General features: G+C 43.6%; 1 protein-coding gene across 3 annotated transcripts; it reads right to left on the bottom strand.

The window, feature by feature from the left end:
- Positions 1-41021: 41021 nt before the first annotated feature.
- On the bottom strand, positions 41022-140140 carry NIN (ninein). Of its 3 annotated transcripts, XM_066608033.1 has the most exons (30): positions 140014-140140; positions 117323-117516; positions 111438-111519; positions 101501-101670; positions 90976-91015; positions 87712-87902; positions 84681-84827; positions 82598-82765; positions 82009-82145; positions 79101-79241; positions 78278-78452; positions 78076-78186; positions 77495-77584; positions 77265-77403; positions 75870-75991; positions 74932-75449; positions 71112-74006; positions 69870-69995; positions 68338-68407; positions 68019-68213; positions 67146-67244; positions 65793-65915; positions 64362-64475; positions 63994-64140; positions 62376-62555; positions 60783-60932; positions 60244-60345; positions 57103-57237; positions 49979-50092; positions 41022-42482 (listed from the first exon to the last, which is right to left on the bottom strand). In XM_066608033.1, the coding sequence occupies exons 2-30, from the start codon at positions 117494-117496 to the stop codon at positions 42267-42269; spliced, it is 7071 nt and encodes a 2356-aa protein (XP_066464130.1). In that variant the 5' UTR covers positions 117497-117516; positions 140014-140140; the 3' UTR covers positions 41022-42266. The 3 variants fall into 3 exon arrangements, with proteins under 3 accessions (XP_066464130.1, XP_066464132.1, XP_066464133.1); XM_066608035.1 differs by lacking the exons at positions 41022-42482; positions 49979-50092 and adding an exon at positions 53532-54464; XM_066608036.1 differs by lacking the exons at positions 41022-42482; positions 49979-50092; positions 57103-57237 and adding an exon at positions 57258-58563.
- Positions 140141-144179: the final 4039 nt, after the last annotated feature.

Genomic DNA, 144179 nt, shown 5'->3' with positions numbered 1-144179 from the left:
AAGGAATATTCTCAGAAGGAGACATTTAAGCAACTAAAGGTATCGAGTAATGCTTCTTTGTGTAGCCAGGGTGATAAAGAGGGGATTGATCTCAGGGATCCTCCTGTGAAGTCCAGAACATTGTCTGGTACAGCATTAAAATCACCACAAATAATAAGGTTGGCCACCTCGCGACTCCTGGTCTTTTTGACAGTTTTATTTAAAAAACTTATTTGAGCTTTGTTTGGGACTAGAGATGAGCGAGCACCAAAATGCTTGGGTGCTCGTTACTCGGAACGAAATTCCCGCGATGCTCGAGGGTTCGTTTCGAGTAACGAACCCCATTGAAGTCAATGGGCGACCGGAGCATTTTTGTATTTCGCCGATGCTCGCTAAGGTTTTCATGTGTGAAAATCTGGGCAATTCTACAAAGTGATGGGAACGACACAGTGACGGATAGGGCAGGCGAGGGGCTACATGGTGGACTGCATCTCAAGTTCCCAGGTCCTACTATTAAGCCACAATAGCGGCAAGAGTGGGCCCCCCCCCCGCACTGTCAGCGTAAAGATCGTTCTCCTCTGCCATAGCTGTAACAGCTGTAGCAGAGAAGAACGATGTTTGCCCATTGAATTCAATGGAACAGCAATACAGCCGCTCCATTGAAAGCAATGGGCTGCCGGCGTGCGCGGGGTGAATTGTCGGGAAGGGGTTAAATATATAACCCCTTCCCTGCAATTCATCCAAAAAAGTGTAAAAATAAAAATATATACCGGCGTATAAGGTGACGGGGCGTATAAGACGACCCCCCAACTGTCACCTTATACGCCGGTAATACAGTGGAGCAAAGAATAAAAAGCATTACTCACTTCTTCAGACGATCTGCGGCGCTCCTGCAGGCTGTCACTCCCTCCTGGTGTTTGCAGGCTCTTGCTCCCTCCTGGTTCCCGGCAGACTATTGCTTTCTCTTTTTTTTTTTTATTGGTTTGAAATCCCCGCCTCCAGAACCACAGCCAATCACAGCCATTCAATGACATCATTGTCATTGGCTGTGATTGGCTGAAGGCACATGTGTTTCTGGAGGCAGGGATTTAAAGCCTTTCGTAGAGAAAGCAATAGTCTGCCGGGAACCAGGAGGGAGCAAGAGCCTGCAAACACCAGGAGGGAGTGACAGCCTGCAGGAGCGGCGCAGATCGTCTGAAGAAGTGAGTAATGCTTTTTATTCTTTGCTCCACTGTATTACCGGCGTATAAGGTGACAGTTGGGGGGTCGTCTTATACGCCCCGTCGCCTTATACGCCGGTATATATTTTTATTTTTACACATTTCTGGATGAATTGCAGGGAAGGGGTTATATATTTAACCCCTTCCCGACAATTCACCCCGCGCACGCCGGCAGCCCATTGCTTTCAATGGAGCGGCTGTATTGCCGCTCCATTGAATTCAATGGGCAAACATCGTTCTTCTCTGTCACAGCTGTTACAGCTGTGGCAGAAAAGAAGGATTTGTCTTCTATATGTTCTCAATGGGGTCGGCGCTGCTGCCGCCGGCCCCATTGAGCGCATATAGAGAAGATTTATGGCCTTTAGAAGGACCGTTGGGGTTCTTGAAGCCTATAATAACTCCTAACACTCTCCCTATAGCAGCTCCAACACGATAGCACTTTCCCTGAACTAATGTCAGAATGCATCCGTAGCGAGCCGCGGGAGGGGCAGATTTCAATACTCGGGTGACACCTAATATCGCCAGCCACTCACTGCAGGGGGGTGGTATAGGGCTTGAACGTTGCAGGGGGAAGTTGTAATGCCTTCCCTGTCTTTCTATTGGCCAGAAAAGCGTGCTAACGTCTCAGAGATGAAAGTGAAAGTAACCCGAACACCGCGTGGTACTCATTAAGAGTAACGAGCATCCCGAACACCCTAATATTCGCCCGAGCATCAAGCTCGGACGAGTACGTTCGCTCATCTCTATTTGGGACATAAAGATTGACCAGTGTAAAAGCCTTTTGATTTAAAGAGCCAGATAGGATTAAGTATCTGCCTCTTGGGTCTAGTTCTTGATGTGTGATGTCAACTTGTAATGAATCTCTAAACGCTATTATTACCCCAGACTGTTTCTTAGGGTAAGAGGCTAGGAAGATTTTTGGAAATTGTGGGAAAATTTTGGAGTGGCGGAGGCTGCGAAGTGGGTTTCCTGTACACATATAATATCAGCATTTGTATTTAGGAGCTTGGATGTTTAAAGGTAAAAATTCTTCTGCTTTTATTCAATCTGTGCTCATAATAACAAAGATACTATATACGCCCGAAGGATTAAGACCTGGGAGGAGATCGAAACGCGTCCAATGGGCGTATATAGTATCTTTGCTATTATGAGCACAGATTGAATAAAAGGAGAAGAATTTTTGCCTTTAATATCCAAGCTCCTGCCATTCATTTTTGTCTACAATGAAAAAAACGCTGGAATCGAGCGGTGTAGGATGAAAGGTTATTCCAGAGAATATCGTAACCGACATTGTTGAATCTCAGTATGAATATTGAAGCATGTGAAAGTTTTCTGGAAAGACCTGGAAGAACAACATTAAACAGTATACCAAGACAAATACCGGCACAAAGACTGTCGTGGATGGTAGTTTGCGTCTAAATTAGACTATATCTTAGTATAGAGCAAACTTCACAGAAGAACGAAGAGTGAAAAAGAAATTCTGCAAATGAGTGTAGCAGTAATAAGGGAGTATATTCACTTATCGGATCAACAGGACAGCAGTCCTGATCCGTATGGGGGGGACGGAAAAGTTCGCCTGGGAGGGAGCATCCGGGCGCACCTACAGTAGGTGATAACGGGATCCAATTTTGTGAGACCAAGTTCACTTCTGAAACCAGTCATGAGGTTGCTTCCTCATGACTGGTCGGGTGTGTACGTTGTGGAGTGGACAAATTTTAAGCAATTGGACAGCATCTTCCGGTTTCAGTATAACATGGGTTGTATCTTCTTTATGAATCAAGATTTTAATAGCAAATCCCCATCTATAGGGAATGTTAGGTTGGCGTAAAGCTGAGGTGATTTCGGAGAATTTTTTTCTTTCCATCATAGTAGCTTGGGATAGATCTGCATAAAGCCATTTGTCAGAATAGGGAGATGGTAGATGGTTTAACTTACGGGCCACCAACATGAGCGCATCTTTAATGTGGTAAAAGTGAATTCTGGCTATTATGTCTCTTGGAGTAGAGTCGGCAAAAAATTTAGGTCTTGGGAGCCTGTGGGCTCTGTCAATTATTAGATCTTGTGGAGAAGCTTCCGGAAGAAGTACAGACATAGGCCTCAGTCACACGGACGCATCGGCGCCGATGCGCCCGTGTGACTGACACCAGCAGACGGCCGTACCTGAAGACGGCCGTCTCTCTGCAGCGCCGGAGGAAAGAACATGTGACCGGCTTCATTGCCGGTCATGTGTTCTTTCCTCCGGCGCTGCAGAGAGACGGCCGTCTTTTGGTACGGCCGTTTGCTTCCTGCAGTCACAGGGGCGCATCGGCACCGGTGTACGGATGCCGATGTGCCCGTGTGACTGAGGCCTCAAGTTGACTTAAATATTTCAGGATCTCAGATGTTGTGATGGACTCCGAAACACCTCGAAATTTAATGTTGTTACGTCTATTTCTGTCCTCCAGATCAGTAAGTTTTGATTTAATTTGATTTACGTCATCTGCCAGGTCGTAATGAGCATCTATTAGAGAGTTGTGAGATTGGGTGATTTCACCCATCTTATTTTCCGTATGAGCTACACGCTCACCTATAGCATCTATTGTAGCTGTTAAAGATGCATTGAGAGATACAAAACTTGTGTGGAAAGAGTCACTTAAAGCCACCATCATGTCTTTAATAAACGCTTAAGAAGCTGGCTGAGCAGAGGATGGCAGGGATTTAATGTAATCTCTCACTTCTGGGTCTTTGTTTGAGTGGGCTAGCCGACGGGGAGATGTTTTTCCTTCCATGAGTACCTGCCTTCTCACCCGCAAAGATTCGGGTGCCGGCGGGGGTGAGCGCTGTGTTGCTCCCCGCCCCCACCGACACCCGTATCTTTGTGGGCAAGCAGGCAGGTACTGAGTAAGGACGATACTTGCTCGAGTATCTGTCCTTACAGAGTACGCTCGCTCATTTCTATACAGGAAATCTGTAATTGCCGGTATAATTACAAATTCATTTCCTCACTTGATGGCAGTAATAATTATAATAATAATAATCTTAATTTATATAACACCAAACATATTCCACAGCGCTTAAAAAAACAAGGGGATACAGAAAGACAAAAGTACAGAAATACAAAAACCACAGTAACATATAGTAATCAGTTGATGGAGACAGTAGGGGTGAGGGCTTTGCTCCAACAAGCTTACATACTACAAGTAATGGGGTGATACAGAAGGTAAAGGGGCTGGAGATGTGCACGGTATGGAGAGGTAAAGAGTGAGGGATGCTATACACAGACAATGGTCAGACTAAGCCGTGTGCTGGCTGAAACGTTATGACTGCAGGTGCCGGCTGAATACAGCTACCAGGTACTGCAGTCAGTAGGTCAGGGAGCATGTTATCAGGCAGAGTATAGAGGGATTTGGTTTAGGGGATATGGTATGACTCCATGCAGAGGTGTGTTTTCATAGCACGCCTGAAGTTGTGTGTGTCGGGGATTGCCCGGATAGTTTTGAGTAGTGCGTTCCAGAGGACTAGTGCTGCTTTGGAGAAGTCTTGGAGATGAGGGAGGCAATGTAGGGCGGCACGGTGCTGTGGAAGGGCTTTATGGATGAAGGTAGTGAGTTTAAATTGAATTCTGTAATTTACGGGCAGCCAGATACATAAAGCACATGTAATAGAAGTGTCGTAGACCGCAAGAGACTTAATGTAGAAGAAAATCCTGGCAGCATGTAGAGGTGCTATATAAAATATACTCTTTATTCTCCCATCACACAGAACCTCAAGAGACTAACCTGGTTACAAGACTACCCACATTTCAATCCCCATTTGGCGGGCATATTTAACCCTTACAATGCATGCACTTTTGGGCTTATTTGTATAAGTCACACTCAGTTTGAGGTCAGATTTGGAAGACAATCCTACAAACAGTTGCGGTGCATACAACACTAAAAGAATAAATGGGAGCAATAGATAAAAACTCATGAAGAGACAACTACACAGGCCAGAGAAGATATGGTGGAGATTTGTGAAGGTTCCCAGCCGTCCATAGAGGTGTGTGTACAGCAATCTGCAGGACAGTCTCAAACCAGCACAGGTGTGTCTGCAGATCAATCGGGAGTCAGTAAGCCTGCTGATGAGGAAAGGTCAAGTACTGATCCTCCTGCTGACTGGCCACAATTCAGCAGACTGTTCTCCAATGTCACAAAACCAGCTAACCCTCCACCACAGAGGAGGAACGCTGTCAGGATTAAGTATACAGAGCCAGAGGAGAACATTCCCTCCAGATTGTATATTGGGAGGAGTCTCCTACCGTAAAAGACTTTAGTCAAGTGTTCATTATGTGGACAGTTCGGACATTCAAAAGGCGATTGCAGAGAACCTGTCATCTGTAACCTATGTTTAGGAGCAGGTCATACATTCCGGGAGTGTCCACATGCAGAACATAATAAAAGCAGTAATAATAGTGGCATAGAGCAAAGTTAAAGAGATTGAATCAGCAGCACGAATATTTTTCCTATCAAAAGGTCAGACCTGTATGCAATCGCCAGTCAAAAGCTTCAAACTAATGCTTTCAAAAAACACAGTCCAAATATATAGGTAGAAACTGACAGCACTTCAGGATGCAGTGGAACCAATGGTTTTTATTTACCCATCACCGATGACAGCGACGTTTCGGCTATAGAAGCCTTCCTCATGCTCATAAAACATAATACATACCAGGTAATATATAGCCTGTGCATCATTAACATCAGCCAATCACAATAATAGCGTCCCAGACATACACCTGTAGGTTACCTTACATTTTGATGGTAATCCGCACGTCCTCCATGCACTACACAGCCATATGTCAGTGGTGTCTCAATAGAGCTACCGCGCATGCGCAAAATTGTATCAACTGCGCATGCATCCGAAAATCCTCACAGCGCACACACGGTGCCATTTTCTTGTAGACCAAGGACGGCCATATCAATTAGAGGAAACCATTATGTATATGGTGACCCAATAGATGTACTGCGTTTGCGCAGAGACCTAATATCATTCTGCTGCAAGTACATATATGTGAGAATTGATAATCAGAAACCAAAGGATCACAGTAATACAAGCGTGTTATAGATGTAGTCATTGTCTATTGTATGTGCATAAATCTTCATTCTATAAGTCCATATATAATAACGCAGTAATATATATATATATATATATATATACATATATAGAAGGATGCATATATGAGAAGATGGATATGATACATCATAGTGTAGTAGATATATATATATATATAGATATATATAGATATATAAAATTAAACCCATGTTATATATCAATTATAATAATCCGGGTTAATTAAGATGGTATCTTAAAGCAAAAGTACATCGTAATGGGGTATATATGTAATTAGACCCATGATATATACCAAGTATATTGATCCAAGTTAATTGGATCATAAGTTCAACTCTAATGAAATAATGTTACATCACTGTATATATTGTATACCCATAGATGTATAGAATGCAATCGTCTCTATATACGAAACCAAACACAGAGTCTCTAATGTATACGACACCAGATTATTGTATTTTTAAATGCACATGTTTTTATTAGTCATATAAATTCATTTCAATCAAATTGAGACAATCACTATTGTTGTGAAATTTCATGGACATTGGCAAAAGTGCAGGTAGGTTACGGAGCCATCAGATGTAAGTTCCTGTTAATAAAAGAAAAAATATATAAAAATATAATCACATATATACATAAAGAAACAAAGACAATTACATATAAGACTAAAAATTACCTAACAAACTTCAGAAATTGACGGTCATAGGTCTCAAATATGTGGCTGGTAAGCATATTCCATATTTAATCCCTTAGGTGCCATAGTATCCAGGTCGTAGATCCATTTTAATTCGCGCTTTTTCAATAGGAGACAGCGGTCACCGCCTCTTGGTAATGCCGGGACATGATCTATTACTCTGTATCGAAATTGGCTAATTGTGTGTCCCCGTTCGACAAAATGTCATGAGACTGGTGACTCTTTATTTTTTGTCCTGATGGTGCTTTACCATTCGTGATCTAACCTCAAGGGCGGTTTCACCAACATATCCCAAGCCACATGGGCAGGTGATGAGGTAGACCACGAATGATGAAGTACATGTATATCTCTCCCTTATTATTTATTTGTTACCTCTCAGTGGGTGGAAAAAGTGGTCTCCTTTGACAAGGTTCCCACAGCAGGAACAATTCAGGCACGGGCAGTTGCCTTTCTTCGGTGGTTTGAATGTTAGTTGTTTCCCGATCCTAACATCGGCGAAATGTGAATGTACTACTCTATCGCCAACGTTTGATCCTCTCTTAAAGGTCATTAATGGAGTGTTAGCGAACTCTGGAACTTCCGGACACCCTAATTTTAACAATGACCAATGCTTCTTAATAATGCCCGAAATTGCACAGCTAGCTGCATTATATATGGAAACAAAAGGCAATCTCGCACAGCTTTCTTTTCTAATCTTGGGGGTCAGAAGGTCGCTCTGTTTCAAGGCTCTAGCTTTGTCACAAGCTGTTTGAACCATATCACTAGGATATCCTCTGTGTCGAAACTTGTCACACACATCTCTCAACCTCCAATCTATTGTATCATCATGTGTTATACGCCTTACCCGCAATAGCTGACTCCACGGCAGGGATCTTTTCATTGCCAATGGATGATTACTGTCATATAATAGTAAGCTATTGCGGTCTGTGTCCTTGATGTATAAATCTGTCTGTAGCGTCACGTCTTTTTTCTTTACCAATACATCTAAAAATTGCATCTCCGTCATTGAGTATGATAAAGTAAATTTCAGCTCTGGGTATATGGAGTTGAGGAACCCATGGAATTCCATGAGTTCTGGCAATGTCCCGTCCCAGAGGACAAAAATGTCATCAATGTATCTACCCCAATACCTCAAATGAGGTTTAAAGGGGGATACATAAATGTATCTTTCTTCAAAATCTCTGACAAAGATGTTTGCATATGTTGGTGCCATGTTAGACCCCATAGCAGTGCCCTGTCGCTGCCGGTAGTACACACCCCCCCTACCCCCTACACACAAAAAAATAATACCTCATTTGAGGATGGAAGGATCTGTTCAAAATTATTCTGCAAGCCAACCGCAACAAATAATCTTTTGATGTGGGACAGCTACCACCCTTACGCCTTCGCAAAGGCATACCAAAGGGCCAATTCCTAAGGACAAGAAGAAATTGCTCCAAAGACACATGCTTTTGTAAAGAAGGACAGAAGGTGCGAAAGAGATTTATGGATAGAAAATATCCAGCGGATATTGTAGATCAAGCCTTAAACCATGCTAGCGAACAAAACCGAGCAGATCTACTAATCCCAAAAGAGAAAAGTGACAATAATGAGTTAGGGATCATAGGCACTTTTGACACCAGCCACTCTGAGATTAGAAGTATTCTAACTAAATATTGGGATATTCTAACAAATGACAAAGATCTCGCACCAGTTGTTTCAGAATCCCCAAGTATTATATACAGAAGAGGACGCAACATCCGTGACCACCTGGTGAAAAGCCACTATAAACCAGAGTAAACATCCAAAAACTGGCTTGAGACTGCCAAACCAAATGGCACATTTCCTTGTGCAAATTGCGCCGCGTGCTGCTATATTCGCAAAAGGTGACACGTTTACTTCAGCAACCAATAATAAACAATATCATTTGAGGGACTTCATAAATTGTTCAACCAAAAATGTTGTTTATTTAATAACTGGCCCATGCCCATTTCAGTACGTGGGCAAAACGTAACAGCAATTAAGGAGACGACTACTAGCCCATATAGGGAACATTCAACGAAAAGAAAAAATGACTGGTGAATCATATGCTGGAGAAACATGGTAACTCCGATTGCCTGAAAGCCCAAGGTATCGAACTACTCGAAATAAATAGGAGGAAAGGAAATATTGATCCACTGCTGCTTCAAAAAGAAGCAGCTTTGATCTTTAAGCTGGACACAGTGCATCCAAAGGGAATTAATGAAAACTTACAGTTTAACTGTTTTCTTTAAACATAACTGATACAAGAACCCTGCTCACAAAACCATAAAGAATTAATTTCCCCCAATATACATGGACCACCCATTCAGGATAATGTATATCAATTTGGCATCTGAAATTAGGGAAGAAAAATGAAATTATTGAATTGTTTAATTGTTGATCTAAAATCAAGGTAATAATTATACAAGGCTACAATGAGCAATTCAATACAATCTATCACCACATCTATATGCTAATTCATTAACAAAAATTTCTGGTCATATGTGCTCAATTGTTAAAATTATCAAAATCTATCATGTATATTTAGCATTAGCACTTTGAGTCACAATATAAACTTCTTGTTTGCTATTGAATGAAGCACTTTGTCTCCCTACATCTCCTTTGTCCTCTTGCCAGCTTCCAAAATGCCGCTATAACACGAAATGTGGGTCATGTGACCATTAGTCATGACCACATCCTGATTGTGCTCACGTGACCACGCCTGTTGAGTGCGTCATGACATCACGTCGTGACACGCAGCGGCACCGGAAATACCTATTGGGGACTACGTCTCCATGTATGAAGTTGCGGGGCTGTGACGCTGTACACTGGGGACACGCACAGCAGGGCGCGATGCTATGAGGCACCCCAGGGGCGATATTGCGCCGCCTGGGTTCATAATATACGTCGGCTCCGCCCACCTTAAGGAATTACTATGGGGCGTAAACCCCGCCCTTTAGGTATATCAAACTGAGAGGCAATAAATGACGATCAACCATCGAAGGTTGCTCTGTAAGTTTCATTACTCACACATGCAGAAATGAGCCATCATATGGAAGCTATCTTAACCCCTTAGTGACGCACCCATTGCCTATTTACGTCCTGGCCTGCTGGGCTTAATTCCTAGAGGACGTAAAAACATGCCTCCTCTGGGAATGAAAGCCCTGCAGGCTCAGGACGTGATAGCTCCAAGCTGCCTTTTACCGGAGGTAGCCAACAGCATGGAGCTGTCATCCAGGGCCGCGGGACCCCACCACCGGTCACGCAATCACCGGTATCCACCGGATACCTGCGATCGTGTTAAAGTTCACAAGAAGCTGTAAAAGGTTACGTTTTCAGCTCCCCTTACGGATCGGATGCATAAGGTGAGCTGAGAGTACTCACCCCCTGTCCTCTGCGCCGTCCGGCATCTCCCCAGCCCTGCCGCCGGCATCTGCACATGCGCACCAGATGCATTACGTCACGTGCATGCGCAGAGAGGCAGGAGGCCCGGGAAATTTAAAAACTCCCTGCTCCAGGTTAGGATGAGTAGCCGAGAGCAGGGAGCTGTCACCGGGAGCCGCTGTATGCAGTTCCCAGTCACATGATCGCTACTATCCAATGGATAGCAGCGATCATGTAAAAGTTTAAAAAAAAAGTTTAAAAAGTGTAAAAGAAAAAAAGAAACAAAAAGTTTGTTTCATCTCCCCTCATGGATCATATCCATGAGAGGAGATGAAATTAGGTACCTTAAGCCCCCAGATTTTTTCAGACGTTGCCCAGCTTCTGTGCACGCGTCCGTCGCCAAAATGGCGGACGAAGGCGCAAAAGCCGCAAATTGGCGGAGTAATTTAAAATCTTCCTACACCTGTCTACTAAATGTAGCCAAGAGCCTGGAGATTTCATGGGGTGCCATGGTATGCGTTTCCCAGTCACGTGATCGCCGTTATCCAATGGATAATGGCGATCACGTAAAAAGTTAAAAGACAGTTAAAGATTGACGCTCCGTTCAGTTTGGACCCCGTTGTGCATCCAGACAGAAGATTAGGGCCACAATGGATATGTTTCTGAACACGGAACAAATGGGGGTATACATTTTGGGGTGAAAGTCTTTATTCCTATGTATACTGTGCAAAAAAAACCTATTTTTAAAATGACATAATTGCCAAAAAAACAAAAATCGGAATTTTTTTTCTTCTGCTTTGCTTCGATTTATTTTAAAACGGTGGAGTCAAAATACGCAGTACGCCCCTAGATGAATGCGTTAAGGGGTGTAGTTTTTATTATGGTGTCATTTGTGGGAATTCTCTATCGTTTTGAATCTCTACGGATTACTGGGTTACTGGGTGTACACACTGCTCGACCCACGCTATAAGGAGAACCTTCCCAGTCTCATTCCCGAAGAGGAAAGGGGTTCGAGAGTGTTGCTATACCACAGGACCCTGGCGGACAAGCTGATGGTAAAATTCCCATCCGACAGCGGTAGTGGCAGAAGGCGCAGTTCCGAGGGCCAGGTAGCAGGGGAGGTGCGGAGATCGAGCAGCATGTACAGCACAGACAGTGCAACAGTCTTTAAGGGCCTGGCCAGCTTTATGGCTCCCCAGCAAGACTGTGTCACCGCTCCCCAGTCAAGGCTGAGTCGGCGGGAGCACTGTAAAAGGATGGTGAGGGAGTACGTAGCCGATCGCACGACCATCCTCGGTGACGCCTCTGCCCCCTACAACTACTGGGTGTCGAAGCTGGACACGTGGCCTGAACTAGCGCTGTATGCCCTGGAGGTGCTTGCTTGTCCTGCGGCTAGCGTCTTGTCGGAGAGGGTGTTTAGTGCGGCTGGGGGAATCATCACAGATAAGCGTACCCGCCTGTCAACCGACAGTGCCGACAGGCTAACACTCATCAAGATGAACAAAGCCTGGATTTCCCCAGACTTCTCTTCTCCACCAGCGGACAGCAGCGATACGTAAGCAATACGTATTATGCACCCGCGGATGGAAGCTACGTTCTCTCTCACCATCCAAAACGGGGACATTTCTGCTTCATCAATCTGTGTCTAATATTCCTCCTCCTGCTCCTCCTCCTGAAACCTCAGGTAATCACGCTGAACGGGCAATTTTTCTTAGGGCCACAAGGCTCACTCATCTAATTTTTCGAAACAATTTTTATATGTTTCAATGCTCTTAAAAGCGTTGAAACTTTAACTTGAACCAATTTTTCGTTAAACTGGGCTGCCTCCAGGCCTAGTTACCACTTAAGCCACATTAACCAAAGCGATTAATGGGTTTCACCTGCCATCTTGGTTGGGCATGGCCAATTTTTACTGAGGTACATTAGTACTGTTGGTACACCAATTTTTTGGGGCCATCACCTACAGTGTAATCATAGCAATTTGTATGTTCTTCACCTGCACTCATGGTACAGAAAGGTGTGTGGGGTTGGCCTACACTTTAGCTACATAAATGTAACTTGGGCCTTGGCTATACTGCAGCTACTGAAATGGAACGAAGACTGCGCTCCCACTATACTGCTGCTTCGGAATTGTTACTGGGGCCTGTCTTGAGTGCTACTATTGCTGACATGGAACGAAGACTGCGCTCCCGCTATAATGCTGCTAGTGATATGTTAGTGGGGCCTGTCTTGAGTGCTACTATTGCTGACATGGAACGAAGACTGCGCTCCCGCTATAATGCTGCTAGTGATATGTTAGTGGGGCCTGTCTTGAGTGCTACTATTGCTGACATGGAACGAAGACTGCGCTCCCGCTATAATGCTGCTAGTGATATGTTAGTGGGGCCTGTCCTAATGCTACGGCTGAAATGTTACGAATTCTGGGCTCTGCCTATACCGCTGCTAATGGTATGTCTCTGGGGTGTGGAAACAGAGGCTTCCCAAAGACATGATGGCGGCGAGGCCATTTCCCACCAACGCGGTTACTGTAAAGGTGCATATAACCACGGACACGTGTAGAGGACACGTAGTGCCTCAAAAACATCCCCCTCCTCCCCCAACAGGGAAAACAAACATTCTTGGCAAATGCCTTTGCATTGGTTCGTCTGGTGGCAGACCAAGAATTTCACCTTTACCGACACTACAAGAGAGACCCCCCACCATCCCCCCGCCACGGCCCACTTAATCCTGGCCACATTCCGAAAACCAACAAAATAAAACCGCGCTACTAGGTCCGCAGTCACCACCACATTACCACCAACGCGGTTACTGTAAAGGTGCATAAAACCACGGACACGTGTAGAGGACACGTAGTGCCTCAAAAACATCCCCCTCCTCCTCCAACAGGGAAAACAAACATTCTTGGCAAATGCCTTTGCATTGGTTCGTCTGGTGGCAGTCCAAGAATTTCACCTTTACTGACACTACAAGGGAGACCCCCCACCATCCCCCCGCCACGGCCCACTTAATCCTGGCCACATTCCGAAAACCAACAAAATAAAACCGCGCTACTAGGTCCGCAGTCACCACCACATTACCACCAACGCGGTTACTGTAAAGGTGCATATAACCACGGACACGTGTAGAGGACACGTAGTACCTCAAAAACATCCCCCTCCTCCTCCAACAGGGAAAACAAACATTCTTGGCAAATGCCTTTGCATTGGTTCGTCTGGTGGCAGTCCAAGAATTTCACCTTTACCGACACTACAAGAGAGACCCCCCACCATCCCCCCGCCACGGCCCACTTAATCCTGGCCACATTCCGAAAACCAACAAAATAAAACCGCGCTACTAGGTCCGCAGTCACCACCACATTACCACCAACGCGGTTACTGTAAAGGTGCATATAACCACGGACACGTGTAGAGGACACGTAGTGCCTCAAAAACATCCCCCTCCTCCTCCAACAGGGAAAACAAACATTCTTGGCAAATGCCTTTGCATTGGTTCGTCTGGTGGCAGTCCAAGAATTTCACCTTTACCGACACTACAAGAGAGACCCCCCACCATCCCCCCGCCACGGCCCACTTAATCCTGGCCGCATTCCGAAAACCAACAAAATAAAACCGCGCTACTAGGTCCGCAGTCACCACCACATTACCACCAACGCAGTTACTGTAAAGGTGCATATAACCACGGACACGTGTAGAGGACACGTAGTGCCTCAAAAACATCCCCCTCCTCCAACAGGGAAAACAAAAATTCTTGGCAAATGCCTTTGCATTGGTTCGTCTGGTGGCAGTCCAAGAATTTCACCTTTACCGACACTACAAGAGAGACCCCCCACCATCCCCCCGCCACGGCCCACTTAATCCTGGCCACATTCCGAAAACCAACAAAATAAAACCGCGCTACTAGGTCCGCAGTCACCACCACATTACCACCAACGCGGTTACTGTAAAGGTGCATATAACCACGGACACGTGTAGAGGACACGTAGTGCCTCAAAAACATCCCCCTCCTCCTCCAACAGGGAAAACAAACATTCTTGGCAAATGCCTTTGCATTGGTTCGTCTGGTGGCAGTCCAAGAATTTCACCTTTACCAACACTACAAGAGAGACCCCCCACCATCCCCCCGCCACGGCCCACTTAATCCTGGCCACATTCCGAAAACCAACAAAATAAAATCGCGCTACTAGGTCCGCAGTCACCACCACATTACCACCAACGCGGTTACTGTAAAGGTACATATTACCAGTCTGACTGGGGCATGCAGAGACACCTTGACAGAATGAATAGTGTGTGACACATAGGTTCCCCATTGCTATGCCCACGTGTGCAGCTCCTGATGGCGGTGGCACAGGATTCTATTTCTCATTGCTTCTGTACAGCATTGTGGGCTATCGCCCCGCCACTTTTAAAGAGGGTCGCTGCCTAGCCGTGCCAACCTCTGCAGTGTGTGCCTGCGGTTCCTCCTCATGGCAGACGCACTTCTAAATAGACATGAGGGTGGTGAGGCATTAGGGCAGCTGAAGGCTGCGCAGGGACAATTTGGTGTGCGCTGTGGGGGGGAGGGGGGGCGGTTGGGCAGCATGTAACCCAGGAGAAGTGGCAGTGGAGTGTCATGCAGGCAGTGATTGTGCTTTGTTGGAGGTAGTGTGGTGCTTAGCTAAGGTATGCCATGCTAATGAGGGCTTTTCAGAAGTAAAAGTTTTTGGGAGGGGGGGGGGCCCACTCTTGCCGGTATTGTGGCTTAATAGTGGGACCTGTGAACTTGAGATGCAGCCCAACATGTAGCCCCTCGCCTGCCCTATCCGTTGCTGTGTCGTTCCCATCACTTTCTTGAATTGCCCAGATTTTCACACAAGGAAACCTTAGCGAGCATCGGCGAAATACAAAAATGCTCGGGTCGCCCATTGACTTCAATGGCGTTCGTTACTCGAAACGAACCCTCGAGCATCGCGAAAAGTTCGTCCCGAATAACGAGCACCCGAGCATTTTGGTGCTCGCTCATCTCTAATAAATACATGTGGGGACAACACATGGATCTCTCCCGCGATCTGTTTACACCCAGGACCACGAAGGTAACAAGAGGACATCCGCTACGATTAGAGGAAAGTAGGTTTCATCACCAACACAGAAAGGGGTTCTTTACTGTAAGAGCAGTTAGACTGTGGAACTCTCTACCGGAGAAAGTGGTGATGGCAAAATCCATAGAGGAGTTTAAAAGGGGACTTGATGTCTTTCTGGAGAAGGATATTACAGGATATAAATATTAGGTTAAGTGTCAATCCTGGTATAAAGGCAGGTAGGAACTATTAGGGGTTGATCCAGGGAACAGTCTGATTGCCATTAGGGAGTCGGGAAGGAATTTTTCCCCCAAAAGGGCTAATTGGCTTCTGGCCTTGGGGTTTTTTTTGCCTTCCTCTGGATCAACACAGTAGGATAGACAGGCTGGACTAGATGGACAATGTCTTCATTCGGCCTTACATACTATGTTACTATGTTACTATGTTACAGTGGCCCCAGTAGTAATAGCAACCCCCACAGTAATATATACCCCCTCACTAGTAATAACCCCTCAGCAACATCATCCCCAGCAGTAGTATTAAACCCCCCCCCCCAGAAGCAGTAATATTACCCCCCCCAGCAGCACCAATATTAACCCCCTCCAGCACCAATATTAACACCCTCCAGCACCAATAATTACCTCCTCCAACACCAATAATAACCCCCTCCAGCAGCACCAATATTAACCCCCTCCAGCAGCACCAATATTAACCCTCTCCAGCACCAATATTAATCCCCTCCAGCAGCAATAACACCCCCCCCCCCGCAGCAGTAATATTACCCCCCCCCAGCAGAAATATTAACCCCCTCCAGCATCAATACTAACCCCCTCCAGCAGCAATAAACCCTTCCAACACCAATAATACCCCCCCCCCCAGCAGCACCAATATTAACCCCCTCCAGCAGCACCAATATTAATCCCCTCCAGCAGCACTAATAACCCCCCGGCCCGCAGTAGTATTAAACCCCCCCCCCCTAACCTTTATACTTACCTCCTCCTTGCAGTCAGCGCCGCTCCCCCTCTGCTCACGATGATCCCGGTGCACACTCTGACGTCAGTGTGTGCACTGGGCACGCTTCCTCCCTGAGTCCTCTCCTGCGGAACTGAAGAACAGGGGACTCAGAGGAAGAGGATCCCGGCTGCACACTGACGTCAGAGTGTGCGTTGGGAACAGCGGTAATAGCGCGATTACCAGCGGGGAGCTGCGGCACCCTAGCTGGTAATCACTTCAGTGGTGAGCGGTGTTGGCATGCCGCGGGCCACATAACATGAGGCAGCGGGCCGGATTCGGCCTGCGGGCCTTGTGATTGACACGTGCACTAAGGGGTGTAGTTTTTAAAATGGGGCCATTTGTGGGGGTATCTTTAATTCTGACACCTATGAGCCTTTGGAATCTTGGCTTGGAGTAGGAAAATAAAGTGTTCCTCAAAATGTTGATAACTAATGTTAACTTTGTACGTCTCATAAATGGTTAAAAAAAAAAAAAAAACTGAAAGTTTTTCAAACGTGCATTCAGAATAACGTGAACAGATGGAAATATATATATATATCTTAGCAAAAATGTGTACAGTATGTTTGCACATATTTGAGATATTACAGTTGAAAATGTGAAAAAATTATAACTTTTTCAAAATTTTCCCAATATTGGCGCTTTTAATAAATATACACAAATTCTATGGGTCTATTTTTAGCACCTAAATGAAGTACAATATGTGACGAAAAAACAATGTCAGAATCACTTGGATATGCAAAGCCTTTACGGAGTTATATGTTAAGTGACATGTCAGATTTCCAAAATTTGGCTCCGTCACTAAGGGGTTAATTATAATCTAGGACAAAAGTTGCAGAGATGATGTGAATGACTAAACAGTGTATGAATGCATACAATAGGTGGTGATAGAGAATTGGACAACAGGCAGTAAGCCCACCCCTTGGGCGGTCCGGAGGTGACTATATAAGCCCTGAAGCAACTGGGAGCTTCATACACTCTGGCCTACCACTGAGACCATGAGTCCTTATCTCTCTATCTGATTTTCACTACACTATCTGGGGGGAAACTTTGCTTGATTGCTTGAGATAGGGTACGTTCCCATAATAACTGATTGACTTGTGTTTACTAGATCAATGTGAACTACTTGGTGCAGGAGTCCTGGTCTAAGACTACCAGACAACAGGAACTGCCTCTACTTTTACTTTGCTCCTCAAAATAGCAGGCTGACAACCTGGCCATACGGCTCTTAATGCACCAAGACCTTCTAACATATACTAATCTATTGAGCTGTTAAGCATATCCTGAAACCAGAGTTAGTTTACCCTAGGATCGTAAACAGTTTAAAGCCAAGAACCTGAGGGCTTTTAGTACCAGGCTACTAAAAAAACCCTGGTAGCTAAACCTGGTAATAGCTCAAGTACAATCAACCTGGGGATTGATTGACCAAATAGGCAATCAACCCTTTGTTTGAACAACACAAACTCCACTTTGGAAGTGGCATTTTAGCATTAACTTCAAGCACTTCAAGCACAATTAACATTGAGATTGATTAGCCAAACAATCTCCAATTGTGGCCCCCCTTGACTATGGAGATACTAAGATACTGAGTGAACTGAGAGATATGATCTATGCGCATACAGAGTTTATAGAGTTGATTGAGTGAAATGATCCAAATATACTGGAGACAAATTTAAATCCAGATTTCATATTTTGTACTCATTTTCTAATCCCAACATAAGGGTATAAATCTTACTTCCTGATGATCCACCTGATTGGCGGGGAAACGCGTCGAAGTCCTACAAAATCGAATATGATATACAGATATTATTCATGAGAGAAGAGGTCATGTATTTCATCACGGAAAATTAGTCCTGAATGTACTTACCTTTTAAATCTAAAAAGTTGAACATGAATTACAGATTATACCCCTCACAAGACATATGCATGAACACACCTATCTGAGGCATTCATTCTTAATGAGATTAGCATCATCAAGGTTTCATAAAGAAATAGTAAAAGAGTGTCATTCTATAATTTGTGGAGCCGCGCTATTCATTATATTTGGTTCATAGTGCATAAACAAAAGGCCCACTGAAGAGGTTCCCCCACTGATCCTTTTTGTAAAGGGGAAACCTTGTTATCACGTAGTCCCAAAAGGGCTTCAATTACATGTTATTTGTTTTTGTTGGTGTGCCCCAACATGGTTGAATTTTAATAGTTGAAATAAAATTTAGTTTTAATAAAAGAAATAGTCTATACTGTGAAAGGGAGTCTATATTAAGAAAGTCATGAAGTGCTCCAAGTATAGGATCAGCCCAATAGAGTTCTCTGATCATTGTATAGTGAGTGTCATGCTGGGTCAGGCTGGGACCGGGGTCTGTGGTCGGGGATACTGGAAGATGAACAGTTCGCTGCTGCAGGATCCACAGTTTATTGAGACCTTCACTAACTTCTATAATTTACAGAGGTTGAGGTGTCATCTTCATGGGAAAGTGGAAGTTATGTACATAAGTTTTGTACTTATGCGGATGATGTGACACATACCAGGAGAAGGTTTGCCTTATGAGAAGATTCTTGCTTCCACTCTTTCTGTACATCTCGATGGTGTTTCCAGTGCCAGATAGTCTGCACCCCAGACTAACCAAGGTCTTCTTCCTCGTCTTGTATGGTAGTAGGGTGTGCATAGTCAAGAGGAACATTGCCTATCTCCCCCCTAGGGAGGGGGGACTCTCCATGCCTTGTGCAGAATTATTCTTTAATTTGATGTTTTTGATGAGAAATTTCTCATTCTGTAAAAATGATTCGGTGTGGAAACTATGGTGCCGCCTGTTCAAGAGGCAGATCCATCAATTTGTGTCTGTATGGTCAGTAGGTGACACTATTAAGAGGATCTCAGGACGTATTAAGAACATGTTTTGGTATGGAGTACATATTATAAGTAAGATCATTAGGTGGAGGACTTCGTATGATGAGGTCAGATCGTCCAGTAGGAAGGAGGTATATGACAAATTGTTGAAATCTCAGTTCAGTGTTCAGATTCAGTTGAGGGGTACAACAAATCTAGATGTGAAACAGACTGCCAAAATCTTACAGGATTCTAGAGTGCCTACACACTTGAGGGATGTGGCATGGCTGGCATTTCATGGGAAGATGTATGTCTGAGACAATTTGAAGTGCAGTAATACATCAAGCAGATCTTGTCCTAGAGAAGAGTGTAGTCAGTGTATAGAGACAATGGAACAACAATTTTTAGACTGTCCATTTAGTATACAGGTATGGGAGGCTGTGTCTCTGGCCCTGCAGTTACCCTATCTGAGAGGGCAGCCATAGTGTCAATTAGTGTATGGAGACTTCCTGCCTCATCTTAGTGAATATAACAGAAGTACTCTATATGTGATCAATGTGGTGACTGTGTACCATCTGTGGTGTGCAAGATGCTGCCGGGTCATGAATAAGGCCTAGAAAATAATGTACATAGTATAAACTGGAGGAGGATCTGTGCACCACCTTGTGTGACTGTTCTGATGTTTATTTTGCTTTATTTTTGTGTTTTGTTTTCGTTAATGATTCTTATGTCTCCCTCTTAGGCCTCATGTCAACGGGCAAAAGAAGAATTAAAATCCGCAGCGGATTTTAATTCTTCTCCCGCACGCGGATCCGCGCCCCATAGGGATGCATTGACCACCCGCGGGTAGATAAATACCCGCGGATGGTCAATAAAAGGGATTTAAAAAAAAATGGAGGATGAAAAAATCCGGACATGCTCCATTTTCATGCGGGTCTCCCGCGGGGATGGCTCCCGCGGGCTTCTATTGAAGCCCATGGAAGCCATCCGGATCCGCGGGAGACAAAAATCAGATTTTACTCACCCGCTCCGGTTCTTCTCTTCGCCGCGGCGCCATCTTCTCTCAGTTTCGGCCGGATCATTTTGCTTCAGGCCGGCGCATGCGCGGGGCACGTCGCCGACGTCATCCTGCGCATCCGCCGGGCCGAAGAAAGAAGATCCGGCCGTGACGCAGAGAAGATGACATGGCAGCGAAGGAAGGATCCGGAGCGTGCGGGAGGTAAGTTTATTCTGATTTATTCTTATTTTCAGCGCTCATGTCCGCGGGGCAGAAGGGATTCTCCATGGAGAATCCGTAGCGGGCCTGATTTTCCCCATGGACATGAGGCCTTATGATTTTATTGAAAACATATTGTAATAATTTTGTTGCAAGTTTTAAATAAAAAGATTATATTAGTTATATTCTTGTACACGGGGGGGGGGGGGCAGTATTATAGTAGTCATATTCTTGTACATAGGGTGTAGTAGACATAATAATTAATTATTATGAAATGTCTATCGATTTATATAAACCAAATGTATTTTGCTGTTGCAATGACTCTAAGCTCTGTGGAGTTTAAAGGACACACACAATCTAATCATGGTATTTGCTAGACAATGGATGAATGATCTAATGTTAGCTAAATACATAGGAAGTACATAGGAGTTGCACAACCAGCTTCTAAGAGTTAAAGGGCTATAGTGTTATGTGTATATCCTGTGTTCAATACTGAGTGTTTACCTAGGCCCCCTTCCACTCCCATCCTGAAGCTAGGTAAACAATGATTCATCACTACACGGAGCTGACTTCAGCTAGGACAAAAGTCCATACTACCTCAGCACATGGAAGGGGGTGGGCAGAGAGGTGGGGGATTCTATATGATCCGACAAATGAGAATCTTATATGTTACTGATGTAATCTGTTGCACGCCCATTGAAGGGCGGTTGTCATGTGTTATAATAAAAGGCTTGAGCCTCTACACATTGTAGAGACTCTCCCAGTTTTAGACCAGCACTTGTGTCTGATCTGGTTCGATGATGTGTGCACACGATATAATTCGGAAGCGACAAAATACCCCAAAGCCTGCTGGAGAAAATCATATTCCAGATCAGTGGAGTCCCTGGGTGAGCGAGTGGATCTGTGAGGTCACAGCCTGGAACGTACAGAGATCGGCAGATGGCACGCAGAACTCAGGGGCCCGAAAATCTACAGAACACGGTAAGATTGCTTTATGTAAATCTACCGATGTGAGCTGGGTTCTGACTGCTTTTCTGCCTGTTCCTGATCCAGACTGGACCTTCACTGAAAGACAGGTAATAACTCTAGTTCTGTCCACTCGGAAAAATCACCATGTTACCTGTCTAGGGGTATTTTGTACGCTGTGTCTGCTATGTCTGAGACGGTTAAAAATTGTTTATGCAAGACCAAGAGATAAATTCTGTGAGGGTTAATGTGTCGGGAGGGCGGACTCGGCTGTTTAAGTCTGAGGGAACACGCCAGTGACACGTGCTCCTAGGTAAACTAGTGTGAGGTTAGGAAGATTTATGATACGTATACTTACCTTTATGATTGAGCGTGTTATGTTCTCATATGTGGAAAGGTATAGCCGTGCTTTGTGACGGTTGATTTCTCCAGAATATTGTTGAGGTTTTGGTCATTGAAAATAATCGTCAGTCTCTGTGTATAGCTAAATGTCCTGTCTAGATCGTGTACAAGGAGTGCTCTTGGGGATTACTAGTATACGGTGGGCTGTTATAAAGGTAGATGAGATATATACCTTGAGCCGTTGTGGCCATTCTCCAGTAATCCCGTCTGTTTGGTACTATAGAAAGAATGTGCAGTGTTTATTATTGGGGGGAGGGCTGCTGATAAGAGTGAACTGAAAGCTTTTTCCAATTAACCCTTTCTGTTTACTTTGTCGTTCCCTGTGTCTTGTAGAATTAATGTGCATTGTAATCTGAGTGGGAAAGAGAGGTTATATAGGAAGGATTTGAAGAAAGCAGATTTTACAAGAGAAACACTACCGTGTCTTCGAATAGAATGAATAGAAACTTCGAATAGAATAGAGTTGAGCAAAGTGAGCAAGGACAAAGGTCATAGAGCTTGTGATTTGGTTGCTGATGGGAAAGGATCAGGAAAAGTTGCAGAAAGAAATGTTAGGTCATGGACAGGTAAGATAGGTTGTAGAAAGTTTTCAGAAGATGAGCAGGAAGCCTAGCAGGAAAAAAAGGTGTTTTTAGATTGCTAGGAGGAGGTATAACGTGGTTAAGAGATTGAAGAGGGGAAAGCATGTAGGGGGGGTATGTGTATTGCTAATGAACAATGTAATGTCTTTGTGTTGACTACAGCCCCTCCCTGTAATGGCGGCCGTGCTTGCAATGTTTACAATCCAACATAGTGTGACTCTGCAGTAAATGTAGTGAGGCCTGCCCCCACCCTGAAGTTACTTCCCCCCATGTGCTCACTTTCAGGGTGTGTGATGTTACTTCCGGTCCCTCCCCATCCGGGACAGGACCTGGCCCCGCCCCTTCCTCCTCCAGCGGCCATTTTGCCTCACCTGGGAGATCTGTAGCCCCGCCCCCTTCTGCCTCTGGCGGCCATTTTGCTGCATTTGGGAGGCCTATATTCCCCAATGCCACTGTATCCAGTGCTAACATCATGATTGTCTGAAGTAAGGTTTTGTTTGACCAGACTTTGTTACGCTCCAAGATGTGGCCACTTTGGATGTGTGATAAGTTCAGGGAAACAAACCTTTGTGAAGATGCAGCTTGGGACATAGTAGATGACTAAGCTGGTTTATAGTGCATGGAAGATTGGAGTTGATGCATGGGGGGGCAGAGACCGGGAATACATGACAGGGGACGCTCTCTCATGTTCCCAGGGGCTCTGTTTTCCACTGCCCGCTTCTCCAATGGATATTCAGACCGATGATGTTATGGAAGGCTCCTACAGATGGAATAATTTCCCTATAGTCACCCAGCAAACTTTTTCATGCAATTTGGTGAAGTAATTTTACTTTTTATGTGAAGAAAGAGGGATTGAATTGCCCAGAGTAGGATGTTAAGTCATCCGTATTCTTTAGTTTTTCTTTAAGTCTTTTGTATATTCTAGTGTCAGTCTACACTGAAGCTATAATTATATTCCGACAGGAGAGTAAAAGCTAAACGCTGGCCATACCCTGAAATACTATTACACTGGGTGACGTAAAATTTGAATCGTGTGCCGCCCCCTTGTGTTAAAAAATGCTAACTGCAACCTGAAAAAAAAAATTTTTTTGTAAGGAGATTTTCGCCCAGACTTCGCTGTATACAATGTCACCTTGACCTACAAAGTGCTTGTTTTTGTGCCTCTTGGTTTACTAGTTTGAACGCAATGACTCTTTTTCCATTGAGTATTCCGGTTCAAAAGGGGGGAGGCATAGGTGATCTGGGCCATAGATGATCTAGGTGTTGTAGATCAGCGATTGGGTTTGAAAAAAAAAAAAATAAATGGAATAAGATAACAAGATTCTGAGCCATGTGAAATAAAACATCAGCACGATTATTTAGTACTAATACAGTAAGAAACTGCAGATATGCAAACAGTTATCAGAACCTCTGTTGATAATGCATATGTTGAGCTTTTTGCAGATGGTATCAGGGTGAGGATTGATGACTCCACATCGGATATGCAGTGGTCACACAACAAGCTGTCCTAGAAGCAGAAGCTCTGCCTCCGCATGTCAGTACAAGAAGCGGAATTGAAGGCCCTCACTGAGGCGAGTAGAGTGGTGAGAGGTAAGACGGCAACCCTTTACACTGACTCCTGGTATGTATTTGGCATAGCTCATGATTACGGCCCAATATGGAAGGCCAGACAGTTTTTTACCTTAGCAGGACAACCAATTGAGAATGGTGCAGCGGTACAGAGTCGCATGGAGGCCCTACTTCTACCTGACAAAGTTGAGAGTTTGCACTGATTCCTACACTGGAGAGGCGAGAGACGACACCCTCGCTGACAGCATAGCAAAGGCAGCGGCCCTCAAGCCGTGGAAGAAAGAAGAAAGATACTGACAGCATGAGTCAGTGGTAAAAAACTTTGGACATTGACAAAAATTTGGACTTTGATATGCTAAAAGACTTTTACAGTTACAAGCCAGCAAGGAAGAAAAGAATAAATGGACTAATATGGGAGCAGCAGAAACAGGACAGCGTGTGGTGAACGGTCAACAGCACTTGCCCACCACAGTTCCTGTATCCCATGATGGCCCAGCTGATGGACGGAAAGACCCACCTAGTAAACCAGCAATAACGACGACGCTTGAAAGACGATGGGCGACTTCTGGGCTCTCTGTAGCTGCTGCATCATTTGTCCGGTTTAGCATGATCTATGCCATAGGTAAGACAGGGCAGAAGTAAATTTGCCACATCACACTTGCCTGGACCACTCTACCCATTTCAGGGATTGCAAATTGACTACGTTCAGCTCCCACTTGTTGGGAAGTATGAATACGTGCTTGTTGTTGTTGATGTCTTTGCAGGTTGGAGGCTGACCCTGTTACCAAGGCAAACAAGTAGGTAACCGCAAAGAAGCTCATGAATGAGGTAAACTGTGAATATGGGGTACCAGAAGTGATTCAGAGTCAGACAGAGGTATAAACTTCGCAGGTGAACGTAACATGTCATGTCTGCTCTGGGTGTATCCCAGGCCTTTTACATACTGTACCACCTTTCGTGTAGTGGAAAGGTGGAGAGACGTAGTGGCACGCTAAAAGTAAGATACTTAAAAATGACGCCACTTTGGAAAGACTGTCATCCAATAGCCTTATACAGTGTTAGATATGAACCCAGGGGGGATTATACATTATCTCCCTATGAGATTGTTTGGGCTAGCCCCAAGGCTAGGTCGTTACTATCCTCAGTAGTTACAATTACAATCTGATGTGTTGACTGAGTATGTGATTTCCGTTGTTAAAGAACTAACCAAAGCCTATGCACAGGTGTTCTCTTCCAGACTCAGAGGCAGACACTGGGACACATATCTTGCAGCCTGGGGATTGGGTGTGCGTCAAGAAGTTCCCCAGGAAGCACCCTCCTGAGCCCCGATTTGATGGCCCCTACCAGGTGCTTCTGACTGCTGCCACAGCTGTGAAACTAGCCGAAAGACTTACATGGATCCATGCTTCATACTGTAAGAAAGCTTCAGATCCGGGAGACCAGTCTTAGTTGTGCCAAAGACGTTACTCTGGTTAAGGCTAGTGAGAGAGGAGGGTGGCAACTGGAATCCTTAGTCGGAAGAATATGGGGGTATGGTTACCTTCTAGTATAACTCGTCCAATGCTCAAGTAGCCGCATATTCCTTCGACTATTGTACTGTGGTCCCGTGTCTAGGCGCAAGATCCCACCGCAGGCCAGATTTAGCTCAGTCCAGCTGGTTATATGACTTATATACCCGGAGAAGACAATATGTTTGCGCCACTGATAACGTCTGGGGAGAAGACTGCCGTTATTGGGGATTAGTGGGATGTAACACAGGAATAGACTGGTCCTATAAACCGCGAAGTGCCTTAAATAAGAAAGATAAGAGCGGGAAATCCCTAATTAGTCGTATAACCCTCCTTGAGAGTAATAAGGACAGCAGGTATTGGAAGGCTGAACTTAGTATGCTGCTTGGTTTTAATGCGGTTGTTACACTAACCATGGGAGATCCAAGCCCGGGGGACGGGGAGACTTATAGTCTGGGGACATACCGGTACGGGAGGACAGATCCCTTAGGGAAGTTTAAAATAGGGGGTATGGTAGATGCAGCCGAATGGAAGCCTTCACTTAGTCCCGTGCCCATAATTAACCCCCTCCGCCGTAAGATAAAGACCTTGACGAACATGATGATCATAGCCGACCCTACCTTTTGAGGACACCTTGACAGTAGCGACTGGCTACTCTGACCAGAATCTCTGGTTGGAGTTGATGAGGTACAAGGCTAACAGGAGCAACAAGTCTAACTGTTGCGTGTGCGGTAGTGCCCGACTACACTCGGGGATGGTCCCCCTAAATCTCCCTGTAGATGCTTAGTCTCTTCACGAACATTTCCGCTAATTACACTGTCCGTGAGAAATGGAAGAAGGAATACTCTATAACTACTTAAGTGTTTTGCACCGGAGAGAGTATTACTGACTACCCTGGAAACTACACCTGCCAGGCAATTAGGCAGGGTGGAGGGAGATTTTTGGGGAACTCACCAATATTTCCCTTGTTTAAAAAAGATGAAGAGCCAGTTCCGATAATGCCAACCACATACGCTACCAAAGAAAAGGAGAAATGTACTAGTACTGTGCCTGCCCCGATCTCCTAAGATGGATTGTCAGTGGAATTCCCATTTGCCAAGGGATAGTGCAGAAGACCTTAGGTTCCGGCGAGGGCACACCCTGTGGGGTGTTAACTTGTACAGATAGAGGGTATGGATGCCCGGAAATGAGCCCAGGGAATCCATGGCCTCCCTCTGAGGTGAGGTAGGGATCCCCCCCTCCTAGGAGTAGGGACTTACGGGCAGTGGGAAAACCCTGACGCAAGGGTGAGGCGACCTGGACGTGTTCACCATTAGGACTATCTCCAGGAGGGACATTGGTGTGGGTGAAGATTAGGGAGTCCCACGCCGTGCGTACCTGTGTACGCTACTAGTATTGTAACATTATGCTAGAGCGAGAAGAGAGACCCCTGGTGGTAGTTTTGATCTACACGTGTACATTGACGTCATAGGATAGCCAAGGGGGGTACCTGACAAGTTTTAAAAATTAGAGACCAAGTTAAAACTAGAATCGAGTCCATTTTCCTGGTCATTATGGTAAAATAAACGTTGACTGGATTAATTATGTTTATTATAGTTAGCAGTGGTTTATAAATTATACTAGAGACGCCTTATAGGGACTAGTCGACCAATAGGACCTACCTCGACTATGACTTTTTCAAAATAGAATGGCCTTAGATATGACTTTAGCTAAAAAGGGGAGTGTCTGTAAGATGATAGGGGAGACTTGTTGTACCTACATCCTAGACGACACGTGACCCGCGGGTAAAAACGCAGTTGCCATTAAGAAGCTGACCGCACTGACTAAAAAGAGCTAACTTTTGGGACCAGCACTCGCCATGGATGAGCGGGTGGTAAAGGATCCTGGCACAGACGGGCGTCGCTGTTGTATGTGAACTGATGGTTACCTTTTCTGTTCTAGTCTGCTGTGTTATCCCCTGTGTCAGAGAGACCTGTGAAACTGATGCTGGAAAAGCCGCCCCCACCATGAGTTTGCTGAATGCATCCCCAGAAGGAGTGGACAAGTCCTACACCCCCTTGAAGACTCTAAAACGAACCTTCAACGCGCTCCAGTTATAGGCTCATGCGCAGAGAACTGTGAAAATTAGAGGATAGACATTTCAAGGGGGGATTGTAGTAGACATAATAATTAATTATTATGAAATGTCTATCGATTTATATAAACCAAATGTATTTTGCTGTTGCAATGACTCTAAGCTCTGTGGAGTTTAAAGGACACACACAATCTAATCATGGTATTTGCTAGACAATGGATGAATGATCTAATGTTAGCTAAATACATAGGAAGTACATAGGAGTTGCACAACCAGCTTCTAAGAGTTAAAGGGCTATAGTGTTATGTGTATATCCTGTGTTCAATACTGAGTGTTTACCTAGGCCCCCTTCCACTCCCATCCTGAAGCTAGGTAAACAATGATTCATCACTACACGGAGCTGACTTCAGCTAGGACAAAAGTCCATACTACCTCAGCACATGGAAGGGGGTGGGCAGAGAGGTGGGGGATTCTATATGATCCGACAAATGAGAATCTTATATGTTACTGATGTAATCTGTTGCACGCCCATTGAAGGGCGGTTGTCATGTGTTATAATAAAAGGCTTGAGCCTCTACACATTGTAGAGACTCTCCCAGTTTTAGACCAGCACTTGTGTCTGATCTGGTTCGATGATGTGTGCACACGATATAATTCGGAAGCGACAAAATACCCCAAAGCCTGCTGGAGAAAATCATATTCCAGATCAGTGGAGTCCCTGGGTGAGCGAGTGGATCTGTGAGGTCACAGCCTGGAACGTACAGAGATCGGCAGATGGCACGCAGAACTCAGGGGCCCGAAAATCTACAGAACACGGTAAGATTGCTTTATGTAAATCTACCGATGTGAGCTGGGTTCTGACTGCTTTTCTGCCTGTTCCTGATCCAGACTGGACCTTCACTGAAAGACAGGTAATAACTCTAGTTCTGTCCACTCGGAAAAATCACCATGTTACCTGTCTAGGGGTATTTTGTACGCTGTGTCTGCTATGTCTGAGACGGTTAAAAATTGTTTATGCAAGACCAAGAGATAAATTCTGTGAGGGTTAATGTGTCGGGAGGGCGGACTCGGCTGTTTAAGTCTGAGGGAACACGCCAGTGACACGTGCTCCTAGGTAAACTAGTGTGAGGTTAGGAAGATTTATGATACGTATACTTACCTTTATGATTGAGCGTGTTATGTTCTCATATGTGGAAAGGTATAGCCGTGCTTTGTGACGGTTGATTTCTCCAGAATATTGTTGAGGTTTTGGTCATTGAAAATAATCGTCAGTCTCTGTGTATAGCTAAATGTCCTGTCTAGATCGTGTACAAGGAGTGCTCTTGGGGATTACTAGTATACGGTGGGCTGTTATAAAGGTAGATGAGATATATACCTTGAGCCGTTGTGGCCATTCTCCAGTAATCCCGTCTGTTTGGTACTATAGAAAGAATGTGCAGTGTTTATTATTGGGGGGAGGGCTGCTGATAAGAGTGAACTGAAAGCTTTTTCCAATTAACCCTTTCTGTTTACTTTGTCGTTCCCTGTGTCTTGTAGAATTAATGTGCATTGTAATCTGAGTGGGAAAGAGAGGTTATATAGGAAGGATTTGAAGAAAGCAGATTTTACAAGAGAAACACTACCGTGTCTTCGAATAGAATGAATAGAAACTTCGAATAGAATAGAGTTGAGCAAAGTGAGCAAGGACAAAGGTCATAGAGCTTGTGATTTGGTTGCTGATGGGAAAGGATCAGGAAAAGTTGCAGAAAGAAATGTTAGGTCATGGACAGGTAAGATAGGTTGTAGAAAGTTTTCAGAAGATGAGCAGGAAGCCTAGCAGGAAAAAAAGGTGTTTTTAGATTGCTAGGAGGAGGTATAACGTGGTTAAGAGATTGAAGAGGGGAAAGCATGTAGGGGGGGTATGTGTATTGCTAATGAACAATGTAATGTCTTTGTGTTGACTACAGCCCCTCCCTGTAATGGCGGCCGTGCTTGCAATGTTTACAATCCAACATAGTGTGACTCTGCAGTAAATGTAGTGAGGCCTGCCCCCACCCTGAAGTTACTTCCCCCCATGTGCTCACTTTCAGGGTGTGTGATGTTACTTCCGGTCCCTCCCCATCCGGGACAGGACCTGGCCCCGCCCCTTCCTCCTCCAGCGGCCATTTTGCCTCACCTGGGAGATCTGTAGCCCCGCCCCCTTCTGCCTCTGGCGGCCATTTTGCTGCATTTGGGAGGCCTATATTCCCCAATGCCACTGTATCCAGTGCTAACATCATGATTGTCTGAAGTAAGGTTTTGTTTGACCAGACTTTGTTACGCTCCAAGATGTGGCCACTTTGGATGTGTGATAAGTTCAGGGAAACAAACCTTTGTGAAGATGCAGCTTGGGACATAGTAGATGACTAAGCTGGTTTATAGTGCATGGAAGATTGGAGTTGATGCATGGGGGGGCAGAGACCGGGAATACATGACAGGGGACGCTCTCTCATGTTCCCAGGGGCTCTGTTTTCCACTGCCCGCTTCTCCAATGGATATTCAGACCGATGATGTTATGGAAGGCTCCTACAGATGGAATAATTTCCCTATAGTCACCCAGCAAACTTTTTCATGCAATTTGGTGAAGTAATTTTACTTTTTATGTGAAGAAAGAGGGATTGAATTGCCCAGAGTAGGATGTTAAGTCATCCGTATTCTTTAGTTTTTCTTTAAGTCTTTTGTATATTCTAGTGTCAGTCTACACTGAAGCTATAATTATATTCCGACAGGAGAGTAAAAGCTAAACGCTGGCCATACCCTGAAATACTATTACACTGGGTGACGTAAAATTTGAATCGTGTGCCGCCCCCTTGTGTTAAAAAATGCTAACTGCAACCTGAAAAAAAAAATTTTTTTGTAAGGAGATTTTCGCCCAGACTTCGCTGTATACAATGTCACCTTGACCTACAAAGTGCTTGTTTTTGTGCCTCTTGGTTTACTAGTTTGAACGCAATGACTCTTTTTCCATTGAGTATTCCGGTTCAAAAGGGGGGAGGCATAGGTGATCTGGGCCATAGATGATCTAGGTGTTGTAGATCAGCGATTGGGTTTGAAAAAAAAAAAAATAAATGGAATAAGATAACAAGATTCTGAGCCATGTGAAATAAAACATCAGCACGATTATTTAGTACTAATACAGTAAGAAACTGCAGATATGCAAACAGTTATCAGAACCTCTGTTGATAATGCATATGTTGAGCTTTTTGCAGATGGTATCAGGGTGAGGATTGATGACTCCACATCGGATATGCAGTGGTCACACAACAAGCTGTCCTAGAAGCAGAAGCTCTGCCTCCGCATGTCAGTACAAGAAGCGGAATTGAAGGCCCTCACTGAGGCGAGTAGAGTGGTGAGAGGTAAGACGGCAACCCTTTACACTGACTCCTGGTATGTATTTGGCATAGCTCATGATTACGGCCCAATATGGAAGGCCAGACAGTTTTTTACCTTAGCAGGACAACCAATTGAGAATGGTGCAGCGGTACAGAGTCGCATGGAGGCCCTACTTCTACCTGACAAAGTTGAGAGTTTGCACTGATTCCTACACTGGAGAGGCGAGAGACGACACCCTCGCTGACAGCATAGCAAAGGCAGCGGCCCTCAAGCCGTGGAAGAAAGAAGAAAGATACTGACAGCATGAGTCAGTGGTAAAAAACTTTGGACATTGACAAAAATTTGGACTTTGATATGCTAAAAGACTTTTACAGTTACAAGCCAGCAAGGAAGAAAAGAATAAATGGACTAATATGGGAGCAGCAGAAACAGGACAGCGTGTGGTGAACGGTCAACAGCACTTGCCCACCACAGTTCCTGTATCCCATGATGGCCCAGCTGATGGACGGAAAGACCCACCTAGTAAACCAGCAATAACGACGACGCTTGAAAGACGATGGGCGACTTCTGGGCTCTCTGTAGCTGCTGCATCATTTGTCCGGTTTAGCATGATCTATGCCATAGGTAAGACAGGGCAGAAGTAAATTTGCCACATCACACTTGCCTGGACCACTCTACCCATTTCAGGGATTGCAAATTGACTACGTTCAGCTCCCACTTGTTGGGAAGTATGAATACGTGCTTGTTGTTGTTGATGTCTTTGCAGGTTGGAGGCTGACCCTGTTACCAAGGCAAACAAGTAGGTAACCGCAAAGAAGCTCATGAATGAGGTAAACTGTGAATATGGGGTACCAGAAGTGATTCAGAGTCAGACAGAGGTATAAACTTCGCAGGTGAACGTAACATGTCATGTCTGCTCTGGGTGTATCCCAGGCCTTTTACATACTGTACCACCTTTCGTGTAGTGGAAAGGTGGAGAGACGTAGTGGCACGCTAAAAGTAAGATACTTAAAAATGACGCCACTTTGGAAAGACTGTCATCCAATAGCCTTATACAGTGTTAGATATGAACCCAGGGGGGATTATACATTATCTCCCTATGAGATTGTTTGGGCTAGCCCCAAGGCTAGGTCGTTACTATCCTCAGTAGTTACAATTACAATCTGATGTGTTGACTGAGTATGTGATTTCCGTTGTTAAAGAACTAACCAAAGCCTATGCACAGGTGTTCTCTTCCAGACTCAGAGGCAGACACTGGGACACATATCTTGCAGCCTGGGGATTGGGTGTGCGTCAAGAAGTTCCCCAGGAAGCACCCTCCTGAGCCCCGATTTGATGGCCCCTACCAGGTGCTTCTGACTGCTGCCACAGCTGTGAAACTAGCCGAAAGACTTACATGGATCCATGCTTCATACTGTAAGAAAGCTTCAGATCCGGGAGACCAGTCTTAGTTGTGCCAAAGACGTTACTCTGGTTAAGGCTAGTGAGAGAGGAGGGTGGCAACTGGAATCCTTAGTCGGAAGAATATGGGGGTATGGTTACCTTCTAGTATAACTCGTCCAATGCTCAAGTAGCCGCATATTCCTTCGACTATTGTACTGTGGTCCCGTGTCTAGGCGCAAGATCCCACCGCAGGCCAGATTTAGCTCAGTCCAGCTGGTTATATGACTTATATACCCGGAGAAGACAATATGTTTGCGCCACTGATAACGTCTGGGGAGAAGACTGCCGTTATTGGGGATTAGTGGGATGTAACACAGGAATAGACTGGTCCTATAAACCGCGAAGTGCCTTAAATAAGAAAGATAAGAGCGGGAAATCCCTAATTAGTCGTATAACCCTCCTTGAGAGTAATAAGGACAGCAGGTATTGGAAGGCTGAACTTAGTATGCTGCTTGGTTTTAATGCGGTTGTTACACTAACCATGGGAGATCCAAGCCCGGGGGACGGGGAGACTTATAGTCTGGGGACATACCGGTACGGGAGGACAGATCCCTTAGGGAAGTTTAAAATAAGGGGTATGGTAGATGCAGCCGAATGGAAGCCTTCACTTAGTCCCGTGCCCATAATTAACCCCCTCCGCCGTAAGATAAAGACCTTGACGAACATGATGATCATAGCCGACCCTACCTTTTGAGGACACCTTGACAGTAGCGACTGGCTACTCTGACCAGAATCTCTGGTTGGAGTTGATGAGGTACAAGGCTAACAGGAGCAACAAGTCTAACTGTTGCGTGTGCGGTAGTGCCCGACTACACTCGGGGATGGTCCCCCTAAATCTCCCTGTAGATGCTTAGTCTCTTCACGAACATTTCCGCTAATTACACTGTCCGTGAGAAATGGAAGAAGGAATACTCTATAACTACTTAAGTGTTTTGCACCGGAGAGAGTATTACTGACTACCCTGGAAACTACACCTGCCAGGCAATTAGGCAGGGTGGAGGGAGATTTTTGGGGAACTCACCAATATTTCCCTTGTTTAAAAAAGATGAAGAGCCAGTTCCGATAATGCCAACCACATACGCTACCAAAGAAAAGGAGAAATGTACTAGTACTGTGCCTGCCCCGATCTCCTAAGATGGATTGTCAGTGGAATTCCCATTTGCCAAGGGATAGTGCAGAAGACCTTAGGTTCCGGCGAGGGCACACCCTGTGGGGTGTTAACTTGTACAGATAGAGGGTATGGATGCCCGGAAATGAGCCCAGGGAATCCATGGCCTCCCTCTGAGGTGAGGTAGGGATCCCCCCCTCCTAGGAGTAGGGACTTACGGGCAGTGGGAAAACCCTGACGCAAGGGTGAGGCGACCTGGACGTGTTCACCATTAGGACTATCTCCAGGAGGGACATTGGTGTGGGTGAAGATTAGGGAGTCCCACGCCGTGCGTACCTGTGTACGCTACTAGTATTGTAACATTATGCTAGAGCGAGAAGAGAGACCCCTGGTGGTAGTTTTGATCTACACGTGTACATTGACGTCATAGGATAGCCAAGGGGGGTACCTGACAAGTTTTAAAAATTAGAGACCAAGTTAAAACTAGAATCGAGTCCATTTTCCTGGTCATTATGGTAAAATAAACGTTGACTGGATTAATTATGTTTATTATAGTTAGCAGTGGTTTATAAATTATACTAGAGACGCCTTATAGGGACTAGTCGACCAATAGGACCTACCTCGACTATGACTTTTTCAAAATAGAATGGCCTTAGATATGACTTTAGCTAAAAAGGGGAGTGTCTGTAAGATGATAGGGGAGACTTGTTGTACCTACATCCTAGACGACACGTGACCCGCGGGTAAAAACGCAGTTGCCATTAAGAAGCTGACCGCACTGACTAAAAAGAGCTAACTTTTGGGACCAGCACTCGCCATGGATGAGCGGGTGGTAAAGGATCCTGGCACAGACGGGCGTCGCTGTTGTATGTGAACTGATGGTTACCTTTTCTGTTCTAGTCTGCTGTGTTATCCCCTGTGTCAGAGAGACCTGTGAAACTGATGCTGGAAAAGCCGCCCCCACCATGAGTTTGCTGAATGCATCCCCAGAAGGAGTGGACAAGTCCTACACCCCCTTGAAGACTCTAAAACGAACCTTCAACGCGCTCCAGTTATAGGCTCATGCGCAGAGAACTGTGAAAATTAGAGGATAGACATTTCAAGGGGGGATTGTAGTAGACATAATAATTAATTATTATGAAATGTCTATCGATTTATATAAACCAAATGTATTTTGCTGTTGCAATGACTCTAAGCTCTGTGGAGTTTAAAGGACACACACAATCTAATCATGGTATTTGCTAGACAATGGATGAATGATCTAATGTTAGCTAAATACATAGGAAGTACATAGGAGTTGCACAACCAGCTTCTAAGAGTTAAAGGGCTATAGTGTTATGTGTATATCCTGTGTTCAATACTGAGTGTTTACCTAGGCCCCCTTCCACTCCCATCCTGAAGCTAGGTAAACAATGATTCATCACTACACGGAGCTGACTTCAGCTAGGACAAAAGTCCATACTACCTCAGCACATGGAAGGGGGTGGGCAGAGAGGTGGGGGATTCTATATGATCCGACAAATGAGAATCTTATATGTTACTGATGTAATCTGTTGCACGCCCATTGAAGGGCGGTTGTCATGTGTTATAATAAAAGGCTTGAGCCTCTACACATTGTAGAGACTCTCCCAGTTTTAGACCAGCACTTGTGTCTGATCTGGTTCGATGATGTGTGCACACGATATAATTCGGAAGCGACAAAATACCCCAAAGCCTGCTGGAGAAAATCATATTCCAGATCAAGGGGGGGCAGTATTATAGTAGTTATATTCTTGTACATAGGAGGCAGTATTATAGTAGTTATATTCTTGTACATAGGAGGCAGTATTATAGTAGTTCTATTCTTGTACATAGGAGGCAGTATTATAGTAGTTCTATTCTTGTACATAGGAGGCAGTATTATAGTAGTTCTATTCTTGTACATAGGGGGCAGTATTATAGTAGTTCTATTCTTGTACATAGGGAACAGTATTATAGAAGTTATACTCTTGTACATAGGGAACAGTATTATAGAAGTTATATTCTTGGAAGTGGAAACGTTACTTCTGCTATTAATGATCACCGGGTTCTCCCTGCCATGGCAGAGCAGCAAGTCCCTAGCAGATCCCAGATCAATTGCGTTAGTGACTACTGTCACTACAGGGGGATATTTTTCTCTGTAACTGGGGCTCCAATGGATGTTTTAGCTGCAGTGAAATAAAAAGAAAATGTGAATGACCCCCAGAGGTCTTATATGACATCATGGGGAACATAGAGGTTACAAAAATAAGTAAAAACAAAAATACAGAATACAATAAGAAAATGACACTGCAAACACCAGCCAAAACGGTCGGCATACGTGTCTTGTAGTCTGAGACTATACAAATTATATATCAACATCCGAAACTAAATGAGGAGCCCTTTCCTATTTTAATGTAAATATACTCATTTTAAATTTATATTTTTTAAAGCTTTTTAAGCCTAATAAAACTAAAAAAAAGGGTCAGTAAAAAAGGTAAATATATAAAAAAAAATAGCCCCACATGTCACAGGGAAAAAAAAACTCAAAATAATTTTGGTAGCTGAAGCAAAAAAAAAAAGTAGGGTAGGAAAACCACCAGATGGATAAAATCCCCCCAAATTGTCTGGACCTTTAGGACCAAAGCACCCTCGTCCTTAAGGGGTTAAATATGTAAGCCACACCATCAACAGAGGGATTGCACAACCCGAAGTTCTGAGAAAGTCCGCTCCAGTATTGTGAACTCACAGAGAATGAAAGAATGTGCTAAAAAGCTCACAGATTATTCTTAAGCATTATCATTAAAAGTGATGCTTGGACCTGGCAGTCAAACAGAGAAGACTGCGAGCTCCCTGCTCTAGCTGCAGACAAGAAAATCTCCAGTCTCGCAAATGTCTGTTACCACTATTCACAGTAACTGGAGGGATGGGGCAAAAAAATGCAGATGAAACAATGTAAGAAGTATGTTTTTTTTTCTTATTTTTCACCTTATTGGTGAAAATGTCTATCACCGTGTGAAATATTTAGTAGCTTCAACTACATGATGCATTAGGATGCAAACAGGAAATCTGTAATTGCCGGTATAATTACAAATTCATGATAATAAATAAATAAATATATAAAACAAATGTCTTAGAAGCAACTTTACAGACCGCAAGAGCCTAACCTGGTTTCAAGACTGCTAACATTTCAATCCCCATTTGGGGGACATAGTTAACCCCTACAACACATCCACTTTTTGGCATATTTGTATAAGCCAAATCCAGTTGGAGGTCAGTATAAGTCCAGCTTTGAGCAGTTATGTCAGACAGCTTGGTTGCTAGGGTTATACAGTGTAACTACCATTATCCGCATAGGGCTGTCATTGGTAAATCACATCTTCAACTCAAACCTACATTGCCACTGAATTGAAAGCAGCAAAGGGGCAAAGTGTCTTCGCAGGACTAGGTTTGCCATTTCATGCAGTCATCAGATCACTTTAAGTGGAGAACCTGATGTTCTAGAAGTTCTGCGAGAACACATCCAATATTCCCTTTATATATGGCAGTGAGATTCTATGAAAATATGAAGCGGCATTTATAGATGTTCACATATTTGGGCATGATGCCTGATAAGTGGTAGGGTCATTTCCAAAGTAGTATAGCAAAGACACATAGGGGAGTTACCACTAGCCTCTAGGTTCCTTTACCTCCCTCCCTGGTGGCTATTTGGCTATCCTATCAAGCCCATAATTGGAAGATTGGCCATGTATACATGTCACTGGATTGATTTTCTCTAACTCAAGTACAGAGAAGAATACATGACAGCCTTTCCTATATAGGGGTTTGTTTTTTAGAGGTGGGTTGGTAGCCCTCACCAATATTTTTTTTGCTCAGGAGCCTCCACCAACGTTAATCCAGCCTTGTTTTCTCTTCATATCTCCTAAGGAGTGCCAACAACTGTCAAGGCACCATAAAAGTTTAAAATTTCCATTGCTCCTGAAGCCATTTGTTTTCAGTTTTAACTATTTATGCACAAATGTCCAATTCCTTACATCATATCTGTTAGGTGTTGGTGTTCCTTCACTACCTTTGACCACCATGAAGGCTCACATGAAGGCTTTCTCCAAGTCAGTGTAGAGGCATGTTCTAAGGCTAGTACAACTACAGACCTAGTTATGAGTTGTCCAGGATTAGAGAAAGGATCCGTTATGTGCCACTCTTGTCAAGAAGCCATGTTTGGTATTGCACTTTCAAGTGAATTGAGCAGAACGGCAATACCAGATGCACCCATGAACATGGATGGCAGTGTTCTTTGGATAGAAAAAACAGGCCAGTTTCCTAGACCTAAACCACTTTAAGTGTGCTTGATGTACCAAAATATTACACAGTGGAAGCCTGCACCAAAATCCACATCTAACATGCAGAGTTTGCTGCTTATTTGTGGTAGAATTAAGTCATTTTCTAATCCACATCAAAATTCACGTTTGACATGTGGATTTTGCTACCAATTTTTCCGCACTGCTAAATATTGCAAAATATTCCATTACATGTGAAAGCACCCTAAAAATTACTGTTGCATAAGTTGAGTGATTAACATACACATACATGCATGCATTATAAGGTGACCATGCATTTCAGAGAAGTCTTGTAGTACTTGGGTTGTCTCCCCTCCGTTCCTCCCCGGTCTCCCCCGCCGAATCTTTGCTCCCGAGCAGGCAGGTACTCGCTAAGGGCAATTGCCCTTAGCAAGTATGCTTGCTCATCTCTAATTTCTACATAAAGATATTCCAGAATCATAATACAGATAATTATTATAACAGACACGTCAGAAGAGACAACAGTTCCTCTATAAACTTGGTGATCTTTTCCGATTGTAGACGCTTTCTTTCGATTTCTTCTTTGTGGCCCAGACCACTATGACGACTTCTCATAACTGAACGGTTTGCTGCTGAGATATCTTTGGCACTTCACTTCGTCAGACATTGTTAGTATATATTATAACATAAATTTAGACTCTAAACCAAGCCCATAAATTTAGACCCATAATCCTAGAATGGTAGAGTTGGAAGGGACCTCCAGGGTCATCTGGTCCATCCCCCTGCTCAGTGCAGGATCGCTAAATCATTCCAGACAGATATTTGTCCAGCCTTTGTTTAAACACTGCCATTGAAGGAAAACTCACCACCTCCCATGGTAACCTGTTCCACTCATTGATCACCCTCACTGTCAGATATTAGAAAAAAACTTTCTAATTTGTGTCTCCTCCCTTTCAGTTTCATCCCATTGCTTCTGGCCTTTCCTCATACAAATGAGAATAGGGCTGATCCCTTCTGCACTGTGACAGCCCTTCAGATATTTGTAGACAGCTATTAAGTCTCCTCTCAGCCTTCTTTTTTGCAAGCTAAACATTCCCAGACCCTTCAACTGTTACTCATAGGACATGATTTGCAGACCGCTTACCATCTTGGTAACTCTTCTCTGAACTTGATCCAGTTTGTCCATGTCTCTTTTAAAGTGGGGTGCCCAGAACGGGACACAGTGTTCCAGATGAGGTCTGACTAAGGAAGGGTAGAGGGGGATAATTACCTTACGTGATCTAGACTCTATGCTTCTTTTAATTCATCCCAGAATTGTGTTTGCCCTTTTGTCTGCTGCATCACATTATTGACTCATGTTCAGTATATGATCTATTAGTATTCCAAGTCTTTTTCACATGTGATGCTTAGAACAATTCCTCTCATTCTGTATGCGCTTTTTTCATTTTTCTTGCCCAGATATAGGACTTTGCATTTTTCGTCACCCACTGTTCAAACTTTTCTAGATCTTTTTGAATACTTTCTCTCCTTTCCCTAGTGTTAGCTATCCCTCCTAGCTTTGTGTCATCTACATATTTAATCAGTTTCCTCTCAATTACCCTTCTCCAGATCATTTATAAAAATGTTGAACACTGGGCCTAGGACAGAGCCTTGTGGTACCCCACTTGATACAATCTTCCACTTGTATGTGCAGCCATTTATGACCACTCTTTGAGTACAATCACTCAACAAGTTGTGAATCCACCTAACAGCTGCCTTGTCAATCCCATATTTGGTCATTTTTTTCAATAAGTATGGTATGAGATACTTAGTCAAATGCTTTACTAAAAAGTCCATATATACTATATCTACCACATTTCCCTGATCAACCCATTCGGTGATTCTGTCATAGAAGGAAATTAGATGCACCTGGCATGACTTGTTTGTTGCAAATCCATGCTGGCTCTGATTAATTACTCCATTTTTATCCAAGTACTTGCATACATGCTGTTTAATAATTTGTTTAAAGATCTTTCCCAGTATAGACGTCAGGCCCACAGGCATGTAGTTTCCTGGGTCCACCTTCTTCCCTTTTTTGAAGATAGGGACAACATTTGCCCTTTTCTAATCTTCTGGGACTTCTGTTCTCCAGGAATTTTCAAAGATTATGGCAAGTGGTTCAGCAATTACCTCCACTGCTTCCTTTAGTATCCTAGGATGTAATTCATCTAGACCTTGAGACTTGAATTCATTTAAGTTAGCCAAGTGTTCCCTCACTGTCTCTCTGCTTATAGATAGACTGCATTCTTTTATTTCTCCAATAGCACAGGGAAGATCAATTGATGTTCCATCTACTTTCTGAGAGAAAACAGATACAAAATAGGAATTTAAAAGTTCAGCCTTATCAACATCATTCTTAACCAAGTCGCCATTTTCATCTTGTAAGCATCCAATAACATCTTTGACTTTTCTTTTGTTTTTGACATACCCAACAAATCCTTTTATTAAAATTACTTTTGGCCTCTGTTACAAGCCTCAATTCATTATTAGCTTTAGCTTTTCTGACACTTGCCCTACAGTTTCTGTAGACTAAATGACTTGTAGCTTGGGACCACCTGAAGTTCACCGAGTACCTGGGTGGGCTAGTTTGATAAGTGCCGTGTTGTAATGATCCCTACACAGCGTGATGCTGTCAGCACTGATTGGACAGTGTTAGACTAAATAATGACATATTTCACAGGCAAAGAAAATACCTCCGAGTTGTCATTTTATTCCAGGACTAAAACAAGGTATAAATATAGTAGGCAACCACTTAGGGCACCACTTTACAACTGGGATTCAGGGGGCACAATTTTATTTTAAAAGAATTTGATGCATATTGCAATTTTACCATTGAGAAAACCACATGGCTTAACTGTAATGTGCGATGATCCCTGAACGTGTGTGGGACTTGTTACGGTAGAAGAAACGCCAGAGACATGATTTATTCAGACATTTCTAATACTAACAGAGGGACTACACAACCCGGAGCTCTAAGTAAACCCACTCCAGTATTGTTAACTCAGAGATTAAGGGTATTTGCTAAAACCAACTAGTAAGGAGAGCTCACTGCTCATTTTTAAGCATTATCACTAAAATTGAGGCATGGACCTAGCGGTCTAACTGAGAAGGCTGCAAGCTCCCTGCTCTTGTTAAAGACAAGAATCTCTAGTCTCTCAAACGTCTGTTACACCATTTACAGTAACTGGAGGGATGGGAGAAAAAAAAATAATGATACAATTCAAGGAAGAAGTTTGTTTTATTACAAAAAATTTAGATTTTTTTTTTTTCTTATTTTGCACCTTATTTGTGAAAACATTTATCACGGTGTGAAATATTTAGTAGCATCTATTACATGATGCATTAGGGCGCAACAGGAAATCTGTAATTGCCAGTATAATTACAAATTCATTTCCTCACTTCATGGCAGTAATAAATAAATACATAAAACACATGTAATAGAAGAGTCACAGACCACAAGAGCCTACAAGTCCAGCTCTGAACAGTTATGTCAGACAGTCTGGTTGCTAGGGCTACACTGCCTAACTACTATCATCCTCATGGCATTGTCAGGCAGCACTCATCTAGCAACCAGGCGGTCATTGACGATTCACGTCTTCAGCTCAAAACTGTGTTGCCACTGAACTGAAAGTAGCGAAGGGACAAAGTGTCATCAGATCAGTTTAGGTGAAAAACCTGACATGCTAGAAGTTCTGTGAGAACATATCCAATATTTCCTTTATATATGGCAGTGAGATTCTATGAAAATACGAGGAAGAGGCATTCATAGACATTGGGCATCATGCCCAAAAACTAGTGCAAACAAGTGCTGGGGGCATTTGCAGTGTATTATAGCATGAGGAACCACCACAAGTCACTGGATTAATTTTCTCCAGAACAGAGAATAAGTGACAACCTCTCCTATAGAGGGGGTCAGCTGGGGTTTGTGTTCTAGAGATGGTTGGTAGTTCTCAACGATTTTTTTTTTGCCCAGGAGCCTACACCAACCTTAATCCAGCCTTGTGTTTTCTAATAAGTGCCCACCACTATCAAATCACCATAAGGGTTTCTCCTTTCAGTGCTCCTGGAGCCAAATGTTCTTCATTGTAACTATTTATGCATAAATGTCCAATTCCTTACGTCATATATCTGTAAAGTGTTGGTGTTCCATTACTACCTTTGTACAGCATGAAGGCTCACCACATGGCTTCCTCCAAGGCACTGCGTGGAGGCATGTTCTAAGACCAGTGCAACATGCTTCAAAGTATCAAGGAGTTATATTAATTACACACTTTCTCATTTTGAGCAAACTGAGTGACTTACATAGCAGATATGTGCATTATAAAGGGATTGTGGGGCTCATGCATTCGACAAAGTTCCCGTAGTGCTTGGTGTTTGTTGCCTTCCTTTTGAGACTCATCTGTGGAAAATCACATTAAATAATGTTGCAAGTACTAAGAGCAGCCATGAAGTTCCACCTTCTTTTTACGATCTCCGCTGTGTTGTGAGCGCTCCACCCAGACCAGCAGGTGTCAAGTCTCTCACTATTTTACTCAGTCCGGAGATCTTCTCCTCCAGTAAGTAGTTCTTTTTCTCGGCCGTCTGATGTCGCTGCTCACTCATCTCCAGAGCCTTGAGCAGCTGAGAGTTTTCTACAAACAAATCTTTAATCTTGGCATCTGCTCTGGTGTTTCTGATGACCTGCAAGTCAAAGTGAAAATGTGTGTTAGAAGAGCCAGTGATGCCCGATACAGAGCTCCAAATCCTCTGCACAGAGTTAATAATATGCTCGCTGTCCGAAACCACCACTAGAGGGAGTTTACTCCATACGGCAAACATAGAGCTCAATACACAGAAGGCAGTAAGCGTCCCCTAGTGGTCACTGCAGGCAGGTAGGCAGAATTTTTATAATTTAGTATTAGGTCTATGCAGGGAATTTAAAGCTCCGTATATTTAAAAAAACTCTGAATAATGTAAAAGTTTAATCATAGAATTATCGTCTGCAATGTGTGTCAATTAGAGCTTGCTAATTAAAGAGGTTTTACCACTAATGACATTTATTCCCTGTCCACATGATACGGGCTAAATGTCTGATCGCTTGGGATCCAATTACTGAGACCCCTAGTGGTCTTGACATCAGTGCAACCAAAGTTCCCCATGTTAATGGAGCAGTAGTGGCATTAGTGTAATTAATAGTAAAACCCGTCATTTACTAAAGCGTGGCCTGGCACGAATAATCTTTTACATAGCGCCAACATATTCCGCAGCGCTTACAAAACAGGGAGAAACAAAACGACAGTTACCTGTAGTAATCAATTGATGGAAACAATAGGGGTGAGGGTCCTGCTCCCACGAGCTTATATACTACAGATAATGGGGTGATAAAGAAGGTAAAAGGGCTGGAGCTGTGCACGGTATGGCGAGGTGGAGAGTGAGGGACGCTATACACAGACAATGGTCAACTTGAGTGGCTCAATCAGTATGACTGCAGGGGGGTGGTTGATTATGGCTAGCAGGCATTACAGTCAGTAGAATAGGGAGCATGTTATCAGGCGGAGTACAGAGGGGTTTGATTTAGGGGATATGGTATGTCTCCCTGAATAGGTGCGTTTTTAGAGCAGGATGGCATGGACAATTTGGGTAGTGCATTCCAGAGGACTGGTGCTGCTCTGGTGAAGTCTTGGAGGCGGGAATGAGAGGTTCAAATTAAAGAGACGCTTAATCTGATTTAGTTAGCAGAGCAGAGGGCGTGGGCTGGGTCGTGGATTGAGATGAGGGAGGCAATATAGGGCAGCGTGGTGCTATGGAGAGCTTTGTGGATGAGAGTAGCGAGTTTGAATTGGACTCTGTATTTGATGGGCAGCCAGTGCAGTGACTGGCACAGGGCATAAGCATCCAAGTAATGGCTGGACAGGAATAGGAGCCTGGCTGCCGCATTCAGGATGGATTGGAGAGGGTAGAGTCTGGCACGGAGGAGGCCGATCAGCAGCAAGTTGCAATAATCAAGCCAAGAGTTGATGAGGGCAACAGCAAACGTTTTTAGAATGTCCATGGTGAGAAAAGGGCAGATTTTTGCGATCTTCAGGTGCAGGTGACACGTTCGGGCAAGGGATTGAATGTAGGGGGTAAAGCTGATATCAAAGTCGACCATAACCCCAAGACAGCGGGTGTGCTGTCTGAGAGTTATGGTGGTGCCACACACAGAGATGGAGATGTCAGGATGAGGTTGGTTAGTAGAGGGTGGAAACAGGAGTAGGTTAGTTTTTGAGAGGTTCAGTTTTAGGTAGAGAGAAGACAGTGTTAGAGACAGCAGACAGTCGGTGGCATTCTGAAGGAACGGTGCTGTGATATCACGGGAAGAGGTGTATAATTGGGTATCGTCAGCATAGAGATGGTATTGAAAGCCAAATCTCTTAATGATTTGTCCAATAGGGGCTGTGTAGATGGAATAGAGGAGAGGACCAAGCCCTGGGGGACCCCAACCGGGGAAGAGGAGAGGATGTAGAGCCAGCAACTGAGTGGTCCGATAGGCAGGAGGAGAACTAGGAAAGAGCAGTGTCCTTTAGGCTGATGGAGCGAAGCATATTGCGGAGGAGTTTGTAGTGAACAGTGTCAAATGCTGCGGAGAGATCAAGGAGAATCAGTAGGGAGTAGTCACCCCTTGATTTGGCTGTCAGGAGGTTGTTTGACACTTTTGTAAAAGAGCGGTTTATGCCGAGAGTAGAGGGCAGAAACCGGACTGTAGGAGGTCCAGATGAGCATTTTCTGAGAGATCGCTTATAAGGCGAGGAGTAGACTAGGCATTTTAAAAATTTGGAGAAGGAGAATTGAGATGGGTCAGTAGTTGGCAGCATCGATCGAGTCAAGAGTTGGTTTCTTTAGTAGCGGGGATTTGATGACATGTTTAAATGAGGAGGGAAAAATGCCAAAGGTCAGAGAGAGGTTGAATATAGTGGTTAGGTGGGAGATGACAATCAGGAAAAGGGACCTGAGGAGGTGTGAAGGAAGAGCGTCACTAGCGCAGGTGGTGGGGCGAGCCTTGGAAAGCAAACTGGAGACGACTACTTCTGTTGTTGGTCTGAGTACATAGAGTGAGCAAGAGCTAGATGCAGTACTGAAGAGACTAGGGTCAGGGCTAATCTGCGATTGGGAGGTTATTTCGTTTTTGAAGAAAGCAGCCAGCTCTTCAGCACTGAGATCCGTCACCAGGGTTGGCAATTTGGAGCTGAGAAGGGAGTGAAAAGTCATTTAGGGTTGTGAGATAATGAGGAGACAAGAGAACTACAGTAGACTTGTTTAGCATGTTGGAGGGCAAGGTTGTATGTTCGGAGCATGAATTTAAACTGGAGAAAGTCTGCAGACTTTTGAGACTTTCTTCACAGCCATTCAGCACACCTAGAGCACCACCAGATGAAGCGCATTTGAGGTGTGAGCCAGGGTTGCTGCAGTCTGTGTCGGATGGCTTAAGTCACAGGCAGTGTCGCTTCATCCAGGGCCTGTTTGAGATCTGTGTTGTAATGTGCGGCAGCAGGCTGGGGCGAGGGAGAGGTCGGGGACACAGAAGATTGAAGAGTCTCAGCAAAGTTTTGGGTGTGAACGGCCTGAAGGTTCCTGTGCGTACAGTAGGTGGAGAGTCTGAGGAGATGCTAGAGAGCTTGACAGAGAAAGAGAGGAGATTATGGTCTGAGAGCGGGAGAGGGGAGTTAGTAAAGTGAGGCCCAGAGACTGAAGAAGACCAGATCAAGAGTATTGCCATCTCTGTGAGTGGGAGAGGCTGTGAGTTGTGAGAGACCAAGGGAGGAGGTGAGCAAAAGAAGCTGAGAGGCGGATGGGGTCATTAGTTGGGATGTTCGTCGCCTAGAATGAGGGTTGGGATTTCCCAGGATAAGAAGTGAGGGAGCCAGGCAGCAAAGTGATCCAGAAACACTGGAGGGATGGTAGATCACTGCTACTCTCATGGACAGAGGACAGAAAAGTCATAGTACCTTGAACAATGGGAAAGTGAGTGAGGGTACTGGGGAAATGACCTGGAAGGTGCATTGTGGAGAGAGAAGAGCACTTACTCCTCCACCACGCCTGTCTTCCGGTCTTGGGGTATGGGAAAACTGCAGGCCATTGCAAGACAGTGCAGCAGGGGAGTCAGTATCAGACTGCTGTATCCATGTTTCTGTGAGAGCTAATAGCTTAAGAGATTTAGCAATGAAGAAGTCATGGATGTTGGGGTGTTTGTTGCATGCTGACTGGAAATTCCAGAGAGCCCATTGAAAGGAGACCCGGAAGGGCAAGCATGGACTAGTGCCTAGGCTGGGATGGTGTCTCAGTGAGGCAGGTGGGGGTATAAGTTAGGAGCACTATTGGGTGGACCAGGATTGGATGAAACATCCCCCGCTGCTAGAAGCAGCAGCATAGTGAGGGTGAGCAGAGATTTGTGAGGGCGGCTGTTATGTATCTCAGTGGCAGCAGGGGGATTGAGGTGTTTTAAGAAAGTGAAGAGTACACTACAATGTACTGCTTTAAGTATCATACCCCAACATACGTAGTTTTGATAAAAATTTAAATTCATTTGCTCAAGCTGAAAAATTGAGATTGCAGGTTGCCTTGTGGTTGAATACACTGGGTCCTGCCTTTTTGTGTGATAAATGTGCTGCCAAGCTAGCTGGGTATAGTAATAGCCTTGATATCCTGGGAATCTAAGGCCTCATGTCCACTAGGAAATTCGGGCCTGCGCGGATTCTCCAGGCAGAATCCCGCAGCAGGACCTTCCTTTCCCGGGGACACGAGGCCTGAAAATAGAATTTTCTTACCTGTCCGGACGCTGCGAGTTCCTGTCAGTCGCGGCCGGATCTTCTTTCTCTGTGCCCAGCGGATGCACTTTTTTTTTTTTCCCCTCTCTGAACTCCTGCTCCCCCGCGCCGGAGAGCAGAAATTCAGCTGCGGGTGTACCGTGGGACCGGACGGCTTCCATAGAAGCCTGCGGGAGACCCGCAGAAAATGGAGCATGCTGCGTTTTCTCTCACGTGCGTGAGAAAACGCAAACCCATTAAAATGCCATCCACGGGTGTAAATTACAATTTAGTTGCCCACGGATGGCTAATGGATCCCTATGGGCAAAATCGAATGCGGATTCCGCAGCAGAAATCCGCAATTCGATTTTGCCAGTGGACATGAGGCCTAACAGCAGTGTTTTTAGAACAGTTTGCTTGGCTGCGTTTTGCCCTCTGCCATGAGTGCTTGTTTCAGGATTCCCCTTGATACTGAGGAGGGAGTTTCAGTCTTCCACTCAGTTCATGGGGAACTTAGAGGAGTTTTTCACCTGCATTTGAGTGAAATCCCTGATTTTTTCACCTTTTTCTTATATGTGCCCCAGATTGTGATCACAGATTTCAAGTAGTTTCCTACTGAGGAGGGAGTTTGAGTCTTCCACTCATGTCACTGGGAAATAGTGCAAATCTGTACTCTCATACGGGTGATTTACCTAATGGGTCATTCCGTGTCAGTTCAACCAACGCTCCCGATCGACCATCTCAGATTTCAATGAAACTTTGCACAAAGATAGACCCTGACCCTAAACTAAGATAGCCAGAATATTAGGCTTCAAAGTGCTTTGGTTCACGAGCTACAGGTCTTAATCTAGGGGGTTGTCATGTGATTACAGCGCGCAACCTGAAAAAAGGGGCGATTTCAATCCATTGCCAAGCCAGTTCTAATGACTCTAGAGCACTGAAACTTCACACACTAGGAGAACTTTTGGTGCTGAATCCAGCTAAGCTACTCAGACTGCCACTCTTATCATCATTCTGCCACCATTGCATGTCAAAGTAGCTGAAAAATTCTATCGCGCAAAATAAAACTCATATTTTAAGCAGTAATAACTCATAATCAATGCAATCCAACTCAGCTATGAATTTATCAATGTGTACTCCATAGAAATGTTTCTCATTATTCCCATTATGGACCCAAAAGGATGCATAGCTCTTAAGATGCAATGAGTCAAAAATGGCAAACAACACTTTTTTGCTAATTTTTCCCTTTTTCAAAGGCGAAAATCGGAATGTACTCCATTTTTATTTTTTTTCATTTTTGTTCTATTTGGAAGAGAATTTTTTGCTCTACAAGATTCGATGTTTTTCATTTTGTTCCCAGACCTTCTAGATGGGAAAATATCAATGCCTGTGAAGGTCCTATGCACTCACGGAGGTCAAATAATAAAATAAGTGTAAGTTTTGCATGGATGTATAATTAGTTTAGAAATCATGAGAAGGTAAATTATTTTTGGAATGAGACAACTTTTTGTGCTCAAGAAACTTATGTGATCAAAAATTGCATGGTGAGTTCAGGTGAGTCACAAGCTTTGGCCTAAGATGGTCAGAATATCATTGAGTGTTGCATAATGATTGTGGTATATTACAGTGATCACTGGGCTTATTTAGCACTCTATCCATATTGGATACTAAGATTATCTAAGGCTAGCATTTGTGTAATAAATAACTAGTTATGTGATCAAAAATTGCATGGCAAGTTCAGAACTAGTTATTTATTACACAAATGCTAGCCTTAGATAATCTTAGTATCCAATATGGATAGAGTGCTAAATAAGCCCAGTGATCACTGTAATATACCACAATCATTATGCAACACTCAATGATATTCTGACCATCTTAGGCCGAAGCTTGTGGCTCACCTGAACTCACCATGCAATTTTTGATCACATAAGTTTCTTGAGCACAAAAAGTTGTCTCATTCCAAAAATAATTTACCTTCTCATGATTTCTAAACTAATTATACATCCATGCAAAACTTACACTTATTTTATTATTTGACCTCCGTGAGTGCATAGGACCTTCACAGGCATTGATATTTTCCCATCTAGAAGGTCTGGGAACAAAATGAAAAACATCGAATCTTGTAGAGCAAAAAATTCTCTTCCAAATAGAACAAAAATGAAAAAAAAATAAAAATGGAGTACATTCCGATTTTCGCCTTTGAAAAAGGGAAAAATTAGCAAAAAAGTGTTGTTTGCCATTTTTGACTCATTGTATCTTAAGAGCTATGCATCCTTTTGGGTCCATAATGGGAATAATGAGAAACATTTCTATGGAGTACACATTGATAAATTCATAGCTGAGTTGGATTGCATTGATTATGAGTTATTACTGCTTAAAATATGAGTTTTATTTTGCGCGATAGAATTTTTCAGCTACTTTGACATGCAATGGTGGCAGAATGATGATAAGAGTGGCAGTCTGAGTAGCTTAGCTGGATTCAGCACCAAAAGTTCTCCTAGTGTGTGAAGTTTCATTGCTCTAGAGTCATTGGAACTGGCTTGGCAATGGATTGAAATCGCCCCTTTTTTCAGGTTGCGCGCTGTAATCACATGACAACCCCCTAGATAAAGACCTGTAGCTCGTGAACCAAAGCACTTTAAAGCCTAATATTCTGGCTATCTTAGTTTAGGGTCAGGGTCTATCTTTGTGCAAAGTTTCATTGAAATCTGAGATGGTCGACCGGGAGCGTTGGTTGAACTGACACGGAATGACCCTAATGTGTTTATTTCTCACGTAGCCTGCAATCTGGATTTTTAACCTTTAGCAAGTGAATTTAAAAATGTATATCTAATAAACGTCATATTTTAGGGAGCTTAATATAAGGGCTAATGCCTTGGCATTTGTTTTTACTTGAAGTCATTTATGACCCTTGCCAAGATTCTAAGCCACTTTTTTCTAATCAGTCATAGTAGAAGTCATACTCCACAATTAGACAATCGGAGAGCCAGTTATGTCACCCAGGTCAGAAAGAATGGGTTTCTCCTCTCCAAACTTTTTTTTTAGGTCATCCTTGCCCCATTCCCCATCCCTTAGTTTGTCAACGCCGCAGTTCCTATTTAGGGTGCATTCCCACCTAACAGAATTCGCTTGTGGCTCAGACTTCCCTGAGCCGCCGCCAACAGAAGTACAATCTTGCCAATAAGGTCCTCAAGATCATGTGGATATTGGCAGATGTTGATGGGCTGAATCTCAGCCGCAAGTGGTTTCTTTTAGGCAGGAATGCACCCTTGGATAGCCCCATGCACTTTGTGATACCCTGTGCATGGCTTCGCTCTATGAGCTTGACGCCTCTTCTCTAAGGATCTCCAAGCAGCCACATTGACTACCTCTAATATATGTACCCCTGCCTGTACACTGAATGAAAAGCCTTACTTGTTCTTTCAACTGATTCACTTTTTCCTGCAGAAGCATTTTCACAATTCTAAGTTTCTGCTCCACTTCCAGCATTCGGACCTCCATTTTTCTCAGCAGCTCTTCCGGTTCACTCTAAGAAAAATACATCACTATAAGGGTCAAAACAAAGGAGGCCTCTGTACTTGCTCTAAATTGCCCTATCAGTCTAATGGAGTGGCTTGGCCGCATGCTTTTCCGTTGCAGCCAGTGCTCCCATTTAAAAGGGGGGGGGGGGGGGGAAATTTGACATGCTGCGGTCGTGTGGATGAGATTTTTGACAAATCTCGTCCACATGGCTGGCTAATCCCGGGATTAGCGGCCACAGGCAGATTTTCCGCAGCAAATCTGTCCTGTGTGAACCCAGCCTAAGGGCTCCTGTCCACGGGCGATATGTCACCGCATTACCCGCGGCGATAGTCTTCACTATGGAAAGCGCAGCCCAACGTCCACAAGCGGAGAATCATAGCGATTCTCCACTCGCAGGATTCAAAACACTATGATTCTCAGATAGGCTTACCGCAGAGACCTGTCATTTTTCCCCCCTGCTCGCCCGTGGCGAAATATCGCTAGCGATATTCTGTCACGGCCGTGGACAAGGGGCCTTAGTCTTCCACTGGAATATGATCAGTGAGCACTCTGATCTTTCATTTATCGTAGACACAGATGATCACTTTTACGTAAGAATCAGATTTGCTGACAGTATGGGAAAATATTTCTGTAGATCAGAGTATTCATTTGAGGTTCTTGTGAGGAGCCACCCCTTCAATGTGGGCATGTACAGCTTTGATCCACCCTACCTGCTTAGTATTCTGGAAATGACATTCAATAGGCATTAACAACTTTCAGTACGTCCACTCCAAGTTCTTTAGTTGGAAAGTACATCCTGCCACAAGGCTAGAACTACTATAATATTTCCCTATGTATATATGAAAGCATTTAACACGGTGTGAAATATTTAGTAGCGTCTATTACATGATGCATTAGAACGGATCAGGAAATCTGTAATTGCCAGTATAATTACAAATGCATTTCCTCACTTGATGGCAGTAATAATAAATACATAAAGCACATGTAATAGAATCGTTGCAGACCTCAAGAGACTAACCTGGTAACCAGACTACCAACATGTCAATCCATTTTTGGGCATGTTAAATCCGAAAATCCTTTGCTTTAGAAAGTTCTCAATCTATAGAAATCTCATTAATAAGGCAAACTGGGCTGCAGAATAGCTCAGAGTGACTCCTAACTTTTCCTTTCTTTAGGGCCAACACAGTACAAGTCCAGCTCTGAACAGTTATGTCAGACAGTCTGGTTGCTAGGGTTACACTGCTTAACTGCTACCAGCACTTACCTAGCAACCAGGCTTGTCATTGGTAATTCATGTCTTCAGCTCAAAACTGCATCACCATTAGGAGCAACACAAAGGAGGCCTCTGTACTTGTCCTAAACTGCTCGGTCTGTTTTAAGACTCATTTACACACAACGATTATCGCTCAAAATGTATTCAAACGATTTCAAATGAGCAATAATGGTTGCGTGTAAACACTACCATCATGCACTTTTCGTCTGAACGAGGATTTTAAGGTGAATTTAAAATCCATTCTTCAGCCATCGAGAGATAAAGTATCTCTCAACAGACCGCATGCTGTGTTCTCAGTGGGAGTCAGGAGATTACATTGTATTCTGCTGGCAGCCCGAACGAGAACAATGCAGCTGTGTGCAGAGCCCAGACCACATACTGGCCTCTGCAAACAGCTCCTGGAGGCCCTTTTACATGCAAATGAAGATGATTAAGTGTTAATGAACATTTGTGTCCATTAACACTTTATGCAAAATGATCGCTAAAAAGTTCAATCTATCAATTGTTTGAAAGATTATCTTTGCATGTGAATGGGCCTTAAGTCTTTCATGGAAATATGATAAGCAAGCTTTCGTGCAGATCATCTGTGTCCACAATAAATAAAGGATCACTTACACGTAGTAATCAGATTCACTAACAGTATGGAAAAACATTTTTGTAGATCCGAGTATTCTTTCAGTGAAGTTCTTCTGAGGAGCCACATCTTCCAAAACGTGAATTTGTACAGTTTTGATCCACCCAACCTACTTAGTATTCTGGAAATGCCATTCAGCAGGCATTAGCAACTTACAGTGTATCTACCCCAAGTTCTTTAGTTTGGAAAGGACATTGAGTAGACCTTAGCATGTTATAATAAATCTACTTTGATGTCTTGACACTGCATGGAGCAGGGCTGCAGTTGTGGCCCTCAACTGCGATAACCTCTTATACCAATACTAGGAACACTGCCCAGATTAACATGGATGCCCGTTCTTCTGATTTTGATGTACCAAGGCTGTTCAGCGAGTGTGTGGCGGTATTATCGCATCACATTGTGGTAATATTGCGGACATGGCATTTGTGCTTCCAGTGCAGTTTCAGTATATGAAAGGGGCAACTGTTGCCTAAAAACGTCTTTCTGCTGTCATTAGGGGCTGCTGACATTCGGATTTAACTATCCATCAAGCGTATACGTTTCAATACAATAAAAATCCATTAATATACATTGCTTGACATACCTATTGACTATAAGTGGTGCAACATAGTTCAAAAGTGCAAACTTTTGACTATGATTGAACTTCCTTATGTTCGTGTACCTTTTTTTCTGGTTAGAAAAGTGTAGCATACCACACTTTTCTGTCCTACAGAAAAGCTGTGGAAATGGACAATTATCTTTCTGAAGCAGATATGAGACATTTTAAGAAACTCCTCCATAAGTGATAGAGAGCAAATACAGTAAATGTTCTTGATTAATAAGGGGAGTGGATTACATGAACAAACCGCCACGTTAACACCTCCCTTGTAAACACACAAATGACAGTAAATTCAGTATTCCTGGCCCCACTTCAAACGGTCATAGCTCTGCTTCTATTGGCGCTAAGGGGAAGCTTCTGGTTTTATTTTAAAGTCTAGAATCATATTCGGTAGCGCTAATGGAACCGGAGTTATAGTGGTTTGAAATAGAAAGAGCTCTGTTCTTCCTAAAGTGTAATGCCCTTTTCTAAAGAACGAACAGAGCTTATCCTAAACTGTAGGGGAGTTAAACTCCTTGCCGATTCTGAACCTAGCACCACCTAGTGAACCTCTATCAGTACTTGACATCTACGTATGACTGTGCGTACAGAAATACAGTATCGGTAGCACATCTCATCTTCACAATAATTACTTTTTTTCGTGGCCAATTGGGCCACGTAAACGACCCAATTGGCCAACAAAAGAGTTGGTTGATCGGTTTCCAGTTTTTACGGGTCTATGATTGGATGAACGAACATTCTAATGAAGGCCATTTCAGGATTATTGGCCTGTTTAAATGGCCTTAATACTTTCACAATACAATAATTTGAATCTGTGTTTTTCTCCTCTTTACATGAAACACAGCAGCAATTTACATAAAGATTATCGCCTAAGAAACCTATTAAAAAACAAGTAAAGTGTCACATTCATTAATAAAAACTATAGAAAAACTTTACTGTAATTAAAAGAATTTTATTTCCCAGCATCAAAACGCTTTTCTTCCAAAAAGTATCTTACAAATTTTGACAAATTTCCAGTATAAATCTGCATGTGCTGCATATAAAATGTCATTTCCCCAAGTCAAAAATGTTACAAAAGGAGGAAGAAAATATAAATATATCAAGTGGACAGAACCCAAATCTAATAAATAGTATAAATACATAAAACTTTACACAAAACAGATGATTTTTTTTAAATAAGGTATTTTACACACTATTTCTACAGTAGTTATTACAAAAAAAGTTTGCACCCTCTACACCAAAAAACACCAGTAAATTAAGCCCTTGTTGGTCAAGTCACTAAAAATTTGGTTCAGCAAAGGAACGCCAGCTGATATGGCCACTAAACTGGACAACCCCAGTCCTCTAGATGCGGTGATGAAAGCCCTTTAAAAAAGTTGCTGAACAGATGTTTTTACAACTTGACATTTTATGGTGAATTTTAATTTCTGGGGTAGAGGGTGCACTTTTCAGGGTGCCTCAGGACCACAAATTCTGGAGGCAGCCATTTTGTGACATGAGAAGATTGACTCATCAGCTCACTGAGATTCTCAATATGGAAGAAAGTAGAGTGGAAAAGAAAAAAGTGCAAAGTCCTCAAATGAGACTTTCAGTGAGCAGACAAGATGGGTTCTCACACCCATTGGTCCACTATACAAAATGGCTGCCATTGTTTTGTGCAGGAGATGGGTGCATGATAATACTGTGAAGGTTAACAAGGAAAGAACAGCCAAGCAGCTAGGCGCCAAGCCCTCAACAAGGTCTTTCTCAGCTTATGCCAGTGGTGTGTTAAAGGTAGGTTAACGTTAGGTGCTCGTTAGAAGACACATTCTCAGAGGCGGCCAATCCGTCTGTAAGAGTCTGCATGCAGCGCTCGTGGCTCCGGAAGCAAGGCCTATGGGAGAAAGGTCATTGGTACTTTTCACCCCAGTTTTACTTTATGGTAAAAAAGCAGAAGACAAACGTAACAGTCACTGCCATCACCAGGGATCCTCACAACGGTGAAGAGATCGCTGGCGACAGCAGCAGACAGGCCATGCAAAGCAAGATAATATTTCTACCATAGATGTCAACTTCCAAAGGGTTAATAAAGGCTTACATGCAGCCTCAGATATGTATGTGCCAATGGGTGACAAGAATCACTCTTGAGCCCCCATCTGCCCTATCAACCTAACAAGTGAAGATAATTAAGGACCTTTATGAAGGCTTCACGCCAAAATACCGGCATAGAAGACTCGCAAAACTTGGCGCATGGCCCACTTATGCAAAAATTGTGAGACTCTTCTGTCCATGCATAGACAAGTCTTATATGGGATATAAACTAAGCATTATATACCTCCATACACAAAAGTGGAAGCCAGGCCACCTTAAAAGGAGTTATTCAGGATTAGGAAAACACGTCTGCTTTCTTCCCAATAACAGCACCACAACTGCCTACAGGTGGTATGAGGTACTGCAGTTCAGTTTCATTGAAATGAATAGGGCTGAGCTCCAATACCACACACCTGTGCTACTGTTTTTGGAAGACGACAGCCATTAGGACACAGCAATCTATCATCAGTGGTAACAGCTAAGGGCTCCTTTAATAAGGGTTCTTGTAGTATGAACATCTGGTATCATCCAAGATGTATATAAGAAAACAAGATAGCGTAATGAACCGCCTGCACCGCAGCTCTGGGCAGCCATAGTTAACTATGCATTACATAAGAGCCATGTAGTGTTAACTTTCAAATTCCCTACAAGTTGAGATTTACTTGAAGTACCTGTACTTTCTCCCCCCCCCCTTTTTAGAATATTTAGAAAAGGTGATTCTAAGCAATTTTTGCAATAGGTTTTATTAACCTATTCTGTAAAAGTTTCTTTAAAAAAAACAAAAACAAAAAAAACACCTCTTCTGCTATGTAGCTAGGTGAAGACTCAGCTGAGAAATACATCTTCACCTAGCTGTAGAACAGTAGAGGGCGCTCCAAATGTAATACGGCAAGAGAACAGAGTCTACAGATGCTCGATAGAGAACAGCGGCAGAGCCCTCTACTGTTATACAGCAAGGTGACAATGGATTTCTCAGCCTGGTCTTCACATAGCAGAAGAGGGGTTTTCTACAAAAAGTGTACAGAATAGGCTGATAAAACCTACTGCAAAAATGCTTAGAATCGCCTATTCTGTACATTAAAAAAGTGCAGATACTCTAAGATACATTAGCAAACCTTTGGAAGAGGACATTTTAGGTAAAAACACACATTAAACTGTTAAAAGAGCAAAGGTTAAGCACAAGCTACACATCTACACAAAATAGCAACTACTACTAAAGCAGGACAAGTCCGTACATTTAATACAGCAAGCAGTTCAAGGAGCCATGCACAAATATATATAAGAGCCTCCTATGCAATATATATGGGTAGATCAGTGCCCGTTATGTATGTTAGGCTACTTTCACACTGCATCTTGGTGATCTGTTTGACAAGCTTGCAAGTCACACACATCAAACAGATCCATTAGCCGCCATTCATACAGCCAGTGTCCATCAGCTTTTACTGGATGGCATTGCGCATCCCAGGATGAAAGAATAGTATTTCTGGGGCGAGAGGGGAGCGGGCCTGGTGAAGCTTGCTACACGATATAAAATATTGCTACCTACATAGATTTAAGCTATGTGGGAAAGTAGATGTAGAGGAATAGGACTACTGTGGTGACCCCATCATGAGACTACAGCAGAGATGTCAGGATACAGGCGGCTGTGTTTGGCCGATGGTTGCAGGAGAGCAGGTATATATTACAGGATTGTTGATAACATTATATAATATAGTATAATATACAGGCTTTTACATGTATCCACACAAAAGACAGGGAAATCTATATGCTACTGTAGCACTAGCTATATGATAGAAATTGATTAAAACAAGGAATCTGCCATTTCTAGGGGGTAGTTCCTTTAAAATTGGCTTTTTTTCTATTTTTCGTTCTTTACATGTGCAATACCCTGCTTCACCACTATGCCACTTTACTATTTTTCCCATCGACGACAATGTGACAGCACCGTCAGTCATGTAATCCATTTCAGGAAAAAAAATGACCTTAAAAAAAAATGGCCTGTTTAACAAAAAAGTGGTAAAACTTAGGCCACTAAAAAAATTGCAAAGTAACGATCCCATTTGAGAACATTGGCATGTAAAAGGCTTTTCAAAATGGAACTGCTTTAGAATGAAGCATTATGTAGACATGGCAGATGGCTTGTTTCAATCAACAGGACAACCTCTAGTCCAAAAACCGTTTTTCAGAAAACATGCACCACTACTCCTTTAAAGCTTGATTAATGGGGTGATGTGCACCACAGTGACTTATACTTGGTTTAGTGCATGGTGAGATGTGATTCACAGACACATAGATATAATGCACCAATGTAGTTGTATTGACTTGACTGCATGCCATGATGGAATGAGCGGAGGTCTGTAGGAGCTGGCATAACCAGAGAAAGTGTACCCTGCCCTTTACCATCCATACCCAGTAATATGAAGGAAAGGCATTGCACTAACCTGTGGAGAGCTGTTGTCAGAGCTGTGGTTAGCAGTTCGTCTGTCCACCTGGTATTGTTCTCGTGGTATAGTGGCACAAGCTTGCTGCTGGAGCTGAGCGTGGTTATGGGCTGCACTGGAAGAAGAGCGCAGCATCTAGAAAGAAATCATCATGTAGGTTAGACACTTCAGGTACAGATGACGTCACACGTTATCCATATGGTACACCTTATTTGCTAGTTCAACAGCAAGGATGTCCAGGTGAAGGATATGGAGTATGTGTAGTATGTACCAATACACATGTAAGACAATGCACTGCAGAAACCACATTTTACAGACATGCAACTCTGTAATGTTCAACCAGTCACACACAAATCCCAGCATATCTCGAGTCATGCAATATACTCAATAAAGATATGCTATTACGATAGGCAAAAATGCATGATTAGCAGTCAACTGCCCACGGCTGGAACCTCAGAGGTCATGCGAGATGCTCAACGGATTATCAAAACTTATCAGAGGAACAGAAATGATGGCTGGGCCCCCTTGTTCAGAAGTCTGGGGACTTTATAGGGGGTTGAATACTTTTGTAAGGTACCATATAGCTCAGTGGTTAGTACTTCAGTCAAGTCTTTGGTATGAAAGTCCCTGTACTGCATAATACGCAACGCGATAAGCCTATTGTTTAAAATTGGGCCATTCAGTGCTGCGTAGTACATGCACAAAAACAAAATGCAGCATGTCCTCATGTAATACGCATCATTATCATAGTCTGGTACATAAAATATGTAGTAAATCTGCATATTGCATGCGTATATTTTGTGTACGGCATAATATGCGGCTAAATACGTTCTTTTGAGTGAGTCCTCATAGACCCTAAAGCAAAATTTGAGAAAATTTGAAAAATTCTTTGCCATACGGGCGGATTCTTCACAGAATTTTAGTTACATTAGGGGTTATCGAATTATATCCAAAGCAAAAAAGGTACTTGAGCTGTATATTTCTTCTTGGTAACAAATCTATCTATATTTAGTCATGTGATCCAATAGCTTAAAGGGGCCGGCCTCCTTATATAGATTCAGAACAGCAGAGTGGGTAATGAGGACACTGGCAACTTGCTAGCATACAGTGTTCAGAATTTCTGTGCACTTTTCTTGTTTTGTAGTCAAGTAGCGTGACTGACGGGCCAGAAGAGGGAGGCGTGGTGAACTAAAGTAAAGCGTGCAGGACAGAACATCTTTGGCTTGGTGCAATTTTGGGACCACTGTAGGATCACTTGGGCGACATGATGGGCCAGTCTAACTACCCGTTGTACATTAACCTGTGTATAAGACGTTATACATTTCCATTTATGAGCATGATTCTATACAGGATGGCATACAAAAATAAGATGACCACAGTCATGCAATGATGGAGCACTCAGATAACTTTACCATAGATCTCAGAATCAGAACTGCACCCATCTCTGAGATTTCCTGAGGTCTAAACACAAAGGCAAGAAGGACAGAACAGGAAAATAGGCAAAAATATTAGATATTTCATATTCTCTTAAATGACCGTAAGAGAGACAAGAGCCATTGGCAATCAGATGACGCTTTCAATAAACAGTGATCTGATTGGTACCTTAAGTGCAATAGAGGTGCAAGAATGCACCATGGTGAAATCAACAAGCTTTGGAGCAGTGTGGGCCTTGTAAATAACCGTGCAGACAAGAAGTAGACATACTGGCAAGAGGAAATAATCCGATGACCCTTTTTGTATACAAATTGGTACCCAATGCTTGTGGGCTAGATCTATGGCATTGCTAGAAACTTCCTACAGCTTATTAAAACAAACTATTACAAATACATACTCTGGACTAGCAACATTTCTAATTTCTATATCTGGTGCCAATTTTTTGCCACCCGATTGCTCCAAATCAAAAAAATATGTTTAATAGTAGTCAGTTTGCTGCTAGTCTGGGCAAGAGCGATCAGGGATAAGTATGGAGCCTAATGGCTCTTCAGGACCTCTCTGTGAAGCAATCCTGCTCTCAGATAGAACCCGCAGAGAGAAAGATGTCCTAAACAGGGAGCCCAATCTATATAGTTGGTCAGCCAACCCCCTTTAGAAAACCTATTTTCACTGATCCTATTAGGGAATTCTCAATTAATAAAGGGGCCCCTGTTCAAAATGGTCATCAGGCCAGAGTGTAAAGCACTTACAAAGAGCATCTCTTATTCTGGAGGACCAGTCTTGTTTTACAGAGACAACCCAATGACTTTATTAGACATAGAGTAAGGCTGATTTTAGACGGCACAATTCTCATTTGCATCACCAGCTCGTCCACACTTGTGCAGGCAAATTCATTGCTGACTCGTCCAACGAGAATCATTGACTTCTTGTTCAGTGTTCATATCCCTCTATGTGAAACACTGGACGAGAAGTGCTTAAACTGAGCAAGTGATCAAACCAACGATGCAGAAACTGAACGACGAAAGAAGTATACGATTCTCATTCATCGTTTGGTTGCTGGCTCATGTTTAGACTGAGCGAATATCGTTCGCTTATATGATTTTCATTTCATCTAGAAGCACCTTAACTCTTCGTTTCTCCACAGATTACTGTAAATCGTTGGAGGTCCCAACAGGGGAATACTTTGGGAACAGCTTATTGTCAAGGGGCTCTTCTAACAAGTAGAAAATTTTCAAAAGCAGAGAACCCCACCCCTTGAAGTAAGAAGGTGGAATCACCAGGAAGAGAGTCATTTCTAGCGGTAGGGATCAGAAGCCATCGGTATAACTTACTGACCTAGAGTTGATTTTGGGGTGATATTTTTTTGATTACTTACAAGTAACCAGCTCTCTCTCTCTCTCTTATGCATGCAGCATTGTCAAGTACGTGGATTCTAGTCGTAGGGCTTTTTCTGTGTAAGTGTTGTATTCTGAATAACCCCATTAGGGGGCATAGAAAGAATCTACCAGAGGCGGCCGCTCATGAATATGCTAGGCTCCTAGTACACCGCACTTGCTGCAAGAAGTAGCAACTTCTTCAGAATATAATCATTTTCCACAGAAAAAGCAAAGACATGCAAGATGCAGCAGAACTGTGATGTCAGGGTCCCTTCAAGGAGAGAAAACGCTCTTAATTACACAAGTGCTCTCAAGGGATCTTCACACTTACCTCCATGAAAGGATCATCAAATTTTCCCTGCTTTGCTCGCAAGACTTCATTTTCAGTCTTGATGGTTTCCAAGTCCTGTTCTAGGGCACTTAGCTGACTAATCTGAGAATTACAAGTGACATTAACATCAGGTACTCCACAGCCATACAAGGCAAATGGAACAAAAAAAAACTGTACTCCATCTGGTACTTAAAGGGGCTGTTCAGGATTAGAAAAGCATGCTTTTTTCTTCCAAAAACAGCACCACACATGTTTATAGGTTATGTCTGGTATTGCAGCTCAACTCCATTGAATAGGACACAGTCGCAATACCGCACATAACCAGAGGACAGGTGTGGTGCTGTCTCACCTATCTCCATTTGATTGGTATTTCAGGCTTGGGATCTTCAATGGGATGAAACCCTTCCATAAATAAGTATGAGATGAATCAGCAGCCCGTCTTCTAACATTGCTGTACTGTTATATGCCTATAGAATTTATGGTCCTTTATAGATAATTTTAAAGAGCATCACTCCCATAATACAGATAACTGAACGGACCTTTCTGTTTGCAGATGACAGCTCTTTCTGCAGCTGGTCACATTCCCGCTTAAGACTGGACTTCTCCTGTTCCAAAGCCTTCACCAGGCTGGACTGGCTCTGCTGCTTCTGATGCTTCAAGGATATTATGGTGGATTCCAGCTGCCGCACCTGCCGTACACATACAAAAAGGGATGTATCTTTAAGATGTGTCCACTATTTATTATGTTGTCGGCCCAGAGGTACTTGCAGGAAAAAAAAAAATAAGATGTACTAACTTGTTCAACAAATTCTGATATAGAAGGGGTAAGGGGATATTTACAAGCATACGCCCGTATAGGTCGACATACAAAATCAATATACCCATATATCACAGCACTGTATGCACTGTCCTTTTCTTTCCCAATAGGGCTCACAATATGGGGGCTAAGGCCTCATATCCATGGCACGCGCAGATATTTCATATGGATTTCCGCAGTGGATGCACTGCTGGTCATCTTAAAATTGATTATTTCTCTTTTCCTTGTGAGATAGTGTATTTTTTCCGCACTGATGCACTGCGGATCATCCACGCAGAAAATATCTGCAACCCCACCTCCCTAATTGTTTCTAACCTTCAAATCCACAAATGCATTTAAATGTATTTGCGGATACACTGTGGATCCTAAGCTCCCATAGACATGAATGGAGCCACATCTGCGCCTGATCGGCGGTAAAATAAAGCATACTGCTATTTAATATGTACGTGTGGCATCCACAAATCATTTAGAAATCCAATCCACAGGACTTGGGCCTCATGCCCACGCTCGGGTCGGATTCCGCCTTGAAATATCGAAGCAGAATCAAACCCGGCTTCTCCCAGAGACCCTATACTCACCTCTCTGGATCCATCACGAGCGTCTCGTCCGGCGAGCCGGCACAGTGCATGACACGCAGGCGCTGGGCAGTGACGCGGACTCCCACGATACTTCTGCTGTGCTCACAGCGGAAGTATCGCTGGACGGACGGCTTCCATTGACTGCAATGGAAGCAGTCTGTGCATTTTTCTGCACAAAATAGAATATTCTGCGATTCTTACCCGCAAACGGAAAATTGCAGTTGATTTCCGCTCTTGGGCAGGGGAGAATCGTTTAACACCGCATGTCTATGGACGGTTATTTTACTGCGGAATTCATGGCGGTTGTCTGGCTGCGATTTCTGCAGTGATAATCCGTCCATGTGCATTGGGCCTTAAATGAAGTGCGGATGCCCGATGCTTTTCTATGGGCGGCTAGAGTTGCGGATCTACTGTATGGGAGGCCCGCGTGGATTCAATAAATAAAATCCGCCCGTGGACATTGGGCCTAAGGGTCTGCATTCATTTTAGGGTCTGTATTTATATTTGAGTTCCTGGTCTGCATTCAGAGGTCAGTCTTAATTTTACATTGCTCATGAACACTTACCATACTCCAAGCGCAGTTGGGAGCATAGCCTATTTGAAGTAATTGAGCATGCGTTTGTCTTTGGTCGGTCTGTTTTTTGTTTTTTTTCTTGATGATAAACCCAAAAAAGCAATTAAAGAGACTGGCAACTCCGATTACAGGCATAAGACGCAGCCCTATTCGCACATTGTACCTTTTCCCTGGTTTGAGCCAGATCGGTCTTTGCTTTCTGAACCTCTCTTTGAAGTCGTTCATTCTCCTGTCTCAGAAGCTGCTGTTCTTGCTCCATGAGCTGCTCCAGGTCGTCCCAGTACTGCTTCTTCTGCTGGTTCTGTAGCCCTGAGGAGTTTACGGCCATTTCTAGGATCTGCTTCTATACAGCGGGACAAAGAAGTAGGAAACACATTAACAAGATCATTCTATTCTGTGTAAAATAACGGACTGCGATGACAGGCATGATGAGTCGTCTCTGCAGCACCGCCGAGATCACTGATCGGCAGCGTTTCAACTTCACTTCGTCCCTCCTAGTAAAGCCAACTATTTCCACAAGGGCACGTGTATAAAAGGTATTTACTAGCACTGTGACCTCATGGCATTAGTTTCATTGGCAACTCTACTAACAGACACCCCTAAAAGTCACATTAAAATCGAAAAGACCATCCCAAAGGGGCAGTTTTTTATTGTAGATTTTAAAAGTATGTCTCATGTAAAGTATTTTGTATCAGTATATCAAGTAAGCATAGCTGTAGTCCGGGATTTGGGGGATTCGCGTCCTTTTTACATCAGGCTCTGTACAGTAATCTGATGCAACAAAACCTAAAATGTCCTCCAGCATTAAAGGAGCTCAGCTAAACAGTTAGATGTGTCTTTTTAGACAAGCTAGTTTTTCCAGTGCAAACCAGTAGAACAGTGAGTGCAGCTGTGGAGTATAATACGGACTGGTCTTTAAACATATTTAATCAATTATTAATTTTAGGCCACTTTCACACGGGCGAGAAAATCGTGCGTTTTTTCTCGCTATGCAACAGCGCTACAAATCGCATGTATGTGAAGCCCATGCTTTCCAATATGTTCCTTCACAACTAGAAATGTTTGTAGGCTGCTACATTGCGAGAAAAAAAAGCAAACATTACCTAACAGGCGCTGTCGGCTCCATCACACTTCTCCAGCAGTTGCACCACACTTGTTTGTAGTCTTAAGCCAGTGCTTGAATGACTGTTTCAATCGGTTCATTAAGCATTATAACGATTGGCTGAACCAATCAGGCAGCGCTTCCTGGAGGCGGGATTTTTGAGCCCCCTGACCAGGAAGCACTGTCTAAAGACTACAAACCAGTGCTGTGGAACTGCTGGAGGAGACGTGAGGTGGAGTGGGCAGCGCCTGTTAGTTAATATATTGTTTTGTTTTTATGTAGCGAGGGCTTATTTTTCACCCCCCCCTCTGAAAATCCCAGCAAAAAATCGTTACAAAGTCACGTGACTTCGTACCACCACAAAACACTGCTGCGATATTACTGTGACTTTTCCAGGGCAATATCACTGTCGCACATGTGGAAGAGGCATTAAAGACATAGCATGAAAAAAAAAAAAAAGGTCCAGAGATCAGACAAGTACTTTCATGTATTCATGTCAACTGGTTGAAGCATGCAACAAGTATATTGGAGGTTCTATATCCAAGAAAAAATAAAAAGTCTCTTGAAAAAACACTTATAGCAGAGACTGAACAACTGTGATAAAATACCTTGGTCTTTATTACAGTTGCGCATCCCCCCCTCCCACACGCACACTATAGCAGTAAATGGGAAAGCTTACCTTGGCATTAGCATTTTGCAGCTGTTTGTGTAAGGACATCACTTCTTGTTTTAAAGACTCCTTCTCCTGCTGAGCAACACGGAGATCCGACTTGATGCGAGCCATCTGGAGGCCGACACTCTGCAGGTTCTCCTCCAAACTATGAATCTAAAGGACCAGGAGGTAGATGCATGAAAGGGATTGCACAAGAGGAAAAATCCTGTGTTTTATTATCTCTATTCTTGTTCATTGGACGTGGTCTAGCAATGCAAGCTAGGAGGGGTTGCGCCGCCGGAGCAGACACAGGCAATGTGCAAGACGGATACAGTTTCTGCAAATATTTCATGACCTATTGTAGTGTAGTTCAGAGCAAAATTAACAGTACCTACCTTCTCCTGAGATGAGGCGACCTGAGATTTTAAAGAAAGTGACTGCTGCTCCCACGTCTTCTGTTCCTGCTTTAGACCGGCTATTTTATTCTCCAGGAGGCCAACTTTAGCAGACTGAGAAAACATGAATGGACAACTTATAGAGATAAGATAACTGAAGTTCAGGGTGCTCAAGACAACAAAAACCCATCTGGAGAGATGCCGCAAAACTGGCGCAAAAGTCTGGCATGACACTGGGCAATGACAACTAATCAAAATCTACCTCATTTGTCAGAGGCCCTTCAGGAAAAAGCAGCGATTGACTGTCGTGTGGAACTACTCCACTTTTACTTTGCAACGGTTTAGATACATCTGTGTTCATACACAGTAAATTTATGGATTAATGAATACTGATAGAAAAGTACATAAAGCTCACTTAGAGGAGTGAACCTTCAGAAGGTTCAGAAATGTTAAAAAGGGTTGTCACATGAAAGAAAAGTTGGTGAGACGATCAGCTGCACATTTGCAATGGATGGCCATTCACGTGCTGTATGGATATTCCAGGTCCACCAGAGTGGCTCTCTGGCACAGAGGGGTGGTTGTATGCGAACACTTTGATATTTATAACATTCTAGTGTGACCAAAGTCAGTTTCCCTAAGGCCTCATGTCCACGGTAAAAAGATGATTTAAAATCCGCAGCGTTTTTCCCGCACGCGGATCCGCACCGCATAGGGATGCATTGGACACCCGCAGGTAGTTAAATGCCTGCGGATGTCATTTTCCCCTTGAGGCGCGGATTGTGTGTGCAGGAAGAAAAAAAAAACGCGGCATGCTCCATTTTAGTGCGGGTCTCCCGTGGGGACGGCTCCCGCAGGCTTCTATTAAAGCCTATGGAAGCTGTCCGGATCCACGGTACACCCGCGCCTGAATTTCTGCTCTCCGCGTGCGGGAGAACAGGAGTTTAAAAAAAAAATAAATGGATGCCCGGCGCATGCGCACAGCACGCTGCCGGCGTGCCGACCACATCCGCCGGGCCGAAGAAAGAAGATCCGGCCGCGACAGAGGGCAGGTCCGCAGCGTCCGGACAGGTGAGTAAATTCTTCTTTTTAGCCTCATGTCCCCGGGAAAGGAGAGACCCGCTGCGGGATTCTCCATGAAGAATCCGCGGCGGGCCTGATTTTCCCCGTGGACATGAGGCCTAAAAGCATAGGAAGACCTGGATATTCCTGTCCTAATAAGGATGCTACAATATGCCTACAATAAGACAGCCCAACTTAAAGAAACTTCCAAATCTCCTCCTTGGTCTTCTGCATCTGGTCTTGTGACATTCTACATTACACTGAATCTGCATGCTGGATTATCAGCAATGCCAAATTAAAAGATATTTGACCGTACATATAAGTCTGATGCAAAGATTTTTAACGTCATTCCGGGTCCTATGGCTACAATACCTTAGTCACAGATCTGTTGAGCTCCTCTCCCAAAGCCTCCTTTTCTTTCAGTAGTTTTTCATTTTTCTTTGTTAGGAGTGAAATTTCATTACTCAGCTCAGTCACCTTGGAGCTGTTGGAGAGCTGTGGAATGATAATTCAAAATATGCCTTTATACACTCTGCCTTAGTAAATCACACAGACACCAGTGGCTGACACTTGTCATACACAGAGAGTCTTCCATAAGGACTTTGACACTCCTAGCAATTACAATATTTGTAGAGCCCATTAAGGTTCACTACTGATTGGAAGCAAATTAAGGTTCGACAACCTCATGCTGCTGCTTAGGGGAAATGGTCAGCAAGAAGGGAATCCAGAGGAGCCCAAGTGTATGTTTTCACTTATTCCATCTGCCATACCCTTTGATGGCTTCTAGAACTCACAAAAAGATCCAAACTTGTGAGCTGCAGGTCATGTATTTGAGAGAATGGGGCTGAGCTACAAAACTAAAAAGTCTATGTACAAGAGTGGCAAGGTTTCTAATGGAAGGGGTTGCAGACTTTTCTAATCTCATAGACCCCTTTAAAAGGAGACGGTCTGTCAGCTCTTCTATTACGCACCGTGCCGTTACCCTATTCCTCTATACTGTGTTACTATTCTCCTTGTCGATGGGATGTGTCTCTGCACACTATCGTTAATAGCACTGAATGAATGGTTTTAGCTCCAGTAAACAAGGGGAATGGTAATGTCTAAACACAGCAGCAGACTGTTACCTACAACTCCCAGCATGCACAGAGTTGGTTTACCGACCAGCGCTGTAGCTCCGCCGCCAGCTCACAGGTCCTACAACTTACTAGCTGCTGAAGCAGACAGACAGACAGGAGCTTCCGGCACTCTGAACTGCACATGAGCCATACAGCCCAGTCCTTCCTCCCCTGTCCTCCCATCATGCACTGCTTACAGGATGTTGGAGGCCATGGACAGGGGAGGAAGTAGGAAATGGGGACAAGATGTCAGAGGAAGATGAGATCTTTTTCAAGCAGAGAATCACGTGACAATGAAGAAAGTAGCTAGACCGGGTACAGTGAGGCTATAACAAAATGCCTTGTCAGGAGGTGCATTAGATTTTAAAATATTAGTCTGTGCCTGGAATACTCCTTTAAATATCCTTAAAAGGGAATCCCAACAAAATTCTACCTTATCTATAAGAATAACATGAATTATGATTTTTTTATTCCATTGCGTTCAGTTTACTGCACAGTCAAAAATCTCCAAGCCCAAAAGCAATTAGTCAACTTACTTTAAGGAAACTGTAGAGAAATTTACATGGTCTATTCCTTTAAATAGCCCCGGAAAATAGACTACAAGTCTCACCTGCTTGGTCTCCACCTCCTGTTTTAGAACAGAGTTCTCCTGCTCCAGAAAATGACTGCGCTTCTTAATCGTGGATAACTCTTTTTCTGCATCCAATATCTGAAAAATTAAAGTGATTTGACATCTACCGGAATATAGAAGGAGTGAGAAGGCAGCTGGAACAACCAGGACTCTAAAACACCTTGACCCTAAAGAACTACTCCCTACCAGGAGTCTGGCTGTTGGACCACTGCAGTGATGTAGATTACTATAACATGGCACACACTGAAGCTAAAGATGATGTACAGCATTAGAAAATCAGTACAGCTTTCTTCCAGAAGCAGTGCAGCACCAGTCCATGAGTCGTGTATGGAATTTCAGTCCTCTCTACTGATGGGAATAGGGCTGACATGCAATACCACATACAATCTGTGGACAGATGTGGCGTTTTTGGAATGCGGCAGCCTGGTCTTTCGAATCCTGAACATTCCCTTTATATAGGTGGCCATGACATCTACAGGTACACTGGGACCTCCAGAGCACGAATTTCTCTTTGGACAGATTACAGGAGGGTCTCAAGCAGATGAAACCCTTTACAAGATCCACATGCCGCATTAGAGAATAAGAAAGGATTGTTCCAAACAGACAAACTTTTTAAGTTAGCCAAAGTATATTTCCCAGAAAACGGAGCAAAAAGAGTCTTGTATAAAATTACCATCAGAAACAGGGCTGGCATGAGCACCAGGCTAACCTGGTCAGATGCCACAGCCTCTCCAGCTTGGGGGCACCATGGTGCTCTTGTGCTCCACACTTATTCCGCTATGGGTAGAATAGACAAATCTACATATCCCTAAAGTTGGCCCTTACCAGTGACCAAATTTTCCCCATTTTTACCTTGGTCCTGTAGCCTTCAGTCTCTTCCTTCCACTCTTCTGGGCCTTTTCCAGAGTCCTTATGGTCTCTCTGTTTGAGAAGCACCATCATCCTGCAATTCAGATCCCGAATGTCCTCTTGGTTCTTTGTGTTTTTGGAGAATAATTCTTCATTTGTGGAAACCAGCTGCTCATTCCTGCTCTTGAGTTTCATTACCTAATGAAATCAAACATCAAGAGCACTACTGTCAACATTGTTGGGTCATACCGATGGCAGAAGCCGGTACACCAGCCCCTATAGTCACTTCTTTAGGCTCCCACTGAATGATTATGCAACTGACCTCATTTGTTAATGCATCAACCTTCTTCTCTGTAGCAAGTTTTTCATTCTGCACAGTTTCAAGGTTCACCCTAAAGAAAAGGGTAGAAGGTGTTAAGTATCACACTTTCACAAAGCCAAGTTGTCACAGCCTTGTCTAGGTTATTCAATAAATCAGTGGCAGCATACAGAGGTGCAGGTAAAGCAAGCAACTATATTCCACCATGCAAAAACAGATAGTGGCTACGTTTCAACCAAAAGGTCTTTGTCGATCTCTATGACGGTTCAAGTCCCCTAGTGGCTGTTGCATTTTGCCAGTCCTGCCTGAATTGGGAACAAGTGTGTGCTGCTGGTGAGTCCATCAGCATGGCCTAGGTTATCATCATCACTTTCCCCCACTTAAAGTCCTCTACAAAAGGTCATAAAACATATGGAAACAGGTGTTTGTTGCTCTCCCGTATTCTCATCTTGGTCCTTTTCAAACATCTGAAGATGGTCGTGTTCCTCATATAGTTTGTTCTATTTAATGGAAGTTAAAATGGATTGTCTGGAATTAGACATAAGATGATGGCTTTGTTTCATAAACAGTCTACAGGTCATGTGTGGTATTGCAGCATAGTCCTATTCACTTTACAGCGATCCTTGAGAAACAATGATGACCAAACAGTTTCTCTGACTGCCTGATGCACATCGTGTATTCGTATAGTAGTTAACAACACTACATGCTAATGAGACTGGTCAGTGCTGCTTACATGGGCAAAACTGGTTAATCGACGAAGATGTAGTGTCTTAAGACCCTTTTACATGCAACGATTATCGTTCAAAATTCGTTCAAACGGCCAAAAATGAGCGATAATTGTTACATGTAAAAGTGTCCATCATGCACTTTTTGTTGAACGATGATTTTAAGGTCAACTTAAAATCCATTGTTCAGCCACTAAGAGATAAAGCAAACACTTATCTTTCAATAGACTGCACACTGCTCTCCCTATGGCATGTTTACAGTAGCCAAGTGGAAAACAATGCAATTTGATGGCAGCCATGAAAAAACAAAGGAATGTCCTGGCAGCTGTTTGCACAGCTGGGTGTATGTTTAAAGGCAGGCTGGGCTCTGCAAACAACTCAACTACTGCAGATCCTTTTACATGTAAATGAAGATGATAAAGTGTTAATGACCATTAACACTTTAAGCAAATAGAATGCCAAATCTTTAAATCTGTCGTTTGAAAGATTATCTATGCGTGTAAAAGGGCCTTTAAACTACTGATGCATACTTATGCACAGTGTGCTGATATCAGGCAGTCAGAGAAGCTTGTGTGGCCATCATTGTTTCGGGACCAGAGTTTCACTTTGAAATGCAACCAGAGACTGGTGTGGTGGACAGCCTTTTGCCTGCATAAAATCATCAAAGGGCATGAACATAAACCTAGGACTTCCAGAATATAATTAAAACTTTCTGTAGTTAGATGTCCAGCATAACTCCTTGCCAATGTCTTTGAAGATTGTAAACATAAGTCATCATCATATCTCGTACATGTAAGACAGAGTACTTACCACATATCTTCACAATTGTCAAGCAGCTGGGAAATTTTTTGGTCATGGACTTTGGTGCCTTCTTTCAAAGAGGTTATCTGGCTTAATAACGCATTGTTCTCTTCTCTTAGGTTCTTATTCTCACATCTACAAGGTATAAACCATCATTGTACAGTAGAATATATACAGTTACACAAGAGGTATCCCTATTGTTGGACTAGGCCAACATTCTGGCTAGAGAACTTAAAAAAAAAAAATATTGTCATATCTGCCCCAAATTGGTACTCACAGGGACAACAACGCTGTGTTTTGCCCATTAAAACTAGCAGATTTAATAAGGTTGATTTTCAAAAGGCTGCAACTGTATACTAGTATTGTGTCATTGCAGTAGCTGAGGCTACTCAGTCCTTGGTCTTTACGGTATAGTACCCTACTAGACAGATTTCAACTATTATTGAGAACATAATTGTAGCACCAGCAATGGCACAATTAAGCAGGACAAAACGAGAAGCTGAAAAACTTAGCAGAGGACGACATTTCGGTTAAAACAGAAGCAACAGACGTTAATCAGAAAGGAAAAAGTATACAGAAATCTCTGTAGTAGTGGTGGGCAACAGACATCCCAGCTTTTCTAGTCATGTTTATTCATATTTCCAGCATGTTACTCAAAAGAAGTCTTCTCATCAGGTCTCTTTTGTTCTACAACCTTGTTTTTTTAATTGGTCATCTGATGGACCAATCGTTGCTTCCAAGATAGTCCATAAAGTTTTGAAGGCCCATGATCATTGAGATAAAGACTCAAGTCCAGGATAACCCAAAAGGCCAACAAAAGCCAGGAGTAGGCCCTGACTTCCAAGTTCTCCAAAGTCACCTGACTAGCTGCCCACCACTTATCCACAGTTTAGAAGGAACAAAAGAAGTTGTGTTATTCGTGCGATTAGCATCAGTCCAATAATTTTAAATTGTTAAAATGGAAGCCATCAACTGGATTTTGACTAAAAACCAAGACTCCTTAATGGTTCTACTAGCATGTGTAGTGTGTGCACTACATTATAAATTAGTCAAATTATAGTAAATAAGTGTTTCTGCTTGAGGGCTTTGAGTGAACCATTCGTTAGGCTAGGTCAAAAGAAATGTTATGTCTTTTTGTTAAATTGCCATGTTCCTTTGCAAGAGTTATAGAATGTTAGTCCTAGAAGCAGAGAAAGCAGCAGTGAAAGTTTCTTCATTTAGTTGACAGAGGGCCATAGGCACGAATTTTACCTCAGATGTTCTAGCCTCTCCTGCATCTCTTGCTCCTTGCTCAGCAAGTCACATTTAGTAGTCTCCTGCTCATTTGCCACAATCAAGTGCTTCAGTCTTGGACTCCTTTCTTGAAGGCATACAGCAAATGGTCCACGATGTAATGCTGCATTATGATGTTGCTTAGTTGAAGGGATTCTCGGGTTCCCATTTTCTTCAAAGTTTTTCTGGAGTTTCTGACTTCCTGGTAGATGATCTGAGCAATTTTGTTCTTCTCTTGAAGATTTCATTCCCAGTTGCAAGATTGGTATATGTTCATCAGGGCTGAGATTAGGCTCTAAAGTTACTTCAGTCTTTAGGTCAACAGCTCGTTTCTCTGTAACAGTCATTTGTGTTTTCTCCAGGCTACACATTTTTTCCTGCATCACTTGAATGAGAGACTTCAGGTCATGGTTTTCCTTTTTGGCTTCTTTATACAACTGCTCAAGCTTCAAGGAGGCTTCAGCCATTTCCTCCATGTTTTGTATTTCTTTCTGTAACCATGAAACTTCGGAAGACAGGACTTTGCTGTTTTCAAAAGCATCTATATTTTTCAGCTCCAAAACGGTCAAGCTTTCCTTCAGTTGCAAATTTTCCTTTCTAGCAACGGCCAAGAGCAGTTTAAGGCCAGGAATTGATATGGGTGCATCCTCTAGCTCTGGTAGTGGAATTACTTCGAGATTAATAGCCTTCTTCACTTGATCATATTCCAAAGTTAAACTACTTAGCCTTTCCTGAAGTTTGATGGTCTGTGTCTTAAGATGCCCATTCTCAGTTTTCACATCACTATAGCTCTGTTCAAGCCTACACAACACCTTTGTGAGATCTTCAAGTTCCTTTGTTTTGTTGTGAAGTTTCAAGTTCACATTATCTAGGGTTTCCTTGTACTGACTAAAAGACAGAGGGTCCAAAACTCTAGGATCATCTCTTCCTTCAGATTCTATAAATGAATTTGCCTCCACTTCGGCAAGTTGATTTGCGAGTTTGCTTCTGTTAGAGTTTCCATGAAGCAACAAAAGTTTCCTCTGCAACCTAGAAATCTCAGATAACAACCTGACATTCTCTTTGACAGTTTGCTCATGAACAGCTTGTAGACTTTTAAAGACATTCCTTTCATCTTCAGGAACTACCATACCATTCTGAATTTGAGCAATATGACACTTCAACTCTTCATTTTCTTTCTCCACCACTTTAAGGTCTGCTTGAGTCTTACATATAGTTGCTATTTCCTTCTTCAAGTCCTTGATTGCATCTTGAAGCTTTAGCTTTTCTTTGCTTTCCTTTTCGGACTTATCACACATGTCTCTGTATAGTTTTTCAGACTGCAACAATTTGATGTGGAGTTCTTTTTTCTCAGATTCATGGGCTCTTGAGAGCTTCTCTATAGTGTCCTGTAAATGTTGAGCATCCCCGTGACCCAACACTTCAGTATTTGGTATATCTGCTTCTGTTAACTCTTCAGCATCCTTCCGAGTTGCCCCCAACATCAATTCAAGTTTAGTGATCTTAGACAACAGTTGAACATTCTCTTTAATGGTCTGCTCATGCGCTTTTTGCAAATTCTCCAGAGTGCTTCTTTCTTCTTCCAGAGAAATTGAGCTATTCTGTAGTTCAAACAAACGCTTCCTCAAGTTTTCATTCTCAGTCTTTATTGCTGTATGTTCTGCCTGGATTTTTGATAAAGATGTGACCTCATACTGTAGTTCATTGATTGTGCTTTGAAGTCTAGTAATCTCAACAAGCATTTCTTGTTTCTTTGAATCTGTCTCATCACACATTTCCTTATAAACTGCCTCTGACTGGGACAGTTGGGCATTAAGATGATCTTTCTTGGCTGCATGATGACTTCCCACCTTCTGTAGAGTTTCTTGAAGAATCAGGATACTTTTTTCCGCTTCACACAACTCATCATCCTGAGTGTTCATTTTTCCCTCCCCTATGGTCACATATTGATTTTTCTCTTCCACTCTAGCATTATGGATCTCCTTCTCCATTAAATTTACCTTTTCCTGAAGGCTGGAGACCTCCAACAATAACGCAACATTTTCTTTAACAGTCTTCTCGTGAACTGCTTGCAGACTTCTGTTTTGCCGTCTTTCCTCTTCAAGGCAAGACAAAGAATATTTAAGGTCTAAATTATCCTTCACGACCACCTTATAATCATTTTGGAGCTTTGATAAAGAGACAAGTTCATCTTTTAAGTCATTGATCGTGGCCTGAAGTCTTGCAATTTCCTTGAGCATTTCATGTCTTTTTTCCTCATTACTGAGACTTAATTCTTTATAAAGAGTCTCAGACTTTAACAATTTAGAGCCAATTTCCTCTGTCTCCTGCTTGTACTTCTTTTCCAGATTTTGTAGTGCCTCTTGGAGATGCTTCATGTTGGTCTCTCCTTGAAGAAGCTGCTCATCTCGCTCTGTCAACTCCTCATGTAAATCATTTTCAAGTTGAAGGATCTTGCCATTGAGAACTACTTCAACTTGTTTTGCAGCGATCTTTATCTTCTCCAGCTCATTTTGCAATTGAGCCTTTTCGGACTGTAAATTGTTGACTACTTCCTTGTAGGTCTTTTCTAAAACCTCTTTCTGCTGCAAGATCTCAGAACAAGACATTCGTTTATCATTTTCATTTTTTTCTAAATCCTTTTTTAGATTTTCCTGCAATTCTATACTCTCTTGAATAAGCTCCTCTTTTTCAAATGCCCACTGGGCTTTTTCGTCTTCATGCTGGTTCCTGAGATCCTGAAGATCACCCTCAAACTTCTCTTCTAGAGCAACAAAATCTTTTTCATGCTTTTTCACTGCTAGGTCATAGTCATTTACAAACTGAGCCTCTTGTTCTGAAATTCTTCTATTATACTCTGCTTCCAATTTTTTCCTAAACATGATTAATATGAAAGAGGATATAAAATGCAATCATGTAAGATGATGGTTTTGTGTGTATTCTGGATTAGAGCTTCATTAAACAGAGCACATTTGAAAGAGCATTAGTTTAAAAGGGTCACTGTTTTTCACAAAACTTCTGACATGTCGGACAGATGTTCCCATGTTCAGCACTACAGGCTAGCGACGCCCAGGTTATAGACTTTCTATGATCTATACAGAACTTTACCTTGTTCTCTCAGGAACTGAAAAAAAAAAAAAATAGTGTCACATGGCAACATCATTCATTTGAGCAATTTTTTTCCCCATTTTCCACAGATTGCTGAAGGTCTCAGCAACTGGTCATTATCGCCTTCCAATCAGATTACATCTTCTGACATGTCAGAAATTTTGCCATTTTCTATTAAGTATAAAATTTTTCATTAATAGATGTTCATGGATACTGAAAAGAAAAATCTTGCGGTAGAATATATAAACTAAATAAAAAAAGAAAGGAAAATTGATTCAATAATTAAGTGTTAAATTTGCAATCTGATCTAGAAAATGATTACATTTTAAATTTGCCATTTAAGAAATTGTAACACTGGAAAGCGAAAGTGGCGAGCTAAGGGAGAAAAAAAAAAGTCCATTTTAAAAATAGTTTCCGAAATGGTGACTGTTCCATTAAATTAAAATATAAAAAAATAAATACTATAAAAAAAAAAAAAAAAAAAAAAAAAAAAGTATAAAAATTTGTTATTGGGTCCCCCCCCCCATTTATGTTTTCTCCACAATTAATTTTTCCAATTTTATTTAAAGAAAGAATATTGTATTACTATATTCTATATTAATATTTTAAACTGTTATAATGGAAGGGGGGGGGGGGGGGAACAAAACCACATAATATTACACATATTTATACTACAAAACATAGTTCTTACTTTTCTTCCTGGGATTCCACATGATGATGTTCAAGCATACGCCTTAACTCCAGTTTTTCCAATTCATGTTTTTCCTGAATTCTCAATATTTTGTCATTAAAACTTTGCTCCAGTTGACTTTTCTCCTCCTCATATGTTGCTACCAGCTCTACTAGCTTGATCTCTGCCTTTTCTAGATCTTCCACTCTTTGTACCAGCTCCTCCTCCTCCTTGTGGTAGGTTTCCTTGGCTTCTTCTAACTGCAATCGAAGGACTGTTTCATTCTCCATTCCATGAAGTTTCTGGTTATTGAATTCCGCTTCCATCTTCTCCATTTGGTCACGATACTCACTTTCTGCTATCCTCTGCTCCTCTTTAAGCCTCGAGATGTTGGCTTCCAAATCTAATTGTCTCATTTTATAGACTCGTATTTGCTCTTCTGCCTTCTGACTCTCTTCATTTAGCTTTTGTTTTAGGACATCTTGCTCTTTCTCAAACATGCATTTTACTTCCTTCAGCTTTTCTTCGGAGTGCGTTACCTATAATATGTAAATAAATAGTTGTCCTTTTGATTAATGGCATAAGTGGTCGTTCTTTGATTGCCTCAAAAGTATGGAAAACAGAAGCTTAAGTGGGGTCCAATTCAGAATCTGACACTGGGACCCACATCTACTATGTGCAATTTATAATACTGTTCTATTATGTCTTTTGTTATGTGGCATTGGGGCTTTTGAATCCATCTAGCAACTAGACCCTGGGTGCAGGGCTACATCTCTGATGCGAACCTTAATGAATTGGTGGTGGTGGTGGGGGGCTCAAATTTTGTTAATCTTTCATCTAGGCCTTCTCAATAAATAAAAAGGTTCAAAAGTCCAGTCACTAACTGGACTCAGATGGGTCTAAATGTAATTGGCACCAACAGGGTATCCTTCTAGTGAGGCTAGAGGAACAAATCTTACTTTAGATTCCAGTTCGATCTTTAACTGCTCCAGTTCCCTTTGGTGTTGTTCTCTCATGTGCTCGATGGCCATCTCTGCTTCTATACTCATGTTCAGTGGAGGACAATCTTCAGAGCCGATACCTGCATAATATTGACATTTACACATTACATAACTATACATATCAATATATTACAATTAAAATTAAAAAAGTGTGAAGGGGGGGGAGAACGACACAAAAAAATGGGAAGTTTATCCTGCAAAAAAGCCATATGTAACTCAAAATGGTACCAATAAAAACTACAGCTAGTCATGCAAAAACAAAAAACAAGCCCTCATAGAGCTCAGTCCATGGAAAAATAAAAATGATATGGGTCTTGGACTGCAACAATGTGAATAAAATATAAAGGAAGGGGTTATTGTGCAAAAGTGAATAAAACCTAAAAAGAATAAAATTAAAATTTGGTATTGTAACCATACCAGCCCGCAGAATTTTTTTTTTATGTCATTTATGCTGCATGATTAACACTGTAAAAAAAGCAGCTGGAAATGGCAGAATTGAGGCCTTTTTTCTACCCGCCCTCTATTTAAAAAAAAACAAAAAAACACACAACATATATATAAAATGTATAAAAGTTTTACAATACATTATCTACCACTTCAAACTAGTTTGTTAGACCAAAAAAAGCCTTCATATAGCCATGTCAATGTAATAAACAAATAAAAAAAAAAAAAAAAAGAAGAAGCTATGGATTTGACAACTGGAGATGAAAATCCACCAAAAATCGTTGCATCCTTATGAACAAACTAGGCCGTGTTCTTAATGGATTAAAAAGGTTGGCTGACCAACTATACAAATTTGCCGACCTGAGTTGAAGTCTTAACCACTGCTACTATTTATTTTAAAGATTAAAATGGTTGTTCCCATCTTGGCCTTTCAGCACTGAAATGATAGGAATACTTACATCTGTGATCAGATCATTCCACTTGTGATCATAGGGACAGCACAGGCGGTAGTCTTACATGGTTTCTGTAACTCCCCTTCACTTCATAAGTTACAGAAGCAGCATTAAAAGATTGCTTCCTCTGCTGATCATGTAATCCCCCATGTGGTCCAATCACAGATGTGGAGTTTCCTATCTCAGCCATGGAAGGTCGAGATGGGAACACCCTTTTAATAATTTAGTTGCATGGGCTGGTGGTTCACATTGTCAGCCACCTTCGACCAGCAAAACATTTGCACATTGACTTGTATGGTCTTCCTTAGGGCCCCAATTCTGACTGTTCATTATGTTTCCACGAAGAACGATACCATTTATAGTGAACATGATAGTACTAGCTATTACAGGCCAAACAACCACAACATGCACTTAACCTACACAGAGTTCAATTAGTTATTACAAAGGTTTTTTTTACCTTGATCATAGTCAATAGCATTTTTATTATCAATTTCATCAAATAATGAAGTCTTTAGTGATGTTCTGAGGCCTCGAATACCCTGAGCTCTATAATCTTCCAGCTCTAACTGTAATTCATCAATTCGGTCTTGCAGCTCCTGGGGGAGACGAACGATGGGTCAAGAGGAGTATTTACACATACTAGCCTTTAGCATAAAGCAGCAGACAACTTTTGATTGATGTACTCACCCTGCGCTGCCTCTCATATTCATTTCGCACTTGCATCAACTTCTCCTCCTGACGGAAAAACTCAACACAGCTTGGATCCAAATCCCCAAACTACAAAAAAAAAGGTTCAAATTGCTTTATTCCTATTTTTTCTTTTCCAAAACTAGAAACTGAGCATTAAAAAGCGCATTTCAACTTTGACAACTGCCTTTCAAAAGTTCTTTCCAGAATTTATGTAGATAACAGAAGATATGCCTCTGTTAAAGGGGTAATCTCACTTTTGAGATAAAGGGCATAGCCATATGACATCCCTGTGACTATTCCCCATCAGGAAAACAAGTGTCCATAAAGCATAGAGGAGTGGGGACCTTGCTGCTAGCGGAAAGAGTCAAGCTTGCAGCCACCTCTCCATTGAAAGTCTACAGAGACAGCAGCAGCCACAAACTGGTGAAGGTGGAGAACCAGATCCTAATTCTACCAATACGCAAGTGTCCCAAAGTTTGGACCAGCACCTAATAAGAATTAATGGCATAATCTGTGGATGAGAAAACTTCTCTAGGTAGAGCCAAGATCCAAACACCGCTCCACAGAGAGTTACCAACCTTTTCACGCAGTATGTTGTCAAGAGTTTTCTGCAATTTGGCTGTCAAAGCCTCGCAGTCGGCTAGCTTCTCAGATGTTTCCAACAATTCTTTTTCCATACGACTGTTCTCCTATATAGACAGGAACAACAAACACCTAAGTTTAACAAATCTTAAAGATTACCCCATTTCCCAATGAGTAGTAGTGAATAAATCTGCATACCTTTATGGATAATGTAAGCCGATCCCGAAGGTAACTCTCTTCTAATTTCACCTTGTCAAGCTCCTGTTCCAATTCCAGTCGCTGACGGCTGGCTTGTTGCAATATCTGTTCCCTCTCTTTTCTCAGCTCCGTTTTGAGAGCCGTGGACCTCTCCTTGTACTCCTCATCCAGCTTTCTACAAGATTCAGACACCGAGGGATGAAAGCAGCTCTGCAAATTTTCCTACTTCTTGAGGAACAGTTTCCAGTGCTGACTTTTAAATTCCCAATATATGGTCCAACTCTTACCCCTAGTATCGGTGTTGATTAGAAACCCCTAACGAGACAGCTGAACTTTTAAATCTAAGAAATGTTGATACATTTGACATTAAGCTACAGTTTACAGTGTGAGTGCATAGTGTATGGGTAGGGACAAATGGAATTAATGACTAATATAAAAATAAGGTGAAGTAAAGCTAATCTTGCACTTTTTTGTGCAAGTGGTTTCTTGTTAAATTCTGCAGTGCTGGTAAATCTCCTACTGCCTTTGTGTTGGTCTTTAAAAAGCACTTGCCCAATCTGGTCAACCCTTGCCCATAAGCCCTAGAAGCATATACTGACTTCATAAAAAAAATAAAGGTCCAGTGTAAACAAGAGTCCCCCACTTAAAACAGTGAGTGCCATATGCCTTTACATTTAAGCAACTGGACAGACAGAAGGAGCCACGAAGGTTGGGTCACCAAGCAGACATTCACCTTCCCACCCCTTCGGCAATACCTCTTCTGCAGTGTAACATTTCATAAAGACTATAAACTCTAAAAGCCACCTAAAAGAAAGGTACAAACCGAAGGTTGTATTCATTGTGACGCTCAATGGCGGCATGATGGTCGTCTACCTCTGATGCCATCACACTTTTAAGTTTTTCATTTTTCTCCAAATCCAGACGCAGTTTCTCTTTTTCTCTCGTAGTCTGATCAGTCCATTCTCTATAGAATAGAAATTGGTAAGTCTTAAAGCACCATATAGTATACTTGGCGCACTGGGGTCAGTTCTTCTTAAGGCCAAGCTGTTGGGTAGACAAATTTTGAAGTTTCACAAATAAAAATATTACAGTTAAAGGGGTTTTCTGGGCAAAAAACTGTTGATGACCTATCACCAGGCTGTCAGTGCAGTGGGCCAAACGTTGTCATCATGGATGGGAACTAAAGTGCCATAGCGCAATCTACTGTTTAGGCGAATTCTTTTTTTTTTTTTCTTTAAGAGTCGCGCAGGGTGGTTGTTTAAGGTGGGAGGGGAGGGGGGGGGGGGTTGTTCTATCTATTTGTTTGTCCCTTTTTTGGTTGTTTTGTCTTGTTTTTTCCTTCTTTTTTCTCCTGGTGTCTTGGGGCTCCAGACTAGGAGCCCTCCTGGTTGGGTTTGTTCCATTATGAGTAGTTGATAAATGTGAAAATGAACAGCCAAGTATTATGTTTTACGAGAAATGCACACGAATATGCGAGACACTCAGTGTTTTCACTTTTGTCTTTTTTTTTTCAGTTCTCATGTATTGTAATGTATCAGCAAGGTGTGCATTCTTTATGATGTCTGCTGTTACTGTATATTTGTCTTTTGGCTAAATAAACGTTCCTTTAAAAAAAAAAAAAAAGTGCCATAGCGTGCTTCAGTTCCATTGAAGTAGAGTTCAATGAGACTGAAACACACTATGGTACTTAAGATCCGATCCCCGCTGCACTGACAGGTGATTGCCAGGGGGCACAAGCAATTAACTATTGCTGAAACCCCTTTAAAAATATATATGTATTATAAAAACAACAACAGGTAACAAACTGTATTGTCATCGCCTATTACTAGGACACAACATTCAAATAACTGATCGAACAGAAAAATCATCATCAGCAATATATAGCGGACTATAGGCAAATTTAAGAGGGTTTTTCCATTGAGAAAAACCCTGTCCCAAATAGACGCTACAGGGGGTAGAGTGGCTCTTTTTCTGGATAGCCTATGTATTACATGGCTTCCCGACAATCACAGAATGCTGGATCACCTGGAAATCAGCTCACTGTTTGGGCAGGGGGTTGTCCATGGTGCATCATTTCTTTTACTCGTTTAGGACCAGGCACTGTAAATGTACAGCGCCTGGTCCTGGGCTTAAAGCTTAGCCATATGTAAAATTACGGTGGTGCTTTAAGCCTCTTGTCTCTGCAATCAATCAGAGGCAGGAACCAGTTATCAGCTGTTAGTGACAGCTGATAAGCAGGAGGAGTATTTAACCCTTCCTGCCTTCTGCTTCCCCAGGTACACAGCACTCATTGAGCACTGTGTACTAGAAAGTGAAAGTAAAGTGTAACTTGCACTCCGGGAGCCGAGGGGGCACGTGACCGCCAGGGTTCCCTGCTACAGCAGAGCTGGAGGGTCATACTTGACCCTGATCAGTTCTGCCAGTGACTAATGTCACTACAGGGATTGTTTTCCCCTGTAACTGGGGCTCCTATGGATGCCGCAGCTACAGTGGGAAAGTGCCAAATTAAAAAAAAAAATGTGAATGAGGTCTTACATGACGTCATGGGGGACATAGATAGTAAAAAACATAATGCCATACATAAGCAGAACAAAATTACAGGGGGGGGGGGGGGGGTAAAATAAAAAGTAAGTGAAAGAGCTTAATTACTATGAAATATATATTTTTTTTTATTTTACTTTTATTTTTTTAACACCTCTCCGTTGTTCTATAGAAAAAAAAACAAAACATAAGAATTGGTATTGCTTTATCTGTAAAGGTCACTTTATTAAAATATCATTAATCCTGCACGGTGAGCGCTATCAGGGGGGGAAAAAAACAAGACGCAATGCCAGAACTGTACTTTTTATTCAATTTTTTTTTCTTGGATATGGCATGACCAAATAAGCAATCAAAAAGTTGTATGTACCCCAAAACAGTACAACAAAAACTACAGCTGCCAAAAAGTGATCGAACAGCCCTTTTTCTGGTATCGCTGCAATTGTACTAACCCACAGAGTAAAAGCCGTAAACCCTTCACACCCTCAAATTGGTGCAGTTGCTTTCCCCCCCCCCCTTCTCATTTTGCCCTAATAAAAAATGTATAAAAGTTTTCCATTACATTATATTGTATGCTAAATGGTACCATTGAAAAATACACTTAGGCCTCATGTCCACAGGCGGGTCGGATTCCGTGGGTGGGAGCCCGCAGCAGAATCCCACTCTGCCCGCGCCCGAGGACACTACTTACCGTCCGGATCCTCTGCGTGGCTGTGCGGGTCTTCTATCTTCTCCACTGTAGATGCAGGTGGAAGCTCCGGCCGGCACACATGCGCAGTGGAGTTTTGTTTTTTTAAATCTCCTGCGGGATTGGCCACCAGTCCGCAGTATCAGCTGCGGATCGGATGGCTTCCACCGACTTCAAAGTGGAACAAGCTGCAATTTGTTTTCCAGACCAAAAGGTCTGCAAAACAGATCCGCATGCTTAAATTCAGCTGTGGACACCCATGTTTGTCGATGGGCGGCTTGAACTGCGGATCGTCTGCAATTCAATTCCGCCTGTGGACATTGGGTCTTATACCACAAGAAATGCCCTCATGTAGATAGATCATCCAAAAAATAAAAGGTTATGATTTGTTGAAAGTAGGGACGCCAGAACTGTAGAATGTGACCTGGATGCAGGAGCATCAATGACCTCTGGTCATGAAAAGGTTCAAGTCACTTCAGATGCAGAAACTAAATTGCAAACTTACAATAAGTGCCTGATCTCCGAGCGGAAGCTGATGAGAGCTGCTTGGTAGACATCATTTTTGGTGTTCAGAAGCTCATTTTCGAGAGTCATGGTCAATTCCGTCAGACTGAGTTTCCCTTCTAAGCTAAAATCCAGGGCCTGAAAAGCAAAAAACAGTGAAAAACAAAATCACCAACGACGAAGAGGAAACCACAATGGTGGAGGCATCAAGAATAGATAGATATCCAGCGGCACTGTAGCTGTGAATAGACATGTATTGAGAAGGAAGAACAGCAAATGATCTAAAGCAGCATTCTGCCCTATGACACCCTTAAGGGCTAATGTCCACGGGTGTTTTTTCATCACATATTATGCGCAATGCGCCGCGTTTGAAATCACGGTACTCTGCTTCACGAGTGAGTGGCCTAACTCTGCTACATTGGTATTTCCAAAATAAACAAACAAAAAAAAAGAAATAAGGTAATTATTCTGCCACTATCTTTACATATACATAAAGAATGTATACATTCTCTATAGTAGGAAAACCGCTTCAATAGTCCAATTCTCCTGGCTACTAAAGAACAAACTGAATAAAATGGCTATGAGTTAACCTTGAGTATGGCCAGTCCATTCTCCAGTCCTTCTTCATGCCACAAGTCTATGATGTCCTCCACAGATCCATAGCCTGTTCCATCATCAAGTTTGGAAAACAAACGGAAGCCAATTGTCCCAGTCAATGCTGATGGAGTTAACATCCTCCTCCCGCTCTCATCGTAAGGCTGAAAATTCAAGTAAGGAAAATTGGGTCAATGTATGATTCCGCTACAAATTTCTGGTGGGTGCTCAATGCTCCAGCATATTGGCATATAAAGAACGTCAAATGATTGTACAAGTCCCTAACACATAGGCAATAGCCCTTGTTGGTCTGTATCTGGCAATCTGGTTACCAAACACCACAGCCCAGAAAATTAGGGGCATACGTATCTAGCATAAGCCACATTTCAAGACCATGTATAGTGCAATATAGGGCCACCACCCACTATTCATTGCAATTATTGTAAAGTGTGGATGACATAACCAATAAACATGAATGGTTAAAAGAGGGTTCTACCTTTTAACTATTAAAGCCCTATCCTCAGGATAGGACCTAAACCAATGGCAGGTGTCTGCTCTGCCAACCCTCGTCATGCAGTATGTAAAGAGCAGTCCGCTTCCTGCTCCCTACAGACTATCGGTGGCCTAGCAAAAAGATGATCGGCGGGGGTCCTGGGTGACAAATCCCAACTAAATCAACTACTCCGAGGATAAGTCATCAATAGTGAAAAAGTGGACAACCCCTTGAAGAGTCACAGGTGGAACTAGGTGAGGAATTACCAATTTCGAGTGGCATAAAATCACAACATCAACTGCAAAACTTTCTATTAACGTATTAATTACAGAATAGAGTTATAAACTTCTGTGTTGGTATCTTGTTTCTAAAAGAATCTCCAGCATGTTTCCAGGGACTTCAGGCCTATCTTTTAGAGGATGCGGAGGTAGAGCTGCCCTAGGCTTCACAGGTTCTAGATTCAGGTATACACTTATATTTCATTACTAATATTTTGTTACAAAAATCATCCTGGGAAGCTTCACTGGGCAAACGCATTCCTAACCTCCCCAAACATACTCCTAAATGGATATCCTATTGTTTCCTAGCTGCACGTACAGCAAGCACTGGAGGAAAACATCAGTTAGGGTTGACTTCGTTAAAACAAGATTGTCATGGATTATGGTCAATGAGAAACTGACGGCTGTCCTTTCAGACTGATATGGTATATGAAAGAATCTGGTCGTCCTGGTACCAATACTTGCTCACTATGCGTCTATGGAACCCAACAGCCAGATCTCTGACCCTTCCAGGGGACTCTAGCTCACCTTCAAGTATACTGTGTTTCCCTGAAAATAAGACACTGTTGTATAAAAATTTTTGCCTCAAAAGAGGCACAGTGTCTTATTTTCAGGGGTGTCTTCTAATACTTACCTAGCCGCCGGCGTTCGGGTCCCTCATGCTGGTCAATGAAACCGTGTCAGCCAATGAACGCCAGCACTTGATTAACCATTCACAGCAATTCACTGAATGATGACATTGAATGGCTGTGATTGGTTAATGGCTCAGCGGCTTTCATTGGCTGACCCAACGCTCGATTAACCAATCAGAGCATTAGCCTACTGCAAGTGGGGTATTCAATCCCCGCTACCCGAAAGAACTGCTCTGTAGTTAAGCCGGAAGACATGGAAGCCAGCAGCAGCGGTGCAACCTGTACGCTGGTTAGTGAGTATTTACATGTAGTGTAGCTGGGGCTTTTTTGGGGGGGGCGGAGGGCTCATATTTCAAGCCCCATCCCTCCCCCCAGAAAATCAGGGTAGGACTTATTATCGGGGAAACACAGTATCCTCTACTCCCCCCATCAAATTTTTGAGGTACATATCAACAGAGCTAAAAATCAATAGAAGAGTTTTCTTTAACTTTTTTTTTAACTCAAGTGCACCGATATGACAAGCTACAAGCACAGCCTAACTCCCCTCCACCCTATGATCTTTGTAACCCCCTCAAATATTTAAATGAATGTAATGTTGAAAGTCATGATTAATATATTTTGACCTTTCCAAAAAAACTAATAAAAACTTTGTTAAACTAAGAGTCACAGGTGTTACCTGCAGAGAAAGGTGTCTCTTCAGCTGTCGATAAGGGGTGGAGGAGGATGGGGTGAGGGGTTTGGCATTTTTACAGACTTCATAGAAGAAGTCTTGAAGACTCATCGTTTCATCTTGGTCCAAGTTCTGTAGGGCGTCCTCCAGGGCCTGTAGGAAATAATATGCAGATATTCTAGGTTATGAATTCTTAATATGGTTCTCTAGGCCGCTCTAAATAAAGCAGATTCATCATATACTTATAGAAGGTTTTACAGTTAGAAGCCAAAAATTAGCTTTACATGACTGCTGCCTGTAACTTAAAAGGGTTGCACGTGATTAGAAAACCTTGGCTTCTTTCTACTAAAAACAGCATTTCACCTGTCTACAAGCTGCGTGTGGTACTGCAGCTCTGCTCTATTCCCTTCATTGGTTCTGAGCTACAATACCAGATACAACCCCTGGAAAGTTGTGGTGCCGTTTCTGCAAATCTCTCTCCTGTCTCAGACGTTAGCCGATATGTTGTGCCAATCTCAGCCCCGCTGCGCCCCCCCCCTCCCCCTCCCCCTGTGTTTGTTGTGGAAGTTATCGCCACCGGATATAATCTGACTGCGGCCACCCATTCTCTTAACATTAGTACTCACATCTTGGGAGCCAAGATGCCAGGATTACAGAATTGTGATGCTGCAGTGATCAGGTGATACACGGCAACATCTGCCACAACGCATTGGGAGGACAGCGGGCTACAGCTCTGGACCCCCATGGCAGATGGCAGGCAAGTACAGCTCCTTTTGTTATTCTAGCACAGTTGGAACTATAGGGGAAATGTTGTCCAGTAACTGGACAAACCCTTTCATTGGCATCTGGGGGGTCTCCACTGACTAATGTCAATCATGCATCACATCGCTTCACAACTGACTAGTATCAGGCTCTGCAAGTAATGTAAGCCATTGCTAGCGAATGAGGGGAGCTAGAGCAAAACAGTGGAGGAATCAACAAGGACACGGCTATAAAAGATGCGCATTCCATTCGACTTGTCAAAGTGCATCACAGGTCCCCTTATAGCAAAATATTTAGGGAAACCTGCAGAACATTCAAGGTTTAGCGAATAAGCTTTCATTACATGATCAGAGAACTCCTTTAACTTAAGTGGACACATTTGTACTTGATAAAGGAATTGAAAAAGCAAGAATGAATTTGCTAGTAGGGGAGAAAAGTATTCCATGGAGCAAATTTCAGTTGGTTAAAAAAACTGTGCTGCAATTCCTTCTCTTAAATACTAGGGGGCAGGTGTGAGAAGAGAAAAACAATTCCATAAAGTCAGCAACGGCTGAAGCTCTAGAAACTGTAAAGAGGAACTGCTATTCTTATACTGTCAAAAGGGAACTTAAAGGAAAAGCAAAAGAACAGAACACTTTCTAAACTCAACTTTATAAAGTACATACACTTTCCTTCAAGGAATGTCCACTTGTCAAATCAAAGATGATAGGCAAGTCAGTATATGGGATGATTATCTGCTACCCTGTTTCCCCAAAAATAAGCCCTACCCTGATTTTGGGGGAATTTTCGGGCAGGATTGAATTATAAGGCCTACCCTGAAAATAAGCCCCAGCTGTATCACATAAAATTGGTTGATCGAGTGATTGGTTGATCGAGTGCGGCATTGATTGGCTTTTCGACAGCTGCGCAGCCAATCACAGCCATTGCGTTGTGGAGGTGGGATTTATGAATTGTCTAATCAATGCCGCAACTCAGTGCATCGAAGTTCCAAGAGTAACAGGAGGGACCTGGACTGAACCTACTAAGTATAAGACATCCCCCAAAAATAAGAACTAGTGCCTCTTTTGGGGCAGAAATTAATATAAGGCAGGGTCTTATTTCTGACAAACACTATTTTGCTTTTTAAACCCAGCTCTGTAGGGGCCCTTTTACATGAGATGACTTCTCAGGTGTAGATTACCGACAAGTCGTCCCGGCAATCGCTCGTGAAAGGTGGTGGCGCAGGCCAAGGAACGTTCCGGCCCACCACCATTCACGAGCGATGGTCCATTCATAGTAAGCAGGCAGTCGGTTATGAGTGACTGACTGTTTAGATGGACCGATCCCTTGTTTAGTTCTCTGCATGCAGAAAGTGAATGAGAAGCAAACTAATTCTTGTTTATCGTTCAGTGTAAATGCTTGCCCCGACTGAACCATGATCATTCAGATTCCCACTGAATGCAGGAATCTGAACCATTTCTGCCTCTGTAAAAGGAGCCTTAGGCCAGAGCGGTCGGTGGTTGTCTGAGGCACACCATTGGCTCAGGTGGCGGCTCGACACAACATTATATGACTGCTATTGCAATCAACGGATTCTCCAAGTAACACTTAGGCCTCATTCACATTTACGTTCTGGATCGACTTGGGCTTTCCATTTTTTTGTTCTATCATTGGAACAGAGAAACGGAGGTTAACCCTTTCCAATCCAATTTGTATCCTGGTCGGCTTACTCTTTTTCTGCCATTATACAACAGCTCTATATGCTGGCTAAAGCCAGTACTGCATGGGGTGACACATTGGATAGGCTCCAACAGCAGAGAGGCTGGCAGTATACAGTAGGAGAACCCCAACGGAAGACTTAACATCGGAGCTGTACAGCCTTAAATCATAATGTCTTCAGAGGTCAGACGGTGGGTTGGAAAGTGTTAAATGGAAATAAACTGATCTGTTTTTCCCGCTTTGATTTCAATGCGTTTGTTTTTTTTAAACTAAGGAAAACCAACAGAAAGCTTCTATTCCACAGTCTGCTGCATTATTTGTTGATTTTAAAAAGCGGAACCAAAAGGAACGGAAGCAAACTGAGTCTGCTTTCCGTTTTTTTTTCTTCAAAATATTAAAAAGTTAATGGGGGGGTGCGGAGCTGAGGAACGCGCGGATGGGCTCCATTCAACTCATTGCTTATGTAAAAAAAAAAAATTATCAAATTAATGGTGACCCGCAATAAATCGTATTTTTCTAGTGGACATGAGGCCTTAAAGCACCCTTATGCATATGAGAGAATTCATGGCTGACCCACCTCTTTGTCCAGGTTCTGGAAACCGTACTGTTCACAGATGGAAAGAAGTTTCTTCCTGTTCAAGTGACCTTCGCGGGTGATCCCAAGATCTTCACATATTAGCTGTAACTTTTCCTCTATCCAGTCTTGGTCTGGAGGCAGGACCGTCTGAGAAGCGCTGAGGTCGTCTGGGTTCCAAAACCGGAGCTGCCCTGATGGTAAAAACATGAGCAATTGCTCACTACACATCTAAATGTCTTAAATGAGAAATAAGACTAGAAGACCTAGACTTGCTGACGAGCTGTAGACACAAAACAGTAGGAGATTCTTAGGGCTACTTCCAACTTAAAATAAATATATCTTTGATCCACTGCTGGGTTCTGTATGAGCTGCACTGCATTATAACGTGAGTAACTACTCCAAACGTCCACAAGAGGGCAGAGATCTGCCACTGTCTCCTACAGTGTGCCTTTAAATTACAAATAGACAAAATACTGTATATTGGAGCAAAAACGTATGATTCGCTTTTAAATATGCTTAAAGAAATATATTTTCTCAACATACAGAAAAATGGGATAATCTTCCAGAAATCTTAATAACCCAAACACAGATAATGTAGAATTTTACATTGGAAATACTTTGGATTTACAATAGACTTCCATGTTAACATGTCACTTAAGGTCCTGGCAACCTAGAATATTTGATAATATGGTGCCTATTGAATTCTACTAATTGTGGTTTTAAGGGATTTTACTGCAATTCAATGTTTTGTGCTTTCTTCCCTGCCATTGATGTGGCCCAGGATATGGTACAGGGTGACAGACAGGGACACCATCATTTACTGCTCCATTACCTTGCATTGGCATACTTATTGCCATACAAGTCCCGCTGTTATGCTGTGCCGCTGCTCGAGGCATCTGTGTTGGGGTACTTGGCAGCTAATTTGTTATTTACTTAATACAGCATAGGAAAATACATTTGGAAAAATCCACAAACAGCATCCCTGCGTTCTTAGGGTCAAAGTAGCACGGAAGACAATATGGGCCCTCATTTAGAAGTATCGGGATAATTTCATTGCTTCAGCTAATACAGGGAAACCCCAGCTATCAGCCGCACAGACATCTGGATATAGGCGGTTCAAGCCACATACAGTCACAGCAAAAACTATAGAAATTCCTTTAATCTGCCATCCAATAATCCCAAAGCCGTACAATTCATAAAGCATAAGATTAGGGTTCACCCTAAATATTTTCTACCCTTACAAGTATAGTGTACATACTTTTCTTTAACCGTGTGGGTTATCAAATATTCTAAATGACCAGCCATTGAGGTTACATTAAAAGGAATGTTTTACATATATTACATACTAGTCTGTAGGGATATTGTATCATCAGGTAGATGCATGCTGGACTACTGGGGGTCATAGTAAAAGAGTTTTAACTGAATGGATTTAACCCTTTCCAATCCACTGTCTGACGTCTAAAGACATTATAATTTAAGGCTGTACAGCTCTGATGTTGGAAGACGTCCGTCGGGGTTCTCTTACTGTATATTACCAGCCACTCTGCTGTCAGAGCCTATCCAATGTGTCACCTCATGCAGTACTGACTTTAGCCAGCGGATAGCGCCGTTTTATAACGGCAGAAAAAGAGTAAGCCCCCTAGGAAAACCAGGATACAAATTGGATTGGAAAGGGTTAAAGCAAAAAGATTTTTTTTGTGCTGTGAAGAAACTTCAATGCTTCCTGAACGGTCCCATAGGTGGCGCTGTTTAAATCACCTCAGTAGGCTGAACATGGTTACAAAGATTAAGCGACTGCACGCATAATCCTGACAATTATCTGCTTGCCAGTGCTACAAGGAAGTGCAATGGTGCCTGTCAGGTGGGCAGGACGTGCCATTAGGTATACAGTAAACACGCTTTGTAGGACCCCCATCCAGTTTGGCAGGGCTGTTGAGACATTGAGCCTAGCAGCATTATTATTAGGGTCTCTTATAGAGGTTAAAATAATCTGTCTAGTGCCAGATTCTCCATCAGTGTCAGTCTTCAATGAAGTTCTGATATTCTATTCATTAAGCCTGAACATAGGGGGTCTGCTTACATTTACTGCATTCTGGCATAATGCCAGATAAATGTGTTTAGAATGAACCATGCGATGTCATGTTATACCTGTGGGACGCCGGAATTACCTGGAACATAAGCGTACTTACTCTCCCCTCATCCTACAGGGCGATCTTTAATAATCTACTATCTAAATCCGTACAAACAATACAAGACCAGAGAAGTCAATTAGGACGACTTCTGAAAGGTGATCCTCTGCGGGATCGATGCAGAGAGTTATATCCCAGCAACGGCCGACGCTTTATAACACAACCTCCTGTTATTCTGCTGCTCGTCTTACAAACTAACCATTGCCACATAGTGACCAGCCTCTGTGGTTGGAGACCACACCGATTCATGTAAGGACACACATACACATTCATTAAAGCCACTTGTCGTCCAGGACAAATGGAGCAGGCTTCATCACTTCTCTGACTACCTGATGAACCCTGTGTATTACTGTGCATCATTAGGCTAACACACTACACCAGCTTTGATTGGCCAGTGTCGCCCACATGAGCAGCAGTGACCAATCAGAGCAGCAAGTACTGTGGCCATCTCTGTTTGTCCAATCTGTTTCATACACCCATTTCTGAATAGAATAGGTTATAATTCCCTGCAATTTTAAGCTCTGTTTTTGTCAGTGAATGGAAACACTACCAATATCCAACCGGCAAAAGGTGCGGCATTTGTGACAGTGTACTTGCTAGTAATAAGCCGCAGACCTAGAGTCAGTTGGACAGGTCAGGATGTAAGCCAGAGCTCTTCAGGTCAATGACCGCCTCTTTTTAATCCTTTACATGCCACAATCAATAGCAACTGCAGTATGTATGCAGATCACAGGGGAAAGGGGCCTCCTGTCACCAATCAGCACCCTGCAATGCCCTTGCAAGGTACATAGGTGTTCCCATGACAGAGCCTGACAAAGATTTGTGCGGTTACAGTGGTTGAATGCCAGTGATTTGCCACCAATGTCTTATTAAACTGCCCTTATAAGCTTTATTCATTTCTCGAGGGAACCTGAAGACAGGAGTCTAGAGAAAACAACACCTGTCAATCAATCAGTATCCCATGGTACCTCACATCAATGACTTTCTAGCACGGCAGGGCTCTCAAACTTTGATTTCTTGTGCATTACAAGATTTTTGTCTGCACGTTTGAACGCTTAGTTCACACTTTATTTACCTTCCGCTTCATATTCTTCTCCCACTTCACTTCTCCAAAGCTGAAATAGAACAAAAAAACAAAATCTCATGAGAAATCAGAAGCCCACCAAGCCAAGAACATTGTAGAACATTTCCATGTCATCAGAAAGTAAACTTGGTTTCAGTTTTTCCAAGTTCCTGACAGGCAGATCTGCTGTGACAGGCGCCAGGCAGTACACCGTTTATAACTAGGCAGGGCAGACCTCTAGAGAGCTGGACCTGCAGCCACCTGGTGGGCACCCAGCTTTCCCAGATTCAGACAGAATGGAACATCTTTTTCAATTTTTTTTTCTCATTTAATTGGGCAAAATCAGCTTCAGCATTTCCATGTCTTCTTAAAACAATATGACAAGATCCAACTGAACAGCTGTTTCCTGGGAAGCGCAAAATCAAATCAGCCAACAACCCTCAAAACGACAGATTCTATTGTCCCAACTAAACTGTCCATTTCATAATGCAAAAAGCATCCCCCCTATAGAGCAGCCTTGACTTCAGCTTTCGGTTGACCAAGAGGTCAAAATTATGCAAAAAATGGCTTCGGGAGCATAAAAGCTGTGGAGAAGGGGGGGGGGGGTTACTGAGTTTGTCATATAGATTCTGTATTGTGCAGCAGCTGGACGGCGGAGTAGGAGGCTCACTATTATTTAGACTGGTCCGAAAGAGAAAGATCGGAGGCTCTATTGTGCGCATTCATGGAGAGTTTACTAGCAGATGGTCACGGGGCTACCCTTGTAGCTCAGGACCCTGCAACTCATCTACATAACTCGTGTGGTCTACTAGACTAGCAATTTCCTGTGCTATGACATCTGCTCCAAGGAGTGGACTTTTGTTCTCCAAGTACAGGGAACTCCTTTCAAGAATGATGGAGACATGGGACAAGCTGGTTGTATGCAGTGAGTTCAGCACCATGCATATATCTATATCATGTTCTTCATGGGCCTGGAGGAGCATAGGCCAGACTTGACCATACAGTAGTAATCTGGCCCATCATCTCCTACGGGATCTATGCTACCTCAAAACTAATGCAGAATTACATGTGTGCAACATCATCCACAACTTCACTTTCAGCAAGACATCTTATAGGTGCCTAAGGCCACTTTGAGACAGCTCTACTTTGGCCAGTATTTGGCTGGCTGCATGCGAACGGGTCGGATCCCGCAGCGGAATAAGACCCTGTGCCCTGCCAAAGTCTGCACAGACCTGTATTGCAAATGGTCCGGACGTATCGCTGTCGGACATGCATAATACGGTTTTGTGTTTTTTTTTTTTTTAAATCCCTGCCTTTCCCACACTGTCGCTGGCGATGATGCGAAATCCGCACAAAAATAGAACATGCAGTGATTTTTTTTTTCTGCAAGTGGAAATCGCAATTGTGTGAGCAGCCATGCGAATGTTCTATTCTTGCTAATGGATGCAGATCATCTGCGCAGATGGAAAGAAGTTTGGATTCCGCAATCCAAATCCGGCCATGTGCAGCCAGCCTAGTGTTCAAAAACCAGGGGCAAGTACAAGAAAAATCTTTCTATTGTCCTTTTTTTCTGTGGGTTCAGTTCTTGGTTTTCAAAGCAATAAGTGTATGAGAAAAAAAAATAAAAATCAGTAGCAGCGCTGCTGTTTCATATCAGCGACGCCAGAAGGGATCAAGAAAATTTTTTTTTAATTTTTCTTTTTTTACAAAGAACATTAAAATAGATGATATGAGCAGGAAAAACAATGTCTGACATAACGGGGAACTCATACATTTGTTGCTTTGATATACTGGACCCGGTCCGGATGCTCCGACTGGAGAGAGGCTGCACCTGTTCCATTGCATCCTCTGTCCATCAGCACTCTCAGGTGAGCACCTCTGCTTTAAATATTACATCCTCCATTCTTTTGAGGTCTGCGCTATGGAAGCCCTATTTTTTTTCTTATTCACTTTCAGTTCTTGCAAAATACTGACAGAATATTGTTGTGTGAAAGTGGCACTAAACTTAAATGGAAGGTGCCATTAGAAAATGATCTACAATATAAATCACATCTTTGTATAAAATATTTAGGATTTTCCGTTCTTAATTTTCAGTCGCAATTTAGATTGAAAAAATAAAAATAAAAAATCCTGCATTTTTCACACTGACCACAACGCCTAAACACTAGTCTGTCACTTCCTGATCGGCAGAAAAAAAACAAAAAAAACTTTGCAGCAGTCATTTCACTAATATCTCAGGTAGGAGTATACCGAGAGGTAAATATGTATATACAAGAGACACAGGATTCATCGTTCACAATAGGTCATATGCGGTGACCATCTACTCCCTCTACCTGAAAAATGACCTTTAGACCTTGTCTAGAACAGTCTCCCATACAAGTCAATGGGTCAGCTGACCATTGTGTGAATGGCCTATGAAGCTGCATCCACTATGACTAGAGAGCTGCACTCTATCCATATGTAAGAATGGCCTTTCCATCTAAATCTAGGTGAGTGAACATACACCTGACCCTTGACTATCTGAATGAGTGTTAGCAAACATAATCCTTAACCTATTGATAGATTCTTCAAGCATGGATGTTCCTTTTGGGCCTCAGGTGTTCGTAATCCCCTCTCCTCTATAAATATTCCTGGCTATACAATAAATTGCGAACCCCTTAAAAGAAAACTGCAATGCTATTACGGTGCGTCGAGGGCCAAGCATCTCCAAGCGCAGCCAGTTACTACTTAGCATCTTCTCCATGGGTGCAGGACTACATAATGAAGACACGCCGGGTCTGGCTGATTAAATAAGGTTGGGCGAACTATTAATATTAAACAGCGGGTCGCTACCACATTCATTATGTAGTCAGTGACTGGATACCCGCAGGGAATTGGATAACTATTCACTTATGAATCACATTCTTATGCTCGATCCATCGCTGGTTTCACTGGACGAGAAGCATATAAATTCACAATTTAAGAGTTACTGTTGGAGAGGGCTCGCTGCGGGGGGATTAGGAAGAAGAAGAACATTTTATATTTCTAATTTAAAGTCATAGAAGCAGCAAAAATAATAGAGCGTGCCACAGTGCATGCTGGGATTTGTAGTACTGATAACAGAAATGGTTTTTAAAAAGGGGGAAAAAAATAAAATCAATCACACAATTAGATGTGTGAGGGGCAAGAGTGACAGGGGGCAGAAACGTTTCCCCACCTGAAGTGCCAGGTGTAGGAAATTGGATAAAAACTAATGTTCACATCTGAAATCATCTCTTCAAGCTTAGAGGATTAAAGTTAAACTTCAGCTTTCTAATCTACTTTGTATTAAAATTTACCGTTTTCAAGATCTCTGCTTGGTATCAGCGAATGGAAACATTCTAGTTTAAACCCAGTACTAGGGAGAAAAAAGCTCACAGATCTAATGTCTCACAGCTGAAGGTTTGCTACAGTTGTATCTAGCCAAGACAACCTTCTGTTTAGACTCTAGAATGATACATTCTACCTGCATTGATACATTGTAGCAAGGAGAAAAGGGGAGAACAGGGTTCTCAAAGGACACTTGAGATTGTATTTACTGTAGCAAACAGAATATTAGCCCTTAGAATGTAAATAGGAATTGTTAGCATTCTCTGACAGCAGGCAGAGGGCGGCTTCACATCTGTGTTGGAGCCTCCATTGGGGGTTCAGTCGCAGATCTAACACAAAATATTGGAAGTAAAAGTGCTGAATGCGGTGCTTATTCTCCTGGTTAAACGTTGGGCAACTAAGAGGAAGTGAACCAACCCCATTACAGCCAATGGGGTTCGTTCGGTGCGGTTTGGTTCCATCCTAAGACAAAGCCATTCAGCCACGGGGGATTCCCTTTGTTTCTCTAACGGAGCAGGAAAGTGGAACCCCCGACGCAGATGTGAAACCACTCAGAGTTCTTAAAATTCTAAGGCCTCCCTCACACAGACATTTTTATACAGCGTTTCGTGCCGCGCTAAACGCTGTCCAAGGCTTTCTTTCATTTCAATGGGGCTGTTCACACAAGCGTTAAAACGCTGCGCTTTCACAGCGATGCACGTCCTATCTTTGGGCGTTTTCAGTCCTGCATCGCCCATTGAAATGAATGGGCAGCGTTAGTAGTGTTGCCGAAAGTGCAGCAAAACTTGTTGCCGTGTTTTGGGCGACGCTAAATGCCAGCGCTAACTGTACTACCAAAAACTCACCCAGCTGGTGCTGTCCGGGACTCTCCAGGGCTCTGTGGACGATCCCGGCCTCTTGTCAAGCAGACAGAGGATCTTTTGCTAGTAACGGGGATTGAATTCCTCGCCTCCCAGTGAGAGATTGCTCTGACTGGCTGAGCGAAAGCCGGCTCAGCCAATCACAGCCAGCGCTGGATGCACCAATCACAGCCTTTGAGTGCAATCTCTTGCTGGAGGCAGGGCTTTCCAATCACTGTCACTAGCAAAAGATCCTCTGCCGCCTTGACAAGTGCCTGGCAGCCTGCACGAAAGTCCAGAGAGCGGCGCCAGGGACCCCGACGGCACCTGCATGGCAAGTACTGATTTTTTTTTCCAGCATCCTTGGCTGCGTTTTCAGCTGTACTGAAAAAGCAGTCAGAACGCTGGCAGAAAGCATGCCAACACTGCTGAAACAGCGCTGAATCTGCAGTAAACACAGCATTGAAAAACGCTGCGTTTCTGCAAACGCCTCTGTGAGGGAGGCTAAGGGTACATTCCAAATCCGAAAGGTTACTATATAATGATTATTTATATAGAACAAATCAAACCTTCAATAATCAATTGGAAATGGTTATACAGTAAAATTTCCTAATTCCGCCACTAATGGAACCCGATAACCCATCAACTATCAGAGATTTTATAGGTGGAATATTTCTGTAGGACACAGGATCAGCTAACATGCAGGTTATGATGCGGAATTGAAAATGGTAGAAATCCGTCGGAAGTTCTGCAGATTATGGCGACTGCAAATTCTGCTCATCCTGTAGGAATATTGGTATCCATGGGAGAGTATCCGAAAGCGAACTTCAAAACGGGGCGAGTGCAACATCACGCTCACCAACATGCGACATCCCTGCAATAACGGGCGAGTGCAACATCATGCTCACCAACATGCGACATCCCTGCAATAACGGGCGAGTGCAACATCATGCTCACCAACATGCGACATCCCTGCAATAACGGGCGAGTGCAACATCATGCTCACCAACATGCGACATCCCTGCAATAACGGGCGAGTGCAACATCATGCTCACCAACATGCGACATCCCTGCAATAACGGGCGAGTGCAACATCATGCTCACCAACATGCGACATCCCTGCAATAACGAGCGAATGCAACATCACGCTCACCAACATGCAATATCCCTGCAATAATCTCTGTGTTGTTCAACATTTTATAAATGATCTGGAGAAGGGAATTGATGGGAAACTGATGAAATTTGCTGATGACACAAAGCTAGGAGGGATAGCTAACACAAGGCAAGAGAGAGTATTCAAAAAGATCTAGAAAAGCTTGCACAGTGGGCAGCGACTAACAGAATGGTATTTAACAAGGAGAAATGCAAAGTCCTACATCTGGGGAAGAAAAATGAAAAAAGCACATACAGAATGGGAGGAATTGAGATAAGCAGCAGCACATGTGAAAAAGACTTGGGTATACTAATAGATCATAGACTGAACATGAGTCAACAGTGTGATGCAGCAGCCAAAAAGGCAAACACAACTCTGGGATGTATTAAGAAAAGCATAGAGTCTAGATTAAGGGAGGTCATTATCCCGCTCTACTCTTCCTGAGTCAGACCTCGTCTGTAATACTATGTCCAGTTCTGGCACCCCACTTTAAAAAAGCCAGAGACAAACTGGAGCAAGTTCAGAGAAGAGTTACCAAGATGGTGAGCGGTCTGCAAAACATGTCCTATGAAGAATGGTTAAAAGGTCTGTGAAAGTTTAGCTTGCAAAAAAGAGGGCTGAGAGGAGACTTAATAGCCGTCTACAGATAGCTGAAGGCCTGTCACACTGCAGAGGGATCAACCCTATTCTCATTTTCACAAGGAAAGACTAGAAGCAATAAGATGAAACTGAAAGGGAGGAGACAAATCAGATACTAGAAAAAAAACTTTCTGACAGTGAGGGTGATCAATGAGTGGAACAGGTTACCACTTGAGGTGGTGAGTTCTCCTTCAATGGAAGTGCTCAAACAAAGGCTGGACAGACATCTGTCTGGGATGATTTAGTGAATCCTGCATTGAGCAGGGGGTTGGACCCAATGACCCTGGAGGATCCTTCCAACGTTACCATTCTAGGATTCTATATAATTCAACGGGTGAGTGCAATATTATGCTCACCAACATGCGATATCTCTGCAACAGGCGAGATTTAGTGAATCCTGCATTGAGCAGGGGGGTTGGACCCGATGACCCTAGACCTGCCTTCCAACGTTACCATTCTAGGATTCTATATAATTCAACGGGTGAGTGCAATATTATGCTCACCAACATGCGATATCTCTGCAACAGGCGAGTGCAACATCACGCTCACCAACATACGAAATCCCCGCAATAACGGGCGAGTGCGATATCATGCTCAAACAACATGCGATGTCCCCGAGGAGGTGAGGGGTTTTGATCTTAAAACCACCTCGCATTACTTTTGCAGTTCTATGCTGGATTATCAGATGGTGAATTAGAGGTATTTAAATCGCACCATTATAACGTTTCCAATAGCGCTGGAGAAGTAAAATAAATAAAACATGTCATTTTCTCCAAGTGCAGAGAATTCTCTAAATGCATTTTTGATGAATGATACAATTCGGGGATGATAATTTGTGGTGACAGGCCTCAGGAGCGCTCGCCCATGTGTTACCAGCCCATTGTAAGGAAGATTTTTGGATGCATATGGCTGGAGGTGGAGAGACCTGGCTTCCATCCCCGCGTCTGCTCCAAGACACAAAAACCCCACTCTGTTTTGATTAGCGGAAGCGGACGGTTGAGGCTGCACCTTAATGAGCAGAGAATGCGCTCGCTGCTGAAATATTAATGATAGCGGGCAGGAGACATTCTGGAGCAGAGCCAACATTGTTTGAAGTGTGGTTCAGTGTGTGTCATCCCAAAAAGCCATCCTTGTACCTACACTGTTATCACAAAGATTTAGGAGACGTTTTACTTCAAAGTCGTCTTCGGGAAACACAATAAATGCTATAATTTCCCACAGCGAGACAATAAGTGGGAAGCTTATGTAGGCGCGCATGTTACATAGATTATATGCAGATGTAGCAGAGCTCAATGAGTCAATTAACTCTTTGGTTAGCAATTACTAATATAGAGTTGCCCGTGACTTATATCTTATTTCATAGCACGCTTGGTTGTCATAGACTGGTTTTCTCTGTACCAGTTTTTATACACTGGAGGGTCAATCAGATTAGTCGTAGGAAGAACTTTGGTGGGATCCAGCAGAGTTTCCACAAGGATGTCAAGAAGAAACAAGAGTGGCCAGTTATAATGTCCATAGTGAAGGGGTGTCCGTGTCCCTTCTTATGACTGCCGACTGCATGTACCCTTAGCTATCAGACATGTAGGGACCCTTTAACTATAAGGGTGTGTTAACAAGTAGAGGACTTTAGTGCAGATCCGCAGCAGATTTCACTCTTTCAAATGATCTGCACCATTGAAATTTGAGGAAGATTTTAGTACAGATTTTCCGATGTGAACAATCCACACCAATTCCACTGCATAGGAACGTACCATAGGGTGGCCAAGGTGTTTCTGACATTGCTGGGGGGGTTTAAGTCTAATTGACAAGGTCTAAGACTGGAAAGTGATTTTAAAGGGGTTCTGTCATTTAAGGAAAAAAATTCTATACTTGCCTATTCCTTCCCAGGCAGTCTACTTGCCACATCTTCTCTTTGCCAATTTTCTCCTGTCTCCTGCACCTCACCTCCAGCTGTCCGGATTCTCTTTTTCCAAGGATGAAGGGTCCATTCCTCGCATTCTTCTTTCTGCCTGGCAATGTACGCTACATCACTAGTGACATAGCGTTCTGAAGTCTAGCAGGGAGTGCCGAGCTATTGCAGAGACTGTGCATGCATGCAGTCTCGGCAATAGATCAGCATTCCTTCCTAGGCAGTGAACGTTACGTCACTAGTGACATAACGTACATTGCCAGGCAGGAAGAAGATTGCGAGGAATGGATGCATCATAACAAGAAGAGGATGTGCCAGGCTTGCGGTGAGGTGACCCAGGGTAGTGGAGAAGATCGACAAAGAAAAGATGTGGTAGGGAGTCTGCCTGGGTAGGAATAGGCAAGTGTTGATTTATTTTTTATGACAGAACCCCTTTAAAGGGTACGTTCACATGTAGCGGAAAATCGGTGTGGATTTTGACACGGATCACAGCAGACTTCATCCCTTCAAATTGAAAGATTGAAATCTGCTGCTGATCTGCATCACAATCCGCTACATATGAACATATCCTCAAGGGGTGCCCTCATAGGCAGTAGTAGGGGTATAATGTGTACCCATATCAATTTTGGCTGTAAGTAAAACAACGCATTAGGTTGTATTTACACAGCCAAGAGCAGGTTGTGTCCAAGATTCTCGGGCGCAACTCACATCGCATAGTACATGGACACCCTATCCGTGTGCTATGCCGGAGACCGCACAGTGCAAGTCCAATGCTTGTGAAATTCTCCCAAAAATAGTGGGTTACTACAAGGCCCGAGTCTGTGCATCTCGCACATTATGATTGCCTGTGCAAATACAGCCTCCGTTGTGAAAGGTATTAGGCAAGTACAGGTAGGAACTTTAACCTTCTGAATGTAAAAGTAAAATGCTCCCATTCACTGAGAGCAATCAGTAATCTTGAAAAAAAGTGAAGAAATGAAACAAACTAATAAAACTGCGCACTCGCTTTAAAAATATTTTAATTATTAATTATTATTATTCTCATCCCACAGAATCTATGATGGAAGGCAAATTATCTCCATTTATTGTATTAGATTGCATGTCCTTTTTACATTCGGAATATACTGTACGCTGGGGAGATCTGACTAAACAAAGGCCCAACCTAGCCTTTTTTTTTTTTTAATTAATTTTTTTTTTAACAAAGTGTGGCCTACCATAAAAAAGCTCTTCTGACATTTTACTTGCCTGTCGGATGCCAAAAGGACGTTTTTGGCATTCGTTTGATCCACAGTGCTCTATAGGTACATTTAGCGTACGCGCTGGAGGTCTCTCTTACTCTACATCCATAATCAGCGGCAGCCCTATAGATTTCCCACCACTGGAACATTTAGGCATCTCATGTCTCCCATAAGCTAAGTTATTAATGAGATAGAATCAAGATGAATGCGTATACGAGTTATCCATCACCAGGGAGAGCCTCACGCAGCATAACATCAATGAGAGACATTAACTAACACATGTCAAAATGTAATTTAGTTCAGGAGTATTAAGGTTATTAAAAGCTGCGCACATCGTTAGAGAGATTGCCGGCATCTTACAAGCCTTCTGGTGATGGGAAGTGCTGCCTACTACAGTGTGATCTACAATCCGAGGACAGGGAGAGAAAACATAATTAACCATATTGTGAGGAGCAGCTGCACCAGGCATTTAACGCATCCCAAAGAAGAAGAAAAACTATGATCTATAAGCCCCTGGAACTGAAATCGAGCGTGTCACACCGGGAGGAGAAGCCAATCAGTATTCACATCCCAGCGCCACCTGTGTATTTGTTGCTCATTGTACATGGTTAAAAATCTCAAGTCCTTGGAGAATGGAGTGTTCACCTTATTTGCAGAGTAAAATCACATCTGCTTTATGTTCTCCGTACCCTTGGTACACTATATATGGCGATTTACCTATATGCTACCCCCTGCTCACCCCCGCCCCGAGCCTGCTCGGACAAGAATGCAGTTACTCGAGAAGAGCGATGCTCACTCCAGTAACTGCCTTATCCGAGCATGCTCGCTCATCTCTAGTTCTATATTAACACTTGGAGAAATACAAACCCCAATTAAAACTCAAGGTTCAAGTGGAGCAAAACAACAGAGCTAATCAAAGGATCAGCAATGGGGACTAGTCAGGCCCAAAACAAGCCACCTTGACTTGAACAGGGCATTTAGACACAAGGTAGAGGAAGCCAACAGAATTTATGTTCCAGGTGAAGGAAAGCCTAGCTATGATTATGAGCCACCATGTTGCCCATATATAATTAATGTAACCTTTTCTACATTTAGTGCTCAGTTATAATAACCAATAAATCTGCTCAGATAATGTTACAATGGATGAAATCTGGGCCCGATGGGTTCATGCAGACAGATATGGTCACTTAGAATTATAAATTACACCTGTCCATCCTGACCCCATAACATTTCCAAGCTAAAGCATCCAAGAGGCAAGCAGTTTAGTTTCTTAAACACACAGATGGAAAATGACCTACCAAAAATAACAAAGAGCAGCTAGTGAGGATCCCGAGCAAGAAGCAGTTACCCACCAGGTGGCAATGAAAAATAATGTCTCCACTAAAGCCATAAAATTAATTTATCTTCTTACCTCTTCGCAGTTTCTGGCGTTGACCTGTGAGGACCTCGTCCCTTCATCTTCAGGTTCAATTACAGTCTCTTCATCAAACTCTTCCAGCGAGTCTTGAAGCTCCGGCACAGAACGGCGTCCATACCGTTTTCCATCTTTGATGTATTTAGGTTGGGCTTCGGGGGAGCAATCTGGTGTTGAAAATCAAAATAAAGTAGTTTAGTTCACTGTGCAGAGATCGATAGAAGCGCCTCTGGCTTCCTGTGATAACAGGGTTTTCGAAAGGGAAAACGTTAGATAATGAAGCAAAATCCCTTCAAAAAGAATTAGATTTAATTAAAACGGAAATAAGAAACACGACTTTTGGAAGGTGTCCACCCATCAACCTTTAGAAAGCTCCTCCATCCTACCAGCAGGATGCTCAAATGAACAGGCTTATACAAATGAGCATTTGTCAACAGTCTCGACAAGTTCCTTCACACGAAACAGGTAAAGGCCAAGGACTGGAGGTTGTAATATCATGCACCTTTACCAACCTCCTAGACCAGCCACATCTGATATTTTCATTGGTATCCAGAAACTCCAAGAAAACGAAATTGCACAAGTGATCTAGCATGAGTTGGAAGCATCTGACAATAGGTAAACGTCAAGGACAATCCTTTACTGGCCACATCTGATATTTTTTGCTGGTTTTCACCAATCTTTGTAGGATTTAATAGCAATTTAATTTGTAATAATTTGTACAGGGTCATGCTTGACCATCCTCCCCCCCCCCCCCCCCAATGTATTCAATTGAGAGGGAAGCATGAGCTGAATAGCACCCATGGTTGAGCCATTTTTGTAGGTTTTTGATGGAAGTCATGGTGAAACAATGCAAGCTGAAGGGTTATTCAACCAACAGTGATCTTATGTATAACCAGTTATTTCTTTTTACTGAACGTAAAGAGTCAGCAGGAATATCCTATTTTTTTTTTTTTGAAGGATTAATGTTTTGGCCAACCTCATCCTAGGGAAGGTGTTGCTTCATAATCACACAAGCCCACCATATCGACAAGCCACCTTGAGGTCGAATGTACAAGTAACCTTAAAGAAGTTTTGCTTTTAGTTTCTTCTGGATGAACATGTCATTTTCACCAAGCACCATTGAGCAGGGATTGCCAACCACTGGTCCGTGGACCAGGAACGGGCCTTTGGGGGGGGGGGGATGGTTTCTTGCCGGTCTGCGGTGCCGCCATAGACCAGCACTAAACACTGACAGCATGCTCTGCTGTAGCTCAGTAGATGCGGCTCCGGGGCGTGCCATCTTTCAGTGTTAGGGGGCTGGTACTGTTGTCACCACCGGAAGTTTGGGGTGGCAACATAATACAGCAGTTTTGACATTTGTAGATGCCCTCAGGTTCTGATTGACTGGGGGCGCTGCCGTGCAATGCGACGGTCTCACCTCTGAAGTGCCGTCTGGCAGGGAGATGCGACGACATACGCTACACTGTGGGGGGAGCAAAGCGGTGCTGGCAGGTCCTGAGATGGAAGTCCGTTGGGGAGCACAGTGCCACAAGTGGCACTGGTGCCAGCAGGTGCATGAACGAAAGGACAGCAGCTGCGAGGGAACTGGCGGGGAGTATGCACTGAACTCCAACCCCCTCCATAACCCGCTCCCATATGACCAAAGCCCCACCCATGCCCCGCTGGGCCATGGAAAAATAGTCTTGCTTGAAGCCAGTGCAAAAAAGGCTGGGGACCACTGCCATAAAGGAACTCAAATGACAGGTTGATCCAGAAGCAGCTAAAAACAAAACTGTTTTTAGGTTACGTGTCCTTTTTGCCTCATGGTACACACACACACACACACACACACACACACACACACACACACACACACACACACACACGTGTCCTTGCTACACGATTTGCCCAATTTACATGCTGCGAGTAGCCTCCACCGTTTGTACACGGCAAGCTTATTATCCAGATGAACAAAGGGAACCTTACAACTAGCACAATATAAACTTGGGTGGTCGGGTTTCCCTTGTGTTCTTCAGTGTTTTTTTTTTTATATAATGTTGTTAGATTTGGTCCCATTAATTTATATTCCATTATGTGGTTCAAGGGCAAAAGAAAAGTCTTGCCGACATGACATTAATAAGATCTCAGATTAAAAGACTAGGTGCAGGGGGAGCAAGGAAAAAAGGTGTTGATTGTGATCACACACATACAAAAAAAAATTCACAAAAACATCTTCAGCAGTCACATCAATGAAAAGAAGTCTTTGAGCTGAACACTTCAAAACACCTCATGAAATATCTTCCTGCAGATGTATTCCTTTAATAGTGAGCAGAGAGATTGAAGTGTATTATCTGGGGCTCTCCAGATACATTATTTAATATCCAGCCCTGAGAACTATTTTATTTGGTTATAATACATTGCCCCTACAACTTCAGCAGCAGCAGCAGGGAGCGGGCCTCATCTCTGTGTGAAGCGCTAGCGTTATTCTGTCCGGATTCATAATGGCTGCACATCATAGAGACAAAGCCTCCGTCAGTAAATCAGAATGCAATATTCTAATTAGCATGATTTACTAGTGTGAATTGCAAGAACGAGCTTCAGTGGCCTGCCAGCAAAAGTACTCGCCTGAAGTTGTGCTACTTAAAAATACTATTGCTCTAGGGCTTCACAATAACTTTTAAATCATGGGGCCACCACCTGATCGCTGCGCCCCTGTGAGGGAAAAGCTGCAAACGACTCGCAACAATTGCAAGAATTCCAAACACATCTTAATTCTTGTAAATGGCATGCAACTTCTTCCCCGATCAGACATATAGGCCCTACTGGCAAACTAACTGAGGCCAAAAGTCACTGCGGATCCTTAGCTTGGATCCACATAAAAAGGGTGCTTTTCTGTGTGCAGTTCCAAGTGGCTTCTGTATATGGTCAGTGAGTCCACTTTTTTTTTTTTTTTTACACTCCTGTATGCCAGCCATTTTTCACGACCCTCCAAAAAACGGATGGTGTTCCAGTGTTGTCCATTTTTTTTCTATCGTTACTGACTTGAATGGGCGAGTCTTGGCCATAAATCAGATCAGAGTAGTGCACGCATGAGTTTTTTCACGCAATCCGTGAAAAAATGGTGGGTCTTGCCACGTTGATTAATCTAGAGTTGTATATATGCTGTCCATGTGAAGTCCGTTTTGAAAGAAAAAAAATAAATAAAAAAAATTTTAAAAAAAAAAAGCCTTAATTGTAGCTATACAGGGGTATAGATTTACCTCTTCTTGCTCATCCCTGCTTGTTCAGCGTCTGTAAAGAACCATCCTATAGAGTTGAATGAAGGGAGTAGTAATGTTTATCGCAGACCCTGTACAGTAGGCAGTGGTCAGCCATTTCTGTGCAGCTGTAGCAAACTTTATTAACAATTAACGCATTATATACCGTGATATAGTAATCCTCAATCGGCACACGAGGTGTCAAAAACTTTGCTAGGTCACGGTAGATAATGCATTAAATGTCAAGTTAAAGTGTGCTACATCCGTACCCGACTCCTTTGGTAAAGTACTCCTAGGTACAGCTGCGCCAAAGCCTAATTTGTAATTATAGGACACATGCAATTCAATAGGAAATTAAATCATACCCATTTTTAAAACCCCTCCCCACCTCAATCTTGTATTCCGCACCGCCGCTACAGGGTCAAACACTGCAACCTCTGGCCCTCAGTCTTCCATTAATCTCCTTCATTTATTAGCGAGGGACAAATTTAATCATGGCTACCTATCTTGGCGCGAGCAGATGTCGATGAAGATCTGACCAGGACATACATGACTGGCTGTAAATAGATGTAGGAGTGTCATATCAGCGGGACGTTATTATACAAGGGGATCTGCATGCTAATAATGTTTACGCTCAGTTGATGAACTGGGTAAAAACAAAAAAAAGAAAAAAAAAAAAAATTAAACTTTAATTTTCCTGCTTCACATTCCAAGAATCTAATTTAGCAGAGTTATGTCTTAAACATTCAGAACAAGAGGAGATGATGAAAGCGGAGCCATCACGAGGCTTTTAAAAATTCTGTCACTAATGGCGCCTTATAAGACTAATTGCAAAAATGAGATATTATCTGACGTACAGTCATTAGGGGAATGGAGATCAAATGTAGAGCCGGGCGACATGGAAGTTTGGGAGCAGGAGGCTTTGGAAAAGACAAAAAACTCAAGAATATGGACAAGGGAATTAGAGTAATGAAACACATCCATTTAAGGGTTACATAGAGCCATCTGGAAAGTTTTGTAGCTTTCTAAGATATCTAGTATTTCACTTCCTAGTCATTTCCAAGATCTCTGCTTGCTGTCAGTGAACAAAAACATTCTCGTTTATACCCAGAAGCTAAAAAAAACCTGTATGGACCTAATTTGTTACAATTGTATCCAGTCCAGTCAATTCTCTATGAACTAAAAAGCCTGGCCTCTAGGTTGCTGTGTTATCGGAGCCAATATGTGGTAGCACAAGGGTAGAACAGTGGAGCGATTTGTACTCATTCGTTTAGCTCATAGAGAATGTAATTGCAGCAAACCTTAAGCTGTGTAAAGTACAAGATCTGTATAGGTTTTTAGCTAAAATGATATAAACAGGGGTGTCTCCATTCACTGACAGCAAGCGAACTTTGAAAACTAAGAACTGAAATAAAGTTTAGCACATTTCTAATTGTCTCATACAATGATGTACTATCCCTTTAATAATAAACTCTTTGGCTTGAGATTTCAATTTTCCAATAAAGACCTTTTTGTTAAAAGTGTATTTTGCCTTTAAGAAACTCCCCATTATGCTCCAATTTAAAGCACAGCTGAAAAGCATTTGCACTTTGGTACTGTAAAGTCATTATAGCCCCTCGTAAGGGGTATACAGCTGCCTTCCTGCCCCCTCTGAGACTCTAAACCCATTGCATTGTATGAGTCCCGGCAGCAGACCGTGAGCATTGAAGGATGCATTCGCTGGATTTAATTGGGAGCCTATGATTAGTCTTCGCCTTGTAAAAACCCCAAGAGTTTTGTATTAATGGGGCAGCCTATTGTGCAGAATCTTAGCTCAATAGTCTCTTTGAAACCATCTATTCCCTTCTTGTACTCTCCTCAGGTCTAAATGACCTCTTCACTTCAAAAGTAGGACTAATGCAAGAAGTAGGATGAGGGCGGAGGACGACAGGGAGCAGACCATCCATCAGGATACAATCATGATTAGGAAATGTAGCCAGGACTAAAATACAGGTTTCTATGGAGGACACTGTATTCTGGAATCTCCTAGCATCCATTTGTTTAACCCTTCGGTCTAAATGCCTTTGAATTACGAAAGAGGAGGTTGGAAGAGGTCCTGGAATCTCTCCTGAAATGTCAGTTTTGGTAACGAATTGTATTACTCACATAGATCATCTTTTCTTATAATTCTGCATTGTGTTACTCTTATACTACTAGATATGTATGTATACATTGACAACTGGGTGTTACTGGCTCCTAGAGGTGTGTCCCAGCACAATGACACTGTCCAATCAGTACGGAGGATAGGGTATCGCCAAGCCCGCAGCCAGTGCCAACAGCCTGGAAGGAGCTCAATGGGAGTTCAAGAAACATAGACTTGGCTACTGCAAAGTTGACAGGGCTATCATCCTGAGAATAGGTAATAAATAGTAAATGGGTCCTCTGTTTTCACAGGACAATTATTTTGTTTTAAAAAAAGCTTGTTTAAAAGATTTTTCAGCCAATAGGGTGGCTTGATATGGGGCAACTTAGACTATATAATCTCTCTCAGACAATCTCTCCTTTACCCCCTACATCTAATCTCTTGCCCCAACGTGTCAGCTGCACCTCAAGAATATCGCAAGAATCCGCTCTTTTCTCACCGCGGACACGCTAAAAACACTTACTGTTGCCCTCATCCACTCCCGGCTCGATTATTGCAACTCGTTGCCGATCGGCCTCACCTGCACCAGACTCTACCCCCCCCAATCCATCCTGAATGCGGCAGAAAGGCTCATCTTCCTGTCCAGCCGCTACTTGGACACCTCTGCCCTGTGCCAGTCACTGCACTGGCTGCCCGTCAAATACAGAATACAATTTAAACTCGCTACCTTCATCCACAAAGCCCTCCACAGCACAGCGCCCCCCTATATTGCCTCCCTCATCAATCCATCACCCAGCCCGGGCTCTCCGCTCTGCTAACGAAACCAGACTGAGTGCCTCTTTAATTCAAACTTGTCATTCCCACCTCCAAGACTTCTCCAGAGCAGCACCAGTCCTCTGGAACGCACTACCAAAGGCTACCCGGGCAATCTAGGACTCGCAGAACTTCAGGCGTGCTCTAAAAACGCACCTCTTCAGGGAGGCATATCATATCTGCTAAACCAAACCCCTCTGTACGCTGCCTGATAACATGCTCCCTGACCTACTGACTGCAATCCCTGCTAGCCACCATCAACTGCCCTTGCAGTCATACCGATTCTGCAGTCACACGGCTAAATGTCTGACCATTGTCTATGTGTATAGCATCCCTCACACTCCACCTCGCCATACCGTGCACATCTCCAGCCCCTTTACCTTCTGTATCACCCCATTACTTGTAGTATGTAAGCTCGTTGGAGCAGGACTCGCACCCCTATTGTCTCCATCAATTGATTACTATGTAACCGTGGTTCTGTAATTTTTGTACTTTTGTCTTTCTGTATTCCCCGTCTATGTAAGCGCTGCAGAATATATTTGCGCTATACAAATAAAGATTATTATATGCACATGGTCAATTTAAAAGATATTGGGTACAAAAAAAAAAAAAACTGTGCCCATATTCATTTCAAATAGAGCCAAGTACAATACAAAGCTCAGACTACGGACAGGAGTGGCAGAGTTTCCAAAAGAAGTCAGCCATACAATTCCAGACAGCCACTGTAACACGATTTAGGCGTCTACGTAATTATTAGAATGATTAATACAGCATAAACAGAACAATATTGACTTCAATGTCAGAGTCACATTGCAGACACCTGAGCCTTCCTCATAACTCCCCAAACATATCCAACAGCTACAAGATTAAATCCATGCAATTAATTTCTGAGAACAAAACACTGAGTGATCGTCAGGCTATGTGACAGCTAAGGAGTCCCGGTCGCCAAGCAACACGCGAACACCAAACCGACTCAGGTACTACACAGAGGAGCAGAGCAAACATCTCACATGTAACTGGCAAAGTCAATAATTATCCAACAAACAGCGGACACAATGAACCGTGCAGCAAAACACTAGCCGCCTGCAAACGGAAACGGCAACAAAGTAACAGATTGTGATGGGGACAATTGTGCTACAATGTATAGATGATGAAATAGAACATAGTAAATAACGTGTCCTGATGACATACATGCACGAGGCCTAACAAGGCAGAGCTCCGCTACAGTAGAACGAGTCATGAACATGGGAGTTGTGATACATTGCATCTTCAGACATGGCAGAAATGTTGCCTAAAATTCTGCAACCAGGAAACCATCCGAACTGCTACAATGTAACAAGCCCTAAAACAGTGACGGTTGAACATGACCAGGTCAGATGCTGAGCCTCTGGAGGTACAGATGTAGCAAAGCTTACCATGGCTTAACACGTTATCATAACCGTTCACCCTTTCACTTGCAATGGCTTTTGTTGCGTTAAGGCCCTTTTATACGTAACGAGTGTCGGGCAAATGATGCCCGACACTCGCCCCCGTGTATACTCCCTCCCATGCTGTTACACAGGAGCGAGTATTGCTGGATCCTTCACAACGTAGCCATCGGGGGGGGGGGGGGGGGGGGGGGGGCGGCTGGAGGAGCATTGTCTCCCCACTCTCCATTCACTGTAAGCAGCAGCCATTCAGTACTGCCGTTTAGACCGAACGATGGGCTTTCAAATTTTAAGCATGCTTAAAACTGAACTTGATGACTCTCGTACAGTCATTCAGTTTCTGCATGCTTTTACAGGGGACGATTATCGTTCCAAACCCCGCAGAAACGCGGGGGGTTTGAACAACCAAAGCGATAATCGCCTCGTGTAAAAGGGCCTTCAGTTCATCATTTACATGCTGTGCTCTTCCTCTCCGTGCTACATTCATTATCCTGCCTTTGATAAATGTAAGTTAATCACGCCACGTCTCTGATCTGTAGTGTGTATATAGGCATTCCCTAAGGTATAATCTGAAATGCTGTCCTAAGCTCTCACTCACGACCTGAAGGTTTGCGGGCCCAATCCCTGCATGGTTCAGGTAGTCGCAGCTTAAGGTTGACTCAGCCTTCCATGCTTCCGAGTTCGGTAAAATGAGTACCCAGCTTGCTGGGGGGGGGTAAAGATGACTAGGGAAGGCAATGGCAAACAACCCCACAAAAACAGTCTGCCAAGAAAACATCACGATGAGACGCCACCCTAAGAGTCAGTCATGACTTGGTGCTTGCACCAGGAGACTTTACCTTTTATCAGGACTATAAAAACTTTTCCAGCAGCTGGGCCCGCTATAAAGTTTAAAAAAAAAAAAAATTGATCGTACTAAAAACTTTCCTCGGACCCCGCACCCGATCCAAGTGGACAGGCGGGCGGGGGGGGGGGGGGGGGGGGGGGGGCGCATGTGACTACTGTGGCCACTTAAAGGCTGGAGTAGTGTTCACCACCCAGCTCCACTTTGGGGGTCCTGGGAGAGGTGAGTATTATCTATTTTTTTATTTTATAACAGGCCCAGCGCTGTAGAAGTTTTAATAGTCATAATAAATCCCCATTAAAATAGAACCTGTCAACTCCTATAAGCACCATAAACTCGGTGCTTATAGAACAGGTTCTGCTGAGTTCAATAGGTTTTTGCTTTTTTCCTTTTACTTACCAGGCTCCCCATTCCTGCACTGTCCCCCCAGGAAGTGAGCGCTCTGTCTATAAGCGTGGCCCTTTTTATTCATTCTGTGCTGGTACACTCCACTCTTCTCTATGGGAGTGCACACACAGAAAAAGAGCCAGACTGATAGATGGAGCGCTGATCTCCCAGGGTGACAGCATAACAGGATGGTAAGAGCCCTTCTACACGGAACGACTATTTTTCAAATAATTGTTAAATCATGCAAAAACTAAACACTAATCATTCAGTATAAACATGGCCAATGACAATTTGTTTGCTTATTGCTTGTCGTTCATTTTGTGCAGGTATAAAATTCACTGTTCGTTATTTGCCAGTCATTCCGTGTAAAAGACGAGTGTTCAGTTGTTTGCAAACCATTTCAAGGTATTCCCCGACTCCTTCAACAGACCAACAATAGAATGAATGAGCGATGATGAAAAAAATTACGAGGAAATGTGAACAATGAGCTTCTCCTGTAAAAAGACCCCAGGTTTAAAAATTATACAATAGCTTTTCAATGGCTTGAGACAACTTGTCGCCAAAGGTTATCACAAAGCAAACATTTAACTTTTGAGGAGTTAAAACGAAAATTGTGTCAGGAAGTCGCAAGAATGCGATGATTAAGCTTTAGTTATAGAAAATGGGAAAATAACCTTCACTGGCCAATAGGGACATCCCATCAAAATGCTCAAGAATCTCCTGCTTTTGGAGACTCAAGACAAGACTATGTAATGTAGATGGGTGCCAAGTAATATCACATTTTTCCTGGTGTGGGCGTCCATGTGTGGAGTCTGATCCTGCAGTTAGCCATTACTCTAGCCCCTCTGCTTCTTTTATTGATAAGCTACATAGTAGAAGAGGACAGGAGAGAATAACCTGGGATCAGACTACACAGGGTTTCTGTGTAGTCTGTAACTGGAGACAGAAGAATCACCAAAAGGTGTTGTAAACAAACAAAAAACACTCCCCCATCCCAAGACCATTGAAAAGTTGCTTGATATTGCAATAACATGAGATTGCTAAAATATACACACACTCTTTAATGAGAACTCAAACAGAATTGGATCTATAATAGGCAATGTACCTGGTTCAGGGCAGTTCTCCTTACTGGAAAGTGTGCTGGATAAGGCATCAATAAGGGCTTCCTTAAACTGGTCAAAGTGAATCTATGGAAACAAAGACAAGCTATTATGTCAATTTCCCACCAGAGAACAATTAATGCACCAAATTCTCACACTGGAAATAACCCAAATCTCTGGAGTTCTTGCTCTGATAGAAAGTAGCAACAGTCACCGAGGAGGAACAATACACATTACACACAAGAGGCACACAATGACGACATTCAGCCTATCCATTCTCCAAGAACTAGCAGCATTACTGTGTGTTTCTATAAAGAATCCCTAAATGGTAACTGCTCAGTGTGAACCCAGGGAAAGATCAAAGATAAAACTCTTGTCTGTTGATTGCTCACAATGCTGTGACCATGAGTATGCTGTTAAGCCCCTTTTACATGGGATGGCTGTCGGGCAAATGGTGCCCGACACTCGACCCCACATGTACTCGCTCCCATGCTGTTGCACAGGAGCGAGTATCATTGGCTCGCAGCAGGGCGGCTGAAGGAGATTTCACTACTCGCTCTCCCCCGCCTGTCTCCACTCACTAACACAGCAGCTGTTCAGTACTTTACACTAAACGATCATCGTTCAGGATTTTAAACAGCAGCCACTCAGTACTGAACGGCCACTGTGTTAGTGAATGAAGAGGGGCAGGGGAGAGCAAGGAGTGAAATCTCCTCCAGCCGTCCCAGCGCCTGCTGGCCGCTCTGTGAGCGAGCCAGCGATACTCGCTCCTGTGTTACAGCATGGGAGCGAGTACACACAGAGATGAGTGTCGGGCATAGTTTGCTTGACATTCATCCTGTGTAAATGGGCCTTAAGGTTTATATACCTAGGATGTCACCAACGCCCAATCAGCAGGGGTCTAACCAATGTGATGTGCTTATCACTAGAATCTCTAGGTCTCCTGATGCCTCCACTAATGGCCCATTTACACAAGGATTACTGCTCAAAATGCGTCCGAACGAACGAATTTGAGCAATAATTGTGCAGTGTAAATGCAAAATATCGCTCACTTAATTCGCAAGTAGTTACTGCTGACTTGCAGTCGGAATTAGAACTACCACTGGCTTCTCGCTCCGTGTCAATGGTCCCCACTAAGTGCTTCACATAGAAGGTGAAGTGCTGAGCGAGAAATCCGCGATCCAACTCAAAGGGCAACCGTGCAGCTGGGTAGTAAAAGCAGAGTGGAACTGCCAGGAGATGAAGTGGGACAGTACTTTCCTAGCACCATTACCTATACTGCTATTGATGTGACCATAGTCACTGTGTTAATACCCTTACCAATCAACCAGTCTCAGCATATCTTCATGGTGATCCACCAATGTTTATTCTGAACCCATCCCTTTAATTGCATGTAGCTGGTAGATGTACTGTAGTTTCACGATAGGTGGTTAGACATAGGAAGCAGACCAGAAGTTCTGTAATCTGGAAGGTGACCTGTTCTAAAAGCAAATAAGGAAGATAGAACAATACCTCCGGAGTGCCACCTATTGGAAGGCAGCATTTCTGCAAGTCAATGTCAGACCCTTTATACAAGTCTTTATAACAATAACACATACAGCTGTTCGGGTTTTTTTGCCCCTCATCAGTTTGCAGTAGGCTTCTAGCTGTGTTATAAAGACGTACATTGATTTGCCGGAATGCTGCCTTCCAATAGGAGGCGCTGCAGAGGTAGGTTTCAAACTCCCTTATTTACATATTCCCCAGAGGATGGCTTTATAAACCTCCTCACCTCTTAGGTGCTCTGCTTAAGGAGTGATGATACCCCTCCCGACCCTGTTCTAAAAAGCATGGAGATGCAAATTGGTCACCTCTGGTGGCCGAAACTGTTGCTAGACTGCAACCAAACGTTATGCAGAAACTGCATAGCAACCTTCCTGAATGCAGAATTACAACAAAGAATCTCTTACATATACATTTTTTTTCTTTAATCAATAAAAGAGAATTTCAAAAATATTGATAAAAAGGCGATGTTGGAGAACAAAAAGTAAAATGACCGGCATTGGAGGAATTCCTATTGTTCTGGTGCAATCTGCCCTCGTCTTCAGAGTCACACAGCTGCACAGTAAGACAGATGGTGCCAGCTCCTGAGTCCTGAAGCAATTTCACCGTGACCAGATCAGATACAACCCAAAGGGATTATACTACATGGTAAGAGCCTGATAAAAGTGGTGGCGGTCATAAATTAGCCACACAATCTAATCAGTCTAATTCAAGATGCAATTGTGCGGAGCGCAACAGAATCTTAACAGGAAATTATGGCAAATTAGCGTAACTCGTGATTTGTTTCTGTTTGGTCTTATTAGCATTTTTCCTTTGCTAACCAACTAATAGGAACTTACAAGGTGGCAGGTCAGATAGGGCGAGCTCGGGAAAATAAATTCCGGAACAGAATATCAGAAAAAAAATTAAAATAAAAACTAAATAGAATCTTATGAGAATGTAGTGAAAAAGAAATAGCAACTTGACCAGTAACCAGGGACATCTTCACCAGCACGAAACACACAGATCATCTTCACCTTTAGGCCTTGCACTAGGCAATTGGTTTTGCTAGCTGTCTTAAAGGAGTATTCTTTTATAACCCTTTAAATAAATGGGAGGAAAACTTATAGTGCTGCTATACAGACATCAGCGTCTTCAGATGATTGCACAAAACACACATCTGCCCGTCTGACCCCAACTATACAAAAGAACATTTTTAACTGCCGACTGGAAGGCTAGCCCTTCCAGCCCAACCACATAAAATAAGTCCAGGTATCAGTTCCTTAACTTTACATAGGTTTTTCCCAAACTAGTGAGCAGCTCCCACAGGTTTGGGTGTCTATCTCCAGAAGAGGGAAAAAAAAAAAAAAGGACTGCACAATTCCTCTGCCTTTTAACAGGCAGACTAGAGATGGCAATTAATTAATTAGCAGGTGAGCTTGCTCCCTGCTGCTTAACAGAGTGATAATAGGAGTCCCGGAGAAATATACCTCCCATCCACTACAACTCCTATCATCCTGTCACATAATGGAAAGTGATCTAGCTGGTATTCTGCCTAGATGAGAAAAATGAACCACTAAGGTCTCCTGCACACGGGTGGAAATCCCGCGGCGGGATTTCCCGCGGGATTTCCGCTGCTCAAAGCCTGCATAGGAGTGCATTACAATATGCACTCCTATGCAGACGGCCGCGGTTTGGCCGCGCGAAATCTCACGCGGCAAACAAACTGCGGCATGTCCTATTTTTGTGCGGGGCTCGCAGAGCCTCGCACAGATACGTCACTCACCCGGCCGCCGGCTCCGGTCTGAGCATGCGCCGGCTGCCCGGCAGCCGGCACATGAAAGAGTCGGGGCCGCCGGGCGCGGGTGAGTACGCGCTCGTCTCTGCAGGCGCTCGGGTCGGGTCCCGCGGCGAGAATTCTGCTGTAGTCTGCAACACAACTGCAATTAGAAAGGTGGTTTTCCCAGCAAGACAATGAGCTTAATTCAATTAAGAACTTGTGAATGGATTTTGAAGGTAGTCTTTGCGCAACAAGTTAGGGTACCTTAACACAGGAGGACTATCAGGCGTATAAACACCCGACAGTCATCCCACAGGCTACTGCCCGGCTATCATTCCGGTGGTTTGTATAGGCATGAAAGTCATTCAAGTTAACGGAGGCAGAGCAGCCAGGGAAGGTTTTGTCCGTCCACCTCCATTCACAGTAAAGAGAAGTCGCCCAAACATTGAGTGGCTCCTGTTTACACGGCCCAACAGTTGCTTGATTTTTAGTTCTGCTAAAAACCAAGCAACTCCGACAGGTGAGCGATTTCTTGCTCAGTTACCTGTTGGCAGCCACTTGAACACAGCTGACTACCGGTCAAATTTGATCTCAACAGCCTCCTTGATGCTGGGCTGGCGTCTGGTGCTCGGACAGTTCCCATTAAGTGGGCCCACATAAGTTGTCATGTCATTGTGGTATAAATGAGATCCATGTAGTGTTAACTGTAAATCCATCTATTTACAGGCCAAGACGTCGTATCACACTGGTTTCTCAGTTCAAAAATAATTTCTCGTCTTTCCTGAGCTTCTTACCAGTCATTTAGCAGTCCAGGCTATGAGACAGACTTATCCCTAAGAGTCCTCAATCTCAGACAACCTTCAAGAGTCTGCAGCTAAATATATTCAGCCCTTGAGCACCTCACTACACATATTCTCTGACCCTTCCATGTACATGCTAGAGCTGCTGAGAGAAATTATATATATTTCATTGATTTTTTTTTTAACACCTCTCTAAAGAAACAGTAGAACCTAAAAATTAATTCTAATAATTAACCAATTGTTTTTTAGGTTTTCCTACTTGCAACTAAATTACTGGATAGACAAAACCAAAAATCAAAATATTCAGCCTGCCTAGCAATTGAGTCTATAATCTCATGTCTTTGTTTCCAGACATGTCACCCTCCAGGAAGGCGACCACAAGCATTTGTCATGACATCTCATGAATATGCATTATGACTGAAGACAACACAATGAGGACACTGGAAGGGGAGGGAGGAAGAGGAGCAGAAATCTATTCAAATGCATTTTAGACACCAAAATGAAGGCCTCTTACTACAGCCCTACACCCAGCTCCTAAATCTAAATTCCAACTACTACCTCTCAAACATGAGGCTTTTCATTCCCCTCAGCTCTACTTTAATTTACACAGATTTCCTTTACCATACTGCTCACTTAGGAATCGGACAGCAGCCCTATGTCTGTATGGAAATGCTATCAGTGCTTTTAAAATACCCTACAGAGATGAGGGACTGAAGTGGTGACCCCCAAACCATGCATCACAAACTGAATTCTCAACCAAGCCTCAGTTTAAGAGCCCTGCACACATCCATTGATATTAACTTCCATCCCAAAGCAAGAGCGCCAGTTGACTCCCCAGCCCATTATGGAACAGGATGTAGGCCCCCACTATAAGGGGCTAGCTCCAATATTACACTTACACACACCCCAACTATAAATAGCACCGCTACGCTGTGCAGCACCAGAATTAAGGAGGGTTGTCCAGTTGTAAATTATCAATGGCCTATTCAAGGGACAGGTCATTCATTGGTGTGGAACCTAGGTGGCAGACCCCTACCAATCAGCTCTTCATTAGGCCAGCATGCTCACACACTCAGCTGATTTCTGTAGGGAGCAGAGAGCTCCATTCTTGCTGCAGTGGCAAGGCTTAGCATTGCAAGCTAAGTTTCTACTTAAATGAGTGGGAACTAGCCTGCAATACTAAGCCTGACCACTACGGTGAGAACAGAGCTATCCACTTCCTGCAGAAATGATCTCGGTGCAAAAGTACAATGGCTAGCTAATCAGCTGGGGTCCCAGGAAGCAGACTCCCACTGATCTACTATTAAACCCTTGTCTTGAGGATAGGCCATAAATAGTTTATAACTAGACAACTCCTTTAAAGTTTGATATAAGACTTCAAAGATTTTCTTTTTGCAGCAAGTCCCATTAGCAAAAGTCATAGATCAGGAGGCAGAGCCCCTATCACCCACTGTTCACTAATAACAGTGGTTAGTGCAGATAGCTTGGAATGGGGTGCAGCCAAAGTGATGTGGGGGTGCAACATGTATAATGCCATGCTCCAAGGCCCTCCTACGACAGTATGTCCGACCTTAAATACAGAATGACACAGGTTGCAATGAACTAGATAAATGATAGGCCTGACTACAGCATAGCTGGCAGAGTCTCTGACCATTCTGCTCATTACAAAATACGCAGCCAGATAACATGCCTTGTAATTCATTTCTGGTATGTCTGCTGCTCCATTAACCACCCCTCCCCCACTTTTCAGGTTGCTTTCTATTCTCACATTACGTGATTTTTTTTTTACCCGGCTAAGTGCGTTGTCCTGAAGAAGAACGTGTTGTAGCGAGGGGGCCACTTCTTCCAGCTGCAGCATATGACAGAGGTCCGTCAGCTCTTCCTGTCCCAGAGACCCTGTGCCTGTGGTGTCAAAACTATCAAAGAGCTCCTTAAGACGAGCCTCATACTGGTCCTGCTCCATCCCATAGCCACCACTCTGTCCTGAAACAGAAAAAGTACATTTATTTATTTACAAGGACCATGTGGAAATAACTGTATAATATTACAGCTGTGAGGTCATCAACATTTAACTATAAATCCACTCCTAAGTTTACAGCGCTTCAAGTGGACCAAGACTTTGGACTTTCTTCATGATGGCGACTAAATCCTAAGAGAAGCAGCCATTTCTGATGTGGCCAACAGGAATCAATAAATCATATGCAAAACTTAGAGGCTCCTTTCACAGGCTAATAAAAACGACAGTACAGTTGTATCTTGTCTCCACTGGAAGCAAGGGGTGAAGAGATGGGTGAGCTGTATTGAGATATAGGTGAGGCCTACAGCTGCTGATTGGCTGGCTGTCCCCGCTGCCCTGCTAGCCATCATCGCCGGGTCTCCGCTTCCATCTTCTCCCCTCCGGACTCTGCCTGTCATCTCCACTGCTCTCAGTGCCAACCACCCCGATGCGGTGTTCCCTGTCCACCCCGATAGCGTGCCATCATCTCTCAGGGTTTCTCGCAGGAAAACCCCGTTTTGCTGGGGCCGCTGCTGTCACAGTTCCCTGCCCTGTCCCTGCTGGCCGTCTCTCTCCGCTTCTCTCTGTGCTGACCACTCCACTGCTGCTGGCACAGTTCCCTGTCCCCGCTGCCCTACCATCTCCGGGTTTCTCGGAGACTCTTAGGGGCCACTGCTGTCACAGTTCCCTGGCCCCGCTGCCCTCCCATCTCCGCTGCTCTCATTGCCAACCACCTTGATGCTACGTTCCCAGGTACAGACTCAGCAGATTACATGGGTCCACGGCTACTTACAGATACGGAAATTTCAATGGTTCTGAATTATTGGGGTTCTTCCATGACAAACACCGAGGTCATATCAGCAGTCACCCAGCTTTCTAAGACCCACAAATTGCAAATCTGACACAAGAGGGCTGTGCTTTGACTCTTCCTCCCTTTCCCCCAGTCATCATTTTATTTTACGGTGTCCATTTTTTCATAAAATAGAATACTTTTCTCCCCTTAATAAGGTATATGTCCCTTTAAAAACCAGGGTAATGGCATTGCAATGGTTAATCTCATCAATTCCATTAGAAATGATCAAAAGATGTTTCTCTTGGTTGTTCCCCCCATGATTACATTACACTTTCATGGTGCAGTTCTCTGCCAGCGAGACTTGAGTGGCTGCCAGCACGCACAATGTAATTAGCGATTACGATTAAGTCATTGTCCTGAAATAGCAGAGTCTTTGTCTAACGTCATTGTCACCAGAAAATATAGAAGTAACAAGTTTGTTTTTCTGTCCGGGCTGTTAGTGGAGGCTTAGTCTGTGGTTAATGTAATAATTATTAACCAAATCCCTTTAAAAAAAGGAAAATGTATCGTTTCCAAGAAAATCTGGCTATCCGAAGATGTCCGCCCAACCAGTTTGTTACACATGAAAGCTTCCCAGTGATGTTCTTGCAGGATATTATCAGTTTCAGCCTCTGGATGTATACCATAAGATTTCCATTCACTGACAGCAAGCCAAGATCTGGAAAATTATGGGACATTGAAACAAAATATATTGCAGAGTTGCAGAACATTTCATAAAGCAATGACTGAGCCTTACTGCCATAAATCCGGAGAGCACCTCTAATCAGTAGATTATGAGCCGCATACAACAACCTCGTTGTTTCCAGCGCCCCAAGGCGAGGCGAGGAGGGTACACTTAAGTTCTTGTGACTTTGTCATGGGAACATAAAAGGTCCTCAGTAATAAATACGAGGGATTGAGAAGTAGCCATGAAACAACTGAGCAGTTCTATTTAGATCCAGATTTTCTGCCTCTAAAAATTGGAAGAAAAAAAAACAAAAACAAAAAAAAACACAAGTTTTAAGTGGTCCTGCGTAAAAATAACTAACTAACTCAGACTTGGTTCACAACAGCGCCAATTCTGTAACTTAGCTCTGTCCTAGTAGCAAACAGAAAGACTGGAAGTGCCCTGTTGATTATAATCTGGTTTATTCAGCTTCAGGTATGCCTTCCAGTATTTTACTGAACACAATAGTGCAGCATGCTACGCCATTTGTCTGGCATTCTGAACCCGAAATGTCCCAGAGGCCTCAAAGTGAGCCACCGATATGTGAGCAGAAACTCAGCAGTTTAAAAAAAAATAGTATGGGCACAACAACAGCTTCCATAGTTTTATCACCCAGCTTTCCTAGACTCCTGAAGGACAAATCTGCGAGTTAAAGGGGTTGTCCGAGTATTTATAAAAAAAAAATAAAAAAACTGTTTAAGTGGCTGGGCAGGACTTAAAATAACAAGCAAAGAGGTACTTTCCAGTCTTCTTTCCCTAAGAAACAGCAGAGCTGCTCGGGTGAAAACCCGACTGGAAGTCAGGCGACTGCTGCATAAAACCAGAGGCCGCTCATTCTCCTGGCATCAGCACTCACATCCTGGGCGCCATGATGCAAGGAGTTCGGAACGTGATGCTGCGGCCTGTGATTGGCCGCAACAGTCACCAAAGCCACTCTGCAATTTTGTAGGGGAGAAGAGAGGTAAGTAACGAGTAAGGCCCAATGTCCATGGGTGGATTTTAATTATAAAATCTGCGCGGGTCGCCCGGTTCCAGAGATGGTCCTTACCTACATCAGTCCATGTTCACATTGGGCTTTATAGTCCAACTCATCTGATTAGTAGGTTTCTGGAGTGCGAGAACCAGGACAAACTCCATGCAGGTGTTGCCTCCGACCGGCTATGTACCCAGGACTCTACCCCCCAATATTGTGGTAGAGACTCCGATTACTGGACTGACCAGCTTTGCCAACGACCGGCCATTGACTGTGCAGTGAACACGACGCGCCAGCACGCTTCTCCTACAGGGTCTCCTCAGTGCATATTGGCAAGTTTTCCGCTCCAGATCAATTATAAACACATCCCAACAAACGTCCTCGCGCTACAAACAAGCCCCGCAGCATCAAACATTTATGGAGACGGCAATTTCTTTGCATAAATGACATTTGCAGAAATTAAAAACCAACAGGAGGGTTCAGCACTGACTGACATGAGCGGAATAGAAATGGAGACATTACAGGGGTCTGCTGGTGCAGGGGGGGCTCCTGGTAATCGGAGGGTCTTTGTGAGCCGCAGACTATATGATGGCGATTATACGGGGTTATTACACATGATCTTCCTGATGTGAAAACCCCAAACCCCCAGTTTTTGACACTCAGATACAGAAATTTGATATCAATGGAAACAGAAACTCAAGATTTTTCATTTAACACAACTGTCTGACAGTACGACGTCCTTGTTGTCCATAGCAACCAATCACAGCACAGCTTTCATGTCTCTAGCTGCTAAGGTAAAATGAAAGCTGTGCTGTGATTGGTTGCCATGGGCAACAAGGACATCTTGCTTTCAGACAGTTTTGTTAAAGGAGACTCAAAAAGTTTTATTCTGCTGTAATCGTTGCTATTGGGATAGGAGACAAAATGGCTGCCAACGGAGAGAGGAGAGCGTTGTGTCCTTGATTTTCACGCCTACCAGTCTGTTATTTGGTTTGGTGAAGCTCCCCCAGCGGGCGCACGATTTAGAAGTGGTTCTCCAATATTAAGAGAAAAGGTTGCATCTGTAAGTTAAAACTATGCGGCCGTCCACCAGTAAGCGTGGAAACAGCGGAGCGCGTCTGTGCAAGTCTCATTAGAAGTCCTCAGAAATCCACCGTCACAGCAAGCAGAGGACGGATGTCCTGCCGACGGCTGTGTGGGAGATTCTGCGCAAATGTTTACGATGTTATCCCCACTAACTGCAATTGTTGTTGGCTGAAACTGTGCGATAGAGCGCGGCGGCGGTCTGTGAGAGCATGCAGACTGTGATGGGAAGCCATGGATTCATGGAGGCTTTAGTGATCAGTGATGAAGCCGCCTTCCATCCTTCAGGGTAACAAACATATCAGAATCTGGAGGGGGATCTACTTGTCTCGTGGAGCCTATAGCGACTCCCACGGCCAGTGTGTTTTGCGCTGTAACCTGTAGGAAGGTGTACGGCCCCCACTTTGTCCATCAGGAAACAATCCTGGGGAATTCGCACTCGGATGCTACAGATATGGCTTCTGCCGCAGCCGGAACAGGAAATCCCAGGTTTCACCTCCCAACAGATCGGGGCATCCCTCCCATTTCCGCAGTGAAGTCAGCAGTGAGCTCAATAGGCGACTACCAAAAAGATGAATTGGCCGTGCCGGTGGTGATGATGGCGAACCTCTTCCCTGGCCTCCATGTTCCCCGGTCCTAACACCTTGTGACGTTTATCTCTGGGGGAGTGTAGGAGTCTACATGCCCCCTGACCACCCACCATGCAGGATCTGTGGCATCACATCAGTCAGTCGTGATCCGCTACATGTATGGCAGAACTTGACTGTAGGTTCGATGTGTGCGGAGTGACAAAGGGGGTCACACTGATCACCTCTGATGTGGAAACATTTTGATGTTTTGCAACAAAACATTTTGAGGTTTGTTTCCATTAATATTAAATGTATGTATCCGCGTGTCAATAAATGGGAGATCGTTGGTAATAACCCTGTATTTTGGATGGGACTGACCCCTTAATGCAGTATACAGAGGGGGCCACAGCACCACGAGGCAGACAATCGATGATTCCAAAAGGCTGCTGTATTGGCAGAGCCCAGTTACAAGTGCCACGTTTTGACAGAACGGAATACTTCTATAGCCACCATAAACCCCATGAGCACCCTGGCCCCTTAGGACAGACCCTCAGTGGTGCTTCAGGTCAGACCCTGGTGATCAAACTGAGCCAGAGCCTTCCATGACTGTCAGATTCTAGCTCTATACAACACGTCATATGTGTAAGCCTGGATTTACACGGGCGATCTCCTCGCACCCATTTCATCTGATTGTGATATGGATGGAGCAGCCCATTACTTTCTATACACTTATACGTGTTTATATATCAGACAGAGTCTGTATTTTGGGGTGATATTGCCCATTCATTCCTACGGCTGAGTGAAAAAACATGGACATCGCACCCGCATGCAAATGCGATTTGCATACGAGTGGAATGTGTTTTTTGCTATAGAAGAGTGCAGTTTTCACAAATGCGAAAATTGCATTTGCAGCAATGCCTTTCCTCACAAAATCCCTTGCAATTGCAGGTAAAGACTGCATGTTTACGAGCGCCAAACTGTCCAAGTTTCTCGGACCAATATCGCAATTGCTCATGTATATATGGTCCAAGAGGAGAAAAATGAGCATCTGTAGGTGAGGTGACCCACCTGGCCGAAACTCTGGAGGTGACAGTTTCTGTCCCCAGTTATGGAAGGAAGAAGAGAAGATCTGAAGCACAAACTGCAGCGCCAACAAGTCAAATACCGAGCGGCAGCATTCCCGAAGACTTATCAGGATGGAGACGCTCTTTAACAAACGACAACGCCCTGCCCCCACACAAATATTCGTGGCACTTCACGTCCTCCCCTCCCCCCAACAATTGCTTTAAGGACCAATTTAGTGTTTACGTTTATAGCTAAATTATCCAAAGTGATTTTCCCAACAAAGGGAAGTATTGTAAGTGATTTACCCCCTTGGCAGCCGAAGCCCAAACAGCAAAATAAACAGCTGTGAATGAATGCAAATAGCGGCGAATTATACCGCCATCTCGTGAATATTTAAAACCCTTAAGAATATGAATTGTGGATTAAAAAAAATAAATAATCATCATCTGAATATTTATAGTCAATAATTGCAACCTGAGCAGAGACGGGAAGCTTCCAGCCACAGCAATTAGTCAGATTTAAGAGCTTCGAGGGATGGAAGAAAAATATCTAATTATGGATTAGATTGAAAGTGTCAATAAAAGAAAAATATTGTCATATCGACCAATAAGCATATGACGCCTTGGGAGACAACACCATGTAAATGATCTCGGGTTACCCAGCGAGTGAGCTGTCGATCACAGGTAATTATCATATTGCTATATTAGGAAGGGACCGTTTCATTTGGGTCATTTCTCCAGAAACAGCACCACCTTTGTCCAATGGCTGCAACTGGTAGTGCAGCTCAGCGCCAGTGGACAAAAGTGACTTTATTATGCACTGGCAATACTTATAGGGCAAAGAGCAAGAGACTGTCGCCACGAAGAGGTGGTCTCCATGCACTTGTTCGGTCATTACATAGATGCAGTTGACATCATACAAATGGTGTTGCTACATTTTCGTTCCATCAATGTGTAACACGCGGATTTTGACACAGATTTGATGTCGAATTAAAGGGTTTTCTAGGAATCTGGGCATATTTGATGACCTAGAGTCACTATACAGCATTAATAGAGGATTGGCTGTGGTCCACTGATCTGGATCCCCAGCGATCAGCTGATTCAGTAAAGACAGCGCAGGAAGAGGAAAAGCCCAGTAAATACCGCAGCGGTGCAGCTTGGTAGTACAGGAGCAGCTACTATTGAATTCAGTGGGATCTGCGCCTGCACTACCAACTCAGGCCACTGCAGTAAGAACTGTGCAATCCGCTTCCTGCACGATGCATACTGACAGCGGTGTCGTGAATTAGCTGACCAGCAGAGACCAATAGAGGCGGATCCCTGCCAGTCATCTATTGTTGACCTATCCTGAAACCAGGTCAACCGAAAAAATGCCAACGTCCCAAAAACTCCTTTGAAAATCTGCATCAAAATCTGGACATTAGGACCCTTTTACACGGGACGACTGTTGGGCACAGAAGCACCTGACAATCATCCCGCTTGATTGCTCAGTGAGACGGAGTGGGCCGGGAATTGTTTCGGCCAGCCACCTCTATTCTGAGTGAGCAGGCAGTCGCTCATAGATGAATGACTGCCTCTTCACACAGGCCAATCGTAGTTTGATTTTTACGCCTGTACAATGAATTATTGTCAGATTGATTTCAATGGGGCCTCGCAGACCTGCGCTCAAATGCAGAGTTTTAAAGCCACGATTTTCGAGCGCTGTCTGTTCCATTTTGGTGCATTTTCATGTTTTTAACGCGCTTTTTCACCCACCACAATGATGGAGTGCATTAAAAAAACGCTGTCAAATGCCACGACACGCATTCAAACAACGCAAAATGCCACGGTTTCAAACGCTGCGTTTTGTGAACACGTGTGTTAGAGTGGCCTTAGGGCTCATGTCCATGACTGTGTTTCCACATATTACACGGTGAATGGGGTCCATGAAAGTCAGTGGACATTCATTGATCCATGCACGTGTGTGTAGACCCTGCGTATTGATACGCTCAAGAAATACACGGCAGCATGCTGTACCTCTCGGCGTACCACGCAGTGGGAACCCTATACATTGGTATAGGCACAGAATATCCACCGCAAACCTGCCCCGTGTAAACCTGGCCTTGTAGTAGTAGTCACACATCCGTGTGAACAATGGCGGCCATGGATACGGTCATGGACACACTTCTCTACCGAATGAGTACGAGACGCTCTCACCGCCCACTGGAATGTATTAAGACCAGTCAAGCATGCCAGCATATAACACGAATAACCCAGCAAATCCATCAATGTCAGATTCTCTGCAGTGGTCCTGGGCGAGAGAACACAAGGCAGGGATACTGCTGTCCCCATCACGGTCCCCGTCAAGCCCTGGCATTACGGAAAATTAGAATAATATACACTACCGTTCAAAAGTTTGGGGTCACATTGAAATGTCCTTATTTTTGAAGGAAAAGCACTGTACTTTTCAATGAAGATAACTTTAAACTAGTCCTAACTTTAAACAAATGCACTCTATACATTGCTAATGTGGTAAATGACTATTCTAGCTGCAAATGCCTGGTTTTTTGTGCAATATCTACAAAGGTGAATAGAGGCCCATTTCCAGCAACTATCACTCCAGTGTTCTAATGGTACAATGTGTTTGCTCATTGGCTCAGAAGGCTAATTGATGATTAGAAAACCCTTGTGCAATCATGTTCACACATCTGAAAACAGTCTAGCTCGTTACAGAAGCTACAAAACTGACCTTCCTGTGAGCAGATTGAGTTTCTGGAGCATCACATTTGTGGGGTCAATTAAACGCTCAAAATGGCCAGAAAAAGAGAACTTTCATCTGAAACTCGACAGTCTATTCTTGTTCTTAGAAATGAAGGCTATTCCATGCGAGAAATTGCTAAGAAATTGAAGATTTCCTACAACGGTGTGTACTACTCCCTTCAGAGGACAGCACAAACAGGCTCTAACCAGAGTAGAAAAAGAAGTGGGAGTCCGCGTTGCACAACTAAGCAAGAAGATAAGCACATTAGAGTCTCTAGTTTGAGAAACAGACGCCTCACAGGTACCCAACTGGCATCTTCATTAAATAGTACCCGCAAAACACCAGTGTCAACATCTACAGTGAAGAGGCGGCTGCGGGATTTTGGGCTTCAGGGCAGAGTGGCAAAGAAAAAGCCATATCTGAGACTGGCCAATAAAAGAAAAAGATTAAGATGGGCAAAAGAACACAGACATTGGACAGAGGAAGACTGGAAAAAAGTGTTGTGGACGGATGAATCCAAGTTTGAGGTGTTTGGATCACAAAGAAGAACGTTTGTGAGACGCAGAACAAATGAAAAGATGCTGGAAGAATGCCTGACGCCATCTGTTTTTGGAAGCAGACAGCCAAGTTTCTCTAAAAGATGGCTGGACCATAGTACAGAACAAGCACTTGTACCTCATGTATCCCCCATTTCCTCATAGATTGTAAGCTCTTGTGAGCAGGACCTTCACCCCTGTTGTTCACATTGTTTATTAGTTTAGTTCCAGATGTAGTGTCTGATTTTGTCTGTTCTTGTACCCCTGACTAGTAAAGTGTTGCGGAATATGTTGATAGAGAGATAACTAATACTAGGTATTTCTTTTTAAGAGGGCTGTTACCAGTATCAGCTTATCACCCATCCATAGTGATGACTTATCAAATAGAATCAGTGGGGCTGCCTGCACGTCTCCCCAGCCGCAGCCCGCTGACTGCCCCATTTGTTTTTTTTCCATGCTTGCCTTCCTTCACCGGGATGGACTCTTCTTAAGATCAGCTCTCTTAGGGTCCTGAATGGCAAGTCTATATAACAATGCAGCAGCATTGGAGAAGAAGGATATAACGCTGCTACTACGCAGACTTTCCATAACTTTAAGTCCAAACTTTAAAGTCCAAGAAAATCCCCTCTATGTTATATTAGAAGTTGCCAGCCTTTTTCTTCTACACTTTGGGATTTAATATTCAATATACGACAGTTGTCTGGCGCAAATTACGCCAATTTTTCTAAATTGCTGGAAAGGGGGGGTAGCCTAAATTGCGCCAAAATGCCATGAATTTTGGTACAATGTTTGGCATAAATCAAGCCAACTAATAGATGGTCTAAACTCAAGATTCAACAGATTTATCAATTAGTGAAAAATCTGGTGCATTTTAAGACTGTCTAGTCTAATGTTACCACTGCCAAAATACTTTATGGATCAACACCAAATGAGTCCAAATATGCTGCTGGAAGGTGGGCCCCCTGGTCTATAAGGCACCGATCAAGCCACCAGGGACGAACAAGGACGAAACTCGAATAGCTTGGGCATTAATGATGCGGGCAGGACAAAGCCATTTGGACGCCGGTCTGCTGATGCAGCTGCAAGTGAAAGGTTTTGTTTGAGTTTCTCAAAAGGTTCACAACATCGGCTAGTGGAACGTTCGTGGCATGAACATGGGCAAATTGGAAATCCTAAAAAATTAAATAGAACGGCTCAGCACTGTCCTGCTGGGTATCAGCGAGCTTCACTGGGCGAGCAACGTTTTTTCAATAGTGATGATCACACCGTTTTCTACTGAGGCAATGACACCATCAGATGCAATGGAGTGGTATTCATTGCAAACAAGGCAGTCGCCAAAGCTGTCCATTGTTTCAATGCCATAAATGATAGAATCATATCCATACGCATCAATGGGAATCCTTGCTTGATCACAACTCTGCAAGTTTAAGCGGCCACAACTGATGCAACAGATGAGGACATTGAAAAATTCTATGCCGACAACAAGCAATCAATCAGACCCCTGCCAAGGATATTACTTTTATAACAGTGGATTTCAATGCAAAACTCGGCTCTGGAGAAGACCTACCAGTCGCTGGCAAATTCGGATTGGGTAAGCGGAATAATGCAGGCGACCGTATAATCAGATAGGCAGTTTTCCATGCAACATTGATCATGAACACATGGTTTGAGCAGCCAAAACGCCATTTGTACACATGGACGGCCCCAAGTGGCGTGCACCGAAACCAAATTGACTACTTCCTATGTCAACTGCGTTGGAAAAGCCCAATTCTGGCCGTGAGAACACTCCTGGGTGCGGACTGTGGCTCCGATCATCAGCTCCTAGTCGCAAAAATCAAGCTCAGATTCAGTATCAGAAGGTCACCAGCAATACGCCGTTTCGATGTAGACAACATCCATTCATGATACGCAGTTGACGTAAATAACTGATTTGAAGCGCTCAGCACCACCGGAAACACCCTGACGAATTATGGGAGGAAATAAAAGTCGAATACAGCTGAACAATTCAGCCCTTCCAAGAAGAAAAATAAATAAATAAATAAATAAATAAATAAATCACCAAACGACCGCAATCGGATGAATCCATCAGAATCACCAACAAGCACCGAGCAGCTAAAGCAGCGGGCACCATCATTCAATTCAGACAGCTAAATGCAGAATTCCAAAGAAAACTCAGACGAGACAAGGAGTGCTACTGGAACGATCAATGTGCGAAACTGGAAGAAGCAAACCAGCAAGGCCACCCACGAGCCCTCTTCGCCCATGTAAACTGGGCACCGTTCACACCATACAAGGCAGCAACCATCACAGACTGGGATGGCAAATTACTACAAGATGATGATCAAATGAAGCGTAGGTGGTAAGAATATACAGCAGAGCTGTATGCAGACAATCAAACGGACAACCCGTTGGATCACGTACATCAAGTAGAACAAGAACCGGGCATTCTGGAGGAAGAAGTCACATGAGCCCCGAAACTACCAAACAGGAAAGGTCCGGGCATTGATCACATACCCGCTGAACTGCATAAACCAGTGTCAGTCAAGATTCTAACCAACCTATGGCAAAAGATCTGGAGCTCCAAATCGTGGCCCAAAGAATGGACGAGATCTGTCTTCGTCACACTTCCAAAAACAGGCGATGCTCAAGAATGTCCCAATTACCGCACCATCGCCCTCATACCTCACGCAAGCAAAATTATTTTAAAGATCATACAAAAAGGCATTGACAATTGTTGAACGGGAACGGCCGGACGTTCAAGCTGGACGTGGCACCAAAGACCAAATCGCAAACCTGTGCTGGATCATGGAGAAGACCTGAGAGTATTAAAAGGACATGTACATGTGTTTCATCGACTACAGCAAGGCATTTGATTGTGTTGAACATGGCAAGCTTTCGAAGTGTCTGAAGCAAATGGGCATCTCAGAACATATTGAACAGCTTATAAGGTCTCTTTACAACAACCAAGGAGCAACAGTCAGGACCGCTTATGGAAACACGGATTGGTTCGGAATCGAGAAAGGCGTACGGCAAGGCTGCATTCTATCACCAGTACTTTTCAATCTGTACACAGAAACAATCATGAGGCGATGCAATCTGGACAAATCAGAAATAGGAGTCAAAAATAAAAAAATTAATCGGTTGCAGAAATGTCAACAACCTCCGATATGCAGATTAAACCACCCTGCTCGAGGAAAGCGAAAAGGACCTGGGATGCCTTATCCAACGAGTGCAAAAGGAAAGCGAACTCATGGGATTGTATCTCAACAGCAAGGAAACTAAAGTCATGAACACAGTAGGCAATGGTAGAGTAAACATGAAATCTTGGACCAACTCAACTCCTTCGTTGTTAAGTTTTATCTTCCATGGATCAAAATCGATTGCAATGGGCAATCTGGACCTGAGATCAAGAGATGAATTACAGTGGGGAAGGAATGCAATGCAAGGCAAGGCATGGAAAAGATCTGGAAAAGCAAGGATATTAGCATTGCAACAAAACCCAGACTGGTCAATGCAGTAGTCTTTCCAATAACGACGTATGGTTGTGAAAGTTGGACGTTTAGGAAAACGGACAGAAAGAAAAATGATGCGTCTGAACTCTGGTGCTGGAGGAGAAAGCTACGGATACCTTGGACTGCCATGACAACGAACAAGGTAGTGTTAGATCGTGGCAAACTAATGCTACATTTACAAGGAACAATTATCGTTCAGAAAATCATTAGAAACAGCAAAACTGAATGAGAACACTAGCCAAATTTTTACACAAGTCATGTTACTGAAATAAAATTAGTCATTTCTTATCAATTTTTATGTTCTCAGCAAGAATCTGACAGTCAAAATGCAAAAGAGGCCCTCAATATCAGAACGGAATACCAGATTACCTTCCTTTCTGAAGAAGGTCTCAAACTGCTGTTGCCGCTTTTGATATGAAGTAATTGCGACATCTTCTAGAAGATTCCATTGTTGGTGTCTTGAACCAAGCAACCCTGACTTGTTCTTGGATAAGTCCAAATCACAAACCAGGTCATTTAGTTCTTCCTGTGGTATTGTGTGTGAGGTTGATGATGCACCACAGTTGAAATCTGGATCACTGCATGCTGACGGACCAGAGGAAGAACATGTCGGCTCACCCTCGTCCTCATCAACTGAATGAAGAGAATATTCTGCTGGAGGTTCTGGAATAGGAAGTCCCTCACCATGTGGAACTGGTCTCAATGCAGATGGCATGTTGGGGTAGAATATTCTTGACTTCTTTTGCTTCGTTATCCCGCCGAAAAGAGGAGGAACCAAGCAGATCTAACAGTCATTTGTGTGGTTGCTTGGCTGTCTCCACACCATGGGGACTGCAAACAGCATTGGTGGTATTTTGCCATTCAACCACTGTGAAAGCGGTGTTGTACATGTAACACAGCATATATGTGGGGCCCAAGGCTTGTCTTGGTCACCAATCTTGCATCCGAAGTAAAGAGGATATGCCTTCTCCACTTGAGAAGTGATACTTTTCTTCTGGTTGGCAAATGTGACTTCCCCACAAATATAGCAAAAAATTGTCCACGGTATTAACGCACTTTCGAGGAATTAGTGTTCTGTATTGTAACTAACTGGATAAAATAACCGTTTTATGTAACAGTAGCTTAAGCTGTATTCCACAAAGTCTGAAATATTTTAAATGCTCAACCTTCCCAACTGGGCTAGTGATTAGGTGTTGATCTGTACACTGGTACTGTGGGAGTTAGCATGGTGTACTGGTTATGTTGGGGTTAGGTGTGAGGTAATGAGCTCAGAGGTTGTGACTGATCACATGATGGTGACATCACAGGTCCTGTAAGCACACGGCTGCTGTCTGGCTCAAACGGTTACAATCCTACTGGATAAATGTACACAGTGAAACACAGAAAATGAACTATATGAAATATCTACAAAACGAGAGCCAATACAAATTTTTCATATTAGTTGTCAGCACACCAAGATACTACAGATTAGGACCTTTATAAGTCAGTAACAATTTCAATGTCTCTTAGACACAATAGTAAGTGAGCCTCTTTGTGTTTTAAAGATATTTGCTTGCTGTCAGTGAATATGAACAATTTAGTTTACCTCCAGTGGCTAAAAACCCCTGAAGGTCTATGTTCTCTAAGTTTGTTTTAAATCCTAATCACTGTTAAGATCTGTGCTTGCTGTCAGTGAGTAGAAACTACCCCCTACAGACCAAAATAATTCTAACAGCTAAAAGGTTTACTACAACTGTACCCAGCTTTGACAATACTCTGCAAGGTAAATACATCCGCAGCAGAACTCTCTCCAGTGCGCAGGGTTTGCTACAATGTATTGCATCAGTGTAGCCCAAGCTGTTCGGCACATGGAGAGGTCTATACTGGGTACCATCTATAACAGACTAGTGGAGACATTTGGCGCAACTGCGCAAATAAACTACAGAACCTAATCCAATAGAAGGCAAAAGTCGGAAGTCATCCACTTAAAACAGTCGGCCAACAGGAAGAGTCACGGATGCACTGCAGACGACCTGGAATTTACATCCAACAATCCAAAAATCCAATAATCCAGCATCTCAAGACGCGTGCCGGATAATCTGAGTTTTACTATAATTCACTTCTGTCCTTTTCACAAAGCTATATCACATAACAGTTTAAACCGGGCCGGGTCATCACGATATACATCACGCCAGCCTCAGACTTTCTTACGGTCTGGAAATTGGCTTACCACAATCCCGTTAGTTATAAAGCTCCGGTATATTATGCCGCACGAAACAATCAATGTTATTATCAGTCTGTGCTGGAATGGAGCTTACAATCTAATGTCCTGACTGCTCGCACACACACAGTAGGGCAGTTTACTCAGAAATTAATTAACCCATTATCAGCAGAATATTAAGATTTTTTATGTTGTAAAAATACTACTCTTGGATACAGAATGTCTCAGAATGCTGGGAGTTGTAGTTCCACAACTGTTAAGAGGACTGGAAATCTAGACAATTGCCAACCCACACTCCATCTGGAACCACTTCCAAAACTGCATAGAAACCCCATTGGAGGGTGTGGGGTGACTTCAATGATATCAAAGCCAGAACGAAAGCAGTGTTTTTCAGCCATGTGGAACCTCAAAAAAAAAAAAGAATCGGATAAAGTCTTGTGTTCATTGACGTGCCACAGGTGGCAAACAGAGGGCCAGAATCCTTGAACTGAGAGGCCTTGGTTTATCGCTCCGGTAGATCCCTATGAGTGTAGGCCGAGATGTCCGCACTGTTCAACATTGTGTGTCCCAGTGGTTGGGAGAGCGAAGAGGAGCTCCAATGACAGCAAGAGGTGCACAGAGGAGAACCTCTCCATCGGTGGATCGTCCGATTACAAGAATGGAGCTAGTAATCCATTCTGTACTGTGAGTGAATCCGCACGTTTGAGCCTAGGGCCTAAAACAGTGTCTACACAACTATCAGAAGACACTTACACGACGTTGGGTTACAAACAGTTATTCCACTGACAGCACGCCACTGCTATCAAAGGCTATCATGGTGCGTGGCCTAAACGCACTACCATGGCCTGCAGCGCCACCGGTCTTGTCTCCATCAAGCACATCTGGGACATCATTGGTCAGTACTTGCAAAGGGAGTAACCAGTGGCACATCTTGATCATTTGCATGCCCAAGCACATTCAGCATGGCAGAACCATTAATAACCTCACTGACAGCGTGCCAAGGCGTGTAAGTGCGTGTATTACTAAGCGTGGTGCTTATACTCGATACTGAATAAATCGAGAGGTTTTGAATATTTTGTTACCATTTTTTCATCATTTGCATATTATTTACATGTCTACTGATCCTGCAATTTCCATAATTCCACGACTTTTCCTTCTTGGTGCTGTAATTTCAATATTGAGGAGTGTATAATGGCTTTACTAGAAGGCATCATTATAGCACACAGTAACAACGGGGTGGAGGGGGGGGGCATAAATGACAAAATTATTTAGCTTATAGGTCCCTTAAAGTGCTCTTCCACATAAGAGTATGTCTATAACAAGCTGCTTATGTATTACAATATTCCTCTCACACTCCATATAGCGGCAGTGTCTGCAGATCTGTAATAAGGATTTGCATGGTCTCCATGAGTCAATCATAAAATTGCACCACTAAGTGCCCATATAGGGCATGTCAGCCAATGGAGGAGAATCAGGAGGCCACCATACACGTGGCCAGTTGGGCTCCCTTGAATTAGTATGTTCAGCTAGCCATCTAGTAAGGAGTGAATATATCACTGGGATTCTGGGAAATATACACTGATCAGCCATGAAATTAAAACCACTGAGAGGTGATGAGAATAACATTACCTCGTGATAATGGGATCTACGAAGGGGTGAATATATTAGGTAGGACATTAACAGTCACTTCTTGACATGGATGTGACTGAAGCAAGAAAAATGGGCAAGCGTAAGGTTCTGAGTGACTGATGGGCCAAATTGTGATGGCTAGAGAAGTGGGTCAGAACTTACCCAAAATGACAGGTTTTTAAGGTGTTCCTGGTATGTAGTGGTTAGTACCTGCTAAAAGTGGTCCAAGGAAGGGCAACCGTTGACCCAGCATGGGCACCCAAGGCTCACCGATTTGTGCCGGAAGTGAAGGCTAGTCCAATCCCACAGAGAAACTACTGTAGTACAAACTCCTGACACAAGTCAATGCTGGCTATGATAGAAAGGGGTCAGAACACAGACATCTTCAGAGGCCTCAACAAGTCATAGCAGTTTCTGGGGCAGAAGAGGGACTCTACAAAATCTCACCTTGGTGATATTAATTCTATGGCTGTCCAGTGTAGATGACAACCAATGCTGCAACCAACACTCAGTTTTACCATAAGCCTATTTAGGCTGTAATGTGGATAAAGAGGAGTTAACTTGAAACTTGTGGGCCAATGCAAAACCTGCAACAGGACCTCCACCTAAAATTTGCCATTTAGAGTACTGGTGTCATCTTATGCCAAAAGATCCCTTCTCCTCATACTTGCCAACTCTTGAAGAGTCAAGGAGATTCTGAGAAGTTATGCCTAACAGCATGCTGCATATACCAAGTTCATCTATATAGGGCATACCCCAAATCTAGTTTGCATTACAAATGCAGGTGATCCTTTCATCACACTCAAAATGAATTCAGACCCCCGACCAGATTCCCCCATATGTAAAGACCCCAGACCAGATGTACACTTACTCTCCTCTCCCGATTCCTTCACCTCTTTACTCAAGAGTGCTGCTGCAGACAAAGGAATGAAAAGCAAAGTGCAAGAATGGGGAGAGGCGAGAAGAATCTAAAAAAACCATGAAGCGTCCAGGAGATTTGCCTGCATTTCTAGGAGATTCCGGCTCCCTCTGGATAATTTGCAAGTCTGTTATTAAACCCCCTCAGACACAAGATCTGGGTGCCACTGCCATCCCTGCCCCCCTATAAAAAAAAAAAAAAAAACTTACACCATGTATTGAATGTAAAAATGAACCACTCAATTAAAAAGGAGATTGTTAGGAAAAGTTGGGCGACAACATTTGTAGAACATTTGCCACCCAGCTTTCCAAAAATGTGACTTCTGCTAAATGCAATGACCTCATTTTGAAGCCCTAAGCAACAAAATAGACCCCTGGGTCTAAAATCAAAGACACGGCTGAACTACATATGAGCAGCAATGTCAAGCAGAGTGCAGCGTAGCATGGAGCCGTGTTCACTACAGGTCACTGGGGAGTGTAATTTGGGCCATAGTCGCTCCCTATGGAAACAAAGTCACGCAGCAGCTCCCCTAGCAACTGAGCAATGCTCCGCAGAGCCACAACAAGGCCAAGAGCAGCAACATAGACATTACACACCCCGCCCGAGGCGGGCACACCGTTACTTTAAAGGATTGCACAGTGCTTAATTATGTGCAAGAGGCTAAAGCCTGCAATTGTCAGGAGCTCAACTCACTGTTTGCTACATGTTAGCGAAATATAAAGAAACAATAACAGAACGTGTCAAAGGAGATCCATCACTATCAACACAGAGAAAAGTCTACACTGGGGCCTTAAAGGGAAATACACACCATTAAAGAAAAGCATTATTTAAAAAGGGGTTTATGAGATTATATAAACAGCTGTTGTCTTCCAGAAACAGCACCACACTGACGGAAACAATACACATTAGAGGAATGCTGGCCAAACCCACAGAACTGGCCGATCATTTAAAGGGATTCGGTCATCAGGTTCATGCTGCCCGAACCACGATCATCATGAAGCCGGGACAGGAATACTGGTTGTCCTGTGGGTTTTTTATTCTGAAACCCTATGGCGTTTCAGAATAAATACATTTTGAACTTTGACTTGGAGTTGGGCCCCCGAGTCATGGAGTGGGGCCACAGCAGCCTCTCCCTGCCTGCTGCATACAGAACAGCTCTTTCCCCACGTATAAAAGAGGAGAGAGCTGACAGTCTTCATGTAATGGGCAGGGAGAGGCCGATGTGGCCCAGCTCCACGATTCGGGGCCCAACTCACAAGTGAAACTTCAAAGTGTGTTTATTCTGAAACGTCACAGCGTTTCTGAATTAAGCACCAAAGGGGGCAACAGGCATCCTTGCCCCGGGTTTATGCTGACCGTGGTTTGGGCAGCATGAACCTGATGACAGAATCCCTTTAACATGTTAGGTGAAGTCTTGACTTCTCCCTTCCCAATCTCAGATGTCTTGGTACAGAAGGCTTGGACATACTGAATTCAACATGCCTGATCTTACTTTGTTCTCTGGGGAGATAATTCGCCACTTACTCCCTTTCCCCCACTGAGAAAACAAACTTGCTTGGTGTGTGTATGGAGGCATTGTAAGGAGCAGCTGTCAGACAACAGCTATCTGAAGTTTATGGGCAGTCTTGGGGGTACTTTACACTGGCAGATCATCTGCCAGTGGTAATGACTATGTCAGTACATGGGCAGATCAGCTATGTGGGGACGAACAATCATTAATAAGTCCTCAGATAGCTTTCACTGGTTGGCTGCACATCTCGCCATTTATACACAGTCAGATGTGCAGACGACAAGTAAGCATTTTCATGCTTGCATAAATGAGACGCTTGTTGGCACATTTACGAATGTTCGTGCCCAATAATCGCAAAACGCACTTTAGTGTATAGCAAGGATGCACAACCTTTACTGATCCAAGGGCTACGCTGAAACCACTCCTGAGGGCCACAATAAAACTGGAAAAAAGTATTAATACAGCATGAGTTATCAAAAGTATATGCCACAAGTGTCTGATAAGTGGAAGCAGAACCGACACTTATTAGAAGAATGGGGCCCCCTCTTAATTCACACTCTAAAGAGGAAAAGCCCACCTGTGAGAACATCTACCACCATTGTAGCTTATGCGAGTTGCAGAAAGGCCGAATACGTCACTGATCTCAAACTACAATGAGGGTAGCAGCATGCATGACCACCTCATCTACTACTTATTACAGTGCCACTCGGGGATCAGAGAAGTCCCATTCTGATAATATATGGGGGTCCTAGAGAAGACCAGACAATGCACATTAGTACTGCCCCCATCACTCATCAAGTGCAATGGGCAACGTCTGTTCTCTGACATGGAAAATACAAGTGAGGAGCTAACAGACAGGCATTTCTGCCACCACGTTGTTGGCGGCTGCACAGGATGGCATTGTGCACCGTATATGGCCCCCAAGTCTACAGACCAGGTCTGGTATTGAAGATCAGATAACACAAGTAAGGCTGCGGCTGGGGTTACACGGGACGGAATTTCAGTGGAATTCTCGCAGAATGGTGGCACTGAAAAAAACGTGAGATTTCCGCGTGATAAGCGCAGCTTAAAAACCCGCGGTTTCACCGTCGGAATTCCGCTGCGGCTTTCTCTCCCTATAGAGAGGCTGCTGCGGAACGAGAAAAAAAATTAACATGCTGCGGAATTAAATTCCGCAACACGTCAGTTTTTGTGTGGATTGGCCACAGCGTGTGGACGAGATTTTTTCAAAATTTTGCCCACTTCGCTGGCTTATCCCGGGATTAGGAGTCGCTGTGCAGACTTACCGCACGGAAATTCCATCCCATGTGAACCCAGCCTAATACCTGATCCTAACAGAAACTCGACCTGATTTTCAGGCAAAAACACCTCGCTTCTGTGAAATTCCAATTCTCTCGCACGAGTTTCATGCATGATAGGGGATTGATTCCAACAGGAACCTCGCTTCGCACTGGCATGCATATTGCACAACATGCGAGAGCCATGCAACGCATTTCAGATCCCATTGAAATCAATGGCCAAGGTGTTCCATGAACATGAAAAAGAATAGGAGATGCCATGATTTCTTTCCTCCCAGTATCACTGTGGGAGAAAACATCACTCATGTGTATGACTCCATTCAAAAGAATGGAGTTCATATTTGCGCAAACTTTGTGTGAAACCGGCCTGAGGGTAAAGCGGTCTCATCTCATGCATTATTGTTAAATGATGTTCATAAGACCAATCTTGTTCGGGATCAGAAAAAAATGGCTACCTTTTTCCAGAAGGAACGCTACACCTGTCCACAGGTTGTGTCTGGTACCGAAGCTGAGCGCCATAGAAGTGGAGCAGCATTAAGCTGTAATACCACACACCACCTGAGGACAAGTGGGGCGCTGCTTTTGTAATTTTAAACACCAATGCCTGGGTCTGTGTCCACATCTGCGTTGGCGCTCCCCATTTCAAATTCCATCAGGTATACACAGCGCGACTCTTCCTGTTGAAACAACGGAGAACACGACAGATCCTGTTAGAAGTCAATGGGGTATGAGCAATGGATCCTAAAGCATTGGTATGACCGTGACAGGCGAGCAGACCCTACATATGAGAGTCGGCACGGTCAGGGCATCCGACAGTTGTAGTTACATAACAGCTGGAGAGTGCAAGATGAAGAACACCGATTCACAGAAAACACCGGAGGCCTCAGTAATTGTTACTCAAGGAGTTCTCCAAAGAGTCTCATCATTGACAAGTTCGGGCAACAAGAAGGAAGTAGCCGAAGTACAAACACCTCCTGCCAGGGTGACGGCTGTTCCCCCCCAGGCAGAGAGCTGTCAGCCAACCCATGACAGGTCCCCTATGCGTGTTCAGACCAAAATATTCAGTCCATGCCATCCCTCACCGCACTCCTATAGGTAGTCATTATACTCCCAGAGAAACAATACATTAAAGCTAGATATTTTGCTGTTTTATCTGTTTCTTGGAAAGCTGGATGGCAACCAGTATGGATACTGCTACAGCTCTCGTTACACAGCTTTCTCAGACTCCTGAGAGGTACAGCACACACGAATGTGTGCTGGGCAAAGCAAGTTGTGTTCGAGAATGTCAACTGCAACGTGAATAGGTTGGTTTCACATCTGCACCAGGGGTTCCGTTTTCTGCTCTATTCGGGGAACAGTAATGGGGAATCCCCTAGCGTAACAAGCCCGTCTTATGACGGAACCAAACAGCTCTGAGCGCACCCCATTGACTATAGTGGGATCCCTTCTGCAGCGCTGCATGCAGGACTTTCTCTTTGGGCATTATGTGCTGATCTGTTATGGAACCTCCAAGGCTCCAGTACAGACACGAACTCCCCCCCCCCCCATACGCCCGTGTGCGTGAACCCTTATCCAGATTCTCCAGAAACAGTCTAGTATCTACAATTCTCATTGAGCGCTGCAAGTAAGCTGTGCCTCTCCCCCTATGGACAATGTAGGGGATCTGTTGTCACCCAGCTTTCCAACACCTGAATGATATAGCAGTCTGCCTACGCAGTAATGCACCCCTTATCTACAAATACACAGCTTTCCCGGACCCTCAATAATAAGCATCTCCCCCTATGAAAGCTCTAAGGGAGAGTTCGCACGTAGCTGATCAGCACTCTAAAAGAAACTTTGTTGTCACCCAGCTTTCCCAACTCCTGAATGGTATAGCAGCTGGGTTATATAGGCATACACCCCAGGACACAAATCAGCACCATTGTGGGATCTGGAAACTCCTGCGACACATCTGCCATCACCCAGCTTTCCTCAGTACAGTTAGCCCAGGGTGAGCTGCTCCTAAAGGCTGGGTCTCCACGTCCCAAATGTGTGAGAAGTAACGAAGCGGCGCACACTTCACCACTGGGTCTCCAGCGGCGCACACTTCACCACTGGGTCTCCAGCGGCGCACACTTCACCACGATTTTGACTGCATGTTTCTTTTACAGGTAAAACACGTTCTTAATGCGTTTCACTTGTAAAATAGAAAAACTCGCGCAATAATTAACTGCATCATAAGATTGTGACAGTACGCTGAAAACGAAGGCGGACCACCATGTAAAGACCCAGCGAAAAGGGCAACGTTTCCTTGATTTGAGGAACCAATCTCCCTGGCGGTGCTGATTGCAGACACCTACCGTGTCATTACGAGTTTAACCCTTTCATGCACTAGGCGGCTATCATTTCCAGAACTGATCCCCCCCTTAAAATACACACACCTTGCATTAAAACTTGCCATTAAGTGCCAGCTGCAGGAACCCATCAGTGCCCTCCGTGGGGCATGAAGCTACATCCATCCATTGTAATACTGTATCCAGAAGGTGTTGAACAAGGTGAGTGCCATCCACTCTGTCACACAGCAATACCCAGTGTCCCAGGGGGCATTTAACCAATTTAGCTCAGGAATACCCCATGCCAGGCAGTCTGTGCCCATCAAACACTTCAAAGGCAAAGGACTACATATTTCCCATTTGCAATCTGCAAGCAGTCACTAGGCAGAAGCAGTGGGCATGGCTTGGCAGGCAGTAACCAGCAGCCTCTGGGCACTACATAAGACACAGCATCCAGCTGGGCATTGCAAACCCCCGTAGTGGCCAGAACAGAGCGGGGATGTGTGATGAGACATCCGGAACATGGAGGCTGGTCACCATACAGCTCCCTGCCCCTCCCGGGCCCCGGACCGCTACTTACCCCGGTAGTCACTGTGTCTGCAGGGCTCTCATCCTGGAGGTCCTGGCTGGCGGGTAATGGGGCACAAGCTGCTGGAGATGCCAGCTCCCCCGCTCTGGCCGGTTACTGGGAGGTTTGAATGGTTTGGTACAGGAGGAGGAGGAGGGGAGATGACGAGCAGCCGCGTCACATATACACAGCAGCAGCGCAGTGTGTTAGGCGCCCTCTGGAGGCGAAATGGGGAACTGCAGCATGGGGAAAGAAAGGCTACACAGGGTTATAATAACTGAGCTTCCTGATGTGAATCCCTGATAACTAACATTTAATGACACTCAGTCACAGAAATTGGATTTAAATGGAAATAGAAACTCAAAAAGTTCTGTTGCACAATATTAAAGATTGTTTGCACATCAGAGGTGTTCAGTGTGAGCCACCTTTATCACTGGTCAGACATGGAGCCTGTAGTCAAGTTCTGCGATACACATTGGGAGATGAAACCTGGGATTTCCTGTTCTGGCTGCGGCTGACGCCATATCTATAGCGTCCGGATGCAAAATCCCCGGGATTGCTTTGACATGGACATAGAAGCGGTCATAAACCTTCCTACAGGTTACAGTGCAAAACACAGTCGCCGTGGGGAAGCCGCCATACTCTCCACGTAGACAGGTGGGTCACCCCGCCCGCAGATTCTGGCATTATGTTTGTTGTCCGAAGGATGGAAGGTGGCTTCATCACTAAAGACTCCATGAAGTCATCACTTCCCATCACAGTCTGCATGCTCTCACAGACCGCCGCCGCGCTCTATCGTACGGTTTCAGCCAATAACAATTGCAGTTGGTGGGGATAACATTGTAAACATTTGCGCAGAATCTCCCACACAGTCGGCGGCGGGACATCCGTCCTCTGCTTGCTGTGACGGTGGATTTCTGAGGACTTCGTGTGAGACTTCCGCTGTTTCCATGCTTACTGGTGGGCGGCCGCATGGTTTTCACTTACAGATGCAACCTTTTCCCTTAAAGGGGTTGTCCCGCGAAAGCAAGTGGGTCTATACACTTCTGTATGGCCATATTAATGCACTTTGTAATATACATCGTGCATTAATTATGAGCCATACAGAAGTTATTCCCTTACCTGTTCCGTTGCTAGCGTCCTCGTCTCCATGGTGCCGTCTAATTTCAGCGTCTAATCGCCCGATTAGACGCGCTTGCGCAGTCCGGTCTTCTTCCTGGTGAATGGGGCCGCTCGTGCCGGAGAGCTGGTCCTCGTAGCTCCGCCCCGTCACGTGTGCCGATTCCAGCCAATCAGGAGGCTGGAATCGGCAATGGACCGCACAGAGCCCACGGTGCACCATGGGAGAAGACCCGCGGTGCATTGTGGGTGAAGATCCCGGGGGCCATCTTGCTATGGTAAGAAAGAAGTCACCGCAGAGCGGGGATTCGGGTAAGTACTAAACTTTTTTTTTTTTTAACCCATCCCTTGTGTTTGTCTCGCGCCGAACGGGGGGCCTATTGAAAAAAAAAAAACCCGTTTCAGCGCGGGACAACCCCTTTAATATTGTAGAACCACTTATGAATTGTGCGCCCGCTGGGGGAGCTTCAAAAATGACGTTACACATTAATAACAGACTGGTAGGCGTGAAGATCAAGGACACAAAACGCTCTCCTATCTTCATTGGCAGCCATTTTGTCTCATACCCGCTAGTGACGACTATGGCAGAATAAAACATTTCATGGGCTTCTTTTAACAAAACTGTCTAACAGTAAGATGTCCTTGTTGCCCCTAGCAACCAATCACAGCGAAGCTTTCATTTTACCTCAGCAGCTTGAGAAATGAAAGCTGCGCTGTGATTGGTTGCTACGGGCAACAAGGACATCTTACTGTCACACAGTATTACTAAATGAAAAATTTTAAGTTTCTGTTTCCATTGATGACAAATTTCTGTAACTGCAGGTATGAGGGTTTTACATCGGGAAGATCATGTGTAATAACTTGTAGAATAAATGTGACCATAACGCAGCATAAGGCCTTATTCACATGGGTGTATTTTTCATCAGCATTTTGTGAGCCAAAGGCCCCCTGCACACAGGTAGAACTTCCGCGGCAGGATTTCCCGCAGAATTTCCGCCCGTGCCCGATTGCATAGGATTGCATTAGATGATGCAATCGCATGCACACAGCCGTGATTTGTCCGCGTGAAAACACGCGCGGAAAATAAATCGCGGCATGTCCTATTTTAGTTCGGTCCAGTGCCAGATTACCAATAAGCAGAGTAGGCAGCAGTTTATGGGCCCAACGCCTTTAACCCCTTAGTGACCACCCTATAGTGTTTTAACGTCCTGGCTTCCTCTGGGGGTTAAAACCCTGCAAGCTGAGCACATGACAGCCCTATGCTGCCGGCTCCCAAAGGTAGCCGACAACCAGGAGCTGTCTTCTCGGACTGCGCCCCCCCCCCCCCTCCTAGCTGAAAGTAATCACCCCCACCCCCATCCTCCTTGATGTCCCAACAGCGCCTTCTGCGCATACGCGCTAGACGTCATACAACAGGCACGGGCACAGAAGGGCGCACGGCCCGGGAACTTTAAAATATTTCTGGCTCCCAGCTAACATGTGTAGCCCAGAGCAGAGAGATATCACCAGGAGCTGCTGTATGCGGTTCCCGGTCACATGATCGCTGCTATCCGATGGAGAACAGCAATCATGTAAAGTAAAAAAAAGTTTTAAGTTTCATCTCCCCTCACGGATCATATTCATGAGGTGAGGTGAAATTAGGTACCTAAGGCCCCCGGATTTATCTGCAGACCTCACGGCTTCTGCGCACACTGCCCTAATGGCGGACACGTGCAAAAACAGCGGATTGCCAGGGTAATTTTTAAATCCCTCTGCTCCTGGCTACCAAATGTAGCCAAGAGCCTGGAGATTTCTTGGGGGGCCGCAGTACGCCAAGAAATCCAATCGAAAACTGCGATCACGTAAAAGTAAAAAAAAACAAAGTGCCACCTCCACTCATGGATCCGATCCGTGAGGGGAGGTGAAATTACTTCCCTTAGGCCTCTGGCGGTCCACCGACGGGATCCATATCCGCAGACCTTTCCCCAACTTTGGCACATGCGCCCATGTGCAAAATGGCAGACGCAAGTGCAGAAGCTGGGAGGGCCCGGGAAAAAAGTCTCCTTGCTCCCAGCTGCGAGCCCGGAGCTGTGACCGTGGGCCGCAGTGAGCGCTCCCCAGTCACGTGATCACTGTTATCCAATGGATAATAACGATTATGTAAAAGTTGAAACACTGTTGAAGTGTAATGCTCCTTTCAGTTTGGACCCCGTTGTGCATACGGACATTATATTAGGGCCACAATGGGTATGTTCCTGAACACAGGACAAACAGGGGATTCATTTGGGGTGAAAGTCTTCATTCATGTGTGTGCTGTACAAAAAAAAACAGTTTTTAAAATGACACAATTGCCAAAAAAAGAAAGTCGTAATTTTTTTCCTTCTGCTTTGTTCAGTCATTCAAAAACTGTGGGGTAAAAATACGCAGTACACCCCTAGATGATCTCGTTAGGGGTCTAGTTTTCAAAATGGGGTCATTTGTGGGGGTTCTCTATTGTTTTGGCCCCTCAAGGGCTCTACAAGAGGGCAAAGGGGTCTGAAATACCTTCAAGCAAAATGCCTGTTTTGAAAACCACTGGCTGCTTCTTTCAGTTTGGGCCCCGTTGTGCACACGGACATAAGATTAGGGCCACAATGGGTATGTTTCTGAACATGGGACAAACGGGGGATCCATTTTGGGGTGCAAATCCTCATTATCATGTTCACTATAGAAAAAAAACTGTCTTTAAGATGACATATTTGCAAAAATATGAAATTTTATATCTTCTCCTCTAAATTGCATTAATTCCTAAAATAAAACTGTGGTGTCAAAATACGCATGACCCCCCCTCAGTGAATATATTAAGATTTGTGGTGGTATCTATCATTCTGACACCCATGAGCCTTTGCAATCTTGGCTTGGTGCAGGAAAACAAAGTGTTCCTCAAAATGTTAATAATTAGAGATGAGCAAACGTTCTCGGTAAGGCCGATTTCGCAATCGAGCACCGCGATTTTCGAGTACTTCACTACTCGGGTGAAAAGATTCGGGGGTCGCCGGGGGGCGGGGCGTGGCGTGGTGGAGCGGGGGGGGAGAGGGAGA

The sequence above is a fragment of the Eleutherodactylus coqui genome, chromosome 6 (assembly GCF_035609145.1).
Source record: "Eleutherodactylus coqui strain aEleCoq1 chromosome 6, aEleCoq1.hap1, whole genome shotgun sequence".
Lineage (NCBI taxonomy): Eukaryota > Metazoa > Chordata > Amphibia > Anura > Eleutherodactylidae > Eleutherodactylus > Eleutherodactylus coqui.
The sequence above is the reverse complement of the archived record's forward strand: the minus strand, read 5'-3'. Positions and strand labels throughout refer to the sequence as shown.

Coding starts and splice junctions, on each gene's coding strand:
- NIN (XM_066608033.1), bottom strand. CDS start 117,496: ATGGAGCAGGACCAGTATGAGGCTCGTCTTAAGGAGCTCTTTGATAGT. Junction 111,520..117,322: donor AGGACAACGCACTTAGCCGG/GTAAAAAAAAAA, acceptor TTGTTTCCATAG/ATTCACTTTGACCAGTTTAA. Junction 60,346..60,782: donor TGTCATCTGCAAACAGAAAG/GTCCGTTCAGTT, acceptor TGTAATTCTCAG/ATTAGTCAGCTAAGTGCCCT.